The sequence below is a fragment of the Gambusia affinis genome, linkage group LG02 (genome assembly GCF_019740435.1).
Source record: "Gambusia affinis linkage group LG02, SWU_Gaff_1.0, whole genome shotgun sequence".
Classification (NCBI taxonomy): Eukaryota; Metazoa; Chordata; class Actinopteri; order Cyprinodontiformes; family Poeciliidae; genus Gambusia; species Gambusia affinis.
In genome coordinates this window covers 31,570,656-31,694,185 of record NC_057869.1, presented here as the reverse complement: position 1 = coordinate 31,694,185, position 123,530 = coordinate 31,570,656, and the positions used below count along the sequence as shown (strand labels likewise).

Genomic DNA, 123,530 nt, shown 5'->3' with positions numbered 1-123,530 from the left:
TGAATTTGATTGTGTTGCTGAAATTTCAAAAACTGTCCATTGATTGTGGTGCTGAAATTTCTGAAATTAAAAAAAAGCTTAAAACTCAAAATTTTGAACTGGTTCCAGCTTCAAACAACCAGATTTACTGTTTCTCAGCATTTCCAAGTTATATTAAGCAAATTATGCTGAAATTTGATTGTGGTGCTGAAATTTCACAAACTGTCCATTGATTGTGGTGCTGAAATTTCTGAAATTAAAAAAAGCTTAAAACTCAAAATTTTGAACTGGTTCCAGCTTCAAACAACCAGATTTACCGTTTCTCAGCATGTCCAAGGTATATTAAGCAAACTATGCTGAAATTTGATTGTGGTGCTGAAATTTCACAAACTGTCCATTGATTGTGGTGCTGAAATTTCTGAAATAAAAAAAAAGCTTAAAACTCAAAATTTTGAACTGCTTCCAGCTTCAAACAACCAGATTTACTGTTTCTCAGCATTTCCAAGTTATATTAAGCAAATTATGCTGAAATTTGATTGTGGTGCTGAAATTTCACAAACTGTCCATTTTTGGCTTCTCTCGCTGAGATAAAGCGTTTTTGGCCACTTACAGTAAAAAAGCTTAAAACTCAAAATTTTGAACTGCTTCCAGCTTCAAACAACCAGATTTACTGTTTCTCAGCATTTCCAAGTTATATTAAGCAAATTATGCTGAAATTTGATTGTGGTGCTGAAATTTCACAAACTGTCCATTGATTGTGGTGCTAAAATTTCTGAAATAAAAAAAAAAGCTTAAAACTCAAAATTTTGAACTGCTTCCAGCTTCAAACAACCAGATTTACTGTTTCTCAGCATTTCCAAGTTATATTAAGCAAATTATGCTGAAATTTGATTGTGGTGCTGAAATTTCACAAACTGTCCATTGATTGTGGTGCTGAAATTTCTGAAATTAAAAAAAGCTTAAAACTCAAAATTATGAACTGGTTCCAGCTTCAAACAACCAGATTTACCGTTTCTCAGCATGTCCAAGGTATATTAAGCAAACTATGCTGAAATTTGATTGTGGTGCTGAAATTTCACAAACTGTCCATTGATTGTGGTGCTGAAATTTCTGAAATTAAAAAAAAGCTTAAAACTCAAAATTTTGAACTGCTTCCAGCTTCAAACAACCAGATTTACTGTTTCTCAGCATTTCCAAGGTATATTAAGCAAATTATGCTGAAATTTGATTGTGGTGCTGAAATTTCACAAACTGTCCATTTTTGGCTTCTCTCGCTGAGATAAAGCGTTTTTGGTCACAAACAGTAAAAAAGCTTAAAACTCAAAATTTTGAACTGCTTCCAGCTTCAAACAACCAGATTTACTGTTTCTCAGCATTTCCAAGTTATATTAAGCAAATTATGCTGAAATTTGATTGTGGTGCTGAAATTTCACAAACTGTCCATTTTTGGCTTCTCTCGCTGAGATAAAGCGTTTTTGGTCACTTACAGTAAAAAAGCTTAAAACTCAAAATTTTGAACTGCTTCCAGCTTCAAACAACCAGATTTACTGTTTCTCAGCATTTCCAAGTTATATTAAGCAAATTATGCTGAAATTTGATTGTGGTGCTGAAATTTCACAAACTGTCCATTTTGGCTTCTCTCGATGAGATAAAGCGATTTTGGCCTCTTACAGTAATAAAGCTTAAAACTCAAAATTTTGAACTGCTTCCAGCTTCAAACAACCAGATTTACTGTTTCTCAGCATTTCCAAGTTATATTAAGCAAATTATGCTGAAATTTGATTGTGGTGCTGAAATTTCACAAACTGTCCATTTTTGGCTTCTCTCGCTGAGATAAAGCGTTATTTGGTCACTAACAGTAAAAAGCTTAAAACTCAAAATTTTGAACTGGTTCCAGCTTCAAACAACCAGATTTACTGTTTCTCAGCATTTCCAAGTTATATTAAGCAAATTATGCTGAAATTTGATTGTGGTGCTGAAATTTCACAAACTGTCCATTTTTGGCTTCTCGCTGAGATAAAGCGTTTTGGCCACTAACAGTAAAAAGCTTAAAACTCAAAATTTTGAACTGCTTCCAGCTTCAAACAACCAGATTTACTGTTTCTCAGCATTTCCAAGTTATATTAAGCAAATTATGCTGAAATTTGATTGTGGTGCTGAAATTTCACAAACTGTCCATTTTGGCTTCTCTAAGCTGAGATAAAGCGTTTTTGGTCACTAGCAGTAAAAAAGCTTAAAACTCAAAATTTTGAACTGCTTCCAGCTTCAAACAACCAGATTTACTGTTTCTCAGCATTTCCAAGTTATATTAAGCAAATTATGCTGAAATTTGATTGTGGTGCTGAAATTTCACAAACTGTCCATTTTTGGCTTCTCTCGCTGAGATAAAGCTGTTTTGGCCACTAACAGTAAAAAAGCTTAAAACTCAAAATTTTGAACTGCTTCCAGCTTCAAACAACCAGATTTACTGTTTCTCAGCATTTCCAAGTTATATTAAGCAAATTATGCTGAAATTTGATTGTGGTGCTGAAATTTCACAAACTGTCCATTTTTGGCTTCTCTCGAGATAAAGCGTTTTTGGTCACTAGCAGTAAAAAAGCTTAAAACTCAAAATTTTGAACTGGTTCCAGCTTCAAACAACCAGATTTACTGTTTCTCAGCATTTCCAAGTTATATTAAGCAAATTATGCTGAAATTTGATTGTGGTGCTGAAATTTCACAAACTGTCCATTTTTGGCTTCTCTCGCTGAGATAAAGCGTTTTTTGGCCACTCACAGTAAAAAGGCTTAAAACTCAAAATTTTGAACTGGTTCCAGCTTCAAACAACCAGATTTACTGTTTCTCAGCATTTCCAAGTTATATTAAGCAAATTATGCTGAAATTTGATTGTGGTGCTGAAATTTCACAAACTGTCCATTTTGGCTTCTCTCGCTGAGATAAAGCGTTTTTGGCCACTAACAGTAAACAAGCTTAAAACTCAAAATTTTGAACTGCTTCCAGCTTCAAACAACCAGATTTACTGTTTCTCAGCATTTCCAAGTTATATTAAGCAAATTATGCTGAAATTTGATTGTGGTGCTGAAATTTCACAAACTGTCCATTTTTGGCTTCTCGCTGAGATAAAGAGGTTTTGGCCACTAGCAGTAAAAAAGCTTAAAACTCAAAATTTTGAACTGCTTCCAGCTTCAAACAAGCAGATTTACTGTTTCTCAGCATTTCCAAGTTATATTAAGCAAATTATGCTGAAATTTGATTGTGGTGCTGAAATTTCACAAACTGTCCATGTTAGGCTTCTCTCGCTGAGATAAAGCGTTTTTGGCCACTAACAGTAAACAAGCTTAAAACTCAAAATTTTGAACTGCTTCCAGCTTCAAACAACCAGATTTACTGTTTCTCAGCATTTCCAAGTTATATTAAGCAAATTATGCTGAAATTTGATTGTGGTGCTGAAATTTCACAAACTGTCCATTTTTGGCTTCTCTCGCTGAGATAAAGCGTTTTTGGTCACTAGCAGTAAAAAAGCTTAAAACTCAAAATTTTGAACTGGTTCCAGCTTCAAACAACCAGATTTACTGTTTCTCAGCATTTCCAAGTTATATTAAGCAAATTATGCTGAAATTTGATTGTGGTGCTGAAATTTCACAAACTGTCCATTTTTGGCTTCTCTCGCTGAGATAAAGCGTTTTTGGCCACTAACAGTAAAAAAGCTTAAAACTCAAAATTTTGAACTGCTTCCAGCTTCAAACAACCAGATTTACTGTTTCTCAGCATTTCCAAGTTATATTAAGCAAATTATGCTGAAATTTGATTGTGGTGCTGAAATTTCACAAACTGTCCATTTTTGGCTTCTCTCGCTGAGATAAAGCGTTTTTGGTCACTAGCAGTAAAAAAGCTTAAAACTCAAAATTTTGAACTGGTTCCAGCTTCAAACAACCAGATTTACTGTTTCTCAGCATTTCCAAGTTATATTAAGCAAATTATGCTGAAATTTGATTGTGGTGCTGAAATTTCACAAACTGTCCATTGATTGTGGTGCTGAAATTTCTGAAATTAAAAAAAAGCTTAAAACTCAAAATTTTGAACTGCTTCCAGCTTCAAACAACCAGATTTACTGTTTCTCAGCATTTCCAAGTTATATTAAGCAAATTATGCTGAAATTTGATTGTGGTGCTGAAATTTCACAAACTGTCCATTGATTGTGGTGCTAAAATTTCTGAAATTAAAAAAAGCTTAAAACTCAAAATTTTGAACTGCTTCCAGCTTCAAACAACCAGATTTACTGTTTCTCAGCATTTCCAAGTTATATTAAGCAAATTATGCTGAAATTTGATTGTGGTGCTGAAATTTCACAAACTGTCCATTTTTGGCTTCTCTCGCTGAGATAAAGCGTTTTTGGTCACTAACAGTAAAAAAGCTTAAAACTCAAAATTTTGAACTGCTTCCAGCTTCAAACAACCAGATTTACTGTTTCTCAGCATTTCCAAGTTATATTAAGCAAATTATGCTGAAATTTGATTGTGGTGCTGAAATTTCACAAACTGTCCATTTTTGGCTTCTCTCGCTGAGATAAAGCGTTTTGGCCACTAACAGTAAAAAAGCTTAAAACTCAAAATTTTGAACTGCTTCCAGCTTCAAACAACCAGATTTACTGTTTCTCAGCATTTCCAAGTTATATTAAGCAAATTATGCTGAAATTTGATTGTGGTGCTGAAATTTCACAAACTGTCCATTTTTGGCTTCTCTGCTGAGATAAAGCGTTTTGGCCACTAACAGTAAAAAAGCTTAAAACTCAAAATTTTGAACTGCTTCCAGCTTCAAACAACCAGATTTACTGTTTCTCAGCATTTCCAAGTTATATTAAGCAAATTATGCTGAAATTTGATTGTGGTGCTGAAATTTCACAAACTGTCCATTTTTGGCTGAGATAAAGCGTTTTTGGCCACTAACAGTAAAAAAGCTTAAAACTCAAAATTTTGAACTGCTTCCAGCTTCAAACAACCAGATTTACTGTTTCTCAGCATTTCCAAGTTATATTAAGCAAATTATGCTGAAATTTGATTGTGGTGCTGAAATTTCACAAACTGTCCATTGATTGTGGTGCTGAAATTTCTGAAATTAAAAAAGCTTAAAACTCAAAATTTTGAACTGCTTCCAGCTTCAAACAACCAGATTTACTGTTTCTCAGCATTTCCAAGTTATATTAAGCAAATTATGCTGAAATTTGATTGTGGTGCTGAAATTCACAAACTGTCCATTTTGGCTTCTCTCGCTGAGATAAAGCGTTTTGGCCACTAACAGTAAAAAGCTTAAAACTCAAAATTTTGAACTGCTTCCAGCTTCAAACAACCAGATTTACTGTTTCTCAGCATTTCCAAGTTATATTAAGCAAATTATGCTGAAATTTGATTGTGGTGCTGAAATTTCACAAACTGTCCATTGATTGTGGTGCTGAAAAGTTAAACAACCAGATTTATTTGTTATATTAAGCAAATTATGCTGAAATTTGATTGTGGTGCTGAAATTTCACAAACTGTCCATTTTTGGCTTCTCTCGCTGAGATAAAGCGTTTTTGGTCACTAGCAGTAAAAAAGCTTAAAACTCAAAATTTTGAAGCTTTTTTAAATTTCAGCACCACAATCAATGGACAGTTTGTGAAATTTCAGCACCACAGTCAAATTTCAGCATAATTTGCTTAATATAACTTGGAAATGCTGAGAAACGGTAAATCTGGTAGTTTGAAGCTGGAACCAGTTCAATATTTTGAGTTTTAAGCTTTTTTTAATTTCAGAAATTTCAGCACCACAATCAATGGACAGTTTGTGAAATTTCAGCACCACAATCAAATTTCAGCATAATTTGCTTAATATAACTTGGAAATGCTGAGAAACAGTAATTCTGGTTGTTTGAAGCTGGAACCAGTTCAAAATTTTGAGTTTTAAGCTTTTTACTGTTAGTGACCAAAACGCTTTATCTCAGCGAGAGAAGCCAAAATGGACAGTTTGTGAAATTTCAGCACCACAATCAAATTTCAGCATAATTTGCTTAATATAACTTGGAAATGCTGAGAAACAGTAAATCTGGTTTTGAAGCTGAAGCAGTTCAAAATTTTGAGTTTTAAGCTTTTACTGTTAGTGACCAAAACGCTTTTATCTCAGCGAGAGGAGCCAAAATGGACAGTTTGTGAAATTTCAGCACCACAATCAAATTTCAGCATAATTTGCTTAATATAACTTGGAAATGCTGAGAAACAGTAAATCTGGTTGTTTGAAGCTGGAACCAGTTCAAAATTTTGAGTTTTAAGCTTTTTTACTGTTAGTGACCAAAAACGCTTTATCTCAGCTTAGAGAAGCCAAAATGGACAGTTTGTGAAATTTCAGCACCACAATCAAATTTCAGCATAATTTGCTTAATATAACTTGGAAATGCTGAGAAACAGTAAATCTGGTTGTTTGAAGCTGGAACCAGTTCAAAATTTTGAGTTATAAGTTTTTTACTGTTAGTGACCAAAACGCTTTATCTCAGCAGAGAAGCCAAAATGGACAGTTTGTGAAATTTCAGCACCACAATCAAATTTCAGCATAATTTGCTTAATATAACTTGGAAATGCTGAGAACGGTAATCTGGTTGTTTGAAGCTGGAACCAGTTCAAAATTTTGAGTTTTAAGCTTTTTTTTTAATTTCAGAAATTTCAGCACCACAATCAATGGACAGTTTGTGAAATTTCAGCACCACAATCAAATTTCAGCATAATTTGCTTAATATAACTTGGAAATGCTGAGAAACGGTAAATCTGGTAGTTTGAAGCTGGAACCAGTTCAATATTTTGAGTTTTAAGCTTTTTTTAATTTCAGAAATTTCAGCACCACAATCAATGGACAGTTTGTGAAATTTCAGCACCACAATCAAATTTCAGCATAATTTGCTTAATATAACTTGGAAATGCTGAGAAACAGTAAATCTGGTTGTTTGAAGCTGGAACCAGTTCAAAATTTTGAGTTTTAAGCTTTTTTACTGTTAGTGACCAAAAACGCTTTATCTCAGCGAGAGAAGCCAAAAATGGACAGTTTGTGAAATTTCAGCACCACAATCAAATTTCAGCATAATTTGCTTAATATAACTTGGAAATGCTGAGAAACAGTAAATCTGGTTGTTTGAAGCTGGAACCAGTTCAAAATTTTGAGTTTTAAGCTTTTTTACTGTTAGTGACCAAAAACGCTTTATCTCAGCGAGAGAAGCCAAAAATGGACAGTTTGTGAAATTTCAGCACCACAATCAAATTTCAGCATAATTTGCTTTAGTATAAGTTTGAAATGCTGAGAAGCAGTACATCTGGTTGTTTGAAGCTGGAACCAGTTCAAAATTTTGAGTTTTAAGCTGTTTTACCGTTAATGACCAAAAACGGTTTATCTCAGCGAGAGAAGTGAAAAACGGACAATATGTGAACTTTCAGCACCGCATTCAATTTTCAGCCTTATTTGCTTTGGTTCAACGTGGAAATGCTGAGAAGTAGTATATCTGCTTGTTTTCTTGACCTGTATGACAGTTATCAAGTGGAGTTATCATATAAAGCAAATTATACTATACATCTATAAGAAAACGTGATATGAACTGAACCTGTTGAAATCTATTCCTGCATACTGGAGTTTGCACTACTGCCAGGAGGAACTCAACACCTGCACTGTCCAAGCAGTCAGATTGTGTTGCAGGCAGGGGAACTTTTCACTTCCGGTTTGTAATTTTAGCTCATCAGCATTTGTTCCTTCTGACAAAATAGGATTAAAAATTGTCCACTTTTTAAAAAAAATCATGTTTCTTTGCTTCGTTGAAAATGGGTTCTGGTATCATTTGAAGGGTTTGATCAACTTATAAAGCTGAATAAAGAAAATCTACCAGGAGGGGGCGTTATTGTGTCTGATTCTTAGAACATTACAGAAACTAGCTATTTTTGTTTTAGTATGAATTTTATTAGGGTAATCTGTGAAGTTGCTAATGGATATAATACATATTGATTAAATCAAGATATATTTGTGTGTTTGTATCAATAATACAAATGTGAATCTTGTTCTGTGCATTTGTAACTATTGCTTTATGCACACACAAAGTATCCTGAGCAAGTGTGAATCGCTATGTGTATTTATAAATCGCGTCCAGTGCATTTGTGAATAATGAGACTGTTTTAGCTCCGTATCAAGCAGTCTGTGTTTTCAACTTAAGCCGAGCGTCATCATTGAGCCTCCGCGCCAGGTGGCGGCGCCCGTACAGAAGTTTCTCTCCAAATGAAGAAGAGCTTGCTGCGAAGATAAACACGTCACCGTGAATGTCCTGGATTAAGAGTAGCTAGTTTTTGGTTTTGTGTCAGTTAGTTGGGATTCCGCTAAAATGGAGCTGATATAAGGAAGTTTGCGCCGCAGCAGGAAGCTTAAAACAGACTCGGTGTGTGTTTGTGTGTGTGTACGAGTGGGTAAAATGGATGATGATGTGGAAATATTAGACGTCGACGATGACAACTCTCCCCGTCAGGTTCCTCTGAAGAACCAGGACCTGAGTCAGCTGAGCTTCACAGGTAACTAGCAACAAGACTTCCGGTCTCGGCTTCATGACGTGTAAAGTATGAAACCGGCTAAGAAGGGCTGTTTAACAGTGTTAAGTCTTTCTACTTGAAACACACGTCAGGAAAGTAGACACTATTAAGTTGAGTGGATTGTTGTTGGGAAGCACACGACATAGTTGAAGCACTTCCTCCCTGTCCCCCGGCAGTAGGGGAGTTCCTGTCCCTGTACGGGTGGTACCTGTTGGCTGTCACCGTCACAGTGCTGCTGGTCATCCAGCATCTGAGGAAGAGGAGGACCGGCCAGAGCCGTCAGGACTCCGTCCCACAAAACCTGCAAGGTCAGCATCAGCACCGTAACAACGTTCAAGTGGAGCCACTTTTCTAACAGCATTTCTTCTTCCAATTTTTTTTTAGAATTTAACAACAAAAAATAATAATAACGGAGCCATTGTGGCTGTAAGTCACGGTGTCAACCTCAGTAATTGCTATGTAATTATGTGACTAAATGCTATATTTTTGTTTGCTAATATTTAACACTTTGGATGGGAGTAGCTTATCAACAAATAAGTTTTTTCCCATGGATTAATTAAGTATATTCTAATTCTTAACATTTCCACAATAAAACCGCATTTTATATTAATATTGCAAAGAACTCCAACTGATATTAGATCATTTAGCATGTATGCATGATCTGTATGCCAAATATTAGGTGATATTGTGGTTCCATGCAGCATAAATGTTGAGGGAGGACCAGCATGCTCTTGTCAGATGCTGTCCTGATTTGCTTGAGACAGAAATGAAGAGTTCCATTTTCTTCCTGTAGCTGATGTAAGTGAACCTGTAGAACAGCAGCATGTAAAAACACTTTATAGTTGCTTTGGTTTTAATGCACAAATGCAGAAACTATGGCTGTTTAATGTCAGCCATAGTTTCTTTTAAGCAGCTGTTGTACAAGATATTCCTCCCTTAGCTCTTTATGGAATTATGAAAGTATAAAAAGCTAATGTTAGCTGCTACTTCTTTGAATTTCACTCAAGATTACTTCAATTTCTCTCTACTAAAAATACTTTTAAAGCTAAATTTGGCCAACGTTCAGCCAGCTGGCCATACGTGCTCAGCAACAGGTGGAGGGGCTGGGGGAAGTACGAAATTGCTGTGACTCCAACTCTTTATCTGGCATGTCAGTAAAATTTATGAAGTGAATTTGTCGCAAACATGATTTTCCTTTTTTATTCCTGAAGATGCATCTCTAGTAACAAAGAGACAGGAGGCCATGGAGGCAGCTCGGCGGAGGATGCAGGCAGAGCTGGACGCCAAAGCTGCTGCTTTTAAGGAGAAGCAGAGACAGGTGTAGTGGGGGCTGCATGGTGGGCCACCTGAACTGGGGTAGACTTTTACTCACTGTTTTTTAACAACAGCAAGAAGAAGAGAAGAGAAGGCAGAAGATTGAGGAATGGGAGAGCATGAAGCAGGGGAAGAGCTCCAAAGGACACAAGCTATCTGAGGTGAGCTGACCTTGTCTCATCTCAGGACAGAATATTAGGCTAATGATTGAGGTCAGGAACCCTGCTTTCTGCTGTGAGAGAACAAGTGAGCAGTAAATGCTGGAATTGTATTCCAGCTTCATTCATGTCGCTGTGGTTTCACTGTGTGTGATTCCTGCAGAACACGGAGGACGCGAGTGCAGCAGCAGCTGGGCTCAAACCAAAGACGGATAAGAAGCCGCTACGCTCCAACGGTAAGAACTTCACCGCCTGCAGGATTCACTGTCAGGCTGTGTGTGCTGCAACAACACCACAGCATGGATTATTAGGTTTAGAATATGTAAGCAAAGGATGTTTAAACCGCACTGAACTGCCAAGGATTACATTGCTACAGTATTTTGTGTTTGTGTGTGTATTTTGTGTGTGAGCCAGTTTCTTCCCAAACAGGAATGGAAAATGATCAATGGTAATAAAATTAATTTACAAATGATAGTTTAAAAGTGTGCCCCCTTTACTCAAATACCCTCAAAACAAGTTAGCTCAATTAAATGCAGTCAGCTAATTGTAAACCAATAAATTTTAGTCTCAGTATGAATGGACTTTACCAGAGGGGCCGCTTTTCATTGGCTGATGCTCTTTCTACGTGGTCACGTGGGTGGCAGTCTCACAAACACTAGCTTCCCGTTAGCTAAGTACAGCATAATAACAGTTCTAATACAATTTCTACACCTTGAAGCCTGTCTGCTACACAGTCTAACGTTAGCTAAACAGATCAATATGCAACGTGTACTGTATCTGACACACACTAAAGATTTTTATTTTAGCAGAAAAGGCTTTGGACTAAATTGTTACTCGTGTTAGCCTCTCTAGCACCAAGTACAGCTAGTAAATCAACCATCGCTGTGTTCAGGGAAGCGCTGATTAATAATCCAGAAATAAATATCAAGCCTGGAAACTTGATATCGTAACGGACTGGATGTTATGTTTTTAACGTAATCTTTGCTCGTCTTGCGGGGCGCAGGCAGTTGATATGGTAACAAGTGTGCTTAAACTACAAAGAGAGACAGACTAAAAAGGTACGAATGGTTTTGAGTTGATCACCTGTTCGGGTTATTTTACCTTTGTTTACATTTGCTGTGGCTCATTACAGCCGCTGTAGTTTCTAAACGTTGGACTAATTACCCTGTTTGTTTATGATTATACATCATTCATAACAAACATCAAATAGAACAAATAGATTTCATAAAATTTTAACAAACAAATGACTTCTTTACCGTAACAGAGCTATTTGGTTCCTCTTAACAGTCTGTAGCTTCTCATATTGAGGTCATCAAACCAAATTTCAGATCTACCATAACTGACCGACTGACACCTGCTGGCCTCAGGTTTGCAACCAGCTTGTGACTGAGAAACCAGTAACCTCCTCCCAGATGATGACATGAACTTGTTATTTCCTCTGTCCATTGTAGTAGCTGATATATTGTGAAAATCCGGTAGAAATTATGCACTAATGGAGTCATGTTTACATAGAAACAATGCGCTACGAGGCTTTGCTTGTGAGACTTGCGGTCACGTGGGTCGGTTGTGGGCGGAGCTTGGTAAGGTACATCCAGATGTTCCTGTTCCCTGACCTCAGAGGTTCCTTAGAGAACAGCCATCACCATGGAGACCTAGGAACCCAGCAGCAGGTCAGGGAGGAGGTTCTGGTTTGGTTTAAAGCTGGGTTAAGTTCTACAGAAACATCCTAACAATAATAATAACAATAACAATCTTTGTTGTCATTATAGAACTATGCAATAATGACAATAAAGATTGTTATTAATAACAATAACAATAAGTTTTAACATCTCCCAGAGCTCAGACATATTGAGATGTGACAGTCCATCTGAACTCGGTCCAGAATCCACGCCTGAACCCGACTCAGTAGCTAGACTTTGGTGCTGAATCTCTAGAAGCACTAAGTGTGTAGAGAGAGAAGCTACAGCTGAAGTCCAGTGAACTTTGTTTCTACTCAGCCTGATTGATGGATATAAATACTAATTTCACCTCTGTATCTGTAAAATAAACTCAAAATTATTATTTTTTGCCTCTGTGTTTCAGACTACAATCCCCTGATGGGACAAGGAGGGTCCTGCACCTGGAGGCCAGGGAGGAGGGGGCCCTCAGCAGGTGGATGAGGTTAAAGGGTGGAGGTGCTCTGACCGCCTCCAGACTGACCTGCACCCTGACTGCTGGGACCAAGCTGGCAATGAAACAGAGCTCCTGCTTTCAGATCACTGCTTAAACATCAGTACTGGAGAAGTTGGTACACCCATTTAGAAAATTACACTAGAGATTGTTGAGAAACATAATCATCAACATGAGTTCACTGCACGATCAAAAATATAAGAAAAATACAAATAATATTTGTATTTTTACATTTGTCTTGCAGTAAATATGTTCCAATTATCACAATTCCTTCTTCCTTTGGGTCAAAATTTTTTAACATAGTACATAAGCTTTACACCTGCAGTATATAACTTTTATATAATATATGTCTTTACAAATTTGCTAAAATTATGTTTGTGTTGAGTAGTTTGTGACAGATTAATTGTGTAAAGCTTGAACTCCTTAATCTCTTCCCTGAGCTATTATCATCATCTGAAGAAATGCATCACTCCAAACTAAAGACAACCAATCAGAGTCCAGAGGAGGGTCTCAGTGCTGTCAGTCATCCTTCATGTAATCGCTACTAAATGTCCTTGTGGCGAAGAAACAACTAAACTGTTACCGGAAAACCCTTTATCTGCCGTCATCTGTGACCATGCTAACATGAGCATTTACAACATGCTATGCTAGCTGCAGCATAATAGAAAGCAAGGAGGGGGAAAGGAGGGTGGGTAGCGCCACACAAAATTGTGATTGATAGCACAAATATTGTTCCTGGCTCTGATTGGTTGTATCTAGTTTGCACTGGGAGATCAGGTCTTTTTTTTCACATAACATCTGTCTCATATCATACAGTCATGAAATAGTGACAGTTTCAACAAATATTTTTTCTTTTTTTTTGGTAAAAGTTACATACTGCAGCTTTACTTATTTCAGAAGGAACATTATAAGAGTGCATTTTAATGGGTGTACTAGACTTTTTCTTTCCTTGGTAGGTCTTTGGTTAAGATGACAGCAGATCATGGATTCAGTTCTTGGTGTCATTGGTGGCTTGACATGAAGCCGTTCCTTGAAATGGTCTCTAACCAGAAGGTCCGGCTGATCTGTCCCAGTCAGGGTGCTTTTTTATGGTTGTTGTGTATTTCTGAAAGATTTGAGGAAAAATCATAGCAGCAGTTGTATCTAGTAGATATTATTTACATTCTGTCTGACTGTGTGATTCTAAACAAATTAAAGTGTAAGAAATCTTTGTCTGTTTCTCTGCCCAACTCCATTGATTGAAGACAGTCGCTGGGAAAGCTGGGTTTGACCAGCAGGCAAACTGTTCATCTTTATCTTAACTAACATGGGGAATTATATTTATTTTGAATTCTGATGTTAAGTTGTGTATTTTTATTCCTTTCCTCTTTAGAATGGCCCAGTCAAAGTCATGTATAAAAGAATGCACAGCTTTCCCCCTGCATGTTGGCAGTGACAAATTTGGTAAAATACAGCACCCCCGCCCCCAAAAAATCCAATGCATTTGAACTTTTTATTACAAAGAACTTTATTGACTAAAGGGATTTACTATATGAAAAAAGACAAACACTTTGTGTTTGTCTTTTTTCATATAGTAAAAAAACACTTTGTCTTTTTTTACCCCAAACTTCTTTTGTGTCACATCAGCACAGATGAAACTCTTAAAGAAAAAATTGGCTATTACTTTAACCAGAAGACCGATTATGATGAGACAGAGGAAAATGTGCTAGAAGTGTTTGTCTGTTTCACATTATAAATATAAAATATGGTTAAAATTTAATATTGAGGTTTGGAGCTGTGGCCCCAATTAGAACCACATTTAAAACTTGTGGTGAGTTTTTAAGAAGCAGAAGGAAAATCAGGACGAATGGCTCACAGTCAGGATTTGATGCAAATGTTAGTTTCCACAAAGAAGTTAAGAACCTTTCAAACAAAGTTAAACAATGAAAAACATTTGAAATATTTTATTTTTTATTCCGTGTTATCATTGAGTCATGGACTATTATTTAAAAATACAGAAGATGCGAAACAAGATTGTTTCAATTCCCTCAATGCAAAACTAAAGCGCGATTCACATAAATTTAGCCGCTAGGTGGCGCACGAGATTATATTATCTATTATCTATGTATCTATTATCTATTATACTCTTTATTCTTTTTAGTTTTATGTCCTGACTTAAATGACGACGTAAAAATAAAAATGGATATATCAATTTTAACCTACCAATCACATTTTAATAAAAGGGTTGGCACTAAATATTAAAGCGATAGTTTTCGGTCACAGTTGGAACCCGCAGCAGCACATTAATCACAGAGTTAAGCAATCCTGTGGTGTTCTGCTCACATTTTAATAATCATCGACACAGTTAAAAGCTCCACTGCACATAACTCCGGTGGTTAAGAAGGGATTTCCGGTAAAACGTGTTACGCTGCGTCGGAACATTTCTACGGAAACGCACTTGGGTCAAACCAGTGTTAAATCCTTCGCGATCAGAGATCTGGATTGTCAGACATTCCAGCTATTGTACGGGGGACGAACCAGACAGGATCCTCTGTTCTGTGCTGCAATGCAAGCCGCTACCTGCGTCGCTCGGTGGTGATTCCCCTGCGGCGGACGGTGGAGGGTTGCTGGCTGGTCGGGGCGGGCAGCGGCGGGACTCGGAGCTTCAGGTAGCGGCTTCGAGGAGTCTGCTGCGATGCTACGTGGGCATCTGGAAGAAAAGCGCTTTTCTGCTCCTAGACTGTGTGTGTGAGCCACTGGAACCCCACCGAGCCGCTTTTAGCAGCCGTCTTTTACTGCCTGGGTTTTATTTCCTAGACATTTTTCTTCGAGAACCGCTGTTTTAGAACCAGACAGCATTTTCCGACGAGCTGGTTAAGTTTTGGGGGAATGGCAGGTCGAAGCCGAAGAGCATGGTTTAGTGTTCTGCTGGGACTGGTGGTCGGCTTCACGCTGGCTTCCAGGCTCATCTTACCCAAGGCGACCGAACTGAAAAGAGCCGGGCAGAAGCGCAAAGTCAATACCGCCGCCTGCGGGCTCCACGGGGGGCTCAGGAACGAACATGGAGGAGTCCTTTGGGCAGCGCAGGCGGACGGCTCCTCCACGACCGTGAAGCCGGATTCCAGCTCCAAGAGTTTCCTATTCGTGGGTGTGATGACGGCTCAGAAGTACCTGAACAGCCGAGCCGTGGCAGCACACAGGTACGGAGAGGGCTGATGAGCCAGCACTCTGGCTGGCTGACAGGCTTAAACAGAGGATGAGGATGGTACAGATGCTGGTCATCTTATTCTGAAGTTTACATGGAATATTTAAACTTTTTCCAAACAGGAGCGACCCTAGGTTGTAGGGACCCCAAACCATTAGACTTAGTGGACCCCCTCTGGTTAAGCACACCACTTAAAGCACACCACTTAAAGCACCATCATATTCGCTGTACTTCAGTTATTTATTTTGGTCATTTGTCATAAAAAAGAATAAATCCAAGCATTGAAATCAAACTCAAAAGTTGTTAAACCAGCAATTTCTCATCAGAATCTAAACACTTACAGAATAAAGAAAATCAAAATTATGAATTTTTTCACAATTTGTAGAGCAGTGGTCCCACACTCCGGTCCTTCAGGGTGGTGCTTTTAATTCAGGGTCGGTATCTGGAGTTCTGTCTGCTTTAGCATACCTGGCTCCAATATCAGCTCATTAGCAGAGCTCCGTAGCGCCTGACTGCGTGCTGGTGAGGCAGATTTACCGTTTACTTCCAGTGTGTTGGACAAGAGACGTGTCTAAAAGTTGGATTCTGGCTCTCCAGGAAAGCAGCTTGAGATCACTCAACTGGTGTAGAGTCTCTATCTCTAGCGAGGTTCATGACTGCTGAGCCACAGACTCCTGCTGTCTGGAGTTGGATGTTCAAATGTGTAATCTAAAATAGATGCTCATATATTGTGATTTTAACCAAATTAAATAAGAACTCTGAATTATGCTTTAATCAGTTCTTAATATGGAACACTTTCTGTTGTTTAATTGGTCATTCAAGAAGCTCCTAATCCTGAAGCCTTCCAGCTGATTTCATGAGTTGTTACTGGAACACAATGCTCTGTTTTCTTAATCATTTGTATCCCTTTTTTTACATGAAGTCAATTAGATGGGATTGTTTTGTATCTGTTAACTCAAACTCCTGATTCTGTGAAACATATTGAACTACAGGCATTTGACACAATGTGTAGAAGGAACCTATATTTCTGATGATTTGATGTCATATTGCAACATAAACTCAACAGCATTTTTGCTCTTGCATAATTTGCATATGGTTTCTGGTGCAATTTCAATTCTCAGTTATCAGTGGCTGATTAGCAGTTGGTGTTACTGGTTTGTGCTAGAATAAAGCAGCTGAAAAACTCCACACAGTCACTGTTGTAAAGAATGTGAAGGACTTGATGATCTCAGCTGACAGAATTCTCTGCAACATCTTCAAAAGCAAGTGGTGCTTTTTATTTGCTAAAAATGAGTTTTATTGTCGAGATGAAATATTTAGCTTTTTGAAACAGAGGTGCACAGATGGCTGAACAGAGGAGGGGGATGATTAAATAAGATGGGTAATAATAAAATGAATCCACCATTTGCTGGCTTGCAGAACATTTCATACCATTCATGGGTTATTAATAATGTTTGGTTGTTAAAGGTCCACTGTTATACTTCCTTGAACCAGCTGGAATAGATCAGTGGGCTGTACAAAACATGTTCATTACATCTAATACACAGAATCATTCTCAGATGTTGAGATTTCACCTGATCAGTTCTGCCTATTTTGAGCTCATTTAGGAATGCTACCTCAAGATTATGCAAATGAGCTGCTGCTGGCCACGCCCTCCCAACTCAGCGTTTACTCATCGCCTCATGCCGAAAAGCTCAATAATTTAGCACAAAAACTTGTTTTTTCTCGCAATTAGAACCTATATGTATCTACTTTTGTGAGGTTAGAAGACAAGCACTTCTCTCAACATTTGAAGAACAATGTTACCTTATGCTAACTGACAAATAATGTTCATGCTGAACAACAATACAAAACACACGACACATCAATATGTACTTCCATCACCAAGTCTTTTGGTAAATCCTGCCATGTTCTGTTGGTAGTTTTGATAGGACTTCTGCTAGGTAACAAATTGTGACACAACAGTTTAGAGGTTTTTGAAACCGGCTGTCTTGCAAACAACAGTAGGACATTTACTTATTCCCATCAATGGGGTGTCTACTTAATTTTTTTCTGCTCTTGGACTGTTTCTAGAAGCAGGAAATACCGAAATGGAAGTACAGAAACATGCAAAAATTGATTTTTTTGCATAATAGTGGCCCCTTAATGCCTTAAGTGTTTTCCTATGTCTTCTTGAACAAAGCAGAACACATCGACTCACTCTCTCTACCAGCTCACATGCTGGGCTCCATTTAAACTCGAATGTTGGAATTTCTAAGATCCGAGTTGGAAATTCTTCCTAAAAATGGGATGATACTAATAGGAAGGCTGGGAGTTGACAAGAAAGCAACAATGAGCTTAGATCCAGGTCTGTAACTAAATGATATTAAATTATTTTGTTGATTTATCTGGTGATCAATCAATAAATCAGAAAAAAATGTACATATTCCGCAGCTTTTTCATTTAACCACTTAAGCCTTTTTAATGCACTGTTAGAAATACATTAAAAGATGCAAATAGACAAAAAGCAAACCTTTCCCCCCCTAAAAAGCAGCAACAACATTCCTTTAGTGAACATCTGATCATTTGTAGCAAAGGAAGCCTCTTCAGCTAAAAACCTCCTTCTATCATCAACATCAGGCCTTGCTACTGGACTGAACATCGGTTTAGTGTAGCTGATCTGCTGAATGTTTTGGATTAACAGATTAATAACTAGATAGCAAAATGTTTTTTTTTTTTTTTGTTTTTTGTTTTTTAGCAGTATGTGAACCAAGTGAAGCTGAAACTGCAACTTGACGTGTTCTGTTGTGGGTGAAAAATATTTTTCAACTTAAATACAAAAAGTACATCTTGTACAGTTTTGGATTAATTACTGGTCTGAGCCTGCTGTTCTTTTAGCAAATGGCCCTTTATTGGGTATGTGTGCACTAGTTCATGATTAATTGATATACTAAATTAATTGATGATTATTTCAATAACTGACTCATCGAGATTAATTGTTTCAGCCCTACTCAGATCCAGAGATAAACCTTTTACTTGAATTTCTAATGGTTTGTAGTGTGTGTAATGAAACATGCAGCACTGTACATCTGTTATGACCATGTTTATTGTTTGTCACGTGTGTTTATTAGAAGTGAACTGAATTCCCACTCATTGTTCAGTTTGCATATTTAATGCAGTGAGGTTGTCGTTTCTGAGACCATGGAAGCCCTCGTTGGTAAAATGTGAATGAGGATGAGTCGTCTTTGTTTGACTCCTTTGTGTTGCTGGTGGGAGTTCGGTCTCTGCCATTCAGATGGATGTGAGTTTTTTTGCTATAGAGTCACCAGAACTAGACTCATCCACTGTTGTGGACAAACCAGGGTTGTAGAAAGCGAAGAGTGTGAGCTACAGTTTGTCTCACAGGAACAAAAGCAGTTCCTTATTCCAGCTTCTGAAGTCTATCTTATGTGTGAATGCTTGCAGCACCTGGCTGCTTGGTAAAGAATTAATAGGCTAATTAAAGTTTGATAAAAAAGGAGGTCAGTCGGTCAGCTCATCTCAACACCCAGTGAGAACAGAATGAACCTGGTGATGCTGCTGGTGGAATGTAGATGGCAGGAGCCTGTAGATGAACTCTTTCTCTCCTGGAGAGGCAAGACTTTAGAATAGTGGTCTTCAGCTCTGGTCTTCAGAGGCTTGTCCTGCTAATTTTAGCCCACCCTTTGAAAAGCCTCGGTTTAGGCCATTCTAACTGACCTGAAACGGGAGGACTTTGGAGTGATAGAACTTCAGATGGTGAGAAAAAAGGAGGATGTGTTTTTCATGAGGTTATTATCTCTGGACATACAGAGGGACGATCCAGAGCTATAGCAGAGTAGAGTTCAACTAGTTTCCACAGTTGAAACTAGTTTAAACTAGCTTCAGATTTCAAGATCAGGCTTGAAATCTGACCTGAACCTTCAGAGCCACATAAATATTGTTACAAAATCAGCCTTCTATCACCTGAAGAACATTTCCAGGATTAAAGGACTAATGTCCCAGCAAGCTCTAGAGAAACTAATCCATGTATTTATCTTTAGTCACACTGACTACTGAAACAAGGTCTTCATATGTTTGCCTAAAAAAATCACTAAAACCAGAAAGATGGAAGACATCACCCAGTTCTACAGTCTTTCACTGAGAGAATAGATTTTAAAATACTGTTGGTTAATAACTCACTGAATGGTTTAGGACCACAGTACAATAAAGATCTGCTGTTGTATCAACCTTCCAGACCTTTCTGGTCTGGTCTTTTATGACAAAGACTCCATGATGTTTTTATGATGTAAGGCAATTCAAATTGCCTTGTTGCTGAATTGTGCCATGCAACTGAAATTGAAGGTTGTAGGTAACCATTGAAGTTTACTTATAGCCTTCATTTGTTATATGTAAACTTCTAGTTTCAGCTGTAGATTCTGTCACCCCCACATGAAGCCAAACATCTTAATGTTAGCTCTTGCTCTCTGAGCTCTGTCTGTGTTTGTCATTGTTTCCAGAACTTGGGCCCAGACCATCCCAGGTAGGGTGGAGTTCTTCTCCAGCGAGGGCTCTGACACCTCTATCCCCATCCCGATTGTGGCTTTGAAGAATGTGGACGATTCCTACCCACCTCAGAAGAAGTCCTTTATGATGCTAAAGTACATGCATGACCACTACCTGGACAAGTACGAGTGGTTCATGAGGGCCGACGACGACGTGTACATCAAGAGCGAGCGGCTGGAGAGCTTTCTGCGGAGCCTCAACAGCAGTGAGGCCATCTTCCTGGGCCAGACCGGGATGGGAGCCCGGGATGAGCTTGGAAAGCTGGCTCTAGAACCTGGAGAGAACTTCTGCATGGGAGGTCCGGGTGTTATCATGAGCCGTGAGGTTTTGAGGAGGATGGTGCCACACATCCGTGAATGCTTGCAGGAGATGTACACCACCCATGAGGATGTGGAGGTGGGCCGGTGTGTGAGGAGGTTCGCCAAAGTCCAGTGTGTTTGGTCCTATGAGGTAGGAATACTTTTACTTCCATTCAGTAGGGTTTTTTGTGGAGCCTTTTCTCCTGTTACTCATCTTTTGCTTTTGAACAAGTCATCTATTAGTCCAGATCAGCCCTACTCTGTACTGAAAGTTTTGAGCTTTTCACATGATGATGTTAGGATTGTGTAGCTGCAGATTCCTCCTTTACTACTAATAATTAAGTGTTCAACGAAAGAAATTCTTTACTGAATTTCAGGCAATAAAATATTGATTTTGTTAGTTAAAAATGGGATTAAATTATTTGTTTATTTGCATCTTTTAATGCATTCCTATTGTTGTAGATATAGACATAAATTGTTAAATGAAAAATCTTCTGAATGTGCCCTTATTTTATCTGCGTAATCATCAGAATAATGGATTATTAATATAACTGTTCATCTTTCTCATAGACCTAGGTTGGTTTGGAGAACTTTTTTTACTTAATAAAATCATCATTTTAAGATGTATCCTGGCTTCTCTTTGTCTGAAATCAAAATTGGATTGATCGTAAAAGTTTAGGAGTGATAATAGAAAAATTGAAGGGGGTGAATACTTCTTCCTAGGGCTGTAACTCTGTCCTGGAGGATCTGGAGGTTTTGTATCTCAAATGTTGGACCTTTTAACTCAGCTGCTCATCCCTCACTGTTCATTCTCTCCATCCTTATCTTCTAAGCTAATATTTACAGTTATTCATTTCTGGTGAAGTAGTTTAGTTTGTAAAAAGTATTAATGGTCCGACACATGAGCTAATGACTGGGGAACAGAGCTGAAGTGTGTGAGTGATGTCTGCTCTCCAGGAAAAACTCTGTTTCTGCCACACTGCAGCGCCACTGCTTAGCCCCCGCTGCTTTCACGTCGTTAACGGTATTTACCATTTTGTTTCCATGGAGATAATGCTGACATTACAACACAGTTTCTGGAGCTCTGCCATAAGTACTCAGTTGAGGCTCACCACACGTCATCCGCCTGACGTCAGAGATTGTTGTGGAAACTTGATTCCCTGCTGAACATCACCAGAGCGTCCAGAGAGAAAGTTCACACCAGAAGGTGGGGACGCTCTGCTGGGAACCAATCAAAACCTTTCACTCACACTTCTGGGCTAAAGCTGCAGGAAGCATCTTTAAATTCTTTAAATTTTGTTAAAACTACTAGTATGTCATAAAACAAATAATTTGTGATAAGAATCCAGTTCCTCTGCCTTCTCTCAGTTCTCCTATTGCAGTCTGCAGAAATACACCGCTCGCTCAGAAACAACCAAGAGGTAGGAGGTGGGGCTTAGCGCTGCTCACATCCTCCACCTTTCTCTCTGCTTAGCTACAGCTGTTTTACAACAATACATGCAGGCTAGTTAGCATAGCCACTGACATGGCGGATAAAGTCATCCACCCACACACTGATGAGCGATGCCTCGACACACTCTTATTTCTGGGTTCATCTTGCTGATGCCATCCCTGGCTTTTCTCGCCTCCGCCTCCGTCTCTGTGGGAGACCGAAGTCTCAGCTTTCATTTCTCAGATTGATGATAAATTTTCTCATGAACTGAATCTAGAAATCCTGACTAACTTTTTCTGCTGTGCCTCCTTGGTTAAGCACCCAGTCACTTTGTAAATAATTACTGTCATGTATCAGAGGAGTGGGCTGCAGGTCAGACTGTTAGCTCTAGTTACTCAAAAAGAGAAATTAAATGTCATAATCCATATCATACATGCATCTTCAAGGAGTCGTGAATGGTGATGCTGTGGGGAGGAGGTTCCAGTACCAGTCAGTGTAGCAGTGAATCTGAAGAGAGCTCTGACTGAAGCCTATGCTGAAAAGTGGAGATATAGAGAGAGACTTTGCTGGAAGGAAGAGAGGAGCTCCTCTCATCTGTCTGCTCGCTCTGCCGCTTTACAGTGACATCCTCCTCTCATCTCTGGTTTTTACATGCTTGTCTAAATGAGATTTTTTTTTAGGTTTGCTGTTACAAATATAATGAAGGGAAGATGCAGTTTAATTTCTACATTTTTTTAGCATACACTATTAGGGCTGCAACTAACGATCATTTTAGTAAACAATTATTTTCAAGATTAATTGGGTAAAAAAATTTAGGACTTTCTGCAGATTTTTTTTATAGAGTGTTAGAAATACATTTGAAAATGCAAATAAACATTTACTTCCTAGAAGTCACTAACAGCATTTCTTTAGTGAACTCTTGATCATTTGTAGCAAAGCGTCTGAACAATCCTTCTAAACACCAACATGAAAAGCTCAGGCCTTTCTGCTGGACTGAACATCAGTACAGAGCAGGGATGATCTGGTCACTACCTTGGTATTCCATTTAATAATGCAATAAATAGCAATAGGTGCTCAGTAAAACTTTTTTTACAGAATCTGAACCAGATGTTTTAGCAGTTTTAGGAGCTAAAACTGCCATTTGAATTCTGGGTAGACCATATTTACAGACATTGAAGATTCTTTTCATATTAAATGCAAGATGTAAATAATTTTGTACAGTTTTGGCTTAATTGCGTCGATGTGTCGATCTTTCAGCAAATTATCTTTTTTTGAGTTAGCATAATGTAGTTGGCAATTAATAAATTAGTTGAGAATTATTTCAGTAATCAATTAATCAAATTAACTGACTTAAAGTTCCATGCTCGGTTTTTATATGTGAATTGTATCCTCACTCTGCTCCGTCTGCAGCACGGCATGTAGATGATATCTATGATCAAATATCAGAATATGAGTTATTAAAGGTTTGAAATATTAAGAAAGAAGGTTTTAGAGTTTAGGATAATTTCCTCCCACCGGCGTGGGAGGATCACGGTTAGACCAATGTCTCTCTCCACATTCCTGCTGGGAGAGCTCATTTCTATCAGGAAACCTCCAGCTGTGAAGCTTGTTGTCTGGGAATCAGTAACTGAAGCGTCCGCAGCAGATCATCAGCACACCCTCTTCATTGTCTCCTATGTTTATGTGTGGAAACGACTGCAGGGGTTTCAGCAGGCGACGCAGGAACCGTTTCCACCCAAGATGTTGAAGGCCGGTGTGTGTTTGCTCGCCTAAAATCCCAACTGGTGACAGTTTCTGCGATTGCCAGAGAAAAGCTGTGCTAGTTCGCTGCGGCTGGGAAAACATGCTGCCATGGCCGCTGAATCCACCCCAGACTTTCCAGGAAGGCCAAAGCCTGAAGGTTGAGCAGCAGTGGAGGTTGTAGAGGCCTTTCAGAGAGCTCAGTATGTGGTCAGCTTCGGCTATTTTCAGACATCCTGTGGCCACCACGTCCAGAACCCGTCTCCTGTCACTTTATGGCTGTGAAACGGCTCGCCAATGAATGTTTCTGCTCACAGTTCAAAAATAAACAGAAAGTGGAGGCGAGAGTGGTGAATTAGTGGGAATTATAGCTCTGCAGTATGAAGAACAGACAGCTTGTGTCTCTGCTAGCAGGCCACTTGGATACAGAATGTGCAGAATGCTCATTTTTTCCTTCTTCTTGACTTGAACTGAAAAAGGAAATGTTGGTTTGCCTCCTGACTCTGTCTGGGATGATTCAGCAGAGAGACCTGAGGGCTAGGAGCAGCAACTGTATATACATGTGCACATGTATATACAGATCATACCTATACATGTATATCTCAATACTTTAGGATATCACTCAAAAAGTACCAATGTAGAAGTACCATTCAAATATCAGGATATGAGTCATTAAAGGTCTGAATTATTAAGATAGAAGGTTCTAGAGTTTAGTATCATTTCCTCCCACCGGTGTGGGAGGATCAGGGTTAGATACAAACTTCATAAGTACACAAACGTATGAAGTTTGTATACTAAACAGATCCAGGACACAGGGCTATATATGTCAAGATTTTATTTCTCTTCATTTAGCGTGCCTTCACACCAGCCCTGTATAGTCCGCTTTAATCAAACGGTCCTTCTGCTTTGAAATTCCAGTTTGGGGAGGAGTGAGTGTGAATCAAACTCTGATGCCGATCATAAAAACCAACTCTGGTTCATCTACAAATTCCAGTCTGGGTTTGGTTGAAGTGAACTCTGGTTTGGTTCAAATGCAGTGTGAATGAAAGCAGACAAGACACTGCTCTAGAAGTAGAAAGCAGACTTCAGTGCAGGGCATTCTGGGTAAATATAACCAAAAAGAAACACACGAGTCTAATGCTAGCAGGAGAAATGGATCATGGCCTTTTACCAAAGACAAAAAAAGAAGTTCTACAACCGCTACAATCTGACGCCACTCCATTTGGTTTTGTAAAGAAAGTTGTGTTCAGTGTCCTCTTCAGAGGTTTTAATGTTGTTTCTTTCAGTGGTTCTTGATGCAGCGCCACCACAGGGAAAGGGGGAACAGGTTGCTAAAAAGGTTTGGTTAATTTCACTTAGTGCAATGTGAATGAGAACCACAGAGGCTGGAAAATACTTTTACCCCAATCGAACCGAGTTTACCGAACTGTCAGGTGTTAAAACGCTTTTAGATATAAATAGGATTTATAACAAGAAATGTTTTTTCTTACAAAATGTGGGCTTACTGTGGGCTTATTCTACATCTACTGTAGAATATCTGGTCTGGGATCCTTTGACATGATTTACTGAATCAAAGCTTCTCTTTTAAAATGCTTGGATACACCAATTTATAACCAGAACCATCTTGTTTTATCAGTGGCCTTTGTTGCTCATCCTCCTTGTTTAGGGTGTCAGTGATCATTCACTGGAGAACTGTAGACCATCACAGTCAGCTGGCTTCCCCGTCATAAATGAGTTGAACGTTTCTGTCGTGGAAAAAATACTATTTCCAATAACTGTTCAGATGAAATCACTCAGTCAGGTTTATTCATATATATATTGCGCACAATACAGAGAGCTCATAGACAATCAGTAATGAAGCAGGTCTAGATTAAACCTCACCAAGCTCTGTCAGGCAGAGACAACACATGAGCTTTATACCAGCGATAAAGAATTAAACAAAGGGAGAGATAGTCTGGTTCTGACGCAGCTGTGGAAAAACAACTTCTAACCTTCTACATGAAACCCAAATAGTTCTTTTGGTGATAGTTCATAAGCATATCATATGACATGACCAGCAAATGTGACCTTATAGTAATTTTTCCATGACAGTTTCTCTATTAACTATCATTTTTATTAGCTCTCCATGATCATGACATTAACAGTGCTTTAACTGTGTGGCCTCCACACTCTTTGCAGTTTAATATCCAGAGGGGGGGAAGGTAAGGGGGGGCTTAACAATAGCCTTTTATTTTAAGGAGCACTGAAAGAGCGCCAGCTCCAATCTGCAGCTCTAACTCGGTTAATGGGAATCACAAGGCTGCATTGCTGAGTCAACGTCCTAATCCTGAAGTCTCCTCAGAGGCGTGCAGAGCAGCCGGAGCAGCTGGGCCTCACAGAGCTCTCTAAGCTTTCCTGCTCCTGGCAGCCTCTCTCCGCTTCATTTGCATTCTCTTTTAGGTCCTCTGATTCAGTTTCTCAGTTTCTCCACTGAGAAACTGTTTTTTGAATAATTCTGTTAAATGGTCTATTTTATTAGAAGTGTGATTCTGAATACTGGTTTGAAACAGACCAGTGTTCTGTGTGCTGCCCCTGTGGAACCTGCCACAAACCAGACTGCTTCAGAGCAGCTGTTTAACTCAGCTCGCTGGAACAACACGGAGTGTTTCTGGATTCCTCAACAACTATTTACAGCTAAAAACGCTTTGACTTCACCATTTGATATGCTGGAGGGTAACCACAGGTATAGCAGTGACTGGAAGTGTCGTTGGTTTCAGGTGATGTGCAATAAACGGTCAGAGGAATGACTCGGTGTTCAACAGACCGGACGGGGCCTCCTGGACCTGCTGCTTGCTTGCATTTAGTAATAGTGGTAGGAAATGTGTTAACAGCTATATAGTGTAAGGAGACAGGAAAAGAACATTTGATGAACCATAAACTTTCAGGGTCTAACATGAAGAATTACGGTACCTGAGCCCAGTCTTTAGAAACCAGCCTGACCAAAGGATTACTCCTGCTAACCTGTCTCTGACGTCAGCAGTCAAGGTTTGTGCTGCTCAGGGGTGTCTGCGTGAGGCAACAGCAGAAATAGGATGACTTGCATGTCAAACTCCTACTGCCTCCAGTCTGCCTCCATGTTTGTTTGAATCTAGAAACAAACATGTGGACAACCCAGAGTGTATGAAGTGGAGGTTCCAGAGTCATGCTGAGCCTGTGTGTTTTAGGGTTAAATTATTAAAATTGTTTAATTTATCATGCGATTTATTGAGTTAATGCTTATTGTGACAGCTCTAACTCCAGACATGTTCCACTGCCGGTGCTCAAAAAGGGGTGGACAGTAAAAAGCTAATTTGTATTGTGATAAATCAATATGAGTAGAAAATGAAATGTTGATCATTTCACTGAACTTCGATCCAGAAACCCACAGCATTCTGGGTCTGGATTGAATTGAGCCGTTTTCATAAAATGATGATGTATATTTTGTATATGATGAAACTGAACTGAATCGTCTTACTAAGGGTGTACAATGTGTTTCTATTCAGTAATGTAATCATACCAGACTGTTTGTATGTGGGATAAGAAAAGTAGTGAGGTCCTCAGGCGGCGCCATTCACCGTGCACTATAATGATGCTCATCACAATCAGTCACAGCACCGATTCTAAGCCTTCACTATCCAATTAAAGGAGATTAGTTTCTAAGAGTCTTACAATACAAAGGTTGTCACCATGTGTTTCCTCTTTATAGATGAAACCCTGAGGAGCCGTCATTGATTTATTTGAACACTTCTTATGTCTGCTAAATAATTTGTTCATTCTGGTGGATTGAAACTCTGATGTCATACTGCAGAATTCAGTGGTTCAGTCAAGTTGAACATCTTAACCCAACTACTTTTACTTAAGACTACATGTTCTCATGTTGGAGGAATCCTCAAGCATTTGTTTCCCACCACATCTACAACTTCTCTTTTAAGGGAAATATCTAGTACACCTAACAGCCACCCTATTCAGGTGTACTTTATTAATCCTAGAGGAAAATGAAATGTCATAACTCACATCATCCAGATATGTTCAGTCATTGTGGATGGTGATGATGTAGTCAGGAAGGATCTTATGTCTGATGACTGTCATGTCATGATCATCATCTTGGCAGCAGAGATGATGTTCCACTATATTATGTCCTGGATATAATAATGTTGTTGGCGGCTCGGCTAATCCATGTCTTTTGCTTTTGCTGCTGTTCTGTAAATCTCTGTATGATTGATAACTGCTGCCCAGAAATTGATAATGAGCCTTGATCGTTATGATAAATGGAAGAGATTTACAGAAAAGCCTGTATTCACCAAGCCTTCATTTCACCTCCTGGGATTTGGGGTCGTAGTTCAGGTAAGATCTGAGCTGCCCCGGGTGGTAAAAACAATACCTTGGTGCTATGGTCATAACAACTGGCCGAAAGTAAAAATGTAACAGAAGAAAACCTTCTAGCTACGCAGCACCCAGAACCAGAGAGAATTTTACTGTGGACTCTTGACCTTTAAGAGGTTTGAGGCTGATATCCAACCACACTCACCAGGAGCTTCCACTTTAAACACATTGGTACTGTTAATTGCATGAAAAGCAAAGAATGTTGTTACAGTTGTTTCATTACACACGTTGTAAATGTGGTTTACATCTAGAAAGTGAAGTGTAACGTTTTCATAACATCAGAATCTCGTAGCTGCCCTTGACTAATAGAGATTACATAACGAGTTTCCTCACTTTGTGGGGCTTAATAACTGCACACAAAATCTAAGCCCTTTATTTTTTTCATGGACAGACTTTCATATGCTGTAATGTTGGATTGAGGTTCTTAGAAGTAGACTAAAATAAAACCTGCGTGGCTCCAATCTTCCATAAAATGGAATCTATTTCAGCTGAAGGGCCTGAAGCCCTTACACTTAAGAGACATTGATGCATCTGAGTGAGGGACGGTACATTATTCATATGCAGATGGAATAACATTTTGGTACATTTAAATCTATTCTCGTTGTCATTCTGTCCTGGTAGTCAAGTTTTGAAATCCCAATATAAAAACCTACTTCTCAGTCCTGCCATTAGTCTTGTCAGAAGGTGTGCACTGACACTTTGAACAACTTTCATTCCTCTGAAGTGAGGATTTATTGAGTCCAGCATAGAGTCTGGTAATCCAAGCAAGATGCCCTTAAAAAATTTACTTTATAGAAGGCCTTTGGTGAAACAATCTGCTAAAAAAAACTTATGTGACCTTCACAAATGATCCCATTCTTTTGAATGTCTCTTTACCTTGAACAATAGTCTGTTGGTGAGAACTGTTGTTTGTTTGTTTGTGTTTTATTTTTACAACTTTGTTTGCTTATAATGCACAGACATTTGTGTTAAATTTAAAAATATATTTAATTTTTGAATAAATGTAATACAAGAAAGGAGTGGAGATAAAGGCACACAGAGTACGTGCTCATTGCTCACAGTTTGTTTTCGTCACGTGTCATGGCGATGTGTGCAGCACAGTGTGTGACCTGGCTGCCACACTGATGCAGGCCTCATGCAGCAGGAGAAAGAAGAAGTCATGGTGTGGTTAATGTTTAGAGTTAAATGTTGTGTAGTCCGTTGTATTAATTATATTTAATGGTGTAGAAGAGGATTTTCCTGATGTTTTTATTTTTATCAAGAATCTGCACCGCCCTGTGTAGCTGTTTTTCTAGGTAAAGGAAGTCTGTGTTGCAAAAGCCTGACCAGTTGCTCTGTCACCATGACTGTCAGTAGAAAAAAACTCAAACTGTCAGGAGCCCTAAACATGAAGCTGAGTGGTTTAAAAATTTGTTCCTGAATTTATGCACAGGCTTTAATTTTGTAGGACAATAGAAAGTAGCTCTTAAGTTGTTTTTAGCAGGTAGAGTTGATTAATAAGAGTTGGTAGGAAAACTGATTCACTCCACTGGGCTTAAAAAAACATTAAACAGTAGACTGGGGCAGTTGGTAACAAGGAAATGTTGACTTAAGTAATAAGTTGATTTGAATGATTTTTATCCACTGGGACACAATAAGACATTCATCTGCATTGGAGCGTCCTCGTGGTGCTAAAGTAAAGGGGTGTTTCAAGGTTCTCAATCTAAAATACCTTGAAGTATAAGATTGTATTGTTTACAGCATCTTTAAAATCCAGTTGGATTGGTGCATCATTCACACTCATGGTGGCACCATCTTGGTGTTGCTTCTGATTTCTTCTTTTTGTAGACTTTTGAGCAGGAAGAGGAAGTTCTAACCAACTCTCCCACCCATCATGATGATCAAAGATCATACCTTCTACTCCATCATCTCTCTGCCAGGTCTTTTTACCATACAGACAGACGGAGGTTTATAAGACTCTAAATCTCTTGGTTGCTCTGCTAACCCAGAGACATTTGGAGTCACCCAAGACACCAACAGTGTGTCCTCAGGGATATCGTTATCAATTTCTGCTGCCCAGAAATTGATAAGTTAGCATGTCAAGACCACCATAAGACTGTCATACAAGAAGAGGCTTCAGTCAGAAGATTCATTACAAGACCAACTGCCAGTAGAGACCCTTCCTGCCCACAGCATCACCATCCATAATAACTCTCTGAAGAGGATCTAGATTAAAACATTTATTTATTTTATTTTATTATTGTCCTCTAAATATCTTGAATCATCTTGTCTCATGACCTGAATTTCTCTGTGCTTTTCTCTGTGATAAACACTCCAAGGAATGCAGAACCAGGAAACATGTTTTTCTCTGGATCAGCCTCCTGACAAACACTTCCTTTGTTTCCTCTTCCACACCTGAAGCTCCCTGCTTAGAAGGAAAGCGCAGACCTTCTCATGGTTCTTGTGGAGCTCACTCTGAAACAGTTGCTCAAATGGCTAAATAAAATCAAAGCTCAAGTGTTTGTTGATGGCCTCCTTCTGACATTCTTCTACACAACATCAGCTGCGAGAAAAATGCAAAACATACAAAGCCTTTCATATTATCAATTTATAAAGAATACTGTTTTTTATCATTTACATCTGAATATTGTTCTGAAGTTAAATGTATTATATTATTTATGTCTCACAAAAACTGCAGCAAATATTAAAATTAGTTTGGCTTAATTTTTGATTCTTTCAGTGCTTTCATCTTTAAGGTTCAGTTATGAGGGGCTTCACAGCTGTCTTTGGGTTTTCTGTATAAATGCCCATAATAGAGTTGAGTGACAGAAGCATAATGATCCTGTATATCCAGAAACACTCCTTGGTCTCTGTGTGTCCTCACTTCTTAAATATGAGCGAGAAGCTGAACATGCAGAATGAACAGGATGAAGAAGGAATCCTTTGTGTCTGGTAGAGGGTTCTGAGTGTGGATTTGGGCTGGAGAAAGCAGCCTTTGTTGGAGAGCCTTAGCAGGTTCCTCCGTCGTGTTGGGCTCATGTTGCTGAGCAGAGGAGGAGACATAGCAGTCACTAAGGTTTACTTTATACTTGCTGGTGATCACTAAATCACAAAACATGTAGACACCAAGTAAATTGTTTACAGTGCGAGATCTCTTCCTGTGAAGTCATCAGCCATAAGCTGCACTTCAAAAACATTCTGTATTCTGGACAAAGTCAACGAGTCGTCTCAATAACACTGAGGCAACTGTCGCACTTCCTCCTTCTCACGATCCAATCTGATTGGCTCAGGGGGAATTAGCCTGCAAGACCAGGTCAGAACTGGAGGCTCACCCTTCATATTGGCAGAGTGGCATTCTCAATATATATAAAATACATTATAAATGCTCAATATCAAATATATATACAGTATATATATATATATATATATATATATATATATATATATATATATATATATATAGTCCCTTAGGCAGATGACACTCCTAGTCTGTGTTACAGTTGCAGCAAATACTGGAGAACCATTAAACACAACCCACATCCCTGATTGATATGAAACATATGAGTGAGGCACAACCAAACATGGAGAAGCAGCATTCAGTTTCTATACACATCAAATCTGGGGCAAACTGTCAGAAAACTGCAAACCTACTGAAACACTGAGTTCCTATAAATCAAGACTAAAAACCCAACTGTTTTCAGTTGCTTTTGATTCTGTGTAACTGATCAACATATTTGTTGTATATTGGTGATTTTAACAATGGCACTTGGTTTAAAGCTCCTGGATGGAACTTGTACGTTGTAACTCACATAGGAGACTGTCTGCTGAAAACTGTGGCCTTAGCTTTGTGACCGTTTCATAAATGCAAAACTAAGGATGCAGGGAGGGAGAACCCCAGTGGGCAGTGGCATGATGTGTCCTAAGGTGGGAGGGATGCGCTATCCTATGAAAGGTGTAGGTGTATACAAACCACATGACTGGGTCTCGACTGTTCAGCTTCAGATTGGAGCTCCAGACTTTGCTGTTTGCTAGCATGGAGTCTGCTGTAGGATCCGTAGTGGCAGTAGGGTCAGCAGTAGAAAGTGTTCTGATTACCCAGAACATTAGAAGCACCTGCTGAGATTTAGGACCATGCAGGGCTTGACTTTCTGCACTAAGATGGGTTGGGTTTATGTTGGGAAGCCTGTTCTAGCACTTCCTACAGATTCTGTCCAGAATCTGTCCAGCCTGCAGGCCGTGGGGGGCCTTATGGCTGTCTTTGTGCCGTTACTTAGCAAGTTTCACAGAGTGGCAGAGCACATTGTCCTGGTGAGAGAGGCGACGGCTATTGGAGAGTGTGGTTGCCATAGTGAGATGTGCTTTGTCTACAGCAATGTTTAGGTGGGTGGTACATGTCGAAGTATTGTAGGATTCATGACTTCCCAACAGAATTGGGCTCTTAACAAGGGAATCGCTGTTTTTCCCTTCAGATTGTGCAAACACTAACAGATCAAACTATATGTTATTAGTAGGGTTATTAATACTAATAATGGTAAACATTATTTGTATTAATATTAATATATTATTAGTATTATTATTGCCAATTAGTATTAATTGGCAAATGATAAACATTTGCCGAAACTCATTATTTCAGACCTTACAGGAAATAGCCATGTTGCCAGTTGCTGGGAATTGCACCGAAATATTTTGCTGGTTTTTAAGTATATTTATACTTATATGAATATAGATTTGCATCAGTAACTAATTGAAAGCATAAAGGCTTCCATCGAATCAGGAAAGGTTAAAGTTTTTTCAGTCACCCTTTCTAGCTTTTTGTGTTAAACCTTGACCTCCATTAACTCTCAGCTCCTTGTTCCCCTTATTACATATAAAACTTTGTTGACCCCCTACGGCTGCCTCACCAGGACAAACTTTGTTTAATAGGTGATTGAATATGAGCTGCTGCTTTCTGAAGGATCTGGGATGCAGTTTTGGAGAACTGTTGGCTCACTGCAGTTCAAATCAATTAACCCATAACTTTTCCTGTTGGTTCATGTTCTCTTTACCCAGAGAAAACTCCAAGTGCAACCAAAACCTCTCACTACACAACGTGTGACAATGTTCAGTCTGTTTATTGGTCAGATATGTCTGGGGCAGGAGTACCAACTTTTGGGTTCTAAAGAAGTAGAAAACTAAAGAAGAAGTTGAATCAAATCATTAGTGGTATTCTGGGACCTACAGTTGTGGTCAAAAGTGTACATACACTTGTAAAAAATCATAATGTTATGGCTGTCTTGAGTTTCCAATAAGTTCTACAACTCTTATTTTTCTGTGATAGAGTGATCGGAACACATACATGTTTGTCACAAAAAACAGTCATAAAGTTTGGTTCTTTCATAAATTTATTATGGGTCTGCTGAAAATGTCACCAAATCTGCTGGGTCAAAAATATACATACAGCAACAAAATATGTCAATTTTGGTGATGTAGCGAGTTGTGTCAATCAAATTAGCTTCATGTCATGGCCTCTTCACTTCTTCTAAGTGATTCTGATTGACTACAGCTGTTGACTTCTCATGAGCCCATTTAAATAGGGCTCATTTGACCCAGTGATTAGACTCAGCTACAAAAGCTACAATGGGAAAGTCAAAGGAACTCAGTGTGGATCTGAAAAAGCGAATTATTGACTTGAACAAGTCAGGGAAGTCACTTGGAGCCATTTCAAAGCAGCTACAGGTCCCAAGAGCAACTGTGCAGACAATTATACGCAAGTATAAAGTGCATGGAACAGTTGTGTCACTGCCACGATCAGGAAGAAAACGCAAGCTATCACATGCTGCCGAGAGGAGATTGGTCAGGATGGTCAAGAGTCAACCAAGAATCACCAAGAAGCAGGTCTGCAAGGATTTGGAAGCTGATGGAACACAGGTGTCAGTCTCCACAGTCAAGCGTGTTTTACATCGCCATGGACTGAGAGGCTGCCGTGCAAGAAAGAAGCCCTTGCTCCAGAAAAGGCACCTTAAGACTCGGCTGAAGTTTGCTGCTGATCACATGGACAAAGATAAAACCTTCTGGAGGAAAGTTCTCTGGTCAGACGAAACAAAAATTGAGCTGTTTGGCCACAACACCCAGCAATATGTTTGGAGGAGAAAGGGTGAGGCCTTTAATCCCAGGAACACCATGCCTACTGTCAAGCATGGTGGTGGTAGTATTATGCTCTGGGGATGTTTTGCTGCCAGTGGAACTGGTTCTTTGCAGAAAGTAAATGGGATAATGAAGAAGGAGGATTACCTCCAAATTCTGCAGGAAACCTAAAACCATCAGCCCGAAGGTTGGGTCTTGGGCGCAGTTGGGTGTTCCAACAAGACAATGACCCAAAACACACATCAAAAGTGGTAAAGGAATGGCTAAACCAGGCTAGAATTAAGGTTTTAGAATGGCCTTCCCAAAGTCCTGACTTAAACCCCATTGAGAACATGTGGACAGTGCTAAAGAAACAGGTTCATGCAAGAAAACCATCACATTTAGCTGAACTGCACCAATTCTGTCAAGAAGAGTGGTCAAACATTCGACCTGAAGCTTGCCAGGACCTTGTGGATGGCTACCAAAAGCGCCTAGTTGCCGTGAAAATGGCCAAGGGACATGTAACCAAATACTAATGTTGCTGTATGTATATTTTTGACCCAGCAGATTTGGTGACATTTTCAGCAGACCCATAATAAATTTATGAAAGAACCAAACTTTATGACTGTTTTTTGTGACAAACATGTATGTGTTCCGATCACTCTATCACAGAAAAATAAGAGTTGTAGAACTTATTGAAGACTCAAGACAGCCATAACATTATGATTTTTTACAAGTGTATGTACACTTTTGACCACAACTGTATTTCAAGTAAGAGAACACAATGCCAAAAGATTTTGAGAAGATGTTTTGAAAGTTTCTCTTCTCTACCGCATCCCATAAAGCAACACAAACCTGGCTACAGGAAGCAGTGTGGAGCGTTACTGAGCGCATTTGGAGGTGGTCTCTGTAGAGTTTGGTCTCAGCTTGGTGTGATTTCTGTGTTCATATCTACACCATCCAGTAGAATCTGTTTTCTGTGTTGTGTGTAAACTGCTGAAGTTCTGCTTGGCAAATAAAAAACAGGGAAGGTTTATTTGTGTAGCACAAGTCAATTCAAGTACTTTACATAAACTATGTAAAAGGTTATGCAACTGACCTTAGGACAGTTTGTTTCTGAACGGGCTCCTCTAGCTCTGTCTTACCTTTGAAACATTAGATTTGAGTAATCCAGGAGATGATGATATTTTTTGTGATAGTTGCAGCTTTTTCAGCGCGATGTGGTCAAAGTCGCAAATTCTTTACATCTTTTTTTGTCGTTGTTGTTGTTGCTGCCATAACATGGTCTTACAAAAATGTTGAAATTGCTCCACATAACCTTCCCAATATAGACAGGATTTTAACATAGTTAGTATTTAAAATCCAAATAACATTTTAGTCCCTTGTTGAAATGGCAGCCTCAATGCAAATAGAGTCGTGTCCAGAGGAGTTGTCAAAGTGCAAAAGAAGAATTCCATATTGGTCATTCAAGTTAACGTGAACCGTTTACACTGAAAAAAAGACAAATGAGACTGGTCAAAGTTCAGTGTTGAACGAGTGAAATGTATAAAGCATTCAGGTGATTAGTCAGATTTGGAGAACAGTTGTGATGACTGGTAAAAATTGTAAGTCTATGCAAAATTTGTGAATTATGAGTGAATTTGCATGAATAGTTGTGATTGTAACATTGCAACTTCCTGTGGGATTAATTTATGTGCAAACAATGATACTTTATAAAACCAAGAATACTACAGACGACCCTGAGCTTCTGCTTCCCCGCACTGATACACAGTGGATTCAGTCAGAGGCTGCTTCAGATCTGCTGTAACTCAGACTGCTACTGGAGGTCCTTCCTGCTCACAGCCATCATCATCCACAACAACTCTTTGAAGAACTTTGGATGATATGAGTTACAGCAACATTCAAATTCCCTTTGGATCAATAAAGTTTTCTTGAATTGAATTGTTAGCCAGTGATCACATCCTGACTCTCTGTCTGAATGTGGTTTTCCATCACTAAGGTTGTTTGGTCCTGCTGGGTTTATTCTGGGCACAAACCATGACACAATGTTTATAGACTGATGGAGAACAAGAGGAGTGTTGTTCACCCAGCAGTTAGACAGAGGGAAGCAGCTGAAGTTCTCTGTGGTACCATGTGGGTTTGCGTGTGTGTGTGTGTGTGTGTGTGTGTGTGTGTGTGTGTGTGTGTGTGTGTGTGTGTTGGTATTGGACTTGGACTGTCTTTCTGGACGGTGCCGTCAAGATGGTACAAAGCTGTGTAAATCCAGTTAGCACCCTCCGTCCCTCTCCCCACTCCAGCCTAGCTGAACTTCAGGACACCTGCTGCCCGTCACTAGGTCCTGATGTAAAGCTCCGCCCAGGGTTCTGTTTAAGCCCGTCAGAACCAGAAGACTCAGTAGATGGCTTTGGTTCTGGAGGAAGACTTCCAGAACTTTGCTGGATGGGACCTTCAGCTGGCATCATCTATCCCCTCCCCTGGTTTAGATGCTATCTGCTGTCCATCAACACCGTCCAGCAGAATCTGGACCTCCACCTAAACCAGCCTTGACAGGAACAGTTTGATCAGATGAAGACGTTTGCAGGAGCAGCTGTGCTCCAGCTCTACACCAAGCAAGACCATGAGATCTTTCATCTTTTCTGGGTTTGAAGATATTTCTTTCCAATCCGTGGCTGTCACATGGCTGCTGGAAGGAGGCTGCAGATAATTCCCCAGGCCAGCTGCAGGTCACATCTGGAGCCTAGGTTTTAACCCCAGCACACAGCTGGAGCTGTGCTAACCTGGTGCCTGGGTGGATGTGAGGTCGGTGGGATCAAACGGGGACAGGGTTGTAATTAGAGTCCCACACCCAGCATGTCCTCTGGCAGGCTGCTGCTACTGCTGTTTTAGGCGTGGAGCTGATTACTACATGCACCAGTTCTGAGGTTCAGCATTCAGTTTGTGTGCTGCACCAACAAAAAGCTGATAGCTGCAGAAATGATTTGAGATTTAATAAATCAGAGGCACAAAGCTTTGCCAATACCTCTTAGGCCTGTTGTGATAATACATTTTGCTGGATGATCAGTTGTGCCAGAAATTATTTCAATAATATTGTCATTTTGAGTCCATTTTTAGCTAACTTAATAATAATTCCATATTAATGCAAGTACACTATCTCAAAGATTAAAAAAAAAATCTTTACCTTCTAAAGACCATTTAACAGAGACCAGAAAACAATTTAAATGTCCAAAATATATAAAGAGAACAACATTAATTAAAATGGATTATGAAGTCTCTGAAACCAAAATTGCATTTAATAAAATATTCATCATTCAGCTTAGAAACGTAAGACAGGAGTTAAAAATAATAATAAAAAAAACAACTGCTTGTCTCATAACAAACTGTCTCAGCATGGTGACAGTTTTAACAAATATGTAAGAAACATTTTTTTTTTTTTAATAAAAGTTACATGCTACAGCTTTAAAGTGGAGCATCTGTTTAACGAATGCTGTCCAAATGAAAATTGTCAAGCTCATTTTAATTTATTATGCAATTAAGCTTTAATTAAGCTACAGTAAGCTTTAATTAATTAAAGTTTACTGTGACAGGCTTACATGGTGGTTAGTGGAAAACTAGCTTACATGGTGAAGAGGCAGTGGTCCACTTGTGTTGCTATTATTAGCTAGTCTGATAAGCAAGTTCAACACAGAGCAAATCTGCTGGTTTCATGACCTTATAAAGCAAAGGCCTCACTAAACACACCTCTCTGCATCCTTCAACACACTCACACACACAACAGATGAGTCTCATCTGTGTGTCCCCCTGACAGATAGGCTGATAAAATGATGTTGGGCGGGGTCTTGGCTCCAGATTGTAGGCTTTGACTCATTGATCTTTGTGTACATGTGTGGAAAGAGTTGTCACCAAATGTTGCTACACCATGTATTTACCTCCCTTGGCAACTCTCACTATCTAGTTGCTCTCTGGGTTGCAGCAGCAGCTCCACAAACTTGGTGCAAACTGCTGCTGCAGTTACGCAGCAGTTGCACCAGGCTTGACTAATTCACAAACTAGAAGTTTTCCCCTTTTTTCTGGAATATTTTAAGTGGATAATGAAAGAACATGCTCTGACATGTTATTTCATTATTTTAGACAATATCACAACATAAGGGGTTTCATATCAGTCAATATCAATAAGAAGTTTTCTTTTTCTTTTAAATATCTGAAATTCTGCCAAACTGGTGACAGAGCATTTCCTGTTTAATCCTCATCTTCCTCTCCAGCTGCTGTTCTCATTTTCTCCTTTCACTCCATTCTGTTCTTTCTTTCTTCTTTTTTTTAAAGCAATTTTGAGCCACACCATCAAAACCTTTGAACTGCTGCTGCACAAGTTACTCAACATTAACAGTCGGGTTGTTGCTAGGTAACCAAAGAGAGAGTGAGTTAGTTGATGCCATCTACTTTTCTTAGCTAGCTGTGAGAGGCTGAGCAGCTACAGTCTTTCCTCTGCCTACATCCCCCAAAAGGGTTTGTGGTTCTGGATTGGAGATCAGTAAAATTATTGAAAATTCTATCAGATTACCTATTGATATTGATGATGTCTGTTTTTATTGATTTATTGCCCTTCCCTAGGTTCTAACTGTATGCATGCTGCAGCTGTGAGGCCTCTGCTCTGTCCAGCCTGATCTCAGTGCTGCAGACTTTGCCAGAGTTTTCCTTGGTAACGTGAGAGAGGCTTTTATTCTTGCAGGCGTTTCTCTCTTTGGTTCTTGAGTCCATTAATGGAGCTTATCTCGCTTTTCTCCCTGGGAACATGAGCAGATAAAATCAGGTGGGTTTAAGGAACAAAGGCTCTTTTCTGCCATAAATACCATTTTAATATTTACACAACACATAAACCCAAAGAGCCTGCTTTTATTAATCCTGAGGTAATAAGATATCCAGTGCAACACTGAGTAATAATGACATAAATCAAGATAATGAACCTTTTATTGTGGGATGAAACAGATGAATGGAGAGCTTCTCCCTCTATAATTTAGGGTTTAGGTTTCAGCTACAACGGGAACTTTGACAAACACGATTCTGTCACTTTATTGTTGTGTTTTTCTTTAAAAAGTTTTATTGGCTCTAGTAGCCTTTATTTGAAATGAATTGACAGAAAAATGAGAGATGGGGGAAGACGTGTGGTAAAGGTTGTCAGGTCGGGAATCAAACCTGCGACAGCCACGTTGAGGACTAAGGCCTCCATATGTGGGTTGTGCTTAACCCCTGCGCCACCAGAGAAGCCTATTGTTGTGCTTTTCAATGAGTTGTGCAGATTTGTTTTGAATTGGATCAGAGAGCATGTTTCTAAAGTCCTGTCTTCTTCTCTGTTCTACCTGGAGTTGGTCAAAATCTGAATCCCAGTAAATCATTAATGGGCCAAACCTGCCCTCCATTGGTGTCTGGTTTTTAAAGGTACCAGGCAAATCTCTCCTGCTGAGCCACTATAACAATCTGTTGTCCCACAATAACACATTTTGCTGGATGATAAATTGTCCCAGAAGTCATTGCTATGAAGGATAATATTGTCATTTTGAGACAATTTTCAAGTAATATAATGGCAAAGACATAATGCAACAACACATTCTCAAAGATCAATAAACTTTAGTTTCTAATGAACATTTAACACTGGAACTAGAATATATGCTATGAATTATGAAGTGAAGTCTCTGTAAACAAAATTGTTCTTTAATAAAAGGACTGATTGACACCAAAGCACCAGACTGAAGACGTTTGTCATCCAGTGTTTAGTAGAAAGAGAGAAAGAAACACAATAATTCATAAATAGAAATGATTGAGGTTGTTTTTATTTGTCGTGTGACAAATTGATTTATTGATTTATTGCTACAGGCCTGACAGGAACATGTTGGAACCTGTGGAATATTTCTTCCTGAGGACGTGAAGCTTTGCTTCCTCAGTTTGTCTTTTGGGGAATATCCACCAACTGCTTTTTTTCCTTGTTTTTTTTTCAGCTTACTACAAGTAAAATATAAGCAAATGTTCAAACACTTGATGCCTTTTTATTTCTGACCCCTTCACATGTCACTGCTGATGCTGATCTCTGGCCTTGTGGCCAGATAGTCATGCTGATGTGAACCTGTGTGGCAACTGTAGCTCCTCCAGCTGGCACTGCAGCATTGCCTGGATTTAGTCTCATTCTTTCTATAAAAACATCTTTTATTATTTGAAGGTGTTCAGCTTTTCTCTCTGGGCTGTTACCTTTTCAGGTAACTGCCAGGCTGTGACTCTATGGCACAGCATTCATGTCGCCTCAAACACAAACTGTGCCCTGGAGAAACATTCCCATTTGAAACAGGCTTCTTCAGGACGCCTCTTATTTAAAGATTTATATCACTAAACTGCATATAGAGACTTCATTTATTCATATTTTCAAGTTTATTGATATTTATTGGTGCTCTTGTGGAACAGTGGAGAAAATAGTAAAACTAACTCTCCTGAAAATACTCAGTTTTGTTTTTTTTATTTAGTGTCATTAATCAAATTTTTATCACAATAAGAACTTTTTCTACAATGAAAAATACCCACCTGTGTTGTTGCTGTGTTGTCATAGTAACTGTTGATAGGTGGCAACTGTGGAAGCTGCAACCTATTGAGCTCAGTGGGAAGTTTTCTAATCCAGGTTGGGGGTTTGAGTCCAGATCTCTTCTGCCACATGTCCATGTGCCCCTGGGCAAGGCGCTTTACCCAGGTTGATCTGAGTGTGTATGTGTGATTCTGGTGTGAGGTGCTCAGAGTCGTCAGTTTGCAAATCTATTTCTCATCAGCAGACTTATCTACTTCCTGTTTTCTGTTGTTGTGGATGTTGATGAGCTGCTGCTTTTGTGGAATGAAATGATGCATCTGTGTGTTATGAATCATTTGACCTGATAAGCCTTTTATAAGGCAATCTAAGATCCCATCTGTCCTGTTGGTCCACTGGGTGTCACAGTCACAGGGTGTCTGTCTGAATTAGCTCTAGTCACATGTTGTCCTGCTGCCCACCAAGCGGATCAATCCCTGTCCCACTGGGGAGCTGTCCTGCTGGGAGAAACTTTTCCTGGAGCGGAAAATGAATTTGGACACATCACCAGCGTTTACTAGACGGCCAGAATCCCATTAGGTTTGGATGGTGGAGGGGTGTTTTGCTTTTTGTCCAGCAGATTAAACCCAGCCACAGAGTGTGTGAGGCCTCTGACCCAGCTGGTGGAGCTGCAACCACAAAGTTATGTAGTTTATTTTTCCTTTCAGCACCAAAATATTATCCAACTCACACCTAGAACACAGAACTGCCGTTTTCCCACATGATGGTGGACCCCTCAGTTCAACTGGACCAAAGCTGCATCGATTGTTCCATTTCCAGCTGCTGTGGTTCTTTTTCACAATAAACTGTCGAAACCAGCAAAACCCTTTGAACAAAATCTGCCGCTCCTCACCTGTAGTGGCGCAGCACCAAGAGCCACTGAAGGAAACGACACAAAAACCTCTGAAGAAAACACTGAACACAACTTCCTTTATCATGAGACATAAACAGTGAAGTGGTGTCAGATTTTAGCAGTTGGAAAATTTCTTTTTTGTCTTTGATAAAAGTCCCAAAGCCATTTCTCCCACTAGTGCCAGACTTGTGTGTTTGTTTTGGTTGTATTTACCCAGAATGCCCTGCTGAATTGTCCATTTTCTACTTTTGGAGTGGTCTTGGTGTTGACATGTGCATTCAAACCGCACTAGAGTTCACTGCAGCCAAACCCACACCAAGGTTTGTTGGCGGACCAGAGTCACATCAGAGTTTGATTCCACTTTCTCATCTCCCCAAACCAACTAGAGTTGGATTAAAGCAGATCAAACAGGTCTGGTGTGAAGGCAGCCTTAAATCTGATTTGGGTTCCATGACCCCAATCAGGAAGTTTGTGCTTGAAAACCCTCCAGTCCGTCTGAATTAAACCAAAGCAGTGATGTAAAGAGCTTTCTCAGTCCGGGGAACCTGGGAGGAATTTTCATTCTCTGAGGTCGGCCTAATGAACAGAAATCTTCAAACATTATAAATGACACACATTGAATGACATGAGGCTTTATTTCTGTTTCCTCACTGAAGTGTCTTTGTTGTTGCACTAGTTGTGTCTTCTGAGGTCGTGTTGAGTCTGCTGGCTAAGATATTTTCTACTATCATCTAATCCACAAAAGCCCACATAAAATAAACAAACTAAGCCTTTAAACGTTTGTCTTCAACATCTGTAATAAAAAGTTCAACTTTCAGCTTCCTGGAACAGTTTTTCCTCGGATTAGAAAAGGATTTTGAATCGTTAGCAGGAAGAAATGACGGGAGATTAATGAGTGTGAAGAAATGAAGCTAATGACTGCGGCAGTGAAGAGTCAGCCTCATGACTAAAGCCATAGGGGGTTGTGACCAGCTGGCTGCCAGCTGATGACCCTGCTGGGTGCCATCTGGGCTTTCATCCAGCATCAGATTTATCAGGAAAAACATGGCATTGTAAAAATTGCATGCAAACATTGGCAACACGGAGCTTGTGTCTAGTCTGTGAGTCTACACGGCTCCCCGGACAAGGTCACGGCTGTGACCTCAGCCTGGATCGCATCTGGAAGCTGCTTGGAGCTTTCATGCAACCATGGCAACATGTCTAGAGGAGAGCTTCTCTCTGCGGAGGCTGTGATTGGTCAGTCTGCTGCTGTGGCCGTCTGTATCCATCCATCATCTCTGACTTGGTGTTGACGACGGCATTTAGAGCGCAGCTTCTGCTGTCACCTGCATATCTGTCAGCTCACTGCAAGGAACCACACACAGCTGGAGCACCAATGGTCTGGTTTCATTATCAGGTCCTTGCATTTTTGTCACAGAAATTCATAATGTGGAGTTAATTGCATATTTTCCCCAAAAATGGTTAGAAACATTGGATTTGAGTGATGCGAACTCCCACCTGCAGTGTTTCTTATTTCTGCTGCACTGCTGGTTGGGCCTGGCTTGTTAAGTTATACTCTGTGATCAATATGATAAATGTAACAAAGTCATACCAGCACAAATATTGCAAAATTCCTTGAAAATTTAGATTTTGGTTGCAAAAATGTACAAAAACAATCATGAAATCCTGGAGGGAGTCATCAACATGAAAAGAAGAATTTATTCAATGAAGAGGCAACTATTTAACGGTTGAATAGATTTTGTTGATACATTTTGGATCAGGTTTTGGTGCAAAATTCCCAAAGTATTGATACCCTTATTGAAGCAGTTAAATCTGTTTTCAACACATTAGTCCCTGCTGGTTCACTGCTCTCCTATTGAAGTGTATTTGCCGTGGTTTCCTTGGGTTCGTTTTCATGTTCCACTGCCAGCTGCATTATTCATCATGTCTGAATAATAATGCAGACATGAATACTGGTCTGGAGACAGTAAGGAGAGAATTAGTTATTTGTCTCCTCATGTTCAGTGGTCTATGTGGACAGACGGTTGCAATGTGACCTGAATTTGAACCTGAAGTGTTCTGACAGCAAACTGTCTCCTGTCTTTACAGATGCAGCAACTCTTCTATGAGAACTATGAACCAAATAAGAAAGGCTACATACGAGATCTCCACAACAGCAAGATCCATCGAGCCATCACTCTGCACCCCAACAAGAACCCGCCCTACCAGTACCGCCTGCACAGCTACCTGCTCAGCCGCAAGATCGCAGACCTACGCCACAGAACCATTCAGTTGCACCGAGAGATCGTCCAGATGGGGCGCTATGGAGCAGCCGAGCCCAGCCGAGAGGACCTCCAGCTGGGCATTCCTCCATCCTTCATGCGCTTTCATCCCCATCAACGAGAGGAAGTCCTGGAATGGGAGTTCTTGACAGGGAAGTACCTGTTCTCCTCCTCAGACAGTCAGCCGCCTCGCCGTGGGATGGACTCTTCTCAGAGGCAGGCTCTGGATGACATCATCATGCAGGTGATGGAGATGATCAATGCCAACGCCAAAACGCGAGGTCGGGTCATCGATTTCAAAGAAGTCCAGTATGGCTACCGACGGGTCAACCCGCTGTACGGGGCAGAATACGTGCTGGATCTGCTTTTGCTGTACAAGAAGCACAAAGGGAAGACCATGACGGTTCCTGTGAGGAGACATGCTTACCTTCAGCAGACCTTCAGCCAGATCCAGTTCAGGGAAGAGGACGAGATGGATGCCAGGGCTCTCGCTAGCCACATCAACCAGGAGTCCGATTCCCTGTCCTTTCTGTCCAACTCTCTGAAAATGCTGGTGCCTTTCAAGCTCACTAGTTCAGGACAGGACCAGAGGGAGCCCAAAGAAAGCAAAGTTAACATCCTGGTGCCGTTGTCGGGCCGCTACGACATCTTTGTGCGCTTCATGGCCAACTTTGAGAAAGTTTGCTTGATCCCCAACCTGAATGTAAAGCTGCTGATTCTGCTGTTCAGCACGGACAATAACACCGAGCGGGTCAAGCAGGTGGAGCTGATGAGGGAGTACCATCTGAAGTACCCCAGAGCTGACATGGAGATAAAGCCCGTCGCCGGCTCCTTCTCCAGGGCTCTGGCTCTGGAAGTGGGCTCCCTGCACTTCTCCAACGATTCCTTGCTCTTCTACTGTGACGTAGATCTGCTTTTCTCCAGCGACTTCCTGAAGCGCTGCCGGACCAACACCGCCTTGGGGGAGCAAGCCTACTTCCCCATCATCTTCAGCCAGTATGACCCCAAAGTGGTGTACTCTGGGAAGGTCCCCAGTAACAACCACTATGTCTTCACCTCCAAGACGGGGCTATGGAGGACCTACGGCTTTGGAATCGTCTGCGTCTATAAGGGGGACTTGGTCCGAGCTGGGGGTTTTGACACCTCCATACAGGGGTGGGGGCTAGAGGACGTCGACCTTTATAATAAATTTGTCCAGTCGGGGATCACGCTGTTCAGAAGTATGGACACGGGGATTGTGCACGTCCACCACCCGGTCATATGTGACCCCAACCTGGAGGCGAAGCAGTACAAGATGTGCCTGGGCTCCAAGGCCTCGTCGTACGGCTCCACCCAACAGCTGTCCGAGCTCTGGCTGGAGAAGAACGACCATGGCTTCAGGAGGCTGGCCAGCAGCAACGCCTCGGTCAGGACAGCATGATGAAAACACACCATGGCCGTTCACTTCCGCTTTACAACTCACTTTTCATCTATTTATTTTTACTGCAGTGAAAAACTTCCCGTCCGCCGTTGTTTGACTGTTTTTCACATAGGCAGCCTGGACCCATGTTGTTGATCATAGGAGGAACGTTGGTTCTGGTGCTAACCAGAACCTGAGGCTCTTCTCTGATAACAGGTTCCATCAGTGCTGAGGACGCAGCGGTTGGTTGTGTGTACCTCAGGAAGTACACAGTCATGCTTGTAATGCATTCTGTTTGTCTGGTGTGTGTACTTTACCAACCAAGAGTACTCAGAGCAGAATTCCCCTCCTGATTGGGAATGTTTACACAAGGCCGAGCCTGAACATGATCCCAGCCAAACATCCAATCAGAGCTGTTCTGTTAGACTTCCAGTGTCTTTTTTTTACCTTCTTTGGGTTGTTTTTGGTTAGATGTTGTTACACTGTTACCATTTTTTCCTTTTTTACATATATTTCAGTTTTTTATGATTTTTTAAAAACTCTACTGTTGGATTTGATATCTGCAATTCACTATTTGTTTTCTAATTTATTGAATTTGCAGGCTCTATTTTCTACCTTCTGATTTTTGAACAATGTGTATTGAAAAGATTGTATAACCGTATCAGTAGTCATGACATAGCCCTTTGTTTCTTCTTTTTTTGCAAACCTATTTTTAAACTTCTCACCAAAGATAGATCTGCAGTCTGCTTTAGATGTTCCCCTTGTTCTGTGTGTGTGTGTGTGTGTGGGTGCGTGTGCAAGAGAGAGAAGAGCGTGTGTGTGTGTGTGTGTGGGTGGCGTCCTTCAGGTGTGTGATGTGTAAAGGCCGTGTGTTTCAGGCCTTTCTAACAGACTGAAGCCACTCAGGTCGTCGTAGCAATGTAGTAAAATGGGAGCAGCTCTCTTGTCAGCCATCTTAGATGACATGTTGCTGTTCCTTTTTCTAAATGACTTTGTTGAATAAAGTGTTGTGGCTCAGTGATGTGGGTGTGTCTGCAGTTTTTGTAGTGTTGCAATCAGAAATAAGGCCTGTTTGATCTTGTCTCCCAGGTTTTCATGACTCTGTCATCAGACTCATTACTCCATGAATGCCAAATGAGGCTGGTTGTGTGGGAACACCATGCCCACAATGATGCAGCTGCAGTCCCTGCAGCTCCTGCTGAGGAATCCAGCCTTGAGGACATTCCTGGGCTCCTCCATCATTATTAGTCTGGAATTATTTCACAACAAGGTTTAGATGCAAATACTCCCAAGCAATTGTTTCCTTGTGGGCTTAATGAAAATGTAAATCATGTCTGGCCATGGCTGAAGGGAGGGCTGGTCCAGGGCGGCTTCTTTCCTCTACAGAAAGAGAGCAGCAATGCCGGGATTTCCACCCGCCTCATGCAGCCACCCGGGGCTGGAAGGAGGGTGAGACGGAGCAGGACAACATTCAGCTCAGCTTTATACAGCACTGCTCAAAAGATCAATACAAACACTAGAGTGTCTCATGATTAATAGTTGGGTACAGCCATTTATTGTAAATCATGACCCAAACTAAAACTGACATACTCATGTTCTTAAATCATAGTATTGCCCCTTCAACACCCTGAAGTCTTGTGTGGGTGAAAGATTTGTTTCTTGATTCTGAAGCTTCTAACTCTTCATGACAAACAGGCTCCATTAGCTGAATGTTTTCTCCCCGTCTGTCTCTGAGCTGTATGGTAGGAACACAGCGCCTCCCATCACAGGACCTGTTGACCCTTAAAGTTTGACTTTGCTCTCACTAGAGGTCTGCCTTCTCTCTGTTGGTCCAAGCAGGCGCCTTTCTTCTGCTGACTTCAGCATCAACCTCAATTCTCTTCATGTTCCTCCTTACTGTACAGCTTTAAAAAAAACTGTTTTTTCATGGAGTTCTGTATCAAGTGAAGATACTTGATTCTGATAGATGTGGCTGGAATTTTTTTTTTTTTTTAACTTTATTTTTATTTATTTTTTTAATAACAACATACAAACATGAATACAAACTTCCGACTCATATTGACATTTACCAGTAACATTAAACGTGGCATCGGAAGGTGAGCTAATAAGTATTCTTATCAGGTGTGAGAATGAATACAAAACATCTAAACAAAAACAACACACAAAAATCGCAAATAAAAATAATGCAAGCTTACAGTTAGATCCTCCTAGAGATAAAGTGGTCCACATAGTCTTAGGTGCCACGGCATTTTAGGTTGGTCCAGCAGAGCAAACAAGTGCAGGAGGGTGATTCACCAATTACATCATTGGATTAGTAGCGGTGTAACAGACTTCCATCTCGTATTAACAGTAGCTTCTTGGAGCCTTAAGGAATATGTGATTTTTTCCATCAAATAAATGTCCCAAACTTTCTGAATCCATATGTTGTATGTTGGAGGTGATGCTTTCAGCCATCTGATAGTTATACACTTCAATGCTGCAGTCAGCAAAATTCTTAGGAGATATCTATCAGCCATTCTGTCTATTCCATCGGGTATTACTCCTAGAATTGCAACCAAGGGGGTTTTTGGAATATTTTTCCTGAAAATTATCTTGAGGGCATCAAAGATATCCTTCCAAAATTCACTTAATTTAGGGCAACACCACAGAATATGAGTATGGTTGGCGTTCCATGTCCCGCAATTTCTCCAGCATAGATAGGGTTGTGTGGGGTACATTTTACTGGTTATCGCTGGTGTTCTGAAAAACCGGATTATTATTTTCCACTTGAATTCTCTCCATGTATTAGAGTTTGTTGTCAAATGTGCTTCTGTACAGATTTCGTCCCAAGCGTCCCCAGTTATTGAGGCCTGAAATTCACTCTCCCATTTATGTTTTATGTTTGTAGAGTCGTGTATAGTCATGGAGAGAAACAGGTCATATATTTTACTAATTACTCTATTGTTCCCCTTTCCCCTTTGTATATCCATTAGGAAATTTTCTATAGGTGTGGGTTCAAGAAGTTTAGTCCAATTGTCATGTGCCATCAGAAAGGTTCTAAGTTGTAAATATCTATAGAAATCCGATTTAGGGAGCCCAAATTCATTTTTCAACTGTTCGAAGGTTTTGAGATTTCCTTTATCAATTAGTTGGTGAATATGAGATAGTTCATAGTAAGACCAGTTTTTAAATCCAGAGTCTAAGTTGTTCGGTATAAATGTTTTCATATGTCCTATATTTGATAAAAGTGAAATCTGTTTTGGTAATTTAAAGACTGATTGTATTTTGTTCCATACTTTGAGGGTGTTTCTTGTCCAGATTGACATGTCCTTTGCGGGGACATCTAAGAAGGGTAATGTTTGTATAGGATTTGAGCTCTTGCCCTTTTCTATTTCCAGCCAACGAGTATCTGCAGTATCCTGTTTCCATGACAATAAGGGTCTGAGTTTTGCCGCCCAATCTTTATTTCTTTTTTGTATCCAAATTCAGGGCTATGTCCTACAAAAAGCCTGTTGCCATGGGCCACATCCTTTAATGACCACAAAAAGGAGCAACAAAAACCACTTCAAGCTTTTAATTTCCTTTCTATCACATTCCAATATACTAATATTGAAAACAGTACTCCTCTCCCACTATTTCTGGGAAAGGTATACCAGACCCCTCCTTCGAATCCAGGGAAACGAAGGAAGTAGCTGTGAACCGAGTTTGGGGGAGCCTTGTAATTTAGAAAGCCTTCGTTGCATCGCAGTGATCAAAGGCAGCCTCTGAAGGATACAGAGCCTGAACTTGAACACACCCTTGCTTTCAACAGGATCCCAAATTTTCCTATTGATTAAAGTCTGATGGATGGTTAGCGTTAGCAGTAATTTTAACCCCATGTTGCAGCTTTTGTGCAAGTTATCAGGTAAAACTTATGTCAGATCAAGTTTCATGTCATTGTTCATTTTTCTTTGAAAATGCTAAAATGTTACAACGTCCCCCTGGCTTTGAAAACCTTTAAGCACAGCTGAAAATTATTAGGACAAGATGGCGTCAGCCTGAAAATAAAGAAAACAGAAAGAGACGACTTCCAGTCAGTATAGAGGGGATTCCACCTTTAAACTGAACTTAAACTTTTCACGCCTCTGTGACTGTGTGCTAACAATGTCGTTCAAAAGGTATTAAGTAGTTTTAGTAGCATTTCATAACATTAAATAAAGTAAATCGAATATAATTGTATTATGACTTCACAAATGTTTTGCACTAGGTTCTATTGAGTTCTGGACTTGTAGCATTCATTCCTCCTGATCAGCAGTGGATGACAGTGGAGAGGAAAAACTCCCCTTTAACAGGGAGAAACCTCCAGCAGAACCAGAACCTGGATGAGGACTAACCAGCAGTCGTCTGCCAAGACTGACTGGTGGGTTGAAAAGAAAGAGCAAAAACAGATAAACATGTAGGATTAGTTTCTATATTTATGAAAGTAATGGCAGCATTAACTCAAATAACTAGCATCAACTGAGATGACCTGGTGAGAATTGGTGCTATAAAAATAAACAGAATTTTATTGAAATTCACCTACACAATGTTTTTTACTGAGTGAATTAAGCTTGACAGCTTTTCCAATGTGGCTCCACCTTTAATGATGACAGTACAGAATTTATATAACTTTTAAAAACTTTATCAACTAAGTTATTCCTGGTCTGTGCAGTGATAAAATGGGGAAATAAAAGTGGAGCGACGGGTAGTTTAACCTCGTCACTGATCGTCTCAAAGACAAACTCAGGAACAGAAAATGACCACAGGGCTCCTCATGTGATCTCTGAGTTCTTTGTAGTTCTCTTTTAAAAAGAGGAACAGGCAGCATGACGGCATTCAGCAGTGTATCTGCTGGCAGCTGGAGAGAGAACGTAGCTGAGGCTCTTCAGGGAACAGGACCAACACAGCTGCTGTTAGGATTCAGACCAGCCTGATTAGAAATGTGCATCTAAATCAGCAGAACACCTTCAGTATGTAAATAATGTCTGTTCTAGTAAATTCACTACTGCTTTTTAAAGCTCTGGCCCTGACACTGCAGAGCATTGCTTCCTGAATATGGAAGCCAAATGTTCTAAAGAGATAAAGCAGTCCTCCTGTGACCCTTTACAGAAGAGCATAAATCAGGTGTCTGGATGTGTAACATCCACACAGTTGAAGGAGAAAAGGCCGGCGGAGCTTCAAGCTGAGGGAGAGAGACGTTGTTCCTCACCAGCAGGGATCAGAGAGGATTTCTGCTCTGCAGGAAGTCCACTTCTGTGACCCTCAAACAGGGACACAGAGATCATGTGGTTATTTTACTGGCGGAAGGTTCCAGCTGAATACATCTGCATTATATTGTTGTAGAACCACATTCAGCCGATGTGCAGAGCTGAGCTTCATCTGGGGGTTCAGTTCAGGTCAGATTCTTCATGCTGAGTCCCATAAGCTTTGAATTCACTCTGACTGCATCAGTGATCCTCTTCATGCAATTTGAGTGAATATATCAGCTTATGGATTTGAAAACTGATATTCGATCGTGCATCTCTGTGGTCTGCAGAACGGATGCAGAGCCTGCTGAGCATGATGGCGTCCAGAGAGAAGAACACTGAGAAGGTCTCAGTGTTCTTCTCTCTGCTGCGGCTCAAACACATTCAGATGTTCCCACCACCGCATCCTGACAGGCACCACAATCTGTTCAAAATCATAAACCCACTTTAAAAAAAATAAATAAATAAATTAGCCATTAATGCAGTATTTGCTCTTATCTGATGAAATCCTAAGATTTGCTGCAGTTGTTAAACCGAACGGAACAACTTTGTCCAACAGTGATGTTGGTCAGCAGACGAGGTGAGCAGAATGTGGAAATGAATGGGAAGTATGGGGGTAGCAGTGTCATGCTGTGGGGTTGTTTTGCTGTCTGAGGAACTGGTCCAGTTTATTAAATATATGGTGTCATGAGGAAAGAACATTTTGTGGAAAATATTGAAGCAACATCTAAAGACGTCAACCAGGAAGTTCAAACCAGTCCAGAAGGACGATGTCCCTCAGGAGCCACAGAGGCTAGGTCAACAGGTCAACGTTCTGGTATGGATGTCACAAAGCCTTGATCTCTGTCCTACAGAGAAATTGTGTGTGTGTGTGTAAACATTTGGTCTGCTCTGTGTCATAGAAGTCTTTTCTAGATTGTCAGAATGTGTGAATATATTTTCCATTTTCAGCCAAACTGTGTAGAACCTGACAGAAGCACTGACTGAACATCAGTGAAGAAGTGTTGGTGTTTTCTGCTCATGGTCACCGCTCATGTGTTTGACTTCTTATTAAAGGCATTTTAAGATAAGAGGAAGTAAGAGGTGTGACATCATATCTATTTACTTCCTGTTTGCTTTGTTTCCTGGGAAGTAAAACTTGTAGAAGAGCTAGAACTGATGAGATGGGCGAGTTGTTGTCTCTAACCTTTGGATCAGGAGAGTCAGATTTCTACCACTTTAATCAGCTCTGATTTATATAAAAATATTATGATACCAAATGATATTTTATCCATAAGCTGCCATCAGCCTCACACTGAACATTTTTGCTGAGATTCAGTCCAAAGTTTATTTGGATTATTTATTTTTGCTGTCTTTTCGAAACTAATATAAAAAAACTTTTAATTATGGCCAAATATGCATTTGGAAAGCTAAAACTGTTTATGTCATATAAAGAAGGTGAACTCTGCTGCACTGCAACGCCCCGATAAAAACATTGAAACTTTTCATTTACCTGAAATTCCATCTGGAACTTTTGAAGAGGGTTTTGCAGAGGGACAAAACAAAACAACTGCGACAGGCTGGCGACCTGTCCAGGGTGAACCCTGCCTCTCGCCCGGAACGTTAGCTGGGGATAGGCACCAGCAACCCTCCCGACCCCATTAGGGGGAAAGGGTGTATAGACAATGGATGGATGGATGGAGACAAAACAAAACAAAGAGGGAACAAATCTTTACATTAGTACATCTGTTTCTCTTTCTTTTCTTTTTTGCCACAAAACAGTTACAATCTATGTGGAACATTATTGTTAAGATTAAGAAACAAATAGCTGATCCTGATGCTTGTGTTAAGGCTCTCAGACTTTATGAAATATTTGTCAGTGTTAATAACTTCCTCTAAATCTTTAGAGATTAGATGGTAGAGAGGATCTACCTGGCAAAATGAAAAGCCCCTGACTGAGCTTTAGCTGCTACTGTAAATGCTCTGATTCATCCTGAGTTCATGAAAACTAACTCTGAGTTTCTGCTTTGTTGTTTCCTACATGAAGCCACAAAAGAAGCGACTGCTGCTGATACTTCTGGATCACTGCTGTTGTGGTTTTTATTTTGTTTCTGCTCTGTGTTCTCTAACCTACTGCTAGTACTGATCCAGGTTCTGGTTCTGCAGAAGGTTTCTTCCTGTTAAAGGGGAGTTTTTCCTCTCCACTGTCGCTACATGCACACTCTGAATGAGGCATTGCTGTACAGTCAACAACAGTGTAAGCGATTGTCATTTTATGCTCATCTAGGAGGAGTGGAGGCTGCAAGTCAATGACTATAGAAAACTTTTCAAACTGATTTGACTAATAATCTGAACTTGTAGGATTAATAACTGGGATCAATGGGAACAGATGTACAGTCTGATGTTCCTGACTTCTAATACAAAGAGTTTCTGTCTCTGTCCTCTGGGTTCACAGTGGAAACATATCCAGTTCTTATTATGGGAAGATGAGTTCAAGGAAGACAAAATGTTCCAGTCCAAATGTACCTGAACTCTTTTTAGCTGAAAGCTTCAAACCAACATTTGGTCATTTCAAGAAAGACGCGCAGGACCAATTTTAGGGACAAATTAACAGCCATATGAAGAAAGTCCACAGGCCGGGATCTGAACCAATGGCCTTTTTGTTGCTTAGCAACAGTGCTAAGCAATGGGCTGGAGTATGTTTTAGAAACTAAAACAAAGTAAAAATCACAAACATAATGTGACCCTGATGTTATTCAGTCTAGCAGTGAGTTCTACATGGAGTCACTTCAACACACCGCAGTCTCCTGCTTCAGAAAGTTATGTATCACAAAACTTAATGAAATCCAGGAATATTAGTTCTGAAGACAGAAATCCATTTTAAACAAATCCAAGAGAAGGCTGAACCATCCCTTTAATAACTTCTTGCTTTTTTTAGTTTTACTGGCACTAGGGGCCTTTATTTATTAGTAGCTGGACGAGAGGAAAGGCAGAGAGAGAACCCCGACTGGAGTCTGTATGTGGCGCCCCCTACAGGAACATGTTTGCAAAGAAAAATCTATTGCAGAATCACATTAGGAGCAGCGTTATCTAGAAACAGGAAGTAATCTATCAAAAGTAATCAAGTAAAAGTAATCAATACAGGTCGGCGTGAAGTAGTTCTTATTGAAGCCGTATCTCTACTGCCCTCTCGTGTTTGATGAGAGACTGACTGAAAACAAGCTTCAGCTGCGTCCACCTTTCGGGGGTCATGTGGCCCCTGGCCTCCCCTCTATACACACCCATCCACCGTGCCCTTCAGGCAGCGAGGTCACAATGTTCTGACCTGAACATCTCAGTCAGCGGTAGAATTTACTCACATCAGACACATACAGAGAACATCAGAACTATCTGAAAGCCTGCAGCCTGCAGCCAGCAGCCGCCAGCATTGTTCCCATCTGGAGTCCATGGAGGACTTTATGGAGACACGCTGGCTCATTTTTACACAGCAAAACAAGATACCACCATTATTTATTGCAGCAGATTGCTTACTGGGCAGCTGGGAATCCCAGACATTCCTTAAATGGCTCCATGTATCATCTCTGCTTCCGCCATATTAAAATGATACTTGAAACCTTCAGGATAAGAAGCGACTTAAAGTCATCTTACTCTTTTGCTGAAGGTGCTGATTCTACAATCCGTCCATCTGTCTGTCCGTCTCCAAACGGTACAGCGTTCTTCTTCCTCAGCTGCTGCGTTCGGTGCATTAAGGTCCTTTAAAAAATTCTTAAAGTTTGTGAAGCAACAAAATATAAAAAAGGTCAATGTGAGTGAATGTCATTCTAAGGTTCTCGTCTCACCCAGTGATTAATAAAACCAAGTCTGAGAAAAACACTGAACCTTTATTTACAAAATTGTATTGAACATAATTTCATACATTAACAATGTTGAGCATCTGCATATTTTTCATTCTACAGTTCTAGTAAATGGATAACTCCTAGCTCCTTAGGTCAATAATTCAAGCTGTATGAGTGTCGGGATGTTTGAAGATGCTGCAGCGTCTCACAGCTTGTCTTTCTGTTGCTGTACCTTGGTGTTTATTTCTACCTAACATCTGGGAGTGAGCTGCAGTCGACTTCCAGATGTGTTTACAGAGCAGCAGCTGGACGGGGACCAGCTCCTGTCCTCGGCCTCAGGTCCGGATGAGTCTGCATCTGGCAGAGCTCAGGTCCAAAGAGGATCCTGGATCCTGTTCCCAGAGCGTCAGAGGGATCCACCCACCCAGCAGGACAGAGCTCAGTCTGTTTGAAGACCGGAATGTTCCTGTGAAGCTCCACCGTCTCAGTTTGGACAGATTCTACTGGACAGAAATATGTGAGGAGTAAACAGAGGGAGCAGAGCAGCTGGAGGCGGACCAGGGGCCCAGGGTCTGCTCCGGGGCCTCTAATGTCACATACACACATTAAGACACACGCAGGTTTTTATGCCGCATCGTCAGATATGGAATCAGGTGAAAGATTTCTTGTTTACCAAACATATCTTCATTTGTTAAATGTCAAAATAATGAGAGATTTTCTTGAGCTCTCAGTGTGTCGGGTAGGATGTGTTTCAGGTCTGGATCTGTTCGCATCACTGTCACTTCAGGCTGCATGACGCTCACTGAAACATGGCAGCTGCTCCACTGAGGGACCAGAGGACGCTGTCCCACCATGTCCACCAGTCCCTCCTGGTGGACAGTCAGGAAGGTGTTCAGGTATCCTCCCTTTCATTTTGCTGATCCATGGTTGTATCTTAGTGTCATCAGGGCAGACCTCCAGACGTTCAGGTCTGTCTCTGTGTGCATGTGCAGACTGTAAGCTGTCTTTACTGTCTCTTTAAGAGTCATGGCTTCTTCCTCCCTGAGTGACCTTTAACTCCATGTCTGGACAGAACATGTTTCACTGGGAAAGTTAGACTTCACACAGTCAGCAGGTCTTTTGCTTTGGTTCTGATTCAATGACAGTGAGACAGAGAGCACCAGTGGGCCGCTGGGCTAAAGGGAGATTTGGTGATGGATGGCAAAATTACAGTATATTAATAAATAATTTTATATATGAGTGGATACGAACTGATGCATGGTGGGCTTAATATGTCCCCCAGCCAGCAGCTTCATGTTGTTCCCAAAGAAAACTACTAGAACATCAGAATTTTAAGATAATTAAATATTGTATACTATATATAATAGAGTGTTATATAAAATATAATGCTTGTTAAACATGCATTATGTTTAACATTTCAAGAAATGTTAAACATAATGAAATATGTTTCATTTTCTGATATGGATTTATAAATTTATAATTTCTGATATGGATTTATAATAATCCATATCAGAAAAGAAGAAAAGAAGAAAATAAATATTTTCGGCCCCTGTCAGTCCGTTCTAAAGTCTGGCCCAGACCAATAGGGGGCAGTGTGGAGCCCCACAGACAGAGAGCAACAGCTGTCTTCTTCTGCACATTGAAAAGAAAAGAAATCAGGAATAAATATAATAACTTACAGTGGGAATAGTCCTGGTTTTCATCTCTGTTAAAGCTGCTAGATTTTTAGAAATGAAGAAAAACTTTTTACAGCAGAGTTACAAATGTTTGTGGAGGTTATGCAAACTGATGATTAGTTCATACATGATCTTCAATTTTAATAAAAAAAAAAGCCAAAGATTGAAATCTGAAATAAATCTAATTTGACCTCATATGAAATTAATTTGTATTTTTCTTGCTATGGCTCTGTAGAATTATATAGACTTGATTAAAACAGAATTAAAAACTTTAATCAGTTAAGGTCAAAACTGAAAATTAGCTTCTTTATTGGAGCTCCGATTCATTCATGTGACTCTGGAGGAGTCGGTGCCTCACCATGAACCTGAGTGCGCGCTGGGCTGAGAGCGCAGCGCCTGCTTCCTGTCTGCTGTCATGGTGGACATTCCCTCCATTCCCTTCACGACTCCATCAGGAATCAGGAAGGCTCACCAAGTCTTCCTGGATCTTGGCTCATGTTTTCTAATCAGAAAACATGAGCCAAGATCCGATGATGCCTCATATGGAGGCAGAGAGTTCGACTTTATAATAATCCATATCAGATATGAAGAACTAACCAACAGGAAGCTTCTGAAGCCATCAAGATGCGGGCTTTCCCAAATTGTTAAAGGAGTAGTGATGATGTAACCATGTGAATGCAACAAATATTTCTGATTATTCTGACATTTAGCGAAAAGAAATGATTTTAGTAATTTATCCAACTAGCTTAAAATAAAAAAACGATGACTGTTCTGTAATGTCAGACAGAAATGTGATAAGTCTTTTGTCAGTTATATGGAGGGAGGGGGGTACGGTGTCCGTCCCTCTCAGCCCCCCCATGCTGAGCAGCTACCTCCTCCTCCTCCTGCTGCTGCTCTCAGAGCGGTACAGCTCCTCCCAGGACTGGTAGAAAACGTCCAGCTCCTGGTGGCCCCAGGCCCTCCAGACTACCAGGCACCACTCCATGTTTTCCTTCTGCTGGAAGCCACACACAACGGTATCCTTAGCCACCAACGCTGCCTCCTCCAGGGTCCTGACGGGGCAGAAGAGAGTGGGGTGAGGAGCCGGTGAAATGTGTCTGTTTGTCATTTGCCTTTCCTAGAAACTCACAAGCAGCTCATTTAAAAATCATCAGTGCACTAGATTTACAGCCTGTGGTAGCCAAGTGCTTGTACAGGATGAAGATCTTGTGCTTCTCTGGGTTTAAAGGCACTAAAAGATGAGCAGAGAAGAATATCAGGACTGATTTGTTTTCTGAAACTCAACTGAGCAAAGTGGGAAGAGAGAAGGCAGTCTGGATTATCTCCTTCCAGACTGAGGAGCGTCATTAACCTGCTCCTCTGAGGGATTCACTTCAACGAACTTCTGATCCTTCTTCACTGTAAAGACTCAGAGCTTTACTACAGCAGAACCAGGCTAGCCTGGGCCACTGAACACAACCTGTGTTCTGTATGAAGACAAGCAGAACTAGACCTTTACTACAGTCCTGGTCTCTACCACGTCAGACAGTAAAGTCCAGGCTGCCTGCAGTAACAAACAGGTCAGAGTGTTGTCAGAGGGAATCATTCCAGTTATCTGGGTTTGGAGTTAGACCTGACAAAAGAGTGTTCTAGTAAAGAAGTTGCAATTTCAACATGGCGACGCAAATAAACGATGTCTGTAGTAGCTCTTATGAACATCATTTTAATCTAAACTTTACATCAGGAAACACTGTTTTTAATTTCAGAGTACTGCTGCAGACGGTACATGAAACATTGATTTTAGGTAGATTCTTACATGTGTCTTGTAAAATAAATGTTTCCACCTCAGCTTATGTGATGATGTACAAATGGCAGAAAAAAAGGAAATCATCATGATGGTGGAAAACTGTTAATCCGACATTATCGGTGGCTAAGCTAACTAGCCTGAGGTCTGCTGTGGGGAACTAGCGGAGAGTAAGGGGCAGGGTGTGACCAGCACATTCATAAGCATGACGCTTAGCCCCACCTCCTGGCTCTTATTGGTTGTACTGTAGATGACAGTAGGACCACAGTAAGGAGGTAGAGGAGTTAGAGTTTTTCATACATTATCTGCCATGACATGGTTACAGTTTAAGCCAATACGTAGAAAACATTTTGTTCAAAAAGTTACACATTACAGCTTTAATACAGAAAAGTTCCTTTCTGTTTTCTTATGTGTATTATTGAGCAAGAGCCAAAGAGAAACCCAACAGATTTAAAACATATAACAGCAATGACACTGAGCAGCCATGCAACTGATTAACACCAGATGTATTTAGTGGCAACCACAGCTCAGCATAGAGTGCATCTGTAAACACTTGTATGTGTGTGTGATGGTTGTGTGTGTGTGTTAGTTAATAGAAGGTTTCTTCATATGAATGTTCAATAGCGGCTGTGAGGACCTACAGACAGGGGGGTGGGGGGACAGCAGGCTGCAGCAAAAAAAAACTTTCAAAAGTTCACACAACATGCTGCATGGGACTGAAAGTTCTGAAATGAACTGAGCTTCAGTTCTAATGGGTGTAATAGGCAGAAATGTTTTTATGAAACAGCTTCTAAGTATTACCCCCCTCTTCTAAACCCCCGCCCACAAACCCAACGACAGACTGTTTTATGAGAGTCACTATAAACACACAGGAACCAAGAGCCTACAGAGAAAACTCCTTTAGGCATCAAAACAAAACAATGGATTTTTCAGCTCTATTATGGAAATTCTTATACCTTCTAAACATGTAATTAAATTCATTTTTTGATGCTATGTGATTCAAAATGCAGATCTGCTCCTAAACTAACTGGAGCCTGCAGTGAGCTGTTCTCTGAGCTAACTGAAGCTGCAAAAATAAGGAGCGGAGATTATCCTGAAATAAAGGAACAAAAAGTGAAAATAAATGTCTAGGAAAAGTCAAACATTGAGAGATTTCAGCATATTCCTTCAGTACCACCACCAACCCCACCCTGCAGGTCCAGAGGACTCTGAGGTGCTGGCCGTTCACCACAGTGATGGAACCGACCCACCAGACCACCCCAACTCCTGCAGGAAGGGACAACAGCTGAATAACTTACCCCAGAGAGGACAGTCCTGGTGGACTGAGGACAGCAGAGACACGTCCCCTGAGTTGATTTCCACAAGACTGGATTTCAATGATTAACAAATCACCTCCCCGCCTGTCAAACACACACTTTCAGCATCAGTTTCTACAAAGATTGCAGAACAATTCAGTTTCTTTCCAAAGTTGAATGTTGACATTTTCTGCTTCTTTCATAAAAGCACCAACTGTCTCCCTGCAACAGACAGGAAGAAAGGAAGAAACCAAAGACAATTTTTTCTATATTTTCTACTTATTCCATTGGCAAATTATTATTAATATTATTATTATTATTATACTTTTAACACCTTGTTATAAGTGACTTAATCTACCAATGGAACTAGTACTTTTTCATCAATTGTTTACTTAAAACAAGCCGCGGCCATATCTCGCTGAACAGTTGCTTGTAAGTTAGCTTGTCTTATTTGAAGTTTACTAAGATCTATGTGTTGTTTAATTTTGTATTTAACGTTTAGAAAAGTGAAGGCCATAGAAACAGTTTTCCTCTCAGCTGGATCTGACACATCACAAGGCCTCCAGGTGTGTGAACCATTCTTACCTGGGGATCCACACTGTCCCATTCACTGGCAGCAGATTAAAGGCCTGCAGTTCAGGGACTGCAGGGTTTATTTCCTCAGCAGACTCCAGGTTAGTAGTTCTGGATTCCTGTTGGACCTGCAGGTTCTGGGCCAACGGTGAACAGCATCTACTCTTCAGTGCGCTGCAGTCTGTGGCGCCCAGGCAGTTTGACTGTGGCGGTTCCACAGAGCAGGTGGACGACAGGGAGCAGTAGTCTGTCACAGAATCCTGGTGCTGGATGATTTGTGTGCCTGCCTCCTCACTAAAAATCAGCGTCACATCTCCGTTAGAGAATTCCAGCTTCCCGTTCTGGTCCGTAGTGTTGATGTCATCACCTGCCGCCGCGGCCATCCCAGCAGGACGCTGCACGGCGAACACGTCCCGTAAAGGGTTTCTGTCCCCACAGCTCAAATTAGGAAAAAAAAAAGCAGTCAAAACAAAACTCCATTATGTTTCAACATAGAGACGAGTGTTTCATTCCTGATCAATAATTCCCATGCTAAACCTGAGGCTCCACACTTCCACTGGAGAATAAATCTGACAGTGGAACATGTCAGATTTATTCTCTGACATGTTCCACTGTGGAACATAATTATAACAGTGGAAATAATTATTTCCATTATTTCCTGTATAATGGAAATAATGAAATGATTTCCTGTATAATTTAGCAGACAGTTTTTATCTTAAACATGTCTTTAAATGGATCTTTTAATCCAAAGGAGAGCAGAACTTTGTTACCTTCCTAACTTCAACTAATCACTAATCAACTAATCAACTAATCACTAATCAACTAATCAGAGAATTACCACAATGAAGACAAACTCTTTTAATACAGCTTTACTCTTCTGGTAATTGTCAATTTAAGAAGCAGACAAAGATACTAATTTTCAATAGTAGCAGGCGTTCCGTGATATATTGACGTCAACATCGGTATTAGTCTGGTATTAGTCATTGTTTAACATATAATTATCAATCTGATAAAAATGGGCCAATATTAAAAACTGATATTTATTTCTATCTTGTTGCAGTTGGTTTCTGGAGGAGGTTGGTCATGTAAGGTTTGGTCATGTGACAATGATGCAGCACAGGATTGTGGGAATTCAACTGAAGCGCAGAAGTGGTGGTGAAGTCAACAGTGTGGTCATTTTCCTTTTGAAGATGTTAAATAGTATAATATCTATCATGTCTATAATATCAATAAATATCGGTGATCAACATTATTAATGTTGCATATCAAAATGGACCCAGATTTTCATATGGATACACCTCTAGCATGTAGTTTCTTGGCTTATCTGGCAGTAAATGTATCAGTACAGAATCCTGTGATTTATTGACATGTGAGCCATTCCAACCTTAACTCATTTAAATTACTTAGAATTTCTGAAGAGGTTATTTTATGTAATTATTTTTCATTTTAGCACAATTTCAGATGTATACGGATGTGCTGGATGCTTACAATATTTCTCTTTCAGTGGCAACCCATTATTGTAAATGAGAAAATAAAAACACAAACAGTCTGATTTCACACAAAAAAAGAACTACAAAGTAAATTCCAATAGTCTATTTCATCAAGAAATGACTATCAAAAGCTGACCGTCTGCTTAGATTAATGTAGCTCAAAAGGACATTTTGTTGACCACTGGTTTCTGCCTCTGTGTCACAGAGGCAGATGGGTTGACAAACACCTACCAGTAGGTGGCACACAGCTCGTATGAGGCGGCGTAGTACAGCTTGAGCGTGTTACTGTGGTCGTCCAGCGTCCACACGGCTTCCTCTCCACACAGACTGAAGCTGGTGGTCAAGCTCACTATGGACGACGGAACCTTGTACGGTTCCAGCCTTCGCACGGCCTGGAGACTGCTGGTGTCAATGACCAGCAGGCCCGGTCCGTTAGAGAACCAGAGCTGGAAAACACACACAACAAACCAACACTTTAACTCCAGGAGTGGAAAACACAAACTATAGGATGAGCTCTGGGATCTGAACCATGACGAAGAGGGAAAATGTGGCTTCATGGTCACCTGAGAGCCGCTGCTGAGCAGAGCCATGCTCTGGACGGGGTAGGGTCTCTGCCTCGAGTCAGAGTCCTTCAGGCCAAACACGGTCTTGTTTAAGGTGTGTGAACACAGGTACATCTCTCCATCCAGAGGAAAGTCGTCCACCAAGGTGTAGACAGCTACCAAACCGTCAGACATCCCAGCAAACACCTTGGCCAGGCTCTGGGTAGAGGAGGAAAACATCTTTGTTTATCAATGTATTCATGCACATTGTCTAGTATCTTTAGGGAAGTATGTCATTTTTAAATTTGTTATTCCTTTGGTATCTTCCTGTTTTGTTTTTGACTGTCTTGTTGAATTAGGTCAGTCAACTTAAAGGGGTGGATATTTATAGAATCACATAGTTTATGTTAAACATTTTGATTGAATTCTCATTGTTTTTGCAGAAATCAGTTTCTTTCCTTCCGATTCCTTTATTTATTTAACCAGCATAACACAACAACCTGGTTACACAAAAGTAAGATAAACTTAAAACAAATCCATGAGTTTGAAACAAATTGCAAAACAGTTTAAAAGCAATGACACTGATTAATGGAATCATGTTGAGCGTTTTTAAGAACCATCAAAAATTTTCCAATGAAATAAGATCCAACATTTCTAGATCAGACTGGAGATGGTTCCATGCTGTGGGACTCACAGAGGTGAATGATTGCTTCCCTTTTACTGTTTGAACACGTGGAACATGCAAGAGAAAAATTCTGAGCGTAAACAACGGGCAGTAATCCATTGTTGTCAGAGAGAATTTAAGTAAGTTCCAGACAAACAAAGTAAAGTTAAATCTGTATCATCAAGTTTCTATTTAACATTAAAGGTTTGTTGTTTTTTTTTTTACGGTAATTGTCAAAAAGTCACATTTTTTTCATTAACATTTATTTGTAAAAGCAACAAAAGGGTAAAACATCCCAGGAGGTGAATACTGCTCTGCACAGCCAGCACACATTCAGGATAATTAGGCAGACTGCCAGATTAGAGTCTGGAAGGGTGCAGGGTGCTATGGTGAATATTTAGTAATGGGAAAAAGCAGATCTGTTCGCAATTTTAAAGCAATACATTTCTTATTCTTACATCATAATAAGGTTTTCAGTCTCATTGAATAGTCTAAAAAAAGAAAAAATCGGAATCAGGAACTTAGCTGTTTGGTTTCACATCTGTTGTGTCAGATGAATGAGCCTGGGCCAAACCAGAATCCAAACCCATAAAGGCATGAGAACGAGGTGGTGGATGAGTGTGTGTGTGTGTGTGTGTGTGTGTGTGTGTGTGTGTGACATTACTCTGACCCTTTAAGAAAGGTGGGAGGGGCTGAGGTATTCTGATCAGTCGGATATTTAGAGCATTCACTTCAATCTCTAGTAGAATTAATATTTTTTATTTATGTCAGACAGGAACATATAGCATAGTGCACACAACATTCAACCTCAAGCATTCATGATGACCAACAGATTGTTTCACTTTGGTTACATTCTGATCCAAAGTCAGCAGTAAAGTGTAACCGGCTCATTGTTCATAAATAGTGGGTTTATGTTTACCCACTATTAAAGGGTAAGATTTTGGCAGCAAAGCTCTCCTTTCTGTCCTTGGGAGCTCTAACTCAATAATGTCAGAAAGTCTTATATGTAAAAATAAGTATGAACCTCCAGGAGCGTTTTTCAAGAAACTTCTGCATGAGTAATGCAGCAGTTTCTTTTCTTTTTCCATTTAAACTGTTTTGTCACAAGGAGTGTTTCCATCAACTTTTTTTAATGTGCGTTTTGAAGTATTGCTTTAGAAAAGTTTGATGGAAATGATGAAGTTCAAAATAAAATTCAAACATCCTGGTTTTCACAAAAACATTTTTATGCTACCTGAGGTTGTTTTTGGTTATTGCAATAAAGAGTTAATGCGCCAAAGAAGAGATGAAAACATATCAGAAAAATAAGTTCTGCTGTAGCAAACCTTCACACTGGGTCCGCTGGGTCTGTGCCTTACCAGAGGCACGGATCTCTGAAAATGTCTGACTGTGAGCCTCTGGTTTGGAGGGAAAAGCTCTTTCTGTTTTTTCAAGCTTTCTCAACCTCTACTTCCTGTTTGTTACAGATTACAAATTATGATTTGCCTGGCCTGGTTGATTCTGTTCTGACCAGTAGATGATAACATGGCTAATTTGCGGTTATTTAATTTTTTCTTTTTTGTTGTCTTAAAAACCAGGCAGGTTGTACAGTAATGGTTTATTGGCTAAAAATACATCCAGGTGGCCAAAGTGCAATTGTGGTCTCTTCAGAGAGCAAACATCCAGCTTGGGAAGAGTTTACTACTTCTAGAGTCTCATGTTAGTATTTTATGCCAGTAAGAAGCTCCGAAGCTTTCACTCCTTATGCAGGGAAAGAAAGAAAAACAGAACTTTTTAATTTTTTTGCAAAAGTAGGATGGATATATTTCCTTCCATGGTATTTTGACATATGTGGAGAAAAAAACGTATGTTTCCAACAACAAGAAAGAAAGCTTGCTCTGAGAAAGATTTCCAGGAAAACTAAATACAACTGAAAAACTACTTAAACTGTCATTTATTTTATATCTATATATAAAATATGTCAGAAACTGGTTCTTTATCATTTTTAGCCAAGGTCATCTGAGTCCAAAGACCCACTTGTGGCTCTAGAGCCACAGGTTGGAGACCACTGGTTTGCTTATTATGGGCCATTTGGCCTACATGTGTTGGTTTGGGCCAGCTAAAAGGAACACAGATGATCTGTGTATTTGCATGTGTTGGGGTGTATTGGGGTGTGTTTGCGTCTGCTGCCATTGGAACTGACCTGCTCCGCAGCTGGAACGTGGAACAGACAGGTGACCACAGCTGGACAGGACAGGCGTTTCTGAGGCTGACTGAGGGGACACATGTCCTTTAGGCTGTAGACAAACACCTCCTGCTCCTTTCAGATAAGAACAGGAAGAGTCAGCCCAAAGCCTTCACTGATTATACTCCAAAACACATAAATATTAGTGTTATTATTGTTCATACCTCAGTAGATATCCATAGAGAATTTGGCATTTTCATCTGGCAGCTGATCCTGTTGCCAGGGCAACACATCCTCTTTACTTCCACCTGGCCCTTCTCCACATTCACCACACTGTAGTTTCTGCACAATGCATGGGAAACCATCAAGAATGTGAGACCAAACAATCAGACGCACCAAATATGATCCAAAGTTTGATCCATTTGACACGTGGGGACCAGCTGTGTGTTTTGGTGCACACACACTCCTAGAGCTAGCCAAACAGTGCAGCTTATTGAGAGACTGAAAAAGTTTTCTGCCCCAAAATAAATACTTGCCAAGTGACATTGAGTCTGTAGTGATGAACCACTGATCACACTGTGGAGCTCCAGCAGCTCAGAATGAATTGTGGTCTACTATCACAGATAGTAGACCACAATCTAGTTTTTACTCCTTTCTTTATTCAGGATGATGATAGTGATGGGACAACGGATGACGATGAGAGTCAAAGAAAGAGCCAGGATACAGCTCTATCTCTAAATAAAGTCTTAATTACTAGTAAAGACTGCACTAATGGCTGCCATTAGCTATAACCTGAAGGGTGTTTCTTTAGGATATGAAAAGGTAGAGAATGTGCAGCATAGCTTGGGGCTGCTGCCTCTAAAGAATCAGACTGACTGGCTTTTCCCCTTCCAATTGATTTGTCTTCATTTACAAAACCAAATGATGAAAGTGTCTTTCATAGAGGAGATCTGTAAAAAAAAAAAAAAACAATCCAAGAGAGCCCACCAAGAGTTGATTGGGTGGCAAATGGTGATACAACTTTGACAAAATTACAGGACAGGGAAGGTTGGAGGGGGGGGGTTAAAGCAGAGAAACCCTGCATGAGTCCATACTTATAATGAATACCACCTGCTTGTGGGAAAAAAGCTTCTTTCATTGCATATTTAAAATTCTCAATAGCAGCCAAGAAAATATTTTTTTTACAAAGAATACCCTCAGTTAGAATTTGATTTATAGCCACCATGTGAGACAAAAAAAAAAGCTCTGATGAAAAACAGTCATTATGGGAAATGTTCCCTCTTTACAGGAATTTCATGTATTTTAAGCTTATTGAATGTTCTTCAGTGTAAATTGTATTAAAAATCTTCCGGTTCGCCAAACTTTAAAAGCCTGACCTGCAGATGTTGTCAAACCTGAGCGATACCTGTGAAACAATACAAACTCATTTTAACTGTGTGTGAGGCGGTGGTCTCTAACATAAAGAAAAGGTTTAGAACATTGCTCTCCAATAACACAGAAAGAAGTTGCTAGATTTGTCGCTAGTTGCTATTTTGAAAATAAAATAGTTGCTAGAGAGGTCTGAAAACAAAATTGCTAAATTGGCAACAGTGAGAGGACTTTTGTTAGTTAAATAAGTTCAGACGTGACCTGTTAGGCAGAGCAGGAGAGGACAGCGGCTGACTGTCAGAGCTTTTTGGAGGAAGATAAGATCGGTTTCTCATCAAAGTATCGGCTGATCTCCCAAAACTATGGAAATGTGCTGACCAATCCGTGAACCCCTACTAGAAGCCAAAAAAGTTTGTTCTGCAGCCAAAACCTTTGAACACATATATACATGGACACAGTTTGTATTGTAGTCAATAGAAAGATGAATTTCTTGGTAAATCTCATCATGTTGCTGTCTCTACCTGTTAAATGAGGGAATAAAATGTAATGAGTGTGTTTGGCTTCAGCCATAACATGCTCACTGTTGGGTCAGTATTTAAAATATAAGGATTAAATTAAAATACCAGTCATTTCATGATAATATTGTTGTCAGGTTAGCAGTCTCAGTACAATGCCAATATTTTGAGAGCTTGGCATCACCATGCTTTCCTTTAACGATTTAATGCTTTGCCTGATTAAAAGCACAGAGTGAACATTTGATTTCCAGAGCAGTGAAGAGGAGACATCTAAACAGAGACACACCTGTCCTCGTTGTCTCCGTGCCAGAAGACAGCGCTGCATCCCTGCAGCTGGGACAGGAAGAGCTGCGACTGGCTGCTGCAGGACAACAGATACCTGAGGCAGGGGAAACTGGGCTCCTCCATCTGCCTCACACACCACTGTGCCACTGGCCTCTAAACACACACACATGCAATATGGTTGAACATATTGATTTATGCATTTTATCTGTTAGTCCTTTCAGAACAGCCATGAATGCTTCACAAAATCAAAACTAAATAAAATAGAGATATGAGATATTTCCAGGAACCTCTGTTTTCAAAATAGTTTGCACAATTACTGTACTGTACATCCCTGAAACGACAACGCTAAGCTGTTTGAAATCCTTTTATATGTTCAAGAAAAATGATTCTCAAATACTGGACTTCTAGGAACTGTACTAAAGTAGAGGGTTGGTACACTGAAGTTCTCAGGATACTCCACTAGGAAAAACTGACTACATATATATATGGCTCTATGCTTACTAAAAATTACAGTTCTCATGATTAATAACAACTTTTATAGTTTTACAGTTAAAAATAAAAGCAGCTCCCAATTAGCAGGGAGTGACATTCCTCAGAACTAACACTTAATGGAGCTCTTCATGCTTTACTTCCTCGTTTTTGCATGCACCACATGCATATATTTTAGCTTACATAATCACACCACAGTTTAGTGCTGGACAGTAAATGCCTTAATAGTGACATCTTATATTTTGAAGAAAAGACAGTATAATACTTCCAGCATAACAAATTTCTTGGTCAAACTAAAGCGTTTACAGAGGTGCAGTAGGAGCTAGATTTGATTGATTTTTTTCCATTGATTTTCTCATATCAAACCACCACATCATAGTGACAGTTTTAACAAGTATATATAAAACACATTCTTTTTAAATCAAAGTTACATGCTGCAGCATTACATATGTAACTCTTTAGATATGAAACCCAACCTTGGTATTTATTATATTAAAGGTCTGTTGTGTCCATGAAATGACATGTCAGTAATATGATATGACATCACAGGATCCATGAAGACAACAAGACAAAAAGCTTCAGCGTTTTGCTGATGGACTCACCTTCTCAGGCTTGGTGTCCCAGCACTCAGTCATCAGGGTGTGGAGGCTGTAGAACTGGACCTGCTCCAAACCGCCCAGCACAGGCCGGACCCCTCTGGAGAGCTTCCTGGCTATCTGGAGCTGATGGTTCCCCAGAGCCGGCCTCCGCCCAGACAGCAGCTCATACAGAACCATTCCATAGGAGAACATGTCCACCTGGATGGACGGAGGAGGGCAGAAAGCATTCAGCAGTGCTACAGTGGGCCCTAAGCTGGAAATGTCCAAACACAGACCCAGGAACAACTGCAGCTGCTGTAGGAACACAATATCTCAACTCCACCCAAAAATGATCCAAACTTCTGGCAGATTCCCATTTAAAATCACCATTCCATTCCACCAAAAAGAGGAAGCAATATGTTACCCTTGTTCATTTACTTTTACTAAACAGTACAATGCAGATTTATCAATAATCAGCAGATAAAATATTATTGGTTTATCCAAATTCATTCATTAATCTTTGATGATGAGCTCCAAGTTGAAAGGCCTCCTTACCATCACCCTAATGTTTAGCTCCCTCCACAGATTCTGCATGAGCTTTAAGTCTGGGCTACAAAACAATAATCAAAAGAAACATTTTGCTAAAACTAAACCTAAATCTGCCACAAGTATGAAAAATATGTGAATATCATTATGTGTTGTTCAGGGATTTCTTGTGATAGATAATGTTTTCCATATATGTGAAATAATGTTTGATTACATTTTTTAGAATTATTTTCATGTAAATAAAAATCTGAACAGTGTGTAGTCCATATATCGACCTATAATTCATGTTTAATAAAGCATCTTTAAGAGAATTTCATTGCAGTTTGTTTCTACCAGGTATAGAGGTTGAAAGTCTCAACGATTTGTTCATTTAAGCACTACAGAACAATAAGACCAGCACCTTGGAATAACTACATTATGAGCTGTAAAGATCAAAACAACAGTATTTGCAAAGTGAAGTAATAAAGAGAAGCTTGATACCTTCTCGTCGTACACAATGCCCGGTCGGACCTCGGGAGCCTGGTATCCTGGGGTTCCCTCCACTCCCAGCGCCCCCTCATGGAAGGATTGCCGAGAGATTCCATAATCGGACAGCTTAACGTTGATGGGATCCTGAACCTGGAGCAGCACAGTTTAATGAGCAGCAGCCCTCAGGCCTCCAGACGAGGTGCTGGTGCAAGCAGCTGCATACACACCTCCAGGGACCACACCAGGATGTTGTCTGACTTCAGGTCACAGAAGATGATGTTCTTTCTGTGGAGGTAGGCCAGTCCTGCTGCAACCTGATACGCTACCTTAAAGGTTAGCATGTGACCAAGAGGCATGTACTCTGAGCCTAGGCAAGAGACACAAAGTATTCAAGTGAGAAAATGTTGGAGGCATTCTGAGGAAATGAGCAGACGGTTGTAGGAGTGTTTGCCTTTGTGCCTCTCCTCCAGCACCGTGTTGAGGCTGCCCAGAGGCGCCAGCTGCAGCGCGAAGCACAGTGGATGAATGCTGATCCCCACCAGAGCCACGATGCAGGGATGCTGCAGAGAATGCAACATGCTAGCCTCCTGACGGAACTCAGAGAAGCTGCGACACGCCTTGACAAACTGCAGGTGCTTCACCATGGTGTCTGAGGGCCGAACAAGAGCTTGTTACTGTCATGGTTTTAATAAACTGTGGGATATTATAAAAGATGGCAGCAGCAGCTAACAAGTTTTATCCATATTTAAACTGTATAAAAAAAGTTAACATCATAATGGTTAACTCTCATTGTTAGACTCAACTTAGACTTCCTTTATCCACATCTTTGCAGAACTATATTTAAGCTGTTAGCATGACATGACAGGTTGTCATACACCAACAGTCTTCAGTCAGAGGCATCTTCAGATTCAACTGACTGCTACTTCAGATCCTTTCTGCTCACAGCGTCATCATCACCAGCTACTTGGACGATTTGAGTTATGACAACATTTAGTTTTTCTTTGGGATAAAAAAAGTACTTTTTAAATATAATTGAATGAACTCTGACCTAAACTAAGGCCACTGAGGCCTCACTCAGACGAAGTATTTTGCAAAATTCCTCTTGATACTGGCAGAAGTTGCTAAAGCAATCGTTCTTGAGGGATCCGTGCAAATGGATTTTCCTCCCTCAGGGCTCACAGGGATCAATGAGGAGACTCCCATCACTCTGGGTGTCTGTCAAAGCTGGAGTGGATACATAAATCAAATCTAACCAGACACTTTGAGGCTCTAATACCAGGGGGGCAATGTAAAGAATCCTGTGTGTTAATCCATGCTAAAACCAAACATTCTGACTTGTTAACTTGCAACTTTGGCATAACTGAACTAGGATTACAAAATTGGTGTGAGAAAAAAAAAGGCAGATTTACAAAACTGATTACCCTAAAATCATAACCTTGCTTAGTAGTTCCACAGCAAATGTGGTGATGTTATAAACAAGAAAAATATTAGTGAATAGAGGAAAATGAACAACCTGAAAACTATAACCCAAAATGAGAATAACAATATCTATACAGCACCAGGAGAACAGTCAAAGTACACAAAAAATGTATTTAAAGGCTGAAAAGGTGGACTTTGTAGGATATGTCCCCTTTGATAAATGAAATGTTTGATGTTGTAAATGTGATACAGAATCTCTGATATTAAAATTTGTTGGATAATCTAAACATTAAATTTGATGAAAACAGCAGGAACAGAAAAAAGAAAAATACTTTACGGTAAGTGCTTTGTGCATATAATTGGATTCTATATTGACCGTTATTTCTACTCATTCATGTGAAGGAGGTCAAAGGTCAAAATACATCACTGTATTAAAATAAGACAACATATTTGTAACTGAACATATGTCGGGTTTCATATGAAGGTGTGAAACATCTGTGAAGTAATCAACATGAATAAACCTGGGGCTGCTCTACTACAGCTAAGTTTACATTAACCCGTTTAATCCCAAATTTTTCCTGCAAAATAAGCATTTCAATCGTTGGACCTCCCTAACACGTGATATATATGAATTATCACATTTTAAGCTGGTTATGTTAGTGAAAATGTAGGCTGTATACTCTGCAAAAATTGTTGCCGGTGGGAAACTGCATACTCTGAATTACACAAATCAGGCCTATTTATACATAAAAAAATAAGAAAAATCATAACATGCACAACTTATTATAACAAAAAATGGCTACAAGAGTGTTCAGAAATATTTTAGATACATAAAGATTCAGTGCTACATGCTGCAGATGTCATTGTTTCTATGTGCCAAGTGACGTTCTACCAGACCAAGAACTACACCTGGACCCTGTCCTAAACCAGATTCAGGTGTGGCGTCATCTTGTAGTGGTCATTCAGTGCACAGGCCACATTTGGTGGATAGGATCGCCTTTTGGAGGGGTGAAATAGAGGAGGGGTTCAACTGTGAAAATGACAGTGCTGTAGAAGACATCATTTTGAGGTTCCTTCGGGTCTGGAAGATCTAAAATATCTGATGGTTTTAAGCTGTGTGGGAACAGCAGGGCATTTAGAATAAACAGCAAAGCTATGGACACCTAGCATGGTTCTGTCTATGTATTATGCTAATGGCAACAATTGTTGCCATGCCTACATTCACTCTTCTTATGATCAAAATAGGGATGAAGAGATACAATTTTCTTTATATACCAGTAGAAGACACTTGAAAGAACATATGTTCAAAATATTTTATTTATATTATTATTGTTTTATTTTAAAACTTCAATTAGCTACCAAAAGTCAAAACAATTATTTTAGAGCTGCTAGAAGTTAGAAAAAATCTCTGGCAACAATTGTTGCCGGTGGGAATAAGTCATGGGTTAATTATGTAAATTTGCCAAAATTATTCTCCAAACTGATGGTTTCTTTTATAAACAAAGCAATCACATATATAGAAAGCTATTGCACCTGTATCGCTGGTGGCTGACAGCTGTCGACATCTCTTAAAGTGGAAGAGCTTCACAGCAACCGGCTGGTCTCTGTATCTGGCTCTGTAGATGATGGTCCCACTGCCACCCTGACCGAGGATGTTCTGTTCCTCCTCACAAAGCTCCAGCTGAGCCTTCTCCAGAAACAGCCTAACACACACATGCGCACACACACACCCCCACACACACACATAAGTATGCCAATTATTAAGCTTCACGCCTAAGCTGTAGACATCGCTTGGGAAATTCCTTTTCAGTGTTTAGTTCTGTATTATAATATGATGCATAATGTGCAAGTGACCACCTGTTGTACAAACAGAACCAGAAACCCTCCTTTACACATAACTGTGTTATGTCCATTGTACATGTCCATCTGGGCAGATTACAGGACTCTGCACTAGGGGTGATATGATTAATTGGATTAATCATGATGGATTAATTATTGAAATAATTATCAATCAATTTAATTATTGATTAAATGCTAAGACTTAGAAAAATGTTGCTGAAAGAATAACACACACAGAGCAGTAATTAAGCCAAACTTTACAAAAAAAACCATATGTTTTGCATAAAAATAACAAAACTTTGTAAATATGATCTAATTAGAATTTTTCAAGTGAAAATTTTGGCTTCAAAAAATACTATAAGGCACCTTTAGTATTTCAGTTAATAACTGGTCGATCCAAAAACTACTCAACATGTCAGCCCTGCTCTGCATTGATGTTCAGTCCAGAAACACCTGAGCTTCTATTGTTAATTTTAGAAGTTAATTTATGTTTAAGCTGCAGATGCTTCCTTTGCTACAAAGTGTTTACTAAAGAAAGGCTGTTATTATATTTTAGGTAATGAAATGTTTATTTTCTTATATAAGAAAGAAATTGAAGTATGTGTTTACTACCATTTTATGTATCCAATGTCTTTCAGAGTACTTTATACATTTTTTTTAACCCAGCTTATTGATTAATTGTCAGAATCATAACTTACTAAGGTAATGCTTAGCTGCAGACCTGATGTTCATGCTTTCAGAACATGCTGCAGTGATTGCAGAACCAGAAATGTGTGCCGTTTGTCTGGGCCACTCATGCATGTGCTAAGAGGCATTTCCCTTTTGCCCATTAACACCTGGCTGAGCTGTGAGTCATGATGTTCATCATTAATGGTACCTTTAGTTGCAACTAAACTTTGACATGATTCAGGTTGTGACAGTCAGGGATGATGTTTATGTTATGGATGAGGCTATAATTACTCAGTCAGTGTTGTGCTGTTTAAAGTAAACAAAGATCGAATGTGTCAATCTACTACCAGCCTGTAGAAAGACTCAGGAGAACAGATACAAGTTATTCCTGACAACTTTTATTGATCACAGAACCTATCATTGCAACAACCTATCTTCCACTGAAAATCCATAAACTCATTTAACGTTACTAATAACAGTCTTTATATTTAACTCGTTTAAAGTCCTGATTCTGTTTTTAGTGACTTCCCTCAGCATGGGATCAACAGTCCACAAGTCTGCAGTGTAAGGTGTTGTTTAATGAGAGAAGGTTACCGTGCCGGAAAGTCGGTCATGAACAGTTCTGGGACCAGCTCCTGCAGAGGGATCGGCTGCTCCGGATGCTGAGGACAGACAATGTGTTCCTGTTCCACAGCCGCCAGCACACAGTCCTCCATGTTGAAGTAATGAACCTCTTCTTCTCTTCTTCTGCCGTCCTCTGCCTGCTCCTGCTGCTGGTCCCTCGGGGCACACAGGGAGCAGGGCACATACTGCTCAATGAGGAGACTCCCATCACTCTGGGTGCCTGTCAAAGCTAGAGCAGGGACAGGAAGACAAAGTGATATTTACTTGTTTTAATGGATGCAAAAGCAACACTAAGCTAAATAACCAGGAGCATCGCCCTTCTAGCATGTTGGAGAAGTTCTGTTACGTTGTTTCTGATTGGTCAGTGATTGCCTTTGGTTATGGATGCTGAGCAGCTGGGAGGATGTTTGCTCTTACTTTTTTACTTTCGGAGAATCGCTATGTTGCATAGCCGTGGCAACAAGGTAAGCCTTTTACTACTGGAAGCAGCTGATTAGTATCAAGAAAGCTAAAAAAATATGTAAAAACAGAACAAGGTCTTGCATGTAATGGATTGCTGCCAGGCAGTTCTTCACAGAAGGTTTAGGTGAATCCTACTAGTCAGTGGTATCTGCACACCTGCAGCACTGGCTGGAGTTCACACAGGCTGGGATCAACACTACAGTTCAGTGAAGATCAACATAGAGGAGAGACCAGAGATTGAGCCAATCATTGGACATTTCTCTCATGGCTCTCAGACAGAAGCAGAACAGTTCAGTGTGAGAAGCATTAAATCTGAGAGCAAAAAGTGTCTCATTACGAAACATCACATGTGCAAGCAGCACTAATTTCCTTTCTGTGTAAATTTTAAATGAGAGCAGGATAGCATCCTAAAGTGAAAAGAAGTTTTCCTTCTCTTCAACTACAAATATGAGAGGAAGGAGCGCTGACCAGGAAACCACTGTTCCATCAGAGAGTTGACATGGTCAGTGATGAAGGCCATGGCAGAGAAGTCTCTGATGTCTGACTGACAGAGGATCTTTATGCCTCCACTCTTCATCTTCTTCCAGTTAACATCCGACGACTCCACACTGCAAACATGAACACATGACCTCTGTCAACCAAAGTCTTAGAAATTCAATCAGTATTTTTAATACATTTTTAATAAATGAGCTCTAGCAGAGTAGCTTAAAGTGCTGTTTTTTGGTGTGTATTTTTTAAATGTTATTTATATTAGTCCAATAGAATATGCTGAAAAATAAGAACACCTTATTTTATATTTAGTTTTTTAACAAATAATATTAACATATCGATGACTAAACTCGGTATTTACAACTGGACCAAGAAAGTGGTTTAAATTAAGCATAAATATTACTCTGCTTTACTCAAACACACAAAAATAATCTGTATTCTAAAACAGAAAACGTTAGGACACCCTGTCCTCTTGTAAATACCAGTAAGACTATGATATTCTCTGAGGGAAGTTTGCCCCACTTGTCACTTTCAGCTGTGAGTAGTTTGCAGCCTTCCAGTTAGTCCACAGAATCCCACTGACTCCAAATATACCAAATACATGGCTGTATTTTTTGTTTGTTTGTGCATTTTATGATATTATTTTCTGCTGTATGAGATCCTGTTTTATGTTTTGATGTTATTTTTGTTGAAAATGAGAATTTGTTTTAAAAATTCTTTTGACAAATGTTAACATCTCTTTCTGAATTTTGATGAACAACTTTGTCCTTCTGCCCAGCTGTGCTCTATCATTCCTCAGTAAATGTCAGCATTCATCTATCCCCCATTCTGACCTGAGGTAACCTCCATCAAAAGTGACCAGAAGCCCCTCCTTCCAGTAGATAGTCTGGCTGCGTCGGACCCTGAAGGTGCTGCAGCGGTTCCTCTGCTGGCTGCCAGCGAAGCTGTAGATCAGGGAACTCCTGCGGTTCAGGCTCCTATTTTTGGCTGAATCAAACCACTGTAGGAACATCACAATATTTGTCGATCATGAAGAAGTCTCTACAGTGACATGGTGGTTACTGAGGCTCTAGTGGAGCATTCACCTGAAGATCCATCTCTGTGAGGCTGATGAGCATCCTGGCAATGAAGCGCTCCCAGAAGCCAACGGGAACGAAGCTCATCTTAAAGAGACGCTGCAGCGTGTTGTTGGTGTGCCGGTGGAAGCTGTGGATGTCCATGGCTGGCTTTGGAGGAAGGAGATGTGGCAGCAAATATCTAGAGGAGGAGACACAACAAGAATAAAGATGGACAGGAAAACCTACATTTATTCACTCCATTATCAGGGGCCGCTTTTCTTCTAGATGATTCAGTTTATAACGGTAAGCATATTGAATGCTGACTCCAGCTTTTAAACTACTTTTAGCGCAACTTGCACACAACAAGTTTCTTCCAAAGTTTCATCAAATTGTTTTTTTAAGCAAAAAATGAGCGCCAAGTGTGCGCAGAGAAATGGCCTCGGATTCCATTGATGTTATTTGCTGATGTCACTTGAGCATCAGAAGCACAACACAAAGGCTCTGGCTTGGGATGATTCAGATTAATAGTGTTAAAAAAATTTAATGCATTAAAATTCATTCATCCATCAATGGATGAATGATGGATGTAACTAGACTATATGTAACTATATGTAACTAGACTAAAGTTTAGTTACATATAGTTCAGTTTGATGCAGTTATGTTGTATTTTCAGGTTCAGTCAGTCATGTGACGCAGACGAGTTCAACTCTGTAATCTGCGTATTCCAGTCCTCCATCCTGAGCAGCAGAGAGGAAAAGCTCAATTTAAACAGGAAGTAAACATCAATCTGATCCATCTGCCTCGACTGAACCAAACAATAACAATAGTTAGCCCATCAGCGAAGTTATTCAAGTCTAAAATATTATTTTAATGCTTAACATGTAGTAGCACAGACTTTGCCGATGCTAGTCGGCAAAGTCTAAATATCTGTTGTTGACCCCATGTGTCTGTTTATTAAATAATTTAGCAGCAAAAAGGAATTGAAAATGTTGCTTATTTTGTTTATGTTTTGTTTTTGATTAAAATGTGATGGAAAAAATTCCAAAAATAAATTACAAACTCTGGAATAAAGGTCCCATCACTACTTTTTATATTGTCATGTAAAATATAAGAACACAATAGTTTTTCCAATAAATTTGCTCAGTTTTACCTGTCATTGGCAACAGGCAGAGCTATCTCAAACTTTGCCAGAAACTGGAAGTATTGCTCCTCTGTCTCCTGGGTGAATCCTGTTCCAGATAGCAGCTTCTGCACAGCAGAGATCACAACAGGAGAGTCTGCAGAAGCTTCAGATCACCATTAAACATAACAGAGAACACTGAAGGCTCACCCTAAGGTCTTCCACTTTGATCACTCCATTCCTGGGGACAGGATGACAAGAGTTCAGATGTACTATCCTCTCTAAGCAGTCCGACAGCCACACAGGACACAGGAAGTACAGAGTACACAGGCCATGGCTGGTGTCAGGGAAGTGCAGCAAGGTTCCAGTTTCAATCAGGAAACTGATGGCTAGATGAAGTACAAAGAAGAGAAAAGCAGAGAGTCATAGCCAGGTCTTTTCCCTGTAAAGTGGGATAAATACTCTGGTCTCCTGAAAACATTTCTGAGTTAAGCCATTATTAAAGTGTTAGAACATGAAATGGGTTTCCATTCCAGTCTGCGTACCAGTTTGCAGGTCCTCATAATCTCTGATGTCACTCTCTGGGTTCTGTTCAATGATGCTGAGTAACTGAGCTTCAGTCAGGTACTGGACCTCTCCCTCAGCATGTCTCCTCTTCTTCTCTGCTATCACTGCCTCCTGTAGGATCAAATAGCTCCTGGGAATCTAACAGACAACATACAAACAAACATGTAAAAAATGCAGCACTTCTCCATTTCACATAAGCAACATGATCTTTGATTATTTGATGAGACAAAAATATAGTTGAAGCCACAAGTTTACATATACATACATAGCAAACATCATCAGAAGAACATGGGACACAGTTTTAGGCTCTTGCTTAGGACAAGCAAGAGCCTAAAAAAATCTCCAGATGAGCAGCAGAAAATGGGACCAATCAGAGAACATGACTTTGATTTTCAGATGATCAAGCAAAACATCCTCTCACACTCAGAACGGGTTTGTGTGGGACAGGCGATATAAAGAAAAAATCCAGTAAAGGGAGAGTCCACATGATCAGATCAGAGCAGAACTCACCAGTCTGGCCAGCAGCTTGTTCCAACAGCCTGAGCTGCTGCTGCTGTCCTTCATAGAGAGAGCCACATGGTAGAGCAGCATCTTCAGACCATCGAAACCCTCCAGTGTCTTACATGACACCTCACTGAGCGCCAGGAGAAACACAAACAGATGAGTGGAGCAGGTTTCATTGATGTTCTGGAAACACTTTGGATGTCTGATGAATCACAAATTCCTCTGGTAGATTACAGAGAAACAGCAGGGAAATACAGTGATCCCTCGCCACTTCGCGGTTCACTTATCGCGGATTCGCTATTTCGCGGATTTTCATAATGCTTTTTTTTTTTTTTTTTTTTGGTGCATTGTGCTCTGCATTCTGATTCGCTAAAAACTCACTCCCGCTTCTTGTATCAAAACATGCTACGTTTGTGCTATCATTTTGTCGTCTCGTGCAGTTATGTGTACGTACATAAAACAGCTTGGCAAATTAACATTAAGTTGGCCAAATTATCTTGTAATTTCGAAGAAGAGAACACTGCAGAGCGCAGTCAGGATGCAGCAGTCTGAAGAGCAGTGAAACGGCCTACACGTGAGTCACTGTATTTGTATACAGTACATGTAATAGTTGCTAATTGTAAAAAAAAAAGTTTTCTATTTCGCGGATTTCACTTATCGCGGGTCGTTTTCGGAACGTAACCCCCGCGATAAACGAGGGATTACTGTAATGCAAAGCCAACATAAAATATTCTATAATTGTAGGTACATTTATCATGTAAGATAAGATAAGATAAGATAAGATAAGATAAGATAAGATAAGATAAGATAAGATAAGATAAGATAAGATAAGATAAGATAAGATAAGATAAGATAAGATAAGATAAGATAAGATAAGATAAGATAAAAAACAGCAACATAGTCATTCAAACATCTGGCATATTTACAAGTTACAGTCATCTTTGAATTTGATCAAAATTGCCTGTGAGGCAACACAAGAAAAAGGAAAACAGAAACTTCTGTGTCCAAAAACACAGTTCTTTTGTTTACTTATGAGACCTGTCAATAAGGAAGTGAAAAAGTATGTTTTTACTCATCCTAACTTCTCAAAGTACTTTCAGACTTCTTGTCACCTTAACCTCATCCACACTCTCAGGCAACCACATCCATTCACCACCAGACATGACTGGTAGGCAACAACTAGATGTTCACGGTCTAGTCAAAGGACACATCAACACATGTATACACCTGATAATCAGGGAGTCAGTGTGTGCTTGGTTGTGTTTGGGTGTCAAAAGGTCTTCATGTAAGAACTGCTATAACTTTTATCAGGAAGCATTTCTTAACTTGTAGGTGTCGGATAGAACTGATGGCCTCCCTCTGTTACTGACCAAAAAGCCCACAATTCTCACTGACATAACATAAAACTGATTAAAGTAAAAATGGATAAAAATTTCTTAGAAATTAATTAATTAAAATCAGACCTTCCTTTTGAAATGTGACTCAACAGTGTTGTGCCACAAGGATTTCATCAACGTTAGGCTTATGCAGCTATTAATAATTGTGATTACAGATAAACTGCGTCTTACTGCAGCTGTTTGACGGTGACGTCGGGGTAACCAGCGGCCCGATATCCAGATGGCGATCGGCACAGTGCAAGAACATAAGCTCGCAGTGTTGCCAGCCTCTCTGTGCGGAACTTAGTATCAATGAGGTCCAAATGGGTTCCTACAACTACCACAGAAGAGTTGGGCGCTCGTGCCTAAAGGACACAAAACACTGGAAGTTATTATACATGTAGATGAAAGTCAAGACATAGAAATGCTGTGGAAAACACTGTCTGCTGGTATTTTTCACTAAGTTAGAGACATTTTTTACAGTGCAGTTATAATGCAGGGGAAGCCCTTTTTAAGGTGAAGGTTTGATTTAGAGGTATGGTGTGATTTAAGTTTTGGTTAAGGCTAGGATTATGAGTATCATGGTAATGAGTAAGGTCAGAGTTTGGGGAATCGGAAGAGGTGCTGTGTTAGGGTTATGGGTCAGGTTTAGGACTAAAGTGTGAGTGGAGTTTATGTTAGGTTTAGGTTTAGGATTAGGTATATACTGGTAATGGTTAGGGTTACTATAGTGTCAGGGTTACCCTTATAGTAAATGAATGAAAAATGAATGAAAGGCAATGAAAAGTGCCAATATAGGGAGAAATAAAAATGTGTGTGTGTGCCTGTGTATATATAAAAGTGTGAAAGAGAAAAGTCACCTCTATGTTGAGAAGCCATGTCTGCAGGTTGGCCACAGCCTCCTCTCCCAGAGCCAGGTTCCAGATAACCACGTACAGGGACTTATCAGTGAAGAAACACTGGTTGACTGTGGTCATGCTGGCCGGACCACCAATATCCCACACATGGAACACGACTGACTCCTTCTGTGATGGACGCATGGAGAAATGTTCCAGCTCTGAGTCTGTGTGCATGCTGAGTTGACAGTAAGCATATGTTATGGGTTCTCTGCATTTTCCTCACATTATTTTTGCCTGCATTGGGTTTTTCCAGCTCCCAGCTGAAGGTGGAGATACTGCCTTCTGAGGGGGTGAAGGGAGATGCCTTGCCCGTCAGTAGAGCCTCCACCAGGGCCGACTTCCCCTGCCTGGGAGGACCGACCACCAGCATCTTCAGAAGTCTGCAGGGCTCTGCTTTTCGAAGCTGCGCCCGGAGGAACGCCAGGACAGAGTTGGTGCCTGTTTCCCAACACAGCACACAGCACACATATTTCATTCCTGAATCTGTAGCACAAGTGCTTACCATGTTTTATTGGATTCATCAGTACTTTACGATATTGTTCACAGGATCACTGAGCTGGTAGTAAGATATTGTTTTTATAAAACATTCCTTAAAAATGGAAGTTATAGTTTGTCAGTCACACAACCACACAGTTGTGTGACTTGTGTGATCTAACTGATCAGGTTAAAACCTGATCAGTTAGATCTATCTGTGAGAAGAATCAGAGTGTTTTTGTGGTGAAGAAGTACCTTCATCTTTTACTGCCTGTGGAATATTGTTGATGTTGAGGTTTTCAATGTCCAGCTGCCACAGGTTGGAAAGCTGTCCCAGTTCTGCTGGAAGTTCTCGGATTCCAGGATTGCTATCAGCAGGAAACGTAACATCAATCAGAGAGCAAGGGGAATTCACAGCTATCACACTGTCTGGATGTCCAAACTGTGATACTTGGATGAGTGTCTTCTTTTTAGAATAATATATTAAATAAGACCAATCTTAGTTAAAGGGTGGGTATTACACACAATCCATTTGTTTTTAGCTTTATCTGATGTTATAATGTTATTCTCTCAAAAAAACATACTTGGTGTGTTACTTTGATTCTTAAATGCAAGTTTGAGGAATCTTTGAATCTCCCGTGGCAACTATTCATGGGTGCCAAATGCATGTTCATACAAAGTGACGCCTATTGACCCAAAGCTCTACCTTGGAGCTGCAGTTTCCAAAGTGAGATTCTGCCTCACAGAGCAGAAAGTCTGCTTTACTCAGCTCCTTCAGACTAGCAGCAGCAACAATTAGTAAGCACCTGGTGGACCTGTCCATCTGCTGAGCTCATAATACAAACTATAATGCTCATAAGAGCAGTTCTAAACAACATAACTATAAACCAGTGTTGTGATAATGTGCTGAAGGCAGAGTGTTGGAAAGGAAAGGAGCTTATTGAAGAGCTGGAAGCCTATTTAAAGGCATCAGATACAGCTATGACGTGAAGTCAAATTCACAGTCATATTTGATATATACATCCTTTTTATAACTGAAGGTTACATAGTTACTTGATTGTGCTATAAGATTTCAAAATGTGCCTGGAAAATACATAATACCAAACCTTTACTAAAGGAAATTACTGCATTTGTTTTTAACTCTAAATATGACTTTCACTGTGACAGATGCAAAAGACACACAGAGAGACTCACTTAGAGAGATACAGCTCAGTAAGGTTGCGTAGAGCACACAGTGACTGGGGAACACACTCCAGTTGGTTATCATTCAGGATCAACACTTCCAGGGAATCTCGCAGAACACTGGGGAACTCAATGGGACACACTGTGAAACAGAGAACACAAAGAGTCAGAGCTCACAGCTCAGACACACTGGACAATACACATCTCTGCTACATATGAATGGATAAATATGTTGGAGTGAAACATTTTATAATGAGACTGTAAGTGTTTAAAGCACAGGGTGGCATTCAAAAGCTTTTGAGTAAATTAACTTTACAGACAAAAAATGGACAATAGGAGGTGTGTGATCACAGATGCCTGAAGGTAAGATTGAATAACTTCATAATAAACAAATGTGACCTTGAATTTTAATAATATCTCTTTTCAGGCTGTTTTCCTAAATAAAGAAAAATAGCTCACACATAAATTTGTATGTTTATTTCAAAGGGATGTTTACAACACATGCAGATCAAATTGGAATTTGAGAGACAAATTTTGATCAACTAAATAAAAATGTATATAAAAATTGAAAGGAAACATCTGGGGAATATTCTGGCACTTTTTGGTTGGACAAAAGAAATGCACACCAACATTATTTTGTGTGTCTATTTCATTTTCAAAATTTTTTCAAAGGCAGTTTTGCTGTAAAATGTTGCTGCCAAGAAAGTCTTTCTCTAGTTCTGCAATTTTAGAAACTATGCAGAGATTTAAGACTAAATCCAGCCATATTTACATAGATTAAAGCCAGGATAAAATGCTTAAAATGACTCTCAAAGACGACGCTGTTTGTAACACACAGTGACCTAAAGATATTTGCAGTCTTATGAAACTGACTGACCGACTGAGCGACCATTACCTGGGTCTGGATCTCTTCTGTTCCATGTTGTCAGGAAAGCTAGCCTCCTGGACTTGGGCCCCTCTTCGGTTCTAAAAGACAGAATTTGCAATGAAGTCAGAAGTACACTTCAACTTCAGCAGCATTACATAACATCCTAATTATTCACACATGTCTCTTAGCTCAAAATATTAGCTCAGCTGACTCAAAAGATGACAGATTTTTCACCGAATGTAACAAGGTAGATGATAATCAGCAAAAAGAAATTTAAAAAAGACAGACATTTTCACATTTAACAATAATGTCAAATAGCATGTATAAGTCAGGAAATATTTTTAAAAGACAGTAATGTTCCAGAGTGTCACCCCCTTTGTGGCAGCAGGTTGGAGCAGCTCTGTTACGTTGCTTCTGATTGGTTTTCCAGACTTTTGTTTGTCATGTTTCTGGTTAAATCATTGCATATTTGGAAAATTATTTCCTCTGGTTCTGGATGCCGGGCAGCTGGAAGGATTTTTGCTCTTACTTTTGGACAGATGTTATGTTTGCATAACTGTGGCAACAAGGTGCTTTTTTTACAACTGGTAGCAACTTATTAGCATCTTGAAAGCTGAGATAATATCTGAACTATGATTCCAAACTCCAGGAGTTTGGACAGAGAGCAAAGAGAAGGAGGAAGCTTAAGGCATCTCTTCCAGCTATTGTAATAGGAAAGAATCATATCCAGACTAATGCTCTCTAACCCTATGGCCAGACAGCAAAAGCAAAACTGATGGATTAGAAAACCTGCCAACAACTGATGTTATCAGGCAGGAGATGATACTGTGGAACATCATCTGCTCCCTGGATGTTGAGCTGTTAGCATAGCATGAAGGTCATGAGACTAAGGTACAGCAACAGTCTTCAGTGAGAGGTCTCTTCAGATTAGTTGCAACACTGACTGCTATTGGACATCCTTCCTAACAACAGTCTCACCATCCACAACCATTCTTTGATATTTGCCTCTTAATATTTACAACATAATTTAATTTCCATTCAGATAAATAAAATATTTTTAAATAAATTTGTATTTTTTTCCACAGAAGAAATTGTTTGCATTCAATCACCTTTATTTTAAAAACAACTGCAATGAACTATTATTCTGCACATCATTTAACATTTTTTAATGGATAATATATTTAAAAATAATGATTTCGAGCTTTATCTCAGACATTTAGCATGTTAAATATTATGTTATGTCAATGTTATAGTAGATTTTATTTATAAGGCCCTCACATCTTTTGATGATAGTACAGTTAGAATGAAGGCTGAATAAATCTAACATAAAATATAAAATCACAAGCTCACCTAGATGAGCAAAATTGCCTCCAAACAAAACCACACAGAACCTTTAGAACAATCACTGTCATCGCTGAGTTAACCAAGAACTCCATGGAATGGAAAATGTCACCGTGCAAAGAAGAAGTGATCACTCTTGTTCCATAGAAAAGTGGAACTTGTCTGTTTTTAGGTGTTATAATGACCCGTTGCAGAAATTATACAACTCATAGTAACAGTTGTTGTGAACCACTGAACCACTGAAAGCTTCCGAGGCCATTCAATGGTTATAGAAGAGGCTGCGAAACAGTCCAGGTTACCAGGAAATGGTGACTACAAAGTGGAATGTCTGGAGAGGAAAAGAAGAGAAAGAAATACAAGAAAATAGCTCTATTTTGTCAATTTAAAAAATAATAATGTAGATGTGGTGTGGTGACAGAGAGGAGGAGGAGTTCAGATTTCAGGTCTCATCCTCAGTTAATTTGCCACATATCCCCTCTTCTTCTCGAAGCTGCACAGTAAACCTGGCAGCTGAATCGGGCTTGTGTACGTACTAAAAGGAGGGCTGAAGAAAATGTTTTTTTAAAGTGTCATTATTATAACTAAACTCATCGCAACATAAAATTTTATACAGCCTTACTATCCAGATGGAGCAAAACAAACCCACAGAGGCATTGAGTTTTGGTTTCACATCAGCTGACATCTACAGTTATTCCCGCCAGACTAATTTTAGCCACCTGCCTGTGAACCAGGAAGTGTTTCCAGGTGAGCGTGTGGATCTACCTGCCAAGCTGGTTCCTGGACAGATCCAGAGTCTTGAGCTTCGAGCACTTCCATTTATTAGCAGAAGGGAGTGTTTCTATCAGATTCCCACACAGCTTTAATGAGACGATGGCCTGAAGGGAAGAGCAGATGGAGGCAGGAGGCATTAGGACAGTGGTGCCCAAAGTGGGTCCTGGAGGGCCGCCTGGCATCCTGCATGTTTTAGTTCTCTCCCTGGTTTAACGCAACTGGAACCAATGATGGCTCATTAGAAGGCCTAAGAAGAACATTGACATACTGAAAAGGTTGTTACTACCACCAGGGAGAGAAATAAAACATGCAGGATGCCGGCCCTCCAGGACCCACTTTGGGCACCTCTGCATTAGGACATTGATGCTGACAGACTTCCTGCTACACATAAAGTTTCTGAATGCAAACAAACTGAAACCACCTCATGTTCTGTAGTGTATTTCAGGTAAAGGTAGCAATAACAAACTAAGATTTTATATAGCATATCAAAGTTAGAGATCCACCCATCTGGTTGTAAGGTCAGTAAGTCAACCCAAAACATCGGACTCAAAAGAGTTTATTTGTTGTTTTACTTCATATTTCTTCATTCCTTTTTGTTAAATAAAGAATAATGTGTAAAGTAAGGTGGATAAAAGAAAGGAAGTAGTCTGACGGTCTGACAGGACAAGCCCCCTTCCTCCCTGCACCTCCACGGTTCCCCTGCCATCTGACCATTCCACGAACCATAACAAGCTATAAAATTATTGGTTAAAGCTGATTTATGATTTGAGTCATTTTTAAATCATTTCTAGGTGAATGTGGATCTGATTATGAATGTACAGACAGTAAGAGACAGATCAGAATACAGCCTCATCTGATATCAAAACAAGTATCAAGAAAATTTGTCACAATTCAGTGATATTTAAATAAAATAAAGGAATTAACTAGTTCCTAATTTTTCACCAATTAACAGGAACAAACTGCACCACAATCAGATTGTGCTTCAGGTCACATGAGGATCAGTTTCTCTCATGAAGACTCTTCTTACAGACATTCAGCATAAACCTAGGAATTAAAATTCATAAAGAACGTTACAGAGAACCCGTAACATCCTCTTCATGAGACTGTCACATAGCAACTGAAGACTTTCTGTCAGAACCTTCTTCAGTACCGCTGCGATACAGACTGCTACGTGAGACCCTCCCAGTCCACTCATCAGCATCCACAACAACTCTGAAGTCACTTGGAAAATATGATTTACAACATTTCATGTCCTTTTAGGATTAATATTGGATTAATTGTCTTTATGCTGCAACTGCGAAGTAATTTCCTTGATGAATAAAGTACTTCTATTCTATTCTATTCTAATAGAAGTGAAATGAAAATGGCTCATTTTAATGTGGGTAGATAGACGCTCTGGTTGTTCAGGTTGCAGTAGTCATGACTCAGATGACTGAGAATATACATAGTCATGTTTGTCATAGAAAATTCACTTTAGATTTGTAATTAATCTTAAATGCACAGAAATGTCCAGTAACAATCCACATGATGGTCAATACCTCCAGTTCAAAGATGTAGGAAGGAAGATCTTTGAGGCAGTTGTCAGAGAAGTCAACCTCCTGCAGCTGAGTCCTCCAGAAGATGGATATGGTGTTTGGAAGATTCTCAATCTGATTGGAAGAAGCTTTGCATTGATTCTACATGAAAGGGACAGATAAGTGGACAGGCTGTTACTATTAGCATAACAGAAAAACTGTGTATTGTAGTTTTTCTGTCTGTGACTGTACTTTGATTACAGCGTGAGCAATGGAAATTAAAGTCAAATGAATTGTTTCAATCCATAAAATTTACGAATATAAGTTGATTTTGATTTTACCGACGACTCTGATAATTGATTTTAATTGAATAAAACCTTGGCACACTCTGCACATCAGAGGTGCTGTGGTGGCGCAGGGGTTAAGCACAACCCACATATGGAGGCCTTAGTCCTCAACACAGCTGTTGCAGGTTCGATTCCTGGCCTGGTGACCTTAGCTGCATGTCTTCCTTCTTCTCTCATTACCCACTTTCTTGTCAATTCACTATCAAATAAAAACCACTAAAGCCATAAAACCTTAAAAAATTATATTTTATTGCCTAAAGCTTGTCAAGTGGGACAGTTTCATCTTCACTTAGTTCAAATTCTATAGTAAAAAAACACCTATTCAGCACCCTTTGCTGTTAATGTTGGAAGAACTGCAGAAGCATACATTGCTACAAATGATCTTGCATTCACTAAAGGAATGATGTTATTGCATTTCAAGCTATAAAATGTTTATTTAACAAAAACGAATTTATTCACATATTCTTATGTATATCTAATACTGTGTAGGCGTAAGTGTTGAAATGAAAAATCTGACATTTTCCTTTTAGTCATGATAATAGATCACAACAAACCACAACCAGTAATAATGAATGTTTATCCAAACTCTTAATAGAATGAATCAGACAGTTGTTCTTAATCAGACAGTTGTTCTTAAGCAGCATGACCTCTTACCAGTGGGCAGGCCCAGGGGTCAGGGAAAGCGTTGAGTTTGTTTCTGCTCACATCAAGGCAGCGCAGGGACTTTAAACAGTGCATGACTGAAGTGAGCAGGCTGGTTAGACAGTTACCAGACACATCCAGTCCCTCCAGCTTACGCAGACCGATCCAGTTCACAGCTGGAAGAGCAAAAACAAGATTTAACCAAATAGGGGAAGAAAACTATTTAAACTAAATTAAAGAGTCATATTATTGGGGCCTGCCCCATAGCAATGCATAAGGAGAGCAGTGACTGACTTGCGAAGCAAGTCAGTCACTGCCTCCATGCATTGCATGGGCAGGAACCTATTGTTCTACACCTAATAGAATGTCTCTTTATTATTATTATTGGGGCCTGCCCATAGCAATGCATAAGGAGAGCAGTGGCTGACTTGCGAAGCAAGTCAGTCACTGCCTCCATGCATTGCATGGCAGGCACCTATTGTTCTACACCCAATAGAATGCCTCTTTATTATTTATTTTTCTTCCGTCTCCGTTAATGCGGCTCGTACCGCTGCGAGCCCACCCACAAAAGTGGTATCAAAGCGTGCGGCTCGAACCCGGCATTGGAGCTATTACTTTTGGTGGGATTTGGAGTTACCATGGCGACGTAAAGAGCAAAAAACGACCCCAAAATCACTAACGAGCTCACCAGGTGCAAGTCTCGTATCAAGGGGCGAGGCAACCAGTAAATCCTGAAAATACCCTATTTTTGAGGATTTTCTGTGTCGTCATAACTTTATGTAGAAACGCCATTCAAACTTCATTTTGTAGATACGTCCGTGATCTCTTTTAAAGTGAAGACAGCACGTCAATATGTATTATGGTTTGTCCACAACTTCTTTCTAAGCGACCCAAAGTTTTGGATTTTTGGAAAAATCAGAGTGTGAAGGCCGCTCCGCTAGAGTGAGAGTCAGAGCGACATTTTGACCCCAAATCATTTTTTAACTCGCCCTCACGCTCACAAATATTGCATGATTGGTATCAAACTTGGTCCTGACATTGATACGCGTGCCTGCTCCGGTCAAATGTTTTAAAAAATTATCTAGCGCTTACGGTTTTCTCTCCAGGTGCTTCAGAGCAAAGTCATGCGCCAGGGTAGCAGACAGATCTCACTGATTCACTTCCATGTATTTCTGAAAAATTTCAGACCTTGGCACACACTTTTTTTATCTCATCGCTGTTAATACTGTGAGTGAGGTAGAGATATGAATGGCGGGACTATGTGAGACAAAATAGCCCTCTCATATGCTTCAAACGGTTTTCGAATATGTATTACGGTTCCCGAACGGAAACTGTTTTTGCAATGCTTTTTTAGTCAAACTGGCTGGCTCAAACAGAGAATTGTCTCCCCTGGATGTCTCACTCACAGCTGGCAGAGAGGATTATTTACCATGGCAACGGAACCCAGAGCAGGGAGAGCTGCTGAGGACTACAAATACGCATCACTGTAGTTCGAACTACTAGTTCAGTTAAAACAGAGGAGGACTGAGCTGGCCTTTAGAACAACTTGCTGCTATGGGCTGTATATAACTCATTTAACCCTGTCACTGTTACACATGGGATGAGTTTGGCCCTTTGAAATGAAGCTTACTGAAAATTTCAAAATAAAAGCCCTTGAAATTTTTTTACATCAGGTCATTGCTTTTTTGAGCGTTATATGACTGATTTAATCCAATGACTGTTACACATGGGATGACTTTGACCCTTTCAAATGAAGCTTAACAAAAATTTCAAAATAAACGCCTTGGGAATTTTTACATCATGTAATTGCTCTTTTTGGCTTTATGTGACTGGTTTATCCAAAGCACTCTTACACATTGGATTAGTGTGGGCATTTAATATGAAGCTTACTGCAAATTTCAAAATAAAAGCCTCAATATGCCCCTCTGGACAGTGCACCGCCAGAGGCGGTGCAGTGATATCATTCTGCATTATCTGTTTATCGAAGGTTAGGGAACTGCCTTGCGCAGCAAGGCAGTTCATTAGCATTAGCCTTTTAGCTTAAATAAGCTATTTTCTATTTTTCAGACTTATTAGCCATGTTTAGTATACTTAATGGAGTAAGTAAATGACAGTAAACATTCTAATGATACCCCACATGCTACTGAAAGTATTTATGCTTACATTAGCATATTTGCTCATTTTAGCTAATGCACTTGCTTTATCATACTGAATGTTGCATGTCCAGCTTACTTAACATTCTTGTGATTCTCCACATGCTATTGATTACATTGCAGCTTTCTTTAGCATCGATGGTAATTCTTAGCATCAGAACGCTGGGTCCAAACCGACGGGCACACTTTGGCAGGCCCCAGTTAAATTTCTTCAGGAATTTTCTAGTTATAATTACTTCTTCCGTTACCGTTAATGCGGCTCGTACCGCTGCGAGCCCAGCCACAAAAGTGGTATCAAAACGTGCGGCTCGGTCCCGGCATTGGAGCTATTATTTTTATAAGGAATCGGACTTACGATGGCGACGTAAAAAGCGAAAAACTAGCAAAATTTCCAACTGCCGAAACGCAGAGCATAACTGAAACCAACTGCCGCTTTTTTAGAGTGAGAATTTAAGCAGATTTCTGACCCCAAAGCGATTTTGAAATCGCCGTCACGCCCACAAATATCGCCCGATTGGTATCAAACTCGGTCATGACATTGATACGCGTGCCTGCTCCGGTAAAATGTGTTCGATATTTCTCTAGCATTTACGGTTTTCTGTCAAGGTGCTTCAGAGTGAAATCATGGGACAGGGTAACTGACGCTCTCCCTGATTCACTTCCATGTATTTCTGAAAAGTTTCTGCACAATTTTTTGTCTCATCACTGCAATTACTGTGAATGAGGTAAAAATATGAATTGCGGTACTATCGGAGAAGACAAATAGCTCTCTCATACGCTTCAAACGGTTTTCAAATATGTATTACGGTTCCTGAACAGCAAAGGTTTGTTCGGAGTGCTTTTTCCATATTAATTGGCTGGGTGTCTCACAAAGATAGAATTTTTTTCCCCTCTTTCTGTCTCTCACACAGACATGACAGTTAGCAGCTGATCCATTACCATAGCAACGGAACACATGAGGCCAGAGCAGCTGATTCATGGGAGGACACTCTGGAATGAGCTGGCCTTTAGAACTACTTGTGTTTTGGGCATTTTATAACTGATTTTAACAAACCATTGTTACACAAAGGATTAGTGTGTAAATTTTAAATAAAGATTAATGGAAATTTCCCAATAAAAACCCCAATATCTCTGTCAGGTGAGATATTGCCTATATTATCTTGACCTATATTATCTTTTCCTCTCAGGTTATGGCACTGGCTTGCGCAGCAAGCCAGTGCAATGGCATTAACCTTTGACCTAATGATATTAAATAGGACAATCAGAACAATAATGCATCGCCGTAAGGCGATGCAATAATATTAGAATGCTTTATTAGTCTTATCTTAAATAAACTATTAGCTATTTTTCTTACTTATTAGTCATTTTAAATGTACTGAATGGAGTAAATCAATTACAGAAAACATTCTAATGATGCAATGGCATTAACCTTTGACCTAATGATAATAAATAGGACCACCAAAACGCCATAGTGTGGGCATTTAATATGATGCTTATGTTTATTTTTTTTAAAAAAAGCCTTCATATTGCCCTCAGGTTAATGCATCGCCGTAAGGCGATGCAATAATATTAGAATGCTTTATATTCTTCTCTCAGGTTAGGGATCTGCCTTGCGCAGCAAGGCAGTCAATTAAGATAAGACTTTTACCTTAAATAAACTATTAGCTATTTTTCTTACTTATTAGTCATTTTAAATATACTGAATTGAGTAAGTCAGTTACAGACAACATTCAAATGATACCCCACATGCTATTGGCAGCATTTAGGTAAGGAGATGTTTGGCCTGCTTTGATCAGAAAAACTAACTGCTTAAAACTATTAGGATTCCATCTCTCCCTGTGTGTTTCATTCTCATGACAGTTGAGCTGCTCTTTAGAACTACAAAGACTGAAGGTTAGAACTACAACATGGTGGAACTGTCAGTTACTACAGAGGAGGACTGAGCTGGCCTTTAGAACTACTTGTGTTTTGAGCATTATAGAAACGATTTAACACATTCACTGTTACACATGGGATGAGTTTGACCATTTCTTATGATGCTTACTGAAAATTTCAAAATAAAAGCCTTGGCAATTTTTACATCATATATTTGCTCATTTTTGCTTGACGTGATTGGTTTATCCAAAGCACTCTTAGACAATGGATTAGTGTGGGCATTTAATATGAAGCTTACTGCAAATTTCAAAATAAAAGCCTGAATATGACCCTCAGGTTAATGCATCGCCGTAAGGCGATGCAATAATATTAGAATGCTTTATATTCTTCTCTCAGGTTAGGGAACTGCCTTGCGCAGCAAGGCAGTTCATTAGCATTAGCATTTTATCTTAAATAAGCTATTGGGTATTTTTTTGTCTTTTTAGCCATGTTTAGTATACTTAATGGTGTAAGTCAAGTATAGACAACATGCTAGTGAGCTGATTATCATGCTGAATCGTGCATGTCCATGTTAGTCAACATTCTTGTGATTCTCCACATGGTTCTTTGGAAGTTTTTAAGCTTAGCATTGATGCAAATTCTTAGCATCAGAACGCTGGGTCCAAACCGACGGGCACACTTTGGCAGGCCCCAGTTAAATTTCTTCAGGAATTTTCTAGTTTATAAATTGTAATGCATTGCTGATATATAGCTGAATGATACTTGACTAATTTACTGAATGGTGTTATGGTTGGTAAGTTTGGGTTGTGATTTCTGCAGTTCAATACTTGAAAGCAGATCAAAATTGTCAGCAGATCAAAATTGTCACAAACAAAATGAAGCAGTTTTTTTTTCTTCAAAAATATTAAAAGCTGGGAGGGAACATTATATGGCCAGTAGAATATGAATCATGATAAATGTAAAGTATTTGGATAAACTTGATCTTTCTTGTTATTTCCTTCAAATTCTCTATGTCTATAAGCCCAGATTCTAGTAAAGCTGCTCTCAGAAAATATTAAAATGACATGTTAATTTAAAAAACAAATATACCAGCTTTTCAGCAAATTATAGGATCTTGTTTTATGCCATTAATTTCTTAATATTGATGAAAACATACTGGCTCCACTGACAGATTATTTCACTTCTAACATTGGAAAAATTTATTGTTTGTTATGACAAAATTTTGTTTTATTTCAATCAACCAAGCAATCAATGAATCTTCTCGATAAAGCATCCTTCATGTTGGAGGAAACATAATAAACATAATCCTTCCTGGAAACATAATAAATGGTATTTCTGTCCTGGCTTTGAAGCATCAAGGGTCACAGTCTGCAGGTGCAAATACCAGAGTGGTGAAGCAAACTGAAACTGGTGGGATACTCCCTTTTGTAAGAGGGCTGGTGGATATTAAAAGTGATGCACTTTCATCTTTTCTTTACTTTCCTGGACTAGTCAGGGGACTCATTGCTCATTTTCTTTGCTTAATTTCTCAATAAAATAATAATCAAAATACATTTTGATTAATTCAGTGTTTCACCTCACGTAAGACTTATTTCCTTTTTTTTTGTTTTCTTCCCTCCAGGGGGTCTTTTGTGGGCTCTAGTGTCCCTTATTTGAAGGTAGGCTGACAGGAAAGGGGGAAGACATGCAGTAAATGTCAACGGGTCAGGGAATCGAACCTGCGACAGCCACATCCAGGACTCAAGGCTTCCAAACGTGGGTCACGCTATCCCCTACACCACCACAGCACGCCCAGACCTATTTATTTCTTTAACATGTTGCAAGTGAAATAATATGCCAGTGGAAATAGTTTATATCAATATTAAATATGTACAGAGGAACTTGTTTTTCCACAGATTATTTGTCTCCTTTTATGCCATCACAACATAATGACAATGTGAAGAAACGTAAAAAAAAAAAAAAAACTACTGATTATAAAAGTTACCTACTACAGTTTTAGACATGGCAACATTCATAATGTGCATTGAGAAATCAAAGTGTGCCACATAATCAGATATGGAACATACTGTCAGGGATGTCAAACAGAGTGCTGAGCTGGTTATCGGCAGCACAGAGTTTCTGCAGGTGGACCAGATGGAGAAGTCCAGTTGGTAAACTCTTCAGCTGGTTCTGAGAAATATTCACCATCTGTAACCTGAACCATAGAAAAAATTCCGTTTGAGATATTGATATAGAATATTTCTATAGAAAAGTAGCTTCTAATCTTTGTGTTACGGCAAAACCAAATATCAACAATCTCATGAGAAATGTTCTTATCTGCTCATATGAAACAACTTGATGTCTGATCTACTAATTAACTAAATAATAGAAAGACAAAGGTAAATCTTTAAACTACACATTTCTGTCTGTCTTGACGTATCTGGTCCCATACCTGGAGCAGATGACATCCTGGGAGTTCTGAGCAAACGGCAGCTCTTTAAGAGCGTTGTTAGACAGATCCAGAGTTCTGAGATGGATAAGGCCCCAGGGGACCACCGAGGGCAGAGCAACCAGACTGTTGGAGGACAAGTCCAGGTGGGTGATTTGGGAGCAGACATCCATGAACCAGTCCAGCTCCAAATATGGTAACTGCAAGCCACTCCAGTACACACGGACACTCTGTAGACACCAACAGACAGACACACTCATCCCCAAGAATGATTTCAGAGATATGGCCAGTGATAAGACATCTTAGAACTGGTTAGCATAAAAAATGTCCTGCTAACATTAAATAAACATCAGATTCTAGGACCTGATGTTGGCGCACCAACATGCTGCCCCTCCTGGTGGCAACATGTTGGTGCAGCTCTGTTTAGTTTTTTTCTAGTCTTTGGTTCATAACTTTATATTATTGTTTTAGGATGAAGGGATGCATACCACTTTTAAAGAGTTGGTATCATGTGTAACTATGGCAACAAGATATGTTTTTACAACTGGGGCCAGCTCATTAGCACCCCAAAATCTCAAATGAATCCTTAACTACGACCCCAAATCCCAGAGGAGATGAAAAAGAAGTTTCATGAAGAGAGAGAACGAGTTTGTTCAAACCATCTCTTCCATCCACCAAGAGTAAGAAAGGATCATATCCCAAACTCCAACGTCTGTCTGCTCATCTCTCACCATACAGATATACAGACATTTAAAGAGGCGGACAAGTTTAATACTTAATGGTCGGTTGGGCTCAGGCTTCTGTGGTGTATTTTTAATAAGCCTATACTGCACATATCTACATTCTAAATGGGAATGTACAATATAAAGTTATGTTCTTCTACTTAATATAGTCTAAATAGAGGAGTACATAGTTTACCCTGATGATGTAAGAAAGAAATAAGCTGCAGACATTTAATAAACTCTAACAAGTGCACAACTAATGTATATGTGACTCAGAACTGCTTTGCTCCTATCAACAACACATCCCAGGTGATTTCCACTTGTTACCTCCTGCTACAAGCGCCATAATGGAGCTGGAAGGTGTTAAGCAAAAGCTAATAACACAAAAATTGCACTGCTAACCCTGCAGAGGGCAAAGTCAAAGGTTTGGAAGTATTTTAAACAACAACACCACTTGCATTGGCTTCATGGACTGCAGCAAACATGCTAAAGTATTTTTGAATTTAATTGGAATTTGCAGGATTGTAATGGAATCTTTGGGTCAATAAATAAAGTTGTGATGATTTTCTTAGGTTTAAAATTAAATCAGAAGTGTTTTCAGAATACATGAATAACACTAACTCATAATCTAAATATACATTAGAATGATTTTAGGTGAATCTACTCTCTACATCAGGGGTCTCAAACTCCAGTCCTCGAGGGCCACAGTCCGGCAGTTTTTAAATGTGCCACAGGTACAAAACACTGGAATGAAATGGCTTAATTACCTCCACCTTGTGTAGACCAGTTCTCCAGAGTCTTAATTATTCTATTCAGGTGTGGTGCAGCAGAGGCACATCTAAAAGTTGCAGGACTGCGGCCCTCGAGGACTGGAGTTTGAGACCCCTGCTTTACATGGACACCTTTCATTTATTAGCCATTCATTCATTCTGAAACACTGCCTATGGGAAGGTGTGATTATCTAAAAACCCAGATTATACATTTAAACTAACATTATTTATGTTTTCTTATTAAAGACAGGTCTATCCTGTGAAGACCTCACATGTACTATATAAGACTCAGACCTCCACTCCATTTGCACCAGATGTTTCGTCAAGTTTCTGTCTCAGGAGGTGTTTGCTGAAATCTGGATAGTCCATCAGAGTGTAGGATGAAAATTCAGCACCATTTTCTAGCAGGAAGTGAGCGATTTCCTCGTTACCTAAAAAACAAAACATTCCGTTATCCTAGCTACAAGAAAAGCCAGAGCTAAACTTTTCAGGGTAAACTGGCCTAGGCCCCACAATAACAATCTCAATTTGAAGCTGTTCATATTGTCTATGTTTTTCTCTCCTTGTAAATCATCTTTGAGTGTCCTAAAAAGTTTGCTGGATTATTATCATTATTATTATCTCTCCAGGAAGAAAACAGTTTTTCTTACATACTATTTTCTGAAAGCATACAGATAAAGCACAACCAGGGACAGCTGGAAAAATGAACATCTGTTGGTTTCTTAATGCCATAGCTGAAGCAGTAGGATGCTTTTTTAACTGTGATTGGGATGTCAAATGCAATTACGCACAAAACAAAGCAGGAACTGAAAATCACTCTCTTCGTGTTTTGCTATCAGAGCAGAATTGGTCCTGGAATAGTTCTGTCTTCTTACTGGCTTGTGCAGCTGCATACAGCGGCAGTCCACAGAGGAGAGCGAACTCATCGCTGTGGATCGCAAAGTCCTTCACATCTGCATCGTAGCTGTGGACCAGCAGACGCACCACATCCAGATGACCCTGCTGACAGGCTGTGGCCAGCAGGCAGTTCACCAGATCTCTCTTCAGACTCACACCTAATTGGTGGACAACAATAAATATTATAGTTACTAATCACTTATATACATATTTTTAAAAAAAGCAACATAACTGTTAACTCAATTATGGTGGCAACACAGCAAATTTTCATCCAACCAAAACTCATTCAGCTCTGTTTCTAGGCAGAAAAAGAGCTATATTAGCTCAGAGCGTGATATGCCTGTGGAGTTTTACAGCAGGCCTTGTAATGTAAACGCTTCAGGAGATTTCGTCAAGAATGAAGTAAAGCTGACCAATCATATCTGTTCTCTATGTTGTGCTTTGTAATCACAGTCTGAACCAAGAGGCTGCCACCTGGTGTGGAGGTTTCAGCTGATCATTCTAATATTAACTTTAAACATAAAGTTGGACTACACAGCTCAAATAAGATCCACCACACAGCTGAATTTAGAGCAGAGAAAACATGCCTTTCCAGGCTTTATACACTTGCTAGAGGAATAAAGGTTTAAAATTTGTACTAAAAATAGTACAAATTAAAAAGTATAACAAATTTAAGGATGTTATACTTTTTGGTACAGATGAGATCTCTGCAGGCGATTTGCTGGTTTAAAATGTTTCTTCAAATCAGACCATTCTCATCAAAATTCCTGCAGTTACACATATCCTGGTAGTTTTAGAGAGCAGTCTTTAAACCATACTGTCCTAAAAAATGAAAGTAGACATCATGCTACAGAGCAGGTGTGGACAACATGGACTTAGCATTATATTGGACAATCACTATATTTAGTGGTAAAAATGACAATAAGAACTATTTATAACCTCTTTTTTAGGTAACTGTCTGGCTGTGACTGCATGAGACATCAGTCTTTACCACACCGGTCACATAACAAAGTGTGATTTGTATCACTAAACTACACAGTAACTGTATTTAATCAGATTTCAAAATTTGTTGGTATTCAATGAACAGTGAATAAATATTCGAGCAAATAAGAAAACTAACAATCTTGACAAAGCTTTTTTGGGGGGCATTGTTTTACACCATTAACTTGAACTTATAATGACAATGATAAATCAAACCTCTTATGATAGAAAATTTATAATGATAATCAACACAAGGTCCCCACTTCTAATCCAAAGTAACATACTTGTGCTTGTGTATAGAATATTGTACTCTACACCTTGCATTTCAATACACATGTTCTACACAAAGGCAAAGGAGGATAGTGACTACTTACATTTACTAGAATATCTTTTTGGAAACAAAACCATACTTTTAGGAGTAGTTCCAATGCACTGTACTTTTCACTTTTACACGAGTAACATTATTAGGAAGTATGTCTACTGCTACTTTAGTAAAGTTAAGATGAGATGAGAGAAGATAAGATTAGATTAGGTCATTTATTTGTCACCCATGGCAGAAATTTGTCTTAGAAGAGTGGATGAGGCTCTAGAAATACAGGACAATACCTCAAACAAAGTCAGTAACAATAAATACATGCAAATATCACAAATAATTAAATTAACATACATTGATTTTTGTGCAAAGAAGCACAATGTTAATGTGAATACCAAACGCGGACCTCAGATGGGCTTTACAGCTACATAAACATACAAGTAGCTGTATACTAGAGTGAAGTTACTGTGAGTAACTTCATTGAACAAAGAACAAACATGCTTCGTATCGGACACAGACACACACCAGCAGTTTATGTCAAAATGAGACCTCTTGTTTATACACAAGCTTTGTTGTTGTAATGTTATTTTCTATCCATTAAGTCTTTTGCGCCATTTGGAGGTCAGATGAATATACAATTAACAGCATGCATCATCAAAAACATTCCTATTTGTCAGGTTATGATAATATATGGAGCTGCAGATGGTAATAAATGAAGAACTGCTTTGGAGCTGAAATTCCCATCGATAATGTACATCATCTACTGTTTGTCCAGTTACTCATTACTTAAGTAGTGTTTTCACAGAGTACTTTCTCACTTGAGTAATTTCTTTGATGGCTACGTTTTACTTTTTACTTGAGTGAAAATATCTTGAAGTAATTACTCTTACTTGAGTATATTTTTGGTCCTTTACAAACGGCAGCAAATCAGAACAGATCAGTCAAACACATGAGAGGACTTCATGTCCAAATCCATTTTGTTTGCTAACACCCATGCAGTTTTAGATACACCAACATCTGGGTAACATTAGCTGAATTTTGCCATTCAAAATGAGAGGAGTAAAATATAAAATATGTGATTGTTGAACTGTTTCTTCTCCGTACCAGGTATTGAATCCAGCAGTTCCTTGAGCAGGTTGGTGTAGCCACCATGTGCTGCCAGGACGGCTGGATTGGACAGCGTCAGCTCCTGGGGCACAGTGATACGGGCTTCCTTCAGAAGGTAACACACACTCACTAGATCACAGTGCTGAGTGGCCACAGACAAGAGGCGGACCTGAAAAACATCCAACAATAATTGGATTCTGACAATGCAGAAAATTCTCACCTATGATTTCTGCATATCCCATACAACATCCCAGTTTGCCCAATAGGTATTTATAGAAATATTTTTACAGTTTCAATGACATCACTAATAAAATTCAGAAAATTTCCCATTTCACACCAAAGGAGGGAATTTTTTATATTTTTATTATTTATTTATTTTGCTAAGGTACATTTAAATATGAGCACTTTATTAATTCAATATATGTTTTGGTATAGAATTATAACATATAAACATTTTAAGCGTCTGATTTAGTCCATGTAATATTTGGGTAGAGGGCTTAACTAGAATTTTTTTAAAAAGCAGAAAAACTGTCTACATCAAACTATAATAATGTCAAGCTGATTTTCAGTGGCGTCTTTATATAAAGAAGCTAGACTGCCATGAGAAAAGGCTGGGAATGAGGCTGCCATGAGAAAAGGCTGGGAAACACTGCCACTAGGTCAGGTTCACTGAATCATAATATTGAAACTTTAGAAAAAAGTTATCTGGTTTAGGTAAGCAGCAGAAGGTAAACCCTTATTACTATGAAGTAAATGACCTGAGCTGAATTTCCTTATCAACAACTGTATAATTACTGTAAAAAAAACAGTGTAATGTGTGTTGCAGCAGTAGAATGGGAGTTCCTCATATAGAGGTATTAACAAGGTGTCCACACAACCTTAAAAAGTCTTAAATTCATGTGTCTAAAATCAAGGCCTTAAAATGTCTTAAAATCACTTGAAAATTTAAGTTGGCTTTAAATATGTTTATTACTGCTCTTAAATTTTGTTTAATCATTTGAGACTTTTCTATCGGGCAAACGTTTGAGTGGCGTGCAGACATCTTCCCTGTGTTCAGTGTCTCGAGTTGGTTGAGGCTACCGGTGACTAGCTGCTAATATACCTTTGAGACCTTTGCTAGCTAGCTAGCTTTTTTACCTCTATTATGGGTAAGTGCAAATTTATCGGCAGTCTGCTAGACGACATTCATTGTTGCCACAAGTTCTCTTCTGTTGTAAACACATATGAGGTCAGGCGTATTCTCTGCCAAAAACACATTTAACCCTGGCACTCTGTGGAGTGCCAGGGTTAAATGGCTGCAGAGGGCCATGTGTATTGCGAAAAACACAAAGCTGCTGCCATGACCCACAGACTACAGAAATTTCATAGCTTTTTCTTCCTTGATTGTAATGCAGCAAGATACAACAACCATCCCCAATATTTATAGTTGTTATTTATGAATTTTGTTGCATTTATCATGTGTAAGTGCAAATTTATCGCCAGTTGGCTTGACAGCATTTATTATCGCCACAGGCTAACTACTGTTGACGACCCATACGAGGTCGGACATATTCTCTCCTAAAACCACTTCCAATCTTAGCACTGTGTGCATTAAGGCTGTAGAGTGTGCAGTGAGAAAAACACAAGACTGTTGTTAAGAGTCACAAACAGACCTCAGAAATTTCACACTTTTTTCTATGTTTCATTGTAATACACCAGGATTCTTCAGACATCTTACTATCTTAAATTTCATTCAAAGTGACACTAAAGCATTCTTAAGTTTAACTTGCTGAAACCTATAGATACCGTGTAGAATTACCTGCATGTTTACTGCATGTTTTCCCCCCTTCTCTGCCCACTTTCTGTCTGGTGACTGTCAATAAAGGCTACCTGTACTAAAACAATTTTAAAAATTCTGCATCTCCAATGTAGTGTTGCTGCATAGTGCACTTATGTCACCCAACATCACAGGCTGACAGCAGTTTGCCAAAATTATTGGAAACAAAAAGGGCCACATAAACAGTAAATCTCATGCTAATTTGTTGGCTTTAGCAAAAACAGTGTTACATTAGCATCTTTAGACATATTCACACATGGATTCTGAAGCTGTTTCATGTAGTCAGACACACCACTTCCTACAGAAATACAGCTCCTACAATGGAAATTTGCAGTTCATAGGTTTGTGAGTAATCTCTCAGTTGTAGATCATGTTGTGTTTGCTTCCTGCCAGCAACTGAGCTTGTAATGTCACTCTCAACTACCAAAATAACAGATATTAGCATTTCCGCTGTAACAGAGACACCCCTTTACACCAACACCCCCACCATTACAGCGTCTGCTGCCAAGAAGCCCTGTGCTTCCTCATTCTCTGCTCCACACGCTGGCTGCACGCTCAAGATTTAATCATTGTGAAGTGATTGTGTTGAAGTTTTTATATTCACTATTTGTCTTTGTTAGCACTTCTATCTTGCTTGTCAATCATTTGATTTTCTCAGTCACAAGTAAGGAAGAAAAGCTCACCTGTGTGAGAGCTTCCTGCTCTCTGTTGGGCTCATTGTGGAAGGTGTTAGCAGCACCATAAGCAAGACTTCTTAGACATTTTCATAAAAGGGCAAACCTGACAAAAACTTTTAATTTTTCTGAGTACATTTATGCCTGCAATCACTACCAACTCTACCTACTCTTTCATCTTTTAGATCTGAAAGGCTTGAAATGATCAGATCTAAAGGGCAAAAAATGGGGAAATCAATATTCTTTCCTATTGTTTTCAGATTTGTTATTACCTGTGAAAAAGAGAAACAAAAAAAAAAAAGACAATCCCCAAGACATGGAACAACATTTTCTGTAAGCATATCATGCTACCAATGCTATTTAGATTATAAACAATTAGGACTTCAACAACAATGTTTTATATGAAGCCCTCCACATACTCTTAACGTTGTAATGGTAATGACTCACTCCGTCAGGATGGATCCCCCCAGAACACTCCACACAACAGGCCTGTTGAATCAGCTCCCTGGCAGTCTCCTCATCCCCATCTTCATATGCTGCCTTGATGTTCTCCAGGGTTGAAGGAGGAGTCATCCTGGAGTTGGGACCAGTGGCCTCCACCAGAGAAGCCTTGGCTCCCATTTCCTCCCCCCTGCCTGAAAGAACGCAAAACAAAGAAAAGTTAAAAACTAGATCAAATAATCTATAAACCTGGAACTGTATGATGTTGATCTTACACTCAGTAGAAACTCCACATTAAAGCATTGTTCACATTCAGAACTAAAAGAAATCAAACAATATATGAAATGCAAAATCTCAAAAAGGCTTCATGGCATTTTCTGGAAGGCACAGAACTCTTCCTCTGCTGACGTGGCTGTGAGATGATGAAGGTTTCTTCAGCTCTGACCAAACTCCAGACTTCAGCTCAAAAACAGTTTACTGGAATGTGTAAAGAGGATTAGGATCACCGAAAACAACGTTCACTCAGAAAACCTTTTCAGTCTAAAGGTTTTTACCAAATGATTTCCAAAGTAAAGCCACTGTGTTTGGGGTTCATCCTGTAACCAGTGGGTTGCTGGTGCAATCCCCGCTCTGAGTCGATTCGCCGTTGGGTCCTTGGGTGCTTCACCAGCTTTGCCTACTAGTGGTGCCAAGAGGGTGACACCAATAAAACAGCCCCCTCACTTCTATCAGTCTGCCTCAGGGCAGCCTTGGCTATAATGTGCCTCACCTTCACCAGTGTGTGAATATGTGTATGAATTAGTGAATGACTGAATGAGAGTAAAATGCTTTGAAGTCCTCAGACTTAATTGGATACTACACAAATGCCATTTACCATCTTACATAACCGTGATTGAGACAAAATGTTTTTGTTCTCCCCAAACATTTAACAAAGAAGGGTTTTTTTTTCAAAAGTTTTTAATGTTAACTTCAATTCAATTCAGTTTATTTATATAGACCCAATTCACAACAAATGTCTCAATGTCTTAGATAAGGAACAGGGATTTCTTTGTTTCAGTAAGTAACTTCTCATCAACACGGACAGAAGTCACATGTGGGGCACCCCAAGGTTCACTTCTGGAATATCTATATGCTCCCACTAGCTCAGGAAGTGAAGGTTAGCTTTCATAACTACACAGATGACACACATTTCTACAGTACAATATTCCCAGGTGACTCCAAACCATCCAATCACTGAACAGATGCTTAAAATAGATTTATGTGTGGATGTGCCATAACTTTCTCCAGCTGAAAAAAACATAACTGAAGTCATCCTTTCACCCAAAGATTGGTACACAGCTTCAGTTATTACATCTAGCAACTATACAGCTAGAAATATAATGCTTGCAATCAGGTACAACCCTGGGTGTGGTGATGGACTTTGACCTGAACCTTCAGAACCAGTTACAAAATCGGCTCCTGTCAACTGAAGAATATTTCCAGGATTAAAGGATTAATGTCCCGGCAAGATCTATAGAAACTCATCCATGTGTTTATCTTTAGTTGCATTGATCACTGTAACAGTGATCAATGTGATCCAGTGATTACTGTCACAGGATTCAGCATTTTTCCAGAATGCTGGCTACAGAACTCTGCAAAACAGCTGAACACTGAGTTCCTTTAAATCAAGATTAAAACCTCAGCTAATTAGAGTTGCTTTTGAACCATAAAAAATAAAACATTGACCAACTTATTTAATGTGTATCAATGATTTTGATGTTGGCACTTATCAAAATCTAAAGCTTGTAACTGGTTTTCCCAATTGTTGGAAAACCAGTTACATGGTGTTTTTTTTGTGACTTCATATTTTTCTGTTTTTATTATGTAATGCACTTTCAACTGGCTTGTTGCTGAAATGTGCATTGAAATAAACTTGACTGAATGACTGAGGCACATTAAAAAAAATCATTTCAATCACACACACATTCCAATCGATAGTTACTGCCTGAGATGGACTGGCGACCAGAGTGACCCTGCCTTTCGCCCGCTGACTACTGGACATAGGCACCAGCAGCCCTGGTGACCCCGTAGGGAAAAGAGTATTTGAATTACTACTGAATTACTTGCACTTTTTTTCTTTTGAGAATCACACAGATAAAATGTTTTGATAAAATGTTAGAAACTGAGTTGGTAAATTGAACTTGGAAACTGTTTTAAGACGTAGAACAATAAAATAAAATACGACATAAGATTAGTTGTCACAGCTCATTCTATCATCTTTTTTGATAACCGGCTGATTGAGAACAGAAGAGGAGGTCCTTTTGTAGAAGAATGTGATGCAAGAGCCTGATACCCCCAACAAATACAATATTATTGGTGAAATAAAGACATGGAAGATGCAGCACTTTGTCTTGTAGTTCACCTTCTTCAACATTGAATTGCAGAAATGAAACAAAGTTTGTACAAATGAGTTTGCTGAGTGTGTTGGAAGTCCTTAGAGCACATCTGTATATTATTTTATTTCTATTGGCTCAAATGAGCAAGTGGATCAAATTTAACAACAGTGGCTCTTAAAGGAATAATACAGAAAGATGTGAAGTCAAACTGCTGTGCTGATGCTATTTGAGAAACCCTGAGGGAGTGAAACCATTTGACTCACATTAGAGGCTCATATTTCTAATGTAGCATCACTCTTCTCTTCATGGGAAAGCTGGAAGAGACGTTGATGCTAAAGAATAAAATGTTCCCCTGCCCCCACTCCACTCAACTTCTCTGATCAACCCACTACTGCTAATAGATCTGTGGGAGTGTCTCACTTGACAACACAACATTGATGGTAAAATGGTGTCTGTATGTGTGAACTCCACCACAAATTTACTCTGTGAAAAAAAGGAAATAAATACAAAGCTTATGGTAGACCAGATGCATCCAAACTTTCATAAGCAACTCAGAACCAGAAAGCAACACAACCCACTCACAACAACCTCCAGGGTCATACAACCTACACACAGCTGAGGTCGTATTGTGTGTGTTGTTTTAGCTGACAGTGAAGCGATTACTTGAGCACAATCCAACTTTCTTAACTTCAAAGTTTTTGATGTCTGAAAACAATCCAAGTAGACATCTACAATAGCCATTTTGATAGAAAATATACCTTTGGACAACATTTATTTAGAATCAACATTTATTTAGAATCTGCCCTAGGATTTCCAGTTAACATGGTAACCATTTATGGTACCGATCGCAAATGTCGTCACTATTGCCTGGATATTTGAACAAACAAAGCACAAACAGAATGGCAATATCAGAAGAGTTTTCAATGTTGGAAGATGAGATGGGAAGATGGGAGCTTTGTTTCAACATTCTTCAGAAACACAGTTTGGAGCAACTTATACCATGACTGAAATGCAGAGGACTCAAAGTGAGCACAAAGAAGGTAGCGTTGGCTGAAAGACAGTTGTTTTTTTTCTGGCTACACACAGTGTGATAGCTAGAACTCAAATATTGATTCATCAATGCAAAAGACAAACCTAAATCAGCCGATCACAAACAAAATCAGCTGTTCAGATGCACAGATGTTTGCCCCAAAGCACACTAAGCAATAACACCATTAAACAGCTCATGCACTAGTCCATACAAGAACAGCGTCTCTGAAATAGAATCCTTAGTGATTTGTGTTTGTTGTTTCCAATTTTAATTGCTGTTGAGTTGATTCGACTTGTAGTACTCGTTCACTACACAGGCTTACTGCTCTTGTTTGTTTGAAACTAAAATGGTCGCAGTGCGCTGTTCCAAATTTGGTAGTCTGACATAATTTGTGATCAGTCCCATCAAATTGTTGCCATCAAATTGTTGCCCTTAGATCTTCTAACTAATAAGCTAGAAGAACTAAGGTTCTTCTAGCTTGTTAGCATACAAGCTAGAAGAACCTTAGTTGCTATATGATAGAGTGTATAATGAAGGGTTTATACAAAGATGCAGGTTGTGTCTCTAAGACCACACCTGTAAGAGATGAACGTCAGCAGAGAAGAATAGAAAGGGCTACAAAGGCCTGAATATACTCTGCAAGCACTGAGATGTTTGTTCTTTAAATCAAGGTGGCAAAAGCAAAAAATAATTATTTCTGGTTGACTTGTTTCATAATGACAAGAATTCAGGTGCAGAATAGGTTAGATTTCAATTTTGCAGGTAGTGCAGAGAAAAGAAAATTCTCTGTTCTTGCAGAATATTTATTGGGATTGAGTTAATGTCTCTAAAGCAGCCAATGCAGAGGAAACACAAAGAAACATGTTGTCTTTCTCCATTAGCTATAGCTCCATTTATTCTCCTTTAAAAAGCAAATGAAAGGGGATTGGTCAAAAATAAGCACTGTGATCATTCAACTTTTGGCCCCAATTGGAAGCTTCCTGCTTCAGTTTGTATTTTATGACAGAAATTGTCTTGTAGATACTTAAAGCATGCTAGAACTTTGAAGTAGGTATTGTAAAATTGGTAGCTTATCCTTAAGTTGCTTTTTACTTATTGTATTCTTGTATTCTATTTTTCTTTATTTTCAAGACACTATACTAATGTTGTTATTTTGGTGTATTTTGTGTGGTTTGTTTTATGGAACTGCAAATGGAAATTAGCATTTTGTTAAATTGTGTGTTCCTTAATATGCATTATCCTCTTCTAGTAAAATAAAACTCAAATTTAAACTTTTCCAATTAAAATCAGATTTATTTCATGATTACACAACCAATGGAATTGTCCTGGTCACCTGGTGCACCAAGGTTAGGCTGAACACAGAGTAAATGACAAAATTACTATAATGCACATTTAATAATTATTTACAGAGTTGTAACTTATATGCAAATACTTCAAATGGCCCGATCTCCGATCAGTTAGAACCAGCCGGTTCTGTCAGAGTTCAGTGAGTGCAGTGTAGGCCATGAAACAGGCACTCTGCAACAGTTCAGGATTCTCACTCTAATGGTTTCACTTCTGCTTATGCGAAATTTGAGCATACAGTCGATCCACACACAGACACGTTTCAGTTTAGAGGAGTTTGTTTTCTCATGTCCCTCATTAATCTGGTACTGTAGTATTAAAGCTAGGTCTATGGTTTTTATCCTGTAGCCAAGAGTAAGAACTTTGTGAGAATAATGAAAAGATGGAAAATGACTCACTGTTTCTTTGCTCCATATTGCTGGGAGGCCCTCCAGTTTCTCGGGAAACGCCAACAGACCAGTAGGACATTCCTACTGGAGTCAGTGGCAAAGCTAACCACAACTAGAGCTCAGGTCCTTCAGAGACCTGCATGAAGAAAGCAGCATTAAGAGACAGACTGATGCAGAGCAAAAGACAACAGATGTCAAGAGAAAGAGGGTTAGGCCAAACCCTATTTCCTTCATGGAAGAGGAAATGGAGGTTGTTGAGAATAATATTAGTGTTTATCTGGAGAACTGACTGGACTGGAGACTAAATAGTGAAGCTCTCTACAAGAAAGGACAGAACAGACTGTGCTACTAGAAAAAGCTAAGACCCTTCAAGGTTTGCAGCAAAATGCTACAGATCTTCTATCAGTCTGTTGTTGAGAGTTTTGTCTATTCTGCTGTCGTCTGTTGCAGCAGCAGAATCAGAACCAGAGACATAAAAAGGCTTAACAACCTGATAGAGAAGGCTGATCCTGTTCTGGTTCTGCTGATCTGGTTCTGATCTCGTGTGTGTTGTGTTGACGTTCAGATCAGTCATTAAGATCAGTACGATTGGGGATGACTTTGTAGATGATGATGCAAAGAAGGATTTTACATAAAAATCAACATATATATGGACAACCCTGATCATCCTCTACATCAGACTGTCTTAGAAAACCTGAATGTCTTCAGTCAGAGGCTTCTTCAGATTTACTGTAATACTGACAGCTACAGGTGATGCTTCCACAGCCATCAGCCTCTAAAGTGTCTCTTTGAAGAAACTTATATAAGTTACAACGTCTAATTTCCCTCTGTGATTAATATGGATTTTTTAAATTTAATTTAATTGAATGTGGGAGGAGCACCTGGACACAAGTACTTTACAAAGACAACCTGAAGTTGAGGACAATTTCATACTGAAATTTATGAAACACATTTTTATTGTTGAAAGCGAAGTGTTACATGAATGTGGAGATTAGCTCAACTGTCTCTTTTTATTATAAGCAATCTTTATATTTTTATTTATTTATTTCAAGTACTTGATAGTTCCTGACATGCAACAGTCAACAGGAACAAACTTTAGCAGCTTCTGCTTAGGATGCAAACAGTTGCTCTGAAAAAAAGAAAAATCACATTTTGTCATGTTGCAACCACAACCATCTGTTTATATTCTTAGTATTTCATGTCAAAGCCATACACAAAGTAGTGCACAACAGCTATGTGGCTGAAAGAGGATATATGGTTTTCAATTTTTTTAAATTAGAATCTAAAAGCTGTAGTGTGTATTTATATTCAGCCTTTCTGAATCAGAACATTGTAGAACAACATTTCATTGCAGTTACAGCTGCTGGTCTCTGGGGTAAGACTCTACCAGTTCCTGGTAGTACAAGTATCTGGATCAGATTTCAGCTGAAATTCTGATCTGAAAAACATTTATTTCTAATCAGGAAAACATAGCAAGCAATTTAACCTCTAGAACCCGACCACCGGTGGGTCCGTCGGGTGGGTCTGTCAGTGTGCCCTTGTGATCCATCAGTGCAGAAAGGGTTAAGTTCAATAATTATGAATAATCTTTAAACTGTATAATAACAGGCTGACAGTGTTTGGTAATCATGTAGTAACCCAGCTGAAGGGTGGGAACCTTTCTGATAGATAAGGCTTGGGAGCAGAACAGTGACAAAGCAAACACAGTGGTTGATGTACATCAAATTGACTGAAAAACAGAAGAATGTGGCCTAGTTAAAGCCAAAATTGCAACATGACTGAAATAATTGGTTTGATCTTAAGACAGCTGTTTAGAAACAGATACCAGCAGACTTCAACAAACTGAAGCAAATGTGTAAATGGTGGTCAGCTTGGAGAACAGCTATAAACTGATTCTTACCAGGACGTGAGAGACTTTAAAAGACAATTGACGACTTCAAAAATATTTCTGCTACAGCTTCTACAAAGTTCTTCCTCAAAGAGTGTACAGAGGACCCCCACCTATAATGCATCAACATTTCCAGATTTAACAATAAAAAGATTTTTCTGTGAAACCTCACTTTAAATTATTCACCAAAACTGTACCTAGTTGTAGCAGATATTAAACAACCCTACATCCCACTGGGTTGTTTACAGTTCACACAATTTCCGGTAAGCTTCATTGAGCTGATGCATTATTTATGTCACGGCCAAACATTAGCACTGGGTAAAATCAGATCCAATTGTTCAAAACTTCAACAGAGTCTACGCCTTCAGCAAGTAATAGTTTCTTACTAGCCGAGGGTGAGCAGCATGATTAACAGCACTAATCATGCTGTTAATCATGATTAGTGCCAAGAGCCACTTGGCTCTGATCGATTGTTTCTGACCAGAAGCTATTTCTGCAGGTGGCAGTAGAAACATTGGGAGAAGAAAGAGGTAAATTTTTTTTCACAGAGTATCTGTCTCTTAAACCATTCTGTCAAGACATAGTGACAGGTTTAACAAATGTGTAAAGAACATATTTTTTAATAAAAGTTATGCACTGCAGCTTTAAGAGTTTAATAAAAAAAAAATTTCATTGAGAAGATATCGTCAGTAGACTACTATGTTACAGCTCACTCGTGTATGTTCCACCTGACCCGGACCATGCGGTTAATTATACCATTTCTCTGTACTGGGACCAGACTATTACTATAGCACAGTAAATATCAACACCAATTAATAGCAGTCACGTAAATATTTTGTATCACATTTTGAATTTTTAAAAACAGCTCCAAACTACAAACAGGCAGAGAGTAATTCCACTGCTCTGTTATTACAGGTTTAAAAATATCTTTCCACTTCTCTTGATGTATTTACAGGAGGGGATGTCTGCCTGACGCGTTCGTGTTGATGCGCAAATTAACTGCGACACTTTTCCAGCTCTATAAATGGTTACTACGCCATCTTATCAAGATAGTTGTCTCGAATACTGAAGGAAATCTGAATAACTCAGTTTCTGGGTCAGTAATTCCGGAAGTTTGGATCTGTTATTTGTTTTTATTTTGTATAAATCTCTAAGTATTTCCATGTATTTCCATGACGCGTCAACTAAATCCAGCTTCAAAGTCTGGAACTCTCGGCGGAGACCCAGCAGCCACCTCTTCTTGGCTGCAGTCCCAGACCTCAGCGCATTTCCTCAGTCAGAAACACCCGGCTTACCTCCAGGCTGACACGTCCAGCTTTCCTCCCGACAGGACAGCATTATTCCCGCAGTGCTGCGCAGCGTCAGGCGGTAACCTGGACCTTTCCTGCCCCGGCTCTAAACTTCCAGTCCACTTCCTAAATCTCAGATCCGAACTCTCCAACCCGGACACACGCCGCTGTTACACATGCGTACGGAGGAGCAGTTGGGCTTCAAAACAACATGTAGTTCCGCTATTCATTCCTAAAATAACACCACGCCCACAGCTACAAACAGCAGACCCGGAGACATCTTCAAAAGGAGCAATAATAATAAACCAGCACATAAATACATAAACCCTATTTCATTGTTTACGGTTATTCTCTCAGAATTTTTTAGTGAGTTATAACAAATACTGAATTATTTTATCCTGGTCAGTTTACATTAAAACGCAGTTTATTTCATTAACAGCTGAAATCAGCTGTGACTGCTGGATAATTAACCGTTTCTGTTGGTCCTGGCGTTCACACACAGCACGCTGAAAGGAAGGAGACCACTGAGACCAGTTTCTGAGTAACTGGTATCAGAAATCTAACGTCCATACGTCCATACATGAATAAAAATCATCACATAATTTTTATTCATGTATATTTATCTTAGTGAATGCCAACTGTTAAAGAAACATCTACCACCTGCCGGGCCACTTCGTGTCCCTGTGCACACATGCGCTGTTACATTTACTCACTTCCAGAGTAATTTCACAACAGCATCTCCCCAGCAAAGCCCGGAGGTGGCAGCATGCGGCAGTCATGTAGAAAATTGATCCACAAGAGTAAAATGTTCTGAAATACTTTCAGGAAATTCAGGAGAGTAACATAATATCCCCTGTACACATTTATTTAATCTTCAACTTTAAAATTCTTATTGTGAATAAATCTTTTTTGCTATTGTCTACAAACATGTTAATATATGTTAATTAAATTATACAAAGTGTAAAGATGTGAAAAAAAATGCTAAAAGAGATTAATGCTTTCTGAAGGCATATAATTTCTTACCCAAATATTTTCTATTAGTGTTCACAGATTTAACAGTCTAAATCAAGCATTCTGATGTTCTAGAGATTTAAAACAGGATGACATAAGGATCAGGACAGTGCAGGGTGGCATGGACTTTCCCAGCTCCGCTCACATGGAGTCATTCATCTTGAAGGTTACAGTTTTTACCTCAGAGTACTCTGCAAGGGCATATTCCCCTCTGGAGAGATCAGACAGAGCAGAGAAAGATGTTCAGGCGGTGTGGGAAAAAGGAAATAATTTTATTTCCTTTTTGATGAAATGCTGATGCTTCTTACAGCTCTCTTCCATTTCCTGACATCTTGTATCCTCCAAATGGAGTCTGGACATGCATGGCGTTATAGCAGTTTATCCTTGAAACGGACAGAAAAGGATAAGCCTCAATGATATTATTATTATTATTATTATTATTATTATTATTATTATTATTATTATTATTATTATTATTATTATTATTAGTAGTAGTAGTAGTAGTAGTAGTAGTAGTAGCAGTAGTAGTAGTAGTAGTAGTAGTAGTAGTAGTAGTAGTAGTAGTATTAGTAGTAGTAGTAGACGTAGTAGTAGTAGTAGTAGTAGTAGTAGTAGTATTTCAAAATTTCTTTGTGTTACACAATAGCTGCAAGAGAACTGAAATCGACAGAATGGGAAAATAAAGGCAGAAATAAATATATGACCCAACTGAAAACACACATTCTGCCACATCATCCACACGAAAAGCATGATTAGTAAGATGCAACCAAATGTTGCATTATGGAGTAGATACGCAACAAATCATTAGCTTATCAGTGAGCTGAAGGTTAGCAACTTTATTTAAAAACAAAAAAAACAACAACATTGTAACAAGTGACTTGATTATTTTTTGAGTGGGTGATGTGACAGAATGTGTGTTTCAGTTTGCAGCTCTCATGGAAGCAGATATTGATTGTCTGGTTTTTCATAACTTGGTGAAGTTTCCTCCAGAACTGAAAAAGACTCCTGGATAGGTGTTGAAACATCTTCAGGGAAAACTGAGTGAATGTCTAACTGCCTTCAATAAAATCTTTTGAGTCTTTTGTTCAAAATGGGCTTCAGTTAATACACAGGAATTCAGAAGCCTGTAATTGTCCACTAGAAGAAAAGAAGGTTACCAGACAGTCCCAGTCTCCAGGGCTCCAGACACAGACAGAGCTCTGTCCATACTTGTTGTGAACACAGCAGACACCAGGCCATACTGAGAGTTGTTGGCCCGCTCTATGACTTCCTGTTTGCTCTTAAAGCTGAATATACAGAGCACAGGCCCAAAGATCTGAAAGCACAGATATATAAATGAAGCTTTTTAAATAAAGAGAAAAAAAATCTGCATTGTACAATGCTAAATGGAACTTCTTTATAAGGTCAACATTTTGACAAAGGATTTTTTTTGGGTACCACTAGACCTGGGATGGCTGACACTCTGTAAGTCATATGTTTGTGTCTTAGGTAGTTTGGCTTGTTTCACTGCAAACTATCAATCAGCCTGTCTTCTGGCTGTTTTATTACAGCGTGTCTCATGTGGCTTTTCCTTTTCACACTTTTCATCCATAACACTGCATCGTGATGTTACCTCTTCCTTGGCGATCCTCATGCTGTCTTTGACCTCGGAGAAGATGGTGGGTTGAATAAAGAGACTTTTTTCTCCCACAGCTCCTCCTCCGTATTCCAGCTTGGCACCTTCTTTTTTCCCACTTTCTATCAGGTCAATTATTTTTTCAAACTGTTGTTGGTCAATCTAGTAATAATAGAGAACATAAACAAACAAGAAATGAATAAAAATGTTTTTTATTTTGTATTTGCAAGTAATTACACAAAATTCCTTATTTAATAACATACATATATTTAACAATATGAAAATAAAAATGTAGGACTGACCAGGTGGAGAGTTTAAAAAATGAACAGAAAGGTAGAAATGAATGAATGGATGGAAGGAAGGAAGGAAAGAAGGAAGGAAGGAAGGAAGGAAGGAAGGAAGGAAGGAAGGATGGATGGATGGATTCTCATTCTATCTTAGTAATCACACAGTGAAAGTCAGGCATGTATTTTACAGTGCCAATTCATAAATGTGTTTTCATGATTTTTTTGAATGAAACTTTTAAAATCTGAAGCTCTGACACCTGTGGCCCGTGTGTCGTCTGGGGGTCCAGCGGGTCTCCTATGACAATCTTCTTGGCATTTTCTATGCTACGGCGCACAAACTCCTCATAAATCCTGTCCTGCACAAAGACACGTGATGCAGCTGTGCAGCACTGGCCTTGGTTGTAAAAAGCTCCTTTTTGAATTTCCTCCACAGCCAGCTGCACTGCACACACACACACACACCCGCACACCCATGCACACACATCACACACATGCAGACGCAGACAGAAATAAATGCAAATTTAAGAAGAAATGGCACCATCTTTAGGTCAGAGTTCAGTCGTTCAATGATCTGTGTGGTTCTACAAACACAAAAAATCTTCTACAAATCAAAATATGTTCATCTCAGAGCTGTCAGGCAGTTATTTCATAAAGTCTAAGACCCCAAATCGGACAAAAATGTCCTGAGAAAATACAAGTGTAATTTTAAAATGATTATTTCATTCAAAAAGAAAAAAAAAAGATACAAATCATCATGGCTATATGTGAAAAAAAATAATTACCCACCTAAGCTAATAACTTGGTGGCAACAACTTCCAACAAGAAAGGGCCCGCCATCTTCAGAAGGTTAGTAACTTTACCAGAAATGATCCTTAATGGTTTAAGTATACACACGCACATCCATACGCCCACACACACACACGCCTGCATACCATGGGGCATGACAAGCAGCCTAAAAAAACAAGGATCATTTTACTTACAGTCACAGTCAGCAAATACAATACAAGGGTTCTTCCCTCCCAGCTCCAAAGTGACTCTCTTCAGATTACTTTTGGCTGCAGCCTCTTTGATCAGTTGGCCCACCTGGAAGAAAATGGACCTTGAGATTGTAAACACATATATCGGTAGAAATAATATGAATCCATGTGTAAACAGTTTTTATATAATAAAGATAAAAAAACAGCATTCAATTACTGTAGAAAGTTTTATATCAACGAATGCAGATCACTGCAATGCAAAAGTATTCATACCTCCTGTACTTCTGAGTAGTTCTTTGGTATTCTGCTAGTGTTTTATTGATAAAACACTTTAAAAAGTGTGGTGTGCATACTGTATGTCCCCCCCTAGATTTGGAAACAGCTAAACAGTATCCAGTGTAATCAGTTGTATTCAAAAGATGTTCAAATCTGGTTATCCATAAGTGGCAAAGAAAACCATAAAAGAAGAAAAGTTCTCTGTATTCATTTTACCACAAGCCTGGACACAGTGGTCATATGAAAGAAGACACTCGAGTCAGGTGAGACCAAATCCTATTAGCTTACACAGGCAACCACCACAATGCTGCCATTGGCAGTGGCAGCATCATGTTGTGGGCATACTTTCCTTCAGCAGAACAAGGAAGCAGGTAAAAGTGGTTGGAAAAATGGATTATGCTTAACTGAGGAACAATTGTGGAAAAAATCAGTTAGAGGCAATAAAAGACTGAGGTGGCGGTTCAACTTCCAGAAGAACAACAACCCTAAACACGGATTAGTTCTGTGTTTAGGCTCTAATCCGTGAACTAAATATTACTGAAAATCTGTGACGAATTGAAAATGTATTTTAATAGAGATTGCCCAGGCAAGTTCACTAAATGTAAACTTTTGTGCAGAGTAATTGGCAAAATTTCAAGTCTTTAAATGAGTAAAGCTGGTGGAGACGTGGCTGTAGATGTAGGTCTATATAGTACGAATATAAGGGAGATTAGTACAAATGGACGTCACATTTTTCAGTTTGATCAGTTCATCAAATTCACAAAAGGGTAATTACTGTGTGCAGCAGAAACATTTTGTCATGCAGTCACAGACCTCTGTGGAGCCAGTGAAGGCCACTTTATCAATGCCTTCATGGCTGGCAATCGCTGCTCCAGCTGTAGATCCAAACCCTGGAACGATGTTCACCACTCCAGCAGGGAAGCCTGCCTGAAATGGAGATCCAGAGAGCATGCTAATGTAGGAAACCAGATCCTATCTGCCCCTAAACCAAACACGCTACTAAAAAATTTTAATCATCATCTCACATTCAGAATATTCAAGCCAGGGAGAGACGAGGTAAAAATGCTCTTGGACCAGAAAGCAAACATTGGCTAATTACGGTTATGCGAAAAGGATTTTTCTTTAAAAACTGGGTTTCTGTATTTGCAAGATTCTATTCTATTCTATTCTATTCTATTCTATTCTATTCTATTCTATTCTATTCTATTCTATTCTATTCTATTGTGGCTAAAAAGGCTTTTATGGATTCAATTTGCAATTGTGTGCCTGGCTCAGAAGGGTTCAACGGGGCTCAACTGGAATTTGAACCCAGCCAGTAGGAGGAGCTCTTAGACTAGTAGGCTAGATGAAAAAGTTTGTCCTACTCTCCCACAGTAACTAACACAGATACTGTCTCACCCTAGATCATTGAGAGGGAGGCTCATTGGTCTATGGGTATGATTCTCTTTAGGGTGTGAGAGGTCTTGGGTTCAAATCCCAGAAGAGCCCGACTAAGAAGATCAAAGTAAAACTCACCCCCAATCAACTTTTTTTTTTTTTTTTTTTGGTAAGTTGTCTGATCAAGTTAATTAGGGTTCTATCTTTATTTTCTGTTTAATGCATTTTCACAATATTGCCAGAGAAAGAGACTCAACTTCTAATCAATGTCTGACCGTCCTGAAGGAACCCGTATCATATTCTGCTTCAGGCCCCAGATAACCTTGGGTCAGGTTTATTTCTGTCCATGTCTGTATGTAAATGCCTGTCCAGAACTATATGTTAAGAATAAAAGATTTAAAAAATTCTGTTCAAGAAGTCATTCAGTTAATATGATCTTGTCTTAATGTTTCAAGCACATCAATAATTTCAGGTTAAAAACACTTGGGAGTTTCACAGGACTTCTCCAGAAGCCGTGAGGTGAGAGCAAGGTGCTCGCTTTGCTATAAAAGAAACCTAATAAAGCTGCAGGCATTTTCCATGAGAATCTGGGCACCAACTATTAGTTTCCTTAAACATTTTTGTTAAAACAGAAGATAATATTCTCTCAGTTTTGGAATCAAACCTCTTTGATCAGTGATCCAATGTGCAGCGCAGTGAGTGGGGTCTGCTCTGCCGGTTTGATCACCACAGTGTTTCCACAACTCAGGGCCGGCGCTAACTTCCACATGAGCATCAGGAGAGGGAAGTTCCACTAGTGGAGACCAAAAAACAAACAAAAAAAGACAGTGAGAGAATTTACAGTAGTGAAAATATGTAGCAGACATGTCAACGTTCCTCTCTGTGTTTAATGCACTTATGGACATGAAATTCTTACCAGATGCTGTAATAACTGAAGTGATTCACTGACACAAAATCATGAACATAAGTTAAATGAATCCATAAATTGAGCCATGTATAAGAAAATGGAACGCGTGTTGAACTCTGGAATACATTTGTTGTTTTGGTTGGTAATGAGAATTTTTTAAAACACATTTTCTAAATGAATCCATTTGTCATGTTTATTGTTATGTGGTGATTTTGATTCGTTCTTTCACCTCCTTCAATGTTCTGTCCTACCCGTTCTGATCTTCATTCCATCCATACGTTTCTAACTGGATGATTGAAATGTGATCTTCTACACTATCTTAGGAGCTGCATTTCATTCTTTGATGGTATAGAGGCCCTTCAACCACAAAGACTTGGACTCATCACCAAAGTTACATGTTCCTAAATTTTGAGGTTCCATAACATAAAACTCTCTATGAATTGTCCATCAAACTGTTAGGATTTGGGGTTGTTTGGTTTTGGGTTTTGTTCAGTTTTCTCACATGTTTTTTTCTACTAGTTCTGCCTTGTTTCCATTTCCACTTTTGTTCTTCCTTAGAGAGTCTAGTTTATTTCTTGTTTTTAGTTATTTTTGTTTAGTCTCTGTAGTTTATGTTTCTGTAGTTTAGTTATTTTTTTATGTTGGATTCATTTCCTAGTCTCCTGTGAATTCTGTTTTTAATTTCTTTGATGTACTCTTTCTTTATTTTTCCTTCACTAATTCTACAACTGAACTTTACGTCTCTCATCTGCAGCAATCGGGTTCACTTTAAAACACACCATGACTCGTTGTTTCTGACCTATAATGACTATGTTTTTACCTTTTTTAAAAATACTTACTGGAATAATGGCTCCACAAATGCCAATCGGTTCATGTCTGGTTAAGCACACAAAGGTTTCATCTGAAATAATGAAAAAGTTATTGTCATTTCATGAATACTCTTGACTCTTGTTTGACCAAAATCATATTTCACATTTAAGCTGTAGTGGTTGTCAGGGAAATCAGCATGCTGTGATCTATAGGTCTGTACACATAAAACTCAGATATCGCCGTTCATAAAGTCTCTGAAACCAAGTCAGTGTTACAAATGTTTTAAACATTTGTAGTACACAAATGTTTACTTATAGTACATTTACTTCCAGTTTTTCTGTTACCATGGTATTGAGTTTCACAGCCACATACAGGCTTTCTACTTTGACTAATTCTTGAATTGGGTTATATAAAGTGATCTGTTAGATTTCTGGTTACTGTGTTAATTCTCATTAAGCCATTCATCCCATTTGTTTTCCTCAGCTGTGTTGGACTGCATGTCCCACCATCTATAGTGATGGAAGGCTTACTGAGACTGTGAAGAATAATTTATTGACTGAGCTTACATTATATTGTGGGTTTCTATTCATTTTGACCTCTCTAAGCACCTTCATACACATACTGGTAGGGAACAAGGGGTTAAAGGCCTTGACCAAGAGGACACTGACATGGGAAACTGGAATCGAACTCACTGATTTACCAATTGCAGGAAGAATATCCTCCCCACTTATCCACTGCTGCCTTTTGTGGGGATTTGTTTACGTACAGTTTGCTTGTTTGGACAAATTGATATTGTTGTTATCTTTAAAGCTTTGGAACTACAAGCTGACAATTAGAGGAAAGAATCCACACACACTCACCCACAGGTACACTTTTGCCATGAATCTTATCAGCCCAGCCTGCATAGTAATGCAGCGTTTTGATGCTACCTTCCAGATCAGTGAAGAAAGCTTGGAGAAATGGCTTCCCTGTGTCCAGTGACTCCAAGGTCTGAGGAATGAAGAAAAGATGCAGTTGCAATTATTACATTTAATTTTATTGTAATATTTTTTTAAACAGTAATCAGTACTTTATAGTGCTTTTTTAATTCCATGTACTGACAGGCAGTGTGGTACTCAGAACTGTCGTCTGATTGCAAAGAAGAAGCCCAACAGATTTGTTTTCATTATCTATCTATCTATCTATCTATCTATCTATCTATCTATCTATCTATCTATCTATCTATCTATCTATCTATCTATCTATCTATCTATCTATCTATCTATCTATCTATCTATCTATCTATCTATCTATCTATCTATCTATCTATCTATCTATCTATCTATCTATCTATCTATCTATCTATCTATCTATCTATCTATCTATCTATCTATCTATCTATCTATCTATCTATCTATCTATCTATCTCTCTATCTATCGATATATCTATCTATAGATATATCTAATATAGTATCTATTGTCAGATACTAATGTTCTGACATTAGTATCATTAGTACATTAGTACTTTCATTATACATTAATGAAAGTACTGAAACCACCCCTCCTGAAATGGTAGCTTGCTTAGACATGTTTAAACAAGATGTTTACAGGGCTAACATAAAAATATCATGTATGCCTCAGATATTCTTGTCTGCTGTCACATGTATCTTTGTGATGGTGTTTTACCGCCAGCAGTTTCTGGTCTCTCTCCACCAGGTCTGCCAGTTTGTGCAGCAACCTCCCCCTGCGGGGGGGCTCCATCTTCCGCCAAGCAGAGTCCAACTGGATGGCCGCTTTGGCTGCTGCAACCGCCTTATCAACATCCTCCTGCATTTGGTTGGGTCGGGAGGAATATGCACATCAGTCAGGATCCACTCAGGTTGCAAGCTGTTCCTCACTTTTTCAGAAGGTTTTAGTGTCAGAGTTGTGACTTTAACCATAGATGCTTATAATCTAACCAACCAAAACTCACTTCACACATTAGTTCTAAACTAACTGTTTGAACTAAGTCAACTGTCACAAGGTGACTCTGACCCATCCAATCATTGAACAGATGCTTGGAACAGATAAATGTGTGGATGTGTCATAACTGTTTTCATCTGAACTGAAACAAAACTGAAGTTATTAGCTTTGGACCTAAAGAGGAATGATCTAGACTCAACACACAGATTCAGTTATTACAGTTAGAAACTAAAGCTCAGGACTGAAACCTGGATATACTGAGATACTCAGACGTGAACCATAAAACACACATGAAGACAGTTACAATGGCCATTATCAAAGAGATAATGGCTTTTTGTTCCATTATCTCAAGAACATTTCTAGGATTAAAGGACTAATGTCTCAGTAAGTTCTAACTAAAACCAGGAAGATAGAGAACATCACCCAGTTCTTCTGAGAATGAACTATTGAACTACTTGAACTACTGTTAAGTTTATAAATCACCATTAAAGATCTACTGTTGTATCAACCATCCAGACCATGAATGTCTGGAAGGCTGATACAGAATAGACTTCATTGGTTGAACCAGAACCAAACATGGAGAAGCAGAATTCAGTTTTTATTCTCCTCTAATCTGAAAGAAATTTCCAGAAAATTGCAAAACAAGTGAAACAAATCACTGCTTTAAATCAGTGCTTTAGAGTTGCCTTTGATTTGTAGAAAGTGAAATATTGATCAACATATTTGATGGGTATTGATTATTTTGGTGATTTCCTATATAAAACATGTTTATTGCTTGTTTCACAATTGGTTACTGTATGACATTTTTATAATACAAAGCTCTTTGGACTACCTTGTTTCTGAAAGGTGCTGTACAAATAAACTTCACTTGACTTTAGATGGTTTCTTTTCAGTGATGTCTGTCTCATTTTCTATGAGAAACAAACTTCCTGATTGAATTAAAACAATTTTAAATCTAAATCTGCCAGGGGTGTTTTTGAATTTGAATTGGATAATTTTGGGCTTTTCAGTGATTCTTCAGAGTTCTTACTTTGTCTGCTTCTTGGACCTCACAGATTGTGTCCCCAGTTGCCGGGTTCAGAGTTGGGAACGTCCTCCCACTAACGGATGTGTGCCACTCATTGTTGATGAAAATCTGTAGAGAAGCCACATGTGCTTGAGATGATTCTTCCCAGGTTTAAATGTGTGTGTGTGCAGCTGCGTACCTTGGTGTATCTGACTCGCTGGATTTTGACAGGCTGAGGTAGATCTGAAGCTGGGATCTTGTCTGCCACTCCGTTCCTTGTTGTCCCCCTCTGTGCCATGCTTAGGTCCCAGTGCGGTGCAGGCTGGAGTCTGGCTGCTCGTTCTTCAGTTCACTGCCTTTAAAGTGTCCCCCCTCCTCACAGACGAGCTCCTGGCAGCTCAACTCCGCCCCTGCAAATTAAGTAGGAACCTTGTTCCTGCAAAGTCTGGGGTAGAGCCAGGCCTCTTCTGTTATTTTTAGGCTTTTTGTTCATAATTCAAATAAAACCTGAACTATAGCAATACTGGTTAAATTATGGACTTGCATACAGTAGTGTGAAAAAGAGTTTGTCCCAACTATTTAGGATAGGCTTAGAATATTCATCTAAAATTAGCAGGCAGAGTTCAGCAATTGTTTTTATCAGCCAAACCTCAAGGTCCTTCTCAAAGTAACACATTGCAGTGATAAATATGATGTTGTTTGTTTGTTTTGGTAAATGGCCTGTACTTGTACAACACTTTATCTAATCCGGATGACAAAGCGCTTCACATGACATTCAGTCATTCAGACACTGCTGGACAGAGGGAAGCTGAGGCTGCCAGGCTCCGGCGCCACCAGCAGACCAGGCAGGTGAAGTATTTTGATTAAAGGCACAACAAAGACACACAGAGTGGGGGTTGGAACTGGCAACCCGTCAGTTGCGGAACAAACTCCTTACCGTCACCACTGTTGCCCCAGTTTTGCAGACTATTAATGTTTTAACTTAAATATCTACTTTCTGATGCATCAATATGAACCAGGGATCCTCCAGTCCAGGACTTTTGGGTTCGAGTCCTGCAGGTTTGAAATGTGTCTCTGCTTCAACGCACCTGAGTTAAAACACTCGTGTCATGAGCACAACTGTGGAGAATTGGACTGCTCACTGAGGAGGAAAATCAGCCATTTGATTCAGCTGTGTTGGACCAGGAAGGGACACACCTAAAGGTTACAGGACACTGGCCCTCTAGCCCTTGAGGCTTAGAGTTGAGGGCCCCTTGTATAAACCATATGAAGAAATGAAGAGAATCTAAATCGAAACACAGCAGCTACTTCCTGTCCCTCTGATACTTCTGTACACTGACAACAACCAGGCAGAGTTATATATGGTCACTTCAAACAATAAGGTAAAACATTGTTTTTGGAATCTATTTTTGTTTGTTTGATCTGAGAGTGAAACGGTGATGGTGGGCTTTCATTTTTTATTCAGAAGCCTAGATCAAGAAATTCACTGCTGACTGTTTTCTTGTCAAATCAGAGAATACTGAGAGAAAAGTCCAATACTGTTTAAAATATGACATTAACTCAATCTGCAGTTATTAACAACAAAGCAAAAGTAGCCAGAACTCCAGAACTCTGCTTCAACAAAGGCCAGTAAATACTTGCACTCACATACAGTCGGCCATTGTTTCCTCTTCATCGCCTCTCCTTTTTGTCGGTGTTTAATTTGAACAACAAGGTTTTGCAAGCCCATTTTTCACCTCAGCAACTCCATAATGAGGCACACAAATTGACCTAACTGATTGGACAAGCCAACAAAAAGACAGAGGACAAAGGACAGAGAAATAAATTCAGGTTTGTGTGTGAGAACATTGGTGAGCAAAATCTTAGACTCATGCATATGAGTATGGAGGAGTGAGTGAAATAATTATATCTAAAAGATTAAAAGAAAGAATGCCCTCTACTAGTTTTTTTATAAGCAATGAAACCAATGCATTATGCTCAGACAGTAAACACAAAAGCAAGTAAAATTGCTTAATTATTTTTACTATTGTGATACTTGAAATAATTAATACAAGCAAAATGTACATAAAAGAATGTGTATTTAAGTCTCTGAAAAGAAATTATTGAGCAATTTAGACAATATGTTTTCATTTTATTCAGTTTGAGAAGTCATACAAACTGATGAGACATTATGAATTTGTGGAATAATATTGCCAAATAAAAATAATATAGTTCAGAAATTGCAGTCCTTACAATTTCTTTTCACTTCAGCCTCATCTGTGCCGTGTGAGCTAGTGTTTCTACAGCTGTGTCAAAACTCAATTTCAGAACATTGAAAAAGCATATCTTTTTAAAATAAAAATTTGTAACAGAATAAAAAATAAATTTAGTCCACAAGCATCCTCATTCACATCCCGTTCACCCGTGATGTGTATCATATCACGTTATGATACGTTCACATTATTTATTGACTGTATCTAAAAATATTTTAAATTTCAATGAAGCCATGAAATAATACAATACAATAATATTGTATAGAGTAGTTAGTGTCAGTGTCAGTTGATAATGTCAACTATATTGCTTGTAGGGATTTTTAAGGTCCAGCAGATGTCAGTATTCAGTGACACAGCACCAACACAGTATCAGTTCAGCAATGTGTTGAAACACTTCATGACTCCTCATCAACCCATCAACCCATCTACATTTGTGGTGCATCTGGAACAAACTTCCAAGAAAAAATAAAACAACTGCCAAACAGCTGAAACACTGAGTTTATTTAAAGGGTAAAAATCCTGTTTGGAGTCGTCTTTGATTAGTAGTCAATGGAAGATTGATCAACATATTTGATGTGCATTTATTATTTGAATAATTGCATTTACAAAATGTAATGTTTCTTGCTTGTTTCGCAATTGGTTACTGTGTGATGTTTTTATGATATAAAGCATACATCATGTTTTGCATAAAAAATTTCAACAAATGTGACTTTATTGAGTCAAGTCAATAAAGTCAAGTCAAGACATCTCAAATCACATGAGCTATCTCAGAACCCCCATATTCAGCTAGCCTGTGTTGATCTTTTGCACATGACCCCACACTGTTCAGAGCTCCACCCACTCCGCCATGATGGACATCAAAACAACCAAACCCAAAAGATACAGTAGCGATGGATAGCAGTCGACAGTCATAATGACTGTCAGCCCTTGAGGTAATCACAAATTTGCAACTAACACTTTTTACAAGGCAAGATTAACGTTCATATACGTAAAATGATTAAGACTCATGTACTTCATAAGTAAATATGATGAGAAAAATTTTTTCAAATATTGCATTATGGAGAAGGTATCATCTATTCTAACCCAGGGGTGGGCACTCCTGGTCCTCGAGGGCTGGTGTCCTGCAACTTTTAGATGTATCTCTACTTCAACACACCTGAGTCAAATAATGAGGTCATTAGCAGGACTCTGGAGAACCTGACTGCACTTCGGAGGTGATTCAGCTATTGGATTCAGGTGTGTTGGACCAGGCAGACATCTAAGAGTTGCAGGACACCGGCACTCGAGGACCAGGAATGCCCACCCCTGATCTAACCATTAGTAACCATGGAGAAATGTCTCACCATCATGGCTGAATGTATGGAAAACACTGGTTCCCATCTGGTCTACAAAGGACTAGTAGGGAACTAGTTTGTAATGCTGCTCCATTGAAGGGGAAACTCTGTTTATGACAGTGACGTAAAAAATGTTTTGTGATTCAGGCAAAGTCGGCAATTTGATCAATACAACCAGAGGGAGGAAGTCGGTTTCTAAGCTAGCTATTTACAACTTTTGTAAATACTATTGTCCATGGTTTTCTCTGAAAGATAAAACTTAGAAGAAAGTGAAATATATTAAACATATGTTTCAGTGCTCACTTGGAAGCACCATGTGCTCAGGTTGGGGTTCTCAACCCGGGGTCTGTTCCCAGTCTCTGGCCTTCATTGCATGTCTTATCCTGTTTCCTGTCCATGTACTGTTCCATAAAGGTCACGAGAACCTACAAAAGTGTCATTCATTTAATCAATTGCGATGAAGTAAAACAGAAAGTTTAGAACCAATTAAGCACCATAGGAATCACAGAGTTGTACATTAAAGTGCTTGTCTGCAGTTAAAGTTTAAGGAGATCTGCCTGGGGGTGGAGGGAGTGGTTCAGATTGAAAAAGATGA

The 123,530-nt window shown here is 39.4% G+C and overlaps 4 protein-coding genes across 5 annotated transcripts; 2 read left to right on the top strand and 2 right to left on the bottom strand.

The window, feature by feature from the left end:
• Window positions 1–8,216: 8,216 nt before the first annotated feature.
• selenos (selenoprotein S) lies at window positions 8,217–13,411 on the top strand. The gene is made up of 6 exons (XM_044134025.1): window positions 8,217–8,542; window positions 8,737–8,868; window positions 9,772–9,878; window positions 9,949–10,035; window positions 10,196–10,268; window positions 12,115–13,411. The coding sequence occupies exons 1-6, from the start codon at window positions 8,446–8,448 to the stop codon at window positions 12,189–12,191; spliced, it is 573 nt and encodes a 190-aa protein (XP_043989960.1). The 5' UTR covers window positions 8,217–8,445; the 3' UTR covers window positions 12,192–13,411.
• Window positions 13,412–14,449: 1,038 nt separating this feature from the next.
• Window positions 14,450–46,013, top strand: chsy1 (chondroitin sulfate synthase 1). Its single transcript, XM_044140324.1, has 3 exons — window positions 14,450–15,380; window positions 19,882–20,377; window positions 43,420–46,013. The coding sequence occupies exons 1-3, from the start codon at window positions 15,070–15,072 to the stop codon at window positions 45,010–45,012; spliced, it is 2,400 nt and encodes a 799-aa protein (XP_043996259.1). The 5' UTR covers window positions 14,450–15,069; the 3' UTR covers window positions 45,013–46,013.
• An 8,062-nt stretch (window positions 46,014–54,075) lies between these two features.
• Window positions 54,076–109,507, bottom strand: lrrk1 (leucine-rich repeat kinase 1). 2 transcript variants are annotated; one of them, XM_044143231.1, is made up of 39 exons: window positions 109,149–109,506; window positions 105,975–106,101; window positions 100,834–101,021; window positions 97,894–98,065; window positions 95,474–95,653; window positions 94,893–95,029; window positions 93,110–93,336; window positions 92,745–92,872; window positions 86,663–86,826; window positions 85,686–85,823; window positions 84,139–84,251; window positions 82,063–82,133; window positions 81,180–81,309; window positions 80,241–80,353; window positions 79,735–79,949; window positions 79,473–79,637; window positions 78,805–78,977; window positions 77,243–77,366; window positions 76,711–76,870; window positions 76,376–76,554; window positions 76,196–76,293; window positions 75,073–75,244; window positions 74,821–74,987; window positions 73,967–74,106; window positions 73,007–73,265; window positions 71,438–71,607; window positions 68,937–69,134; window positions 68,713–68,852; window positions 68,498–68,635; window positions 67,496–67,690; window positions 66,406–66,557; window positions 64,461–64,578; window positions 64,255–64,371; window positions 61,430–61,627; window positions 61,098–61,312; window positions 59,389–59,814; window positions 58,807–58,908; window positions 56,598–56,777; window positions 54,076–54,549 (listed from the first exon to the last, which is right to left on the bottom strand). In XM_044143231.1, exons 2-39 carry the CDS (start codon window positions 106,042–106,044, stop codon window positions 54,534–54,536), a joined length of 6,048 nt encoding a protein of 2,015 aa, XP_043999166.1. In that variant the 5' UTR covers window positions 106,045–106,101; window positions 109,149–109,506; the 3' UTR covers window positions 54,076–54,533. The 2 variants fall into 2 exon arrangements, with proteins under 2 accessions (XP_043999166.1, XP_043999174.1); XM_044143239.1 differs by lacking the exons at window positions 54,076–54,549; window positions 56,598–56,777; window positions 58,807–58,908 and having other exon boundaries at window positions 59,492–59,670; window positions 59,744–59,814; window positions 109,149–109,507.
• Window positions 109,508–109,998: 491 nt separating this feature from the next.
• aldh1a3 (aldehyde dehydrogenase 1 family, member A3) lies at window positions 109,999–120,504 on the bottom strand. Its single transcript, XM_044143221.1, has 14 exons — window positions 120,438–120,504; window positions 119,549–119,759; window positions 119,374–119,478; window positions 118,068–118,208; window positions 117,263–117,392; window positions 116,432–116,493; window positions 115,350–115,478; window positions 114,122–114,235; window positions 113,036–113,138; window positions 112,313–112,497; window positions 111,766–111,930; window positions 111,311–111,468; window positions 110,462–110,536; window positions 109,999–110,364 (listed from the first exon to the last, which is right to left on the bottom strand). Exons 2-14 carry the CDS (start codon window positions 119,645–119,647, stop codon window positions 110,295–110,297), a joined length of 1,536 nt encoding a protein of 511 aa, XP_043999156.1. The 5' UTR covers window positions 119,648–119,759; window positions 120,438–120,504; the 3' UTR covers window positions 109,999–110,294.
• Window positions 120,505–123,530: the final 3,026 nt, after the last annotated feature.

Coding starts and splice junctions, on each gene's coding strand:
- lrrk1 (XM_044143231.1), bottom strand. CDS start 106,044: ATGTCCTACTGGTCTGTTGGCGTTTCCCGAGAAACTGGAGGGCCTCCC. Junction 95,654..97,893: donor ACTGCTGGATTCAATACCTG/GTACGGAGAAGA, acceptor TCCACCAATTAG/GTGTGAGTCTGAAGAGAGAT. Junction 80,354..81,179: donor ACTGAGCTGTATCTCTCTAA/GTGAGTCTCTCT, acceptor TCCTGCTGATAG/CAATCCTGGAATCCGAGAAC.
- aldh1a3 (XM_044143221.1), bottom strand. CDS start 119,647: ATGGCACAGAGGGGGACAACAAGGAACGGAGTGGCAGACAAGATCCCA. Junction 119,479..119,548: donor AGCGAGTCAGATACACCAAG/GTACGCAGCTGC, acceptor GCTTCTCTACAG/ATTTTCATCAACAATGAGTG. Junction 117,393..118,067: donor GAGACCAGAAACTGCTGGCG/GTAAAACACCAT, acceptor TTCATTCCTCAG/ACCTTGGAGTCACTGGACAC.
- chsy1 (XM_044140324.1), top strand. CDS start 15,070: ATGGCAGGTCGAAGCCGAAGAGCATGGTTTAGTGTTCTGCTGGGACTG. Junction 15,381..19,881: donor CGAGCCGTGGCAGCACACAG/GTACGGAGAGGG, acceptor CATTGTTTCCAG/AACTTGGGCCCAGACCATCC. Junction 20,378..43,419: donor AGTGTGTTTGGTCCTATGAG/GTAGGAATACTT, acceptor CTGTCTTTACAG/ATGCAGCAACTCTTCTATGA.
- selenos (XM_044134025.1), top strand. CDS start 8,446: ATGGATGATGATGTGGAAATATTAGACGTCGACGATGACAACTCTCCC. Junction 10,036..10,195: donor AAGGACACAAGCTATCTGAG/GTGAGCTGACCT, acceptor TGATTCCTGCAG/AACACGGAGGACGCGAGTGC. Junction 10,269..12,114: donor GAAGCCGCTACGCTCCAACG/GTAAGAACTTCA, acceptor TCTGTGTTTCAG/ACTACAATCCCCTGATGGGA.